The sequence below is a fragment of the Sorex araneus genome, chromosome 4 (genome assembly GCF_027595985.1).
Source record: "Sorex araneus isolate mSorAra2 chromosome 4, mSorAra2.pri, whole genome shotgun sequence".
Classification (NCBI taxonomy): domain Eukaryota; kingdom Metazoa; phylum Chordata; class Mammalia; order Eulipotyphla; family Soricidae; genus Sorex; species Sorex araneus.
The window spans coordinates 193,632,310-193,754,205 of NC_073305.1; the positions used below are offsets into that span (position 1 = coordinate 193,632,310).

Sequence of the window (121,896 nt, forward strand, 5' to 3'; positions counted from 1 at the left end):
AATATTTTTTCCTTAAGTCCCCCAGTGACTTTTGGGGGGCACCTTTCCTCTCATACAGAGCCCCCAAGTCTCTTCTGTGCTGTTGGCAGGCCTGAATTCCTTCCAAGCAGGCTCGACATGGGTCCCCCAGAGAGAGGAGCAAAGAATGGCGAGCACATTGGAAGCCAGTGCCCTTGCATTCCTCCTGGAAGTCTCAGAGCCTCAAACTCAGCTGCTGATGGTCCTATTGAACCCCCAAGTACAGGGTGAGGGGAATAGAGAGCCTGAAGGCCATGACATGGGGAGGATGCTGGAGTCAGCTCAGTGACCAGCTGCTGCCTGAGTGGTCATTTCTCAAATAGAGATTAGAGGGCCAGAGTACTAGAGGTAGAACACTCACCTGGCATGAGGCCACCCCTGATTCTGTCCCAGTACCACTGCCCTGAGCATTGCCAAAACTGATTCTTGATCCATCTCTCTGGTCCTATGACCCATGTTCCGTCTCCTCCCTTCTGTTCAAGTGGTAATTCCTTGGGGTTCCACACATGGCAGTGCTTAGAGGACCAGGAGGTGCCAGGGATGGAATCCAGGCCTCCCACATTGCAGAGCGTGCACTCAACCCATTGGGTTTTATCTCCAGCTCCGATTTTGTCACTATTTCCCTTCCTTTGCTGTGTGATAACTGAACATTGCGCACACCCACACTAGCTATGGCTGCATGCACAAACATTGGTTGTAGTGCCACCAGTACTGGCCATATGAACTGATATTGGGGACAAAACGTGTGATCTCATGCTTCTAAAGCAGGTGCTGGACTGCCGATTTATACCTGGGCACCCAGGCTATCTTTTTGAAGTGATGGAAATGTTCTAAAATCAGAACACAGGGGCCAAAGGGACAGTACAGCAGGTAAGGTGCTTATCACATGGGTGATCAAGGTTCTATTCCCTGCACCCCAGATGGTCCCCTAAGCTCCACTAGGAGTGCTCCCCTGAGCACAGATCCAGGAGTAAGTCCTGTGCACTGCTGGGTGTGACCCCCAAGCAAAATCTAAGCAAAACATCCAACAGTGATGATATGGTGATGTTGCACAGTTATTTAAACTAAAAACTGTGTAATCGTGTACTTTATGTGTTGAGTTTTGTTATATATTGAGATCAATGTCAATAAAATTGTTATAAAAATACGGATAACAATAAAAGGTATATAAGAAATCCTGGCAGGGGTCAGATAGGACAGTGATTCGGGCACTTGCCTTGCATGTGGCCCATCCTGATTCAATCCCTGCTACTATATGCGGTTCCCAAAGCACCACCAGGGATCACTCTTGAGCACAGAACCTAGCATGAAGATTGCTAGGTGTTTAAAAAAAAATACTGCTAGGTGTGTCCCCAAATATGTGCGCGCGTGCGCGCACGCGCACACACACACACACATTGTAGCTGCACAGAGGCTGGACAGATAGTACAGTGGGTTGCACATAGTTGAACTCAGGATCCCCTATGGTCCCTCACTCTGCCAGGAATGAGGAATCTCTGATCAGCATCAGAAATGATCCTTGAGTGTAAAGCCAGGAATAAAGCCTGAGCACTACTGGATGTGGCCCCCAAACAAAACAAAACAAAGAAAAGCAATCCTAGCTGCATCTAATACAGGTTGTGGGGACTTGAGTGCTCTCTCTCTCTATCTCTCTGTCTCTGTATGTTTGTCTATCTCTCTCCCGATGTCTCTGTGCTCAGAGACTACTTCTGACTTGGTGCTTAGGGATCAATCCTGGTGGTGCTTAATTGCTCTTGGTGGTGTTCTGGGGACCATATTCAGTCCCAGGAATCAAACCAGAGTAAGTTGCCTGAACCTCTTTATTATCTCTCTGGCCCTGCCTTTGTGTTCTTAGCTATAAAAAGGGATAACTGCAGCATGTAGCTTGTAAGTTTGTTATGAGGATCGAATGAGAGCACTCAGCAGGCTAAGGGAGTGGGCATGACGTCATGCCATAAACACTGGTCATACTTGTACTGCCTTCTGGAAGGAAAGATTGTTACTGTGTTGTTTTCAATGTGCATGATAAAATGTGGCTGCTTCTAATTGATCTCTTCTATTATTTCATAAATACAACACAATAGGGGCCAGAGCAACAGTACTGCATGTAGGGTGCCTTGTTTTACATGCAGTTGGCCCGGGTTTGATCCCTGACATCCTATATAGTTCCCTGAGCCCACCTGAGTGATCCCTGAATTCAAAGCCAGGAGTAACCCCTGAGCATCGCCAGGTGTACCCCTAAAACAAAAAAATATATAACACATTATTCTCTATATTAATTGGTATTAGGTCATTTTGAATTTTGCTATTGCATTGTTGCAAAAAATACCCACATACGAATGTCCTGGGGCAAGGGTAAGAGAATCTGGGTGGGGGTTTAGCTGAATCTTGGGTAGGTAGTATCCAACTTTATTCATGATGGACAAATAGTTGTCCAACAATGTAGGATAGTTTCTGTTTCTCATTCTCTGGCATGAAAACCCTGAATTTTGGGGCTGGAGTGATAGGACAGTGGGTAAGGCACTTACCTTGCATGTCACCAATCCAGGTTCGATCCCCAGCACCATCACACCATCTGTGGTTCCCCAAACCCTCCAGGAGGGATCCCTGAGCAGACAGTCAGGATTAAAGCCCTGAGCACTTCTGGGTGCAGCTCAAAAACCAAGAAAAAGGCAGGGAGAAATCCCTGGAACTTGCAAATGTGATAAGTTTGGTATCGCCTTCCATTTCCTAGTTTGCGTTAAACTAGAAGAATTTCTGCACCTTTCCCTATGTTTACTGGCCATTTGGAGCTTCCTCTTGTTTATATCACTTATATGCTGTATCATGTTTTACTTATTATTATTTTTTTAGTGCGGGGGCACACCCAGTGGTGCTCAGGGGTTACTCCTCACTGTACTCACTCCTGGCAGGCTGGGGAGACCATATGGGATGCTGGGACCAAACTCGGGTGAACACTGTGTAAGGCAAGTAAGTGCTTTCCCCACTGTACTATTACTCCAGCCCCGGTTCTTATTTATTTTATGATCTTGTGTCTACCCTAGATTGTGGCCAGGCAACGAAAGGTTGATGACTTGGACTTGGTCATAGAGGCGCATTGTGCCACAAACCTGGGTAAAGATGGGAGGGAAAACCTGGAGAATCGCAAGTATTCACTTTTTGACAAACTTAAACCTTATTTGAGTCACCCAAGTCTGTGCTGAGAGATACCTCTGGGAGTTGTCAGCTTAGAGAGGGCATGTGAAGAGATAGTCCGGCATATGGTTATCTCCTTGGAGAATATGGACTGACGTGGACTTACGTTTAGAGGAAGAGGTTCCATCAAGACCACAAGATGGGGGAACCTGTAGAAATAAACTAGATGTTAAACAGAAATGTGGCTCGGTGGTAGAGCACGAGCCTTGTTTGTGTGAGGACCCGGGTTTGATCCCTAGCACCCAAAAAAACCACATATTTTTTCTTGGATTTAAATAATAGTAATATTTTGGATATTAAAAAAATTATGGAAGTTAAGAGAGGAAAGTAATTCTTTGTTCTTTCTCTCCCAATTTCCATAATGATGACTTAGGGTTTCATTGCCCAGATGTATCCTAACTGCTTCTCTAGTTGGAATTTGAATTTATTTCAGAGCATCTCTATTTTTTTTATTTTATTTAATTTATTTTTTTTACAGTTACAGATTTATACATTTTTGTGCTCATGTTTCTCCCTTACAAAGTTTGATAACCCATCCCTTCACCAGTGCCCATTCTCCACTACCAGTAAACCCAACATCCCTCCCCCCCTCCCCAGTCCCGTCTCCCCCCACCCCACACTGCCACTATGGCAGGGTATTCCCTTTTGAGTGGCCATTGTGTTTAGTCTCTAGTCTATATTCGGCCCGCATCATCTTTCAGAGCATCTCTATTGCAAACTGCACTCTGATGAATATTCTCGGGGGTTATCTTATTATCAACATTCTGGTTATTTCCTTTGGCTATGTAGGGCAAAGAATATGTCTATTGAAGTGTGTTTCCTCTGAGTTGTTCTTTTTTAAATTTTTTTTTATTAGAGAATCACTGTGATGTATAGTTACAAACTTATGAACTTTTGTGTTTGCATTTCACTCATACAGTGATCGTTTACCCATACCTCCACCAGTGCCCATTCACCTCCACCAATGATCCCAGTATCCCTCTCACCACCCCAACCCCATCCCCCACCACCCCACCCTGCCTTTTGTTCCCTCTCCTTTTGGGTGTTGTAGTTTACAATAGAGGTATTGAGTGGCCTTCATGTACGGTCTACAGTCTACTTTCAGTTCGCATCTTCCAACCCGAATGGGTCCTCCCAACATCCTCTACTAGATGTTCTCTTCTCTATCTGAGCTGCCTTTTTCCCCAGCATGTGAGGCCAGTTTCCAAGCTGTGGGGCAACTTCCTGGTCCTTATCCCTACTACTTTTGGGTGTTAGTCTGCCACTCTGTTATTTTATATTCCACAGATGAGTGTGATTTTTCTATGTCTGTCTCTCTCTTTCTGACTCATTTCACTTAGCATGATACTTTCCATGTTGATCCACTTATATACAAATTTCATGACTTCATATTTTCTAATAGCTGCATAGTATCCCATTGTGTAGATGTACCATTGGTTAAAGAAACTTTGGTACATCCTCTGAGTTGTTCTTTGTCTAGAAAGGTTGCTGTTATCTGTATTTCCACCAGCATGGGTTCTGAATTTTCTCCCTTCTGGGGGAAAAGGGCTCAGAACCAGATACTGAACACAAACAGTTTTGGGTTTCTTGTTTTCATCTGTTTTTTGTTTGTTTGTTGTTTGCTTTTTAGGCCACACCTTAGCAGTATTCAGGGCTTGCTCCTGGCTCTGCACTCAGGGATCATTCCTGGTGGGTCTCCAGGGACCATATGGGGTGCCGGGAATTGAACCCGGTTGGCTACATACAAGGCAAATGCCCTCCCTGCTGTATTTTCACTTTGACTGCTGAACACAAACTTTTTTTTTCTTTTTGGGTCACACCTGGCAATACACAGGGGTTACTGGCTCTGCACTCAGGAATTACCCCTGGTGGTGCTCAGGGGACCACATGGGATGCTGGGAATCGAACCAGGGTCGGCCGCATGCAAGGCAAACGCCCTGCCCACTGTGCTATTGCTCCAGCCCCCTGAACACAAACATTTTTTTTTTTTTTGCTTTTTGGGTCACACCCAGCGATGCTCAGGGGTTACTCCTGGCTTTGCACTCAGGAACTACTCCTGGCGGTGCTTGGGGGACCATATGGGATGCCGGGGATCGAACCCGGGTCAGCCGCGTGCAAGGCAAACGCCCTACCCGCTGTGCTATCACTCCGGCCCCAACACAAACATTTTTAATGGTTTCAAAGTGAGTCATGATACAGCTATCAGTGTTATTTATCAAATTGTTGTTTTCTTAAAATTTTTGGTACCATAATGTGATGTGATATGTACTTCCCTGCACTGCACTGTAGCACTATCATCCGTTGTTCATTGATTTGCTCAAGTGGGCACCAGTAATGTCTCCATTGTGAGACTTGTTACTGTTTTTGATATATACATATATATATAAATATATATAATTCTTTTATTGATTCACCATGTGGAAAGTTACAAAGCTTTCAGGTTAAAGTCTCAGTTATACAATGCTCAAACACCCATCCCTTCACCAGTGCACATATTCCACCACCAAGTATCACGATATACCTCCCCCTTTCCCCCACCTCCCCAGCCACCCACCCCGCATGTGTAACTGGTAAATTTCATTTTACTTTCACTTTACTTTGATTACATTGTTTTTGATATATTGAATACGCCACAGGTCGATTGCCAGGCTCTACTGTGCGGACAGAATATTCTTGGTGGCTTGCCGGCCTCTTCGAGAGGGACAGAAAAATCAAACCCAAGTCAGCTGCGTGCAAGGCAAACATTCTACCCGCTGTGCTATCACTCCGGTTTATGGACTGGAGCCATGTAGTTCCCTAGAACAAAAATTTTTCATTACAAAAATTTGGGGCTTATGTTTTGCGGTACACCTGGAGGTGATCCAGAGCTCAAGTCTTCTGCATTCTCTCGAGACCTTTGAGCAATCTCCTCAACCCTTTAGCATCAATGCTTTTCCTATTCTTAGTCTGTGTCTTGGAATAAATTCCTGAAGGACCAAAGAAATAATACAGTTTGCAAGGCGCTTACCTTGCGTATGGCCGACTTGGCTTCAATCCTTGACACCGTTTTGTACTCTAAGCACTACCAGCATCAGGAATAAGTCCTGAATAACTCTGGGAGTGCATCAAAAACAAAATAAAGGGATTTTATTTTCCCCTTTGGAAAAGCCTGTTTTCTCTCTTGAACATGAATCTCTCTTTCTCTCCCCTCACATTTCTCTCAGTAAATTTCTTTTGGGGAGGGGCTGCAGGGGGCACAACCAAAGGTGCCCAGGGCTTACTTCTGGCGCTATACTCAGGAATTACTCAAGGTGCTGGGGATCAAATCCTGGTTGGTCACATGCAAGGCAACCCCGTCAGTAAATTTTTTTATTTTTTATTTATTTTATTTTTTTTTTCTTTTTGGGTCACACCCAGCGATGCTCAAGGGTTAGTCCTGGCTTTGCACTCAGGAATTGCTCCTGGCAGTGCTTGGGGGACCATATGGGATGCCGGGGATCGAACCCGGGTCGGCCGCGTGCAAGGCAAATGCCCTACCCGCTGTGCTATCGCTCCGGCCCCAGTAAATTTTTTTTATATAAAACTATTTTGCTTCATGGGGCCAGAGAGATAGTATGGTGGATCAGGCGCTTGCTTGCAAGCATATGATCCAAGTTCAATCCCTGACAACACATATGGTCCCCCAATCCCCTCCAGAAGTGATTCCTGAGTGCAGAGCCAAGAGTAAGCCCTGAGCACGGGTAGGTGTGGCCCAAAAGCAAAAACGGAAAGAAAGAAAGAAAGATCCCTAAAACAATCATTTTGCTTTAAAAAAAGAAAATATTCCTGAAAATACATTTGATGAGACTGTTGGCTGTTTCCAAGCTGAGGACACACAGTGATAAATCACAATTATGTCTGTGCTTTTCGTATCAGCAGGCATGGGAGAGCATGACTAATATTTGGATTAGAAGAACTCTGACCTTCTTAATGGTTTCTATCAGGCCGAAAGTATTCAGCATGACTCTACAGGCAATAAGTTCAGAGTAATACTTAGCTGAGGATGTGGTTCAGTGGCAAGAACCCTTGTTCTCGAGAGCATTGCAGGGTGGGACCCCCAAATCAAAACAAATAAAACAATATAGCTTCTCATAATTCACTGAGCGGGGTCCAAAATGTTTGGTGTGTGTGTGTGTGTGTGTGTGTGTGTGTGTGTGAGAGAGAGAGAGAGAGAGAGAGAGAGAGAGAGAGAGAGAGAGAGAGAGAGAGAGAGAGAGAGAGAGAGAGAATGGGGGACCGTACTGCTCAGGAGACAAAGGGATCAGGCCCACCAGCGATGTGCTGGTGGCCACAGCGCCACTCCTGGTGGTGTCCAGGGATCTATACAGTGCAGGGGCTGGAGCACAGGATCTCATTAGCAAAGCATTAGCACTAACCCTTTGAGCTCTCTCTCTCCCTTTCTTCAAGGCCTAAGATCTGAAAGGCTTCTATTTCAGCTGCAGTATGATCTGTAATTTCAGAGAAGTTGGGTTCAATAGCATTGTGTTGGCCAGCTGATATCAGGGGCTGCTCCAGAGGACATAGAGGGTGGCATTTTGGTTTGATGCATTTGTGGGGAGGACCAGGTGGTTGGGGAGGCTTTAGATCTGACTAAAAATTCACTTCTAAAATCGGTCATATGCAGGCTTTGAAATTAACTAATTTTTGCACCCATTCAGCGACACTTAGGGGCTATTGCTAACTCGGTGCTCAGAGATCACTCCTGGCGGTGTTGGGGGGAACATGTGCTGTGCCCAGGATCAATCCGGGGTCAGCTGCATGCAAGGCCATCAATCACTTTACCTCCTTGTACTATCTCTCGGGTTCCTAGAAAGCCAAAAGGAGGGGAAGGGCAAAGGGTCACTTTTCTTTTCGGGTTACATCCGGCGATGCACAGGGATTACTTGTGGCTCTGCACTCAGGAATTACTCCTGGCGGTGCTTCTGATTCCCAGCATATAGGATTCTGGGGATCGAACCCGGGTCGGCCGCGTACAAGGCAAACGCCCTACCCACTGTGCTATTGCTCCAGCCTCCAGTTACTTTTATCCACAAAAAGTAAACATCTGGATTAGAATCTCTGCAGAGACCTTATTCTTGGCACACAAGTCTGGGCGTGAGGTCCGAGAGGCAGGACAGTTTGCAGAAACGGATTTAGATGGTGCAGGGGTTCTTCCTGCTTGGCTGGCTCCCAGCCCCGCCCCGTCGCCTAGGCCCGCCCCCATGTAAACCCCGCCCACATATCAAAGCTCCGCCCACACCCCCCTCGTGGGCCACTGCCCCCGAACCCACCAATCCCCTCCTTCCAAAGGGGGAGGAGGCGGGGCGTAAGGCAGTTCCCGCCCCCTGACTGCGGCGCGCCCGCGGCCCTGAGGGCTCTTTTTCCGCCTCGGAGGAGCGACTTCCGGATCCGGTGGGTCAGTGCAGGGTCCGGATCGCAACGCTGCAGGGCCGGAGGGCGGCCGCGGATGCCGCCCGCGATGCTGGGTGGCGACTCTGGGGGCTCGGAGCGCGAGGCGGAGGGCGGTGGGGCGGCGGGACTGCCGGCGCCTCCTGCCATCGACTTCCCGGCCGAAGGTTCGGACCCGCAGTACGACGGTGAGAGACCCCGCGCATCCCCCTGGGTGTGGGTCGGGTCGGGGGTGCGGCTCCTCGTCTGTTCCTGCCGGGCATCGCGCTCTGCAGACCAGCCTCGCGGTTCACACGCGGACGCCCGGGGTTGGCGGCTGCTGCTGCTGCGGCTCCGGTGACGATGCGTCCGCTGAACCCTTCAGCCTGGGGCTCGAGCGGCGTCCAGTGGGTGGGTGTCTGCCTGGCGGGCTGGACCACCAGGCATTGACCCTCCGCAGCCTATCTGGTCTCCCGAGCGCCTCTAGGCGCTGTGCCTGAGGGCCGAGCCCGGAGACCCCTGAGAATCGCCTGGTGTGGCCCCCAGACCAACCGGAACAGACCACAAACAACATATGCAAGAAATGTCCTTGAGCACCAAGAGAGGGGCGCTTGGAACCTGGGCTCCAAACTGTTAGAAGTCGTTAGCATATAAATGGAAGTGGCGTAGGCTTTTGTGTTTTGTTTTACTTTGTTGTTTTTGCTTCTTTTTTGGGGGAGGGGGGTCACACCCGGCAATGCACAGGGGTTAGTCCTGGCTCTGCACTCAGGAATTATTCCTGGCGGTGCTCAGGGGACCATATGGGATGCTGGGAATGGAACCTGGTCAGCCGCCTGCAAGGCAAATGCCCCACCTGCTGTGTGCTATTGCTCCAGCCCCTTGCTTTGTTGTTTGATTTGGGGCCACACTCAGCTGTGCTCAGGGATAACTCTTGGTGGGCTGCAGGTTTTTAGTAGCTGAAATCGGATAATTGCAGAGAACACATTAAGGTGCAGTAGGAAACAGATTTTAACATGTAGCTGTGGGTTTAAAGGTGCAGACAGAACTGAAAAGACTTGAACTTTGTGTTTCTGGATTTTCATCCCTAACACTACCTCTAACCTGGGCATTGGAAACTTACACTCAGCGTTGTTCTTTCTCGGCCCCCTAGAGTTCTCCAACTATGGAAAGAGATGACGGGCAAGGAAGATGGTATAGTTGCTAAGGTTGCTTGCAGCTGACTCAGGTCCAGTCCCTAGCACCCCATGTGATAACCCCCCCACCAATCCTCTCCAAGAGTGATCCCTGAACACAAAGTGAGGAGTAAATCCTGGGCCCAGCCAGGTGTGGCCCAAAAACCAGGAAAGCAGCGAGAAGCAGATGGGGTGTCAAGTGGGCCAGTTGTAATGATTTCTCAGTGAACAGATGGGTCCTTCCCGTTAGGTGTGTATTTCAGACGCAGTATGATGTGTTATGCTGTCAGGGAATCCGCAGCTGTAAACACAAGCCAGTCTTTCCTGTGTCCGCGTGATAAGGTTCTCTGCAAGCTGGAGATTATTTTCTAAGGGAGTGATTGTAGATAAGTTTTTATTATGATTTTTTTTTTTTCCTTCTCTGGGCAGGGCATCAACCGAGGGCCATGCACATGCACCTGCTTTACACTTGGGCTCTGCCCCAGCCTGTTTCAAAACTGTTCCTGTAGCTATAGAGAATACTGTTGTGTGTCCACTCTTTTCTTCCTGAGTCCAGTGTTGGCTCTTTTCCTCCCGATTCCTGAGGTTCCAGACTCAATTTATCTTTTTATGAGGAATATAAGGACTGTGAAGAAGCTTCTTTTTTCAATAGATGTGAAGACAGGTTTTTTTTTTTTTTTCTTTTTGGGCCACACCTGGCAGTGCTCAGGAGTTACTTTTGGTCTGAACTCAGAAATTACTCCTCGTGGTGCTCAGGGGACCACACAGGATGCCGGTGACCAAACCCTGGTTGGCCGTGTGCAAGGCAAGTGCCCTTCCCACTGTACCATCACTCTTGCCCTTGTAAAGACAGTTTTATTTCTGCTACATTAAATATTTTATTATTTGTAAAGACAATTCTGTTTCCCATTCTTTTTCTGATTGTAGCTGTAATATAGATTTTAAAAATTGTGATCATAATAGAATAAACAGTGTAAAACCAGATTTTCTTTTTTTTTTTTTGAGAGAGGTGTATGATTCAGTGCTCACTTGCCTGGCATGCTGTAGGCCCTTCTGTCCCCTGGCACTGTGTGGCCATCTCAGTATTGCCAGGTACAGCCTGGGGAGCCCTGAGTGCCAGTGAACTGACGTCTCCCCTCACACAAATAAAAAACAGATCAGTGATTTCCTTCTTCTGGGGGGCTTTGGGCCACACGTGGCTGTGCTCTGGGGCTACCCCTCCCCTTACCCACCCACTGTACTTTTCTCTGCAGCCCAGTAATCTAGGTTTTATCTGATCAGAAATTGCAGTGCTGTAGGGGACTGAAGTGACAGTACAGTGGGTCGGGCACTTGCCTTGCACACAGCCACCCTGTGTTCAGTCCCCAGAATCCCATCTGGTTCTCCCGAGCACTGTCAGGAGCGCAGAGCCCCGAGTAACCTCTGAACATTGCTGGGTGTGGTCCATAAAACTAAAAAAACAAAACAAAACAAAACTAGTACTATAGTTATTTAAGGGCTGGAGCGATAGCACAGCGGCTAGGGCGTTTGCCTTGCACACGGCTGACCCGGGTTAGATTCCTCCGCCCCTCTCGGAAAGCCTGGCAAGCTACCGAGAGTATCCCGCCTGCACAGCAGAGCTTGGCAAGCTACCCGTGGTATATTCGATATGCCAAAAACAGTAACAAGAAGTCTCACAATGGAGACGTTACTGGTGCCCGCTCGAGCAAAATTGATGAGCAGTGGGATGACAGTGACAGTGACAGTAGTTATTTAAAACCTCTTATTAGTTATAAGTGATATTAAGCCTATTTGAATTATAATTAGGCTTAATTTTCTTATTAGCTTATTAAATGTTCTATATAACTTTTATTACCTTTCTCTTTTCTTCTTGTGTGGGGTGCACACACGTGTATTTGAGTTTCAGTTCAGTCTTGTCACTTCAGGGCATCTTTTTCTCTAAGTAGTCTCTACCCGGCCAAGGCCACCTTTCCTATTCTCTCTCTCCTGCACTCAGAATTGGCTTTTACGTGTGTGGGTGACTTCCGGCCACCTGTAGGCCATCGAGCAAATTGCAGTGGCCTGGGTTTGAAACCTCCGCTCTCCTGGGCTGCTGCACTGCATAGAGGAGTGGAACACTGGAGGTGACTTGCGCTGTGGCCACTGTTGCTGTGAGAGATTTCTGGAGGAGTGGACGGACAGCCAAGAAGCAGCTTGTCATGCTCCATTTTTGTTTTTTGTTCTTGTTTTTTGGGCCACACCTGGCAGTGTGCAGGACCTGCTCTTAACTCTGCACTCAGGGATCATCCTGGCAGGCTTGGCGGACCCTGTGGGATCTCGGGATTGAACCTGGTTGGCGATGTGCAGTGCCAGCACCCTCCCTACCGGAGCCACAGCACAGAACGTGGGCATCTCCCTCTGCCCACCTCTCTCTGCCTCAGCCGCCCTCTGCTCACTGGCTTGACTCTTGGCCCTATATTTTGTCCTTTCCTGATTCCTTTGCCTCCATCCTTCCAGTCTCACTGCTCCACTTCTGGCATCTCTGCTTGTTTGCCTGCATCCAGGATGCTCCTTGATTCACTCCCACAAGGGCTTTCATGATAAACTCCATCCCGTGGCTGTCTTGTTTCATTTTATCGCACCTTCCCAGTGGTGTTCCCTGGGCGCCCTGGGATTCTCAGCAGTTTCATGGCAGGGCCCAAGGAGGTGATGCAGCTTCGGCCCTGTGGGAACTGGGGCGGGGTAGGGGGAAGGTGCCCCAAGCTTCCAGGACCACACTTGGCCATGCTGGGACCTGCTTAGGGACCATGTCCTGCGGGAGTTGAACCCGGTCAGGTGCTTGCTAGGCCTGTACGCTTACTGCCATGCTATCTCCTGCTTTCTGTTTTGTTTTTCCCCCTAAACGTAAATGGTGTTTTTTTTTTTTTGGTTGTTGTTGTTGTTGTTGTTTTTGCTTTTTGGGTCACACCCAGCGATGCTCAGGAGTTACTCCTGGCTCTGCACTCAGGAATTACTCCTGGCGGTGCTCAGGGGACCATATGGGATGCTGAGAATCAAACTCAGGTCAGCTACATGCAAGGCAAACGCCCTACCCGCTGTGCTATCACTCTGGCCCCTGTAAATGGTGATTTATAAGATAGATTCCCACTATTTCCCGCTGTGGGTGGTACTGCCCTCCCGGGTGGGAGCCTGCGCGTTCTGTTTCTTCGTTTAAGGAAAGTCGATTTTCAGGGCAGTCCCGAGTGGTTTCTCTCAGCCTGTGTCCTCGGGTCTGGACGATGTCTTTCCTTCGCCGTCTTTAACTTGTCCTTTTTATCCCTTGCAGAGTCTGATGTTCCTGCGGAACTGCAGGTCCTGAAAGGGCCCCTCCAGCAGCCGACATTCCCCTTCGCTGTCGCAAACCAGCTCTTGCTGGTGTCTCTACTGGAGCACCTGAGCCACGTGCACGAGCCCAGCCCGCTGCGCTCCAGACAGGTGTTTAAATGTTAGTATGACAGCACAGAACTGTCAGACTGGATGGACCTGGGGAGTGGGGCTGGGACGACAGACGGTGGGTAAGGCTTATGCCTTGCATGTAGCTGACCTGGGTTTAATCCCCGGCATCCCAAATGGTCCCCTGAGCCCATCAGGAGTGATCCCTGAGCACAGAGGCAGGAGTCAGCTCTGAGCACTGCCAGGTGTGGCTCCAAAACAACAAAACAAAAACCCAAAATGACCTGCGGGTGTGCCCCCTACTTGCCTGAGGGTGGGAGAAGCAGTGTTAGGTAGACAGGGATGCAGATATCAATAGTTTACGCCTTATAGTAATATCAGTAATATGTAAAGTGTATCTTAATATTTCCCTCTGGGTCATATTTCGGGAGAATGCTCCACCCTGGGGCCCTAAAGACTCATGACAGTGAAGTTGTGTGTTGCGATGAAGAGACGGTAGTTCTGACCAGGCCCTCGATCAGACGTGCTGCGGTGCGGGTAGGTCCGGGTTCCGGGAGTGCGTTGCAGCCACTCGTCCTGGGACTGAACTGGTTTTCAGTGGGTGGATTCGGAAGCACTGGGTTCTGCCCTTGCTCCCGAGTTTTACCACGCAGCTCGTTCCTGACACTGTCTCCTGGCCAATGGCTCCAGCCACTTACCTTGTTTCAGAGCCGCTGCCCGGCTCCCCAGGCTCCGCCTACCTCTGCCCGACGGGTCTGTGAATCGTTTCTGCCCAGGCTGGACAGTTTGCTCAGCCAAACAGCCTAGGGCTGGACTCGGGCTGGACTAGGGCTGGACTTGTGCTGGCCGGCGTGAGGAGACGCAAGGCTGGAGGCGGACAGCCAAATGAGGGGATCCTGGAGGCATCGAGAAGGGGAGTGCAGGAGCTTCGGGCCCAAGCCGTGGGCCCGAATGGTAAAAGCCCTGTATGGTAGGGATTTGGAGAGCCACACCCAGTGGTGCCCGGGGCTGCTCCTGGTGGTGCTATGGGTACCATGCAGCGCTGGGGACTGGACTGGGGTTGTCGCATGCGAAGCTCGGGCCTCTGACCCCGTGCTAGCTCGCCAGCCCCTAAATAAAAGTTTCTGATGTGATTCTGTTGGTTGATAAATCAAATTGGGAAGTTTCCAGCAGGGAGAGACTCTCTGCTCTTCTGTGTTCTTTGAATGAGTAAAAGCAAGCATCTTCTTGAAAATTCTTTTTCCCCAGGGTCTTGGGTGGTGGTGGGGGTGGCCTTCCCTGGGGGTGTCTGTATTGGCATCTCCCACCAGCTCCTGCTGTACTGAGATGCCACGTACGGCACACGGATTCCCTCAGGGTTCAGTTCTGGGGCCGCTTTATTTTCTCATTGTTGTCAGCCAAGCATGATGGACGTTTGGGCGTAGGGAATCAAGAGACAACTGTGAGTACTATTAATTAATTATTGCCACACCCAGGGCTTACACGTGACTCCACACTCAGGGATCACTCCTGAAGTGCTTGGGGCCTATACGGCACCATATGGACGTCTGGGATTGAACCTGGTTGGCCGCATGCAAGGCGAGCAAGTGCCTTATTTGCTGTACTCTGGAACTTTTCTTTCTTATTTTTAATTCATTAATTTTACTTGTTTATTTGTTTTGAGGACAAACCCAACAATGCTCTGGGATTATTCCTGGCTGTTTGCTCAGGGATCACTCTTGGCAGTGCTTGGGACCCCTATGGGATGCCAGGGATCGAACCCAGGTTTGCCACATGCCAGGCAAGCTCCCTCCCCTCGGCACTATTTCTCTGGCCCTCGCCTTTTTTAGACCAGAGCCCAGTGCTTTTCTCAGTATGCTGGGAGACTCGGGCCTGCCGCGCCTGCGCCGGGCCGAGAGCTGAGCCTGTCCTTCCCTTTGGTGACGCTGTCCTGCCCTGGAACACGCACTCGGGCGTGGCTTGTGCTGGACACTCCCTGAGCTAGCATTCCCCTTTGTGCTTTCAGGAAGCAGCTGTGCCGGGACCTGGCTAACCGTGTGTTTCCCTTCTCCCTAGTGTTGTGTCAGACCTTCATCAAGATGGGGCTGCTGTCACCTTTCACCTGCAGTGACGAGTTCAGTTCCCTGAGGCTGCACCATAACCAGGCCATCACGCACTTGATGCACTCGGCGAGGGAACGCGTGCGCCAGGTCAGTGGAGGGGACGGCGCCTGTTCCATCCCTGAGGGTCCCCTGAGCACGGTCAGGAGTGATCCCTGAGCTCCACTGGGGTGTGGTCCCACGCCCCAAATGTGATTTGTGTGTGACCAAAAAAATTTTAATCTCAGGAGGATTGTACTTTAAGGCGTGGAATCCTCTGTTTTGTGAGCTCTTGTGGACTCACGAGCTGGGGATCTTGTGGAGGCTCTGGGGTGCCACCGTCACGGGGCTCAGCTTCTGGTGCCATTCAGGCAGGAATTCTACAGAGAGCCTGGGAGACCCACGGAGGGTGTGGATTTTGGGGGTGACGGAGGGTGTTGCTGAAGAGTGCCCAGCAGAAGCTGCAGCGGTGGAGGCATTGCGGGGGGTGCCCAGGGAATGGTCCGTCTGTGGGTTTGGGACACGGCGGCAGCCCCCGGTGTGGGAGAGTAGAGAGGTGCAGTGTAGGCACAAACCAGGTTCTCTTGAGACCCTCTTTTTTTGTTGTTCTGCGTTTTTTTAAAATTTTTTCTTTTTGGGTCACACTGATGATGCTGGGGTTACTCCTGTCTCTGTGCTCAGGACTTACTCCTGCTGGGGCTAGGGGCACCATACGGGATGCTGACAATCCAGCTTAGGTCAGCTGCGTGTGAGGCAAGTGCCTTCCCTGCTATACTATGGCTGTGGCCCCCAGTTTTAAGGTGTTTTCCTCTGAGTAATGTGGGAAGCATCATAGGCTTTTGAGTAGAGGAGCCCCAGAATCTGACTGACGTTTTCTCCCCGTCTGCTGCACTGATAGTAGGCTGAGGGCGCCACGGGCAGGGACGAGGAGTCAGCTGCAGGCACGAGGAAGGGCTCAGAGCGGGGAGCAGTAGCGACAAGAAAAGGTTAATTTCTTCAGATATTTGATGGTGAAGGCAAAGTATATTCTTGGCTTATTAAGCTTTGTCAGTGAATAGCAAGAAGCCATCTTTGTTTGTTTTTGGGGATCATACCCAGGTTATTCCTGGCTCTGCGTTCAGAAACTTCTCCTGGCGGGGTTCAGCCACCATATGGGGTGCTGGGGTTTGAATCTGGGTTGGCTGAGTGCAAGGCAAGAGCCCTCCCTACCTGCTGTACCATCGCTCTGACTCCTGAGGCAGTTTTTTTCATTAGTGAGGTCTTGATTAAGGGAGAAATTATTTAATTCAAGTTCTTTCTAATTTATTTATTTTTTGGCTTTTGGGCCACACCCAGTGATGCTCAGGGGTTACTCCTAGTAGGACTTGGGGACTGTACAGAGTGCTGGGGATCAAGCCCAGATTGGTCGCAAGCAAGGTAAACTCCCTACGATCTTCCAGCTCATTTTCTTAATTTTTAAAAAAAATTTAGGACTATTAATGTGATACTATATTATAAGATTGCTAATTCCATAGCAATTTTAAAATGCTTTTTAAAAATTTTCTCATTCTAGGATCCTTGTGAGGATAATTATATCCAGAAGACCAGGTATGTATGTATGTATTTAATACTCTTTTTTGGTTTTGTTTCTGGGCTACACCTGATGGTCTTCAGGGTTTATCCTCGCTCTGTGCTCAGGGATCATTCCTGGTGGGCTTGGGGATCAGCTGGAGATTGAACCCGGGTCAGCCCTGTGCAAGACAAAAACGCCTTCCCTGCTGTGGCTGTACTGTTGCTCTGGCCCCTTAAATACTTTTTTGATTTTATAGAGTAAATTCTCCAAAAGATTAAAGGCCAGGGTGTGGCTCAAAGATTTGAGCTCTTGCTTTGCATGTAGAAGGTGTGATCTCTGGCATTGCATGGTCCCCTGAGCACTGCTGGGAGCACCTGTGAAGCACTGAGGCAGGAGAGGCCCCTGAGCACCTCCAGGTGTTGTCCAACGACCCCCACCTCCCCCCCAAGAAAGATAGCAGGATTAAAAGTTAATTATTAGTCAGTTAAAAACAAACAACAACAACTAACTGATGTAGCCTGGGCCTGGGGCTCGAGCTCCAAGCGCAGAGTGCCGCTTCGTACCCTGGAAGCCAGGGTTTGCTTTCTCATACCACTCAGGCCACCGAACACTGCCAGGGATGGCTCAAAATCTAAACAAACAGAAATAACAAAAAACCATGTAGTGTGAATTTTTTTCTTCTTCTTGGTTTTGGGACATGCCCAGTGGTGCTTAGAGGTTGGGGGTACAGTGTGGTCCCTGGGCCTGAACTGGGGCTCCAGCATTTAAAGCCTGTGCTCCGGCCCACTGCCAGGCTAAGTTTTCAAAGTTGAAAGTGTTGGGTTGGGATGTGCTCAGTGGCAGAGTGAAGGGTCGTGTGTGTTAAGCCTTGGGTTGGTCCCCCTTCACTCCCCTTCTCCCCCCAAGAAAAAGGTAACTGAAAATGAAAAAGTATGTTCTCAGAAGTTAATCATTACGTAAAGGCTTACTCTTCTCTCCTTTCCATTCTCCGTAATCCCTCGCCCTCCTTCATTCTTTTTGGATTCTGTAAACTGTGCCCTTAATACTGATACTTAACTCTTTGGGAGAACGGGGCTGAATTTTGGCTGTATTTAGAAAATGCAAGTTTAAAATCTTGTCTGGGTCATGATGGAGTCTTAGTAAATTAACGCTGGGCTTAGCTTCTCTTAGTCCCCTTGAAGATTTTGAGGCTTGCTGCTTTAAGGCTGGTCATCATTTCTATGTGAAACCCCAAGTGCTGGTAAGTTATTTAAGATTAGCTCACGACCCTTGCCTATGTGTTCATTCCATCCTGAGTGTCCTCACAAGTGAGGATTTCCATTCTCGAACTGGGGAGTTCATTTCCAGTCATCCTTTCCTTAACACAGCCTTGGGGTAAGTTAGTGCAGGCAGGCTCGTGACACAGTCACCCCTCACCCTCTTTTCCTCGTATGTGTCCCACGTCCCTCCCCAGGGTTCCTGAAGTTGCGGATACTGTGCACACGTGTCCAGTCGAGTGTGTGAGTAGGGCGTGGAAAGGGATTGACGCATCAGCAGCACAGGAGAGGAACATTAACCCTGGACGGATGTTCAGACGATTGTGGTTTCCAGCTCTGGACTGTCGCACTGGGGGAACTCTTTTCCCACCCTGAGTAGGATCTGACCTGAGGAAGCCGACACGAGGGAGAGGGAGTCCCCTCCTAGTGGCAGTGAGCTTGAACAGTCTTAGGGCATTTTGATGGCTTTGTGTCTCATTTTCAGATCCAGGGAAGTTGCGCTGGAAGCCCAGACCTCCCGGTACTTGAATGAGTTTGAAGAAGTTGCCATCTTAGGGAAAGGTGGCTATGGACGCGTGTACAAGGTGGGTGCCCTCATGTACCTTTTGAGGTGCTGCTGCTCTTCAGACAGACCTTTGGAGTTTTGTTGCTAGGCTAATGGGAAATTTGCTGGAAGTCCTGTTGACTGACCTTTGTCCCAGTTTGTCACTTCCAGGAAGGTGAGCAGATCGAAAGGGTTTGGTTTTGGGACCACAGCCGTGAGTGTCCCAGCATTCTCCTGTGTGCACATCGAGACCTCTCCCTGGCTCCTGAAGTTTTTCTTATCCACTTTAGGCTTAGGTGGTTCTGGCAGCTTTACAGTCTTGTTCTGTAGTTAACTTGTATTTAAAATGTGTTGTTAGGAGTCAGAGCGACAGTACAAAGGTTAAGGCATTTACCTTGCACACAGCTGACCTAGGCTTCATCCTCAGCACCCCATAGGGTCCCCCAGCCCTGCCAGGAGTAATCCCTGAGCGCAGAGCCAAGAGTAAGTCCTGAGCACTGCGTGAGACCCTCCCAATCCCCCAAAAATAAGGGGGCTAGAGTGACAGCACAGCAGGTAGTGCGTTTGCCTTGCCCGCGGCTGACCCGGGTTCGATTCCTAGCATCCCATATGGTCTCCTGAGCACCGCCAGGAGTAATTCCTGAGTGCAGAGCCAGGAGTGACCCCTGTGCATCGCTGGGTGTGACCCAAAAAGAAAAAAAAACAAAATATACGTGTTGCCAACAAGTTGTAGTATTGTCCTTTTTTTTTTTTTTTTTTGGTAGTATTTTCTTTTGACAAACTCTTAGTCCTTTTAGAATGTTCCCGATTTTCAGCCCTCTTACAGCTTCTCAGTGTCGAACTCTTCCTAGATTTGAAAGGCTTCCAGTCTGGTCATCATGACCGACTTCCCTGGATAGGGCAGGCAGGATTCGTGTCTTCATCTTGGTTTAGCCTTTTTGGCTGGTTCCATTAGCTCAGAGGAGAACAGTTATCTTTATTCTGTTGAACTTTAATGACACAGGTTTTCTTTCACATTTTAGGTCCGGAATAAATTAGATGGTCAGTATTATGCAATCAAAAAAATCCTGATTAAGGGTGCAACAAAAACAGATTGTATGAAGGTATGATGTTTAAATTATAGTCTCTGTTGTGAATAATTGCAGTTTTGGTACCTTTATCAAAGAGTAATATTTGTATATGGGAATATTGGTAAATTGGTGATGTGGATTGCCAGCTTGGTAAGACTGGGTCATAGTATCATAAGTGTGGATGGTCACATTGTATTGGACTTAGGTTTTTTGGTCTGTTTTTGGGTCACACCCAGTGGTGCTCAGGACTTACTCCTGGCAGTGCTCAGGGGACGATATGGGGTGCTGGGAATCAAACCTTACTGTTGTACCTGTTTGGTGTCACACCTAGCAGTGCTCAGGGCTTACTTCCGACTGGACACTTAGGGATCACCCCTGGCAGGTCTCCCGAGACCATGTGTGGTGCCAGGGATAGAATCTGGATTGGCCACATGCAGGGCAGGCACCTTATCCACTGTACTATTGCTCTGACCCTGACTTATTTTTTGTTTTATTTTGTTGTTTTTGTTTTTGTTTTGGGGTCACCCCTGGTGGTGCTTAGGGCTTACTCGTAGGCTCTGTGCTCATGAATTGCTTCTTGCATTCAAGGACTCAGAAGGGGCACAAGACAAATGCTCTACTTGCTCCAAGCCAGACTTATTTTTTAATTAAAAAAATATATATATACATATATATATATATTTTGTTTTTTGGGCCACACCCAGCGATGCTCAGGGCTTACTTCTGGCTCTGCACTAAGGAATTCTCCTGGCAGTGCTCAAGGGACCATATGGGATGCCGGGATGAACCTGGGTCAGCTGTGTGCAAGGCAAGTGCCCTCCCCCCGTACTGTAGCTCTGGCCACCAAGGAAATAAAATTTTTAAGCACATAATAAATGCCTAGTAAAGCGTGTTCTAAAGGACAGAATTCCTGTTTTGGATCATAGCTGCCTCCTCCTGTCCTGCTATGTGATCCTAGGCAAATGACTTCATCCTCAAAGCCTTTTCTGGCTTCTGTTTTTGAAATGTGGTGACAGTGGTTTATAATGACCCAGGAGAATAGGGTTTACCTGGGAATATTGGACACGAACAATAAAAAACACATGTCCTGGGGCTGGAGTGATAGTACAGTGGGAAGGCCGCTTGCCTTGAAAACAGCCAACCTGGGCTCAATCCTGGCATCCCATAGGGTCCCCAAAGCACTGCCAAGTGAGCACAGAGCCAGGAGTAAGCCCAGAACACCAGGAGGCTTGTGGGTCTCCTTCTCCCCAAAATAGGTATTTTTACTATATAAAAATATTATATGTCATTTTTTTTATAAATCAAAGTGTTTTTTTTTTTTAACCGACTAACCATGAAATACAATTACAAAGTTGTTCATGGCTGGGTTTCAGTCATACAACGTTCCAACACCCATCCCTTCAGCATGCACATTTCCCACCACCAGTGTCCCATTTCCCTCCCACCGGCCCCTCCCCAGCTATTTCTGAAGTTGCTGTAACATTAGCATTTGTCTCACAAAAATATTCACGTTGATTAGATTCCTAAGTTTTTGCAGTGATTCCTTTGCTCTGGAGCGAGCAGCTGTCTGGTCCGCGGGTGAGCGGGTGTCCGGGGCAGGCAGAACCAAGTCGTTTCCTCTGTAGGTTCTGCGGGAAGTGAAGGTGCTGGCGGGGCTGCAGCACCCCAACGTCGTGGGCTACCACACCGCCTGGATCGAGCACGTGCACGTGGCCCACAGGCACGGTGAGTGTCATCTGGGAGGGGACCACCAGTGACATGGGGCACTCGGTGCTGGGGTCGGAACCCAGAGTCTCACTTGGGTGAGACACGTGCTCTAGCCTCAAGCCACATCCCAGCTCCAGTTTTCCGTTTTTGCTTTGTTTGATTTTTAAAGTTATTATTATTTTTTTTCCCACTCAGTAGTGCTCAGGTTTTACTCGTGGGTCTGAGCTCAGGAATTACCTCTCTGGCAGTGCTTCGGGGACCATATGGGATGCTGGGGGTTGAACCATGGTCGTTTGCATGCAGGGCAAATGCAAATGACTTACCTGTTATATTATAGTTCTGGCCCTGACTTTTCATTTGTATATGCTTCAAAGAAAGACAGTTGGTTTTGGGGCGGGGAGCCTCTACACCTGGCGGTACTCAGGGCTTACTCCTGGCTCTGAGCTCAGGAATAACTCGTGGTGGGCTCAGAGGACCTTATCAGGTGCCAGGGACTGAACCCAGCAGGTCCATGTGCGAGGAAGGTGCCCTCCTTATACTATTGCTCTGGCCCAGGAAGACAATTCTGTGAAAATTGTATGTGAGTTTGATCCCTGGCATTGTAAAAACTAAAAGGTCAAGAGAAATGACAGGAAATCCTGTTTCCGTGGTAGCAAGCAAAGCCCAAAGCCAGAGGCCCCGTCCCTGCTGTCTTCCAGAGCAGCCTCAGCACAGCCAGTGGTGGCAGCTGAGTTCAGGGTCACTTGCCCAGCCGCGGGCAGTGACTCCGGGCTTCTCCCCAGAAAGTGGGGGATACCCCCTGGTAGAGACGTGCTCTCCCTGGTCCTAAGCTTGTCTTGATTTAGAACAGTATTTTGGGTGCGGTGTGTGTATTTTTGGTGGTGGAGGGGCCACACCTGGCTGTTGCTCAGGCTGACTCCTGGCTCTGTGCTCTGGGATCATGTGGAATGTTGGGGATTGATTGAACCCCGGCCCTCTGCGTGCAAGGCAAGCACCCTCCCTGCTGTACCTGCCCCAGCCTCTGTGCGCGTGTTTCTGCGGCCTGTGATTAGCTGAGGGAAGGCGCTGCTTGCACCAGACTTTTGATGCTCCTTCGTCCCGCAGACAAAACCTCCCTTCAGTTGCCATCCCTGGAAGTGATTTCGGAGCCGGACAATGGTCCTGCGTCACGGTGAGTACTTCCTCCCGCTTCCTCCCGCTTCCTCCCTTCTTCCCACTTCTTCCCGATTCTTCCTGCTTCCTCCCTTCCTCCCGCTTCCTCCTGCTTCCTCCCGCTTCCTCCCTTCCTCCCTTCCTTCCATTTCCTCCCACTTCCTCCCGCTTCCTGGTGCTTCCTCCACGCCACTGCCAGGGCACCCAGCTTGCTGTTGGCACTCCTGGTGACTGGATTTCCTCCTGCTTCTCACTGCGAGTGTTCCGTTCTTTGTCTTCTTCTGCTCTTCCCCTCAGTATTTTTTCCCATAGGGGCCACCACCAGCCATGCCAGGGGCCCTAAGGCCACCCCTGGTGATAAACGGCCTGGCTGGGTGCTCCTGACTTGGTGCTCAGTCCCTACAGTGAGTTCCCAGACTTGGCAGTGCTCAGGGAGCACCATACCACCTGTGTGGTTTTTGGAGTGCTCAGGGGCCCGTGAGGTACTGGGGGTGAAACCAGGGCCCTGTGCCCTCCCACCCAGCTTATCCCCCTAGCCTGACATGAGACCGGTTTCAACTGAGCCGTCAGTGTGACACTTGCGTGTGTGTGAGGGGCTGGCCGGGCCCCTCATGGTCACGTTCATGGTTCTGAAGTTCTTTTCTGTGATGAGAACATGGTCAAGATTCACTCCCAGTGGCTGCTCTTAGGGTTCCTCGCCTCCCGGCAGGGGCTTCATTTTTAGGGGGCCTGTGGTGTGTGTGCGTGTGTGTGTGGCTTTAGGGACTGTACCGGCAGTACTCAGGGACTGTCCCTGGCTCCGACGGGACTGAGCCTCGATGTTGTTTAGGGAATTGCAGTCCTGTATGTGATGCTGGAGATGGAAGCAGGGCTCGAGCTGGGGGCACCGTGACCTGCGCTAGCTCACCCACCCATCAGTGCTGTTGATTAGCTCTGTGCGATGGTCCGTTTCTCCTCCCGTCCCTGCTCCCAGGAAGATTCATACAGTTCTGTGGGAACAAATGAAAAAATCAAGTTTGATTTGATTTGTTCCCCCCCACACACACACAATAATTCATTGTGTTACTGCAAGCCACAATGCTGACAGAGAGACAGAGACAGAGGGGGGTGGGGGGAGAAAGAGAAAGTGAAAGGAAGTGAAAGTGAGAAAGTGAAAGAGAAAGTGCCTGCCTTAGAGGTAGGCAAGGGTGGGGGGGTGATGGGAGGGAACCGCTTTGTAAGGGTCTAAATAAATAAAGACTGGTAAAGTAAAAAAAGAAGAAGAATTCACTGTCTTCTTTGAAGGGGTGGAGGAGTGGGGGTGTTTGGGCTACCCAGTGATGTTTAGGGAACTGAGTTATGCCAGGGCTTGAACCCAGGACTCTGACTCACAGCACGCACCCTGGCTCTGCTGAGTGTTTATACTCTTGTTCCATATTACTTGGGCTTGGGTTTCTTGGTTTTGTTTTTTGGGGGCACACACCCAGGTTGCTCCTGGCTCTGAATTCAGGAATCACTCCTTGCAGTGTTGGGGGATCATTGGGGTGCTGGGGATTGAACCCGGGTTGGCTGTGTGCAAGGCAAGTGCCCTCCCTGCTGGACTATGGCTCCACCCTATTTCATTCAAATTTCCTTTAGGGAGGGCGGAAGTAGCAGCGGCTCCTCCATTATCTTCGCGGAAGCCCCTTCGGAACAGGAGCAGCCCGTTGCTGACTCGTCGCCTGCGAGTCTGAGTCACAGGCTTGTGAACTACGTCCCCCATGTGGTCCCGAGAGAGCACTGTGAGTCCTCTCCGGAGCTTCCTGACAGTGACCTGTCCTCCGGCTCCATGGACAAGCAGCGACTGCCCGTCCCACTTGGCTCTGACCTGGAGGACGATCTCACGTCCGCTTCTACAGAGGAGTCCTCGGAAGAGAACTTCGGCCTGCTGGGGCAGACAGAGGTGAGTTGGTGGAGGAGGGAGGGAGCTGGGGCAACCCCCCCTCCCGCCCCCGCTCCGGTGCCCCAGCACCGTCTCCTCCAGTCCCGTCTGTGTGTGCTCTTCAGCGGGGAGCTCCGTCTACTTCTATTGTATGATAACCCAGAGCTGTAATAATATATCTCCGCATTAGCATGTTCCTTCTGTATTTGGGCGGTGACGTTGGGTTGCCAGGTCAGTTCTCAGGATAGACTTGTTGCTGACGCTGATTTGCGAGGGACCTCCATGGACAGGCATCATTGGCATTTAAAGAAGCACTTAAGCGGGAACGGAGCTATAGCACAGCGGGTAGGGCGTTTGCCTTGTACTCGGCCAACCTGGGTTCTATTCCCAGCATCCCATATGGTCTCCCAAGCACCGTCAGGAGTAATTTCTGAGTGCAGAGCCAGGAGTAACCTCAGAGCATCGCTGGGTGTGACCCAAAAAGAAGGGAAAAAAAAAAAAGCACTAGAGCGGGTCAGGCACTTATCTTGTGTGTGTCCAACTGGGTGTTGGCCAAAAGCCAAAACCAAACCAAAACAAAAAAAGCAGCACTTGACACTTAAGGGTTGGGGAGATGGTTCTGGGGAGATGGTTCACAGGGCTGGGCCCTGCTCCCTGGCTCGACAGGCGTCCGAGTAGCCTTGAGCTTTGCGGGGGTGGCCCTCCCAGAGCAGAGCAGAGGCGCTTCCCGGCTCTCCACAATCCTGTGTTCTCTATTTCACACATGTCAAATTCTCCTCTGAATCGTGGGAAGCAGCACCTCCTGCATGAAGCATGAAGTGAACAGGTCCTGAGCGCAAAGAAAGGTCACTCGCAGGCCTTGGACTTGGAGCCCTTTTATTGCTTCCTGTTCGGAGCATTTTCCTCGGCTCTTATGTGAATGGCGACTGAGCATAATCTTTGCTTAGCTTTTCCTGAGCAAGGCATTAGTCCTGTGTGGTGCTAAAGCATGTGCACATCTGGGGTACACACAGGAGCGGAACCCCCAGGCCACTCCGATTCCTCAGATGGTGTTTGTGTAGTGCGTGGACCCATCCCTCATGTCACCTGGGCAGCTGCCCCAGACCCCTGCCCATGTGGGTCACACGTGCCTTCCTTGTCTGTCTTTCTCTCTTTCGGGGCGGTTGTCTGAGTGAGTGATGGCGCCCTATGTGTCCCCAGGTGCAGTACCGCCTGATGCTCCACATCCAGATGCAGCTGTGCGAGCGCTCACTGTGGGACTGGATCGTGGAGAGAAACGTGCGGGGCCGCGACTGCGTGGATGAAGCATCATGTAAGTACCCACAGCGCCTCTGCTCTCCGGCTGGGGTTACTGCCGGGGCCTTTGGGAAAAGCCTGTTTGTTAAACCAGAGACGTGCACACACCACGAGTGTCCCTGAACCAGGATCATTTCGAGTACAGAGCGAGGAGTGATCCCTGAGCACAGAGCCAGGAGTAAGTCCTGAGCACAGAGATGGGCGTAAGCCCTGAGCACAGAGCCGGGAGTGAGCCTGAGCACAGAGCCAGGAGTCAGCCCTGAGCACAGAGCCAGGAGTCAGCCCTGAGCACTGCTGGGTTTGACCCAAAACCAAAACAACAAAATCACCAAGAAGGGATAGGGATATGGTGGAGAACTTGACAAATGTGACCTCCGTGGTGGTGAAGGCCATGGCCGCAGTGACGGTTCACGTGGACAGTGTGTGTCCTGGAGGAGAGAGGAGAGCGGGCACTGTCTCCCATGGTTCCTCGTTCCCCAGCCTGTCACTTCAGCTTGCTGGTGGGAAAAGCTGGCCTAGTACATCGGGTCGGGCGCTTGCCTTGCACGTGGCTGATCTGGGTCCATTCCCGGCATTCGTGTGGTCCCTGATCACTGCCAGGGGGAACGCTTGAGTGTTATTGTGTGTGGTCCAAACGCCAAAAAAAAAAAAAAAAAAAAAGAAGAGAAGAAAAACAGGCCTGTCTGGGGAGACATTCTGAAAAGTACCTGACCCCTGCTTCTCGACACTGTCAAGGTGGCCATCCTAAGCAGGATGAATCTGAGAGATTGTCACACACCAGAGCCGCCTCCGGAGCCACGACAGCTCGATGTAGTCTGGTAGCCTGGATGGAATCGTGGAACGGAAGCGGGACTGTAGGTAATGGCTGTAGGGACATTGGCCAGTGTCCGATGCCGAGGCTTCTCCCTGATGCACGGTGTCACTCACAGGATGATCTGGACCACCCTACCAGTATTTTTCTTCTCCCATTTTTGTTTTTTTGGCCACAGCCAGCAGTGCTCAGGGATCACTCCTGGTGGTGCTTGGGGGTCCATATGTGGTGTTGGGGATTTAACTGGGGTCAGCAGTGTGCAAGGCAAGGAAGCTCCTTACCCGTTGTATACCCATTGTACTATCTCTCCCCCTCTCATTTTGTTTGTAAGTCTAACACTTTTTTTTTTTCTTTTTTCTTTTTGCATTTTGGGTCACACCCAAAAACCTTGTGCTTTTTGCGATGCACAGGGGTTACTCCTGACTCTGCACTCAGGAATTGCCCCTGGCGGTGCTCAGGGGACCATATGGGATGCTGGGAATTGAACCTGGGTCGGCCACGTGCAAGGCAAACGCCCTACTCTGTGCTGTCACTCCAGCCCCAAATCTAACAGTTCTAAGAAACTCCGCCTTAGGCCGGAGAGTGCAGGGTTGTTGGGAGTACTGTAGGTATTTCCAAAGAGCCTTCGCTATCTAGATGTTAGTGTTGGGAGTGAAATTGTTAAATAAAAGTGCTTTTTTGCTTCAAGGTCCCTATGTGATGGCCAGCGTTGCAACAAAAATTTTTCAGGAATTGGTAGAAGGTGTATTTTACATCCACAGCATGGGGATCGTACACAGAGACCTGAAGGTAAGCCAGTGGGCGCCTGTCGGGAGCCTGGGCCTCTGGGCCTGGTGGGGGTCACTGAGAAACGGAGTCTGTGCATGTTTGCTGCCTGTTAATTTTCTTGCGAGGAGCCCATTATTGTTACTTTTATGTAAGTTGTCTTCCTGTGTATCCTAAACATGAAGGTTGAGTATGAAAGTATCAGTCTAGGTGCTGGAAGGATAGTACAGTGGGTAGGGTACTTGCCTTGCAGGCAGCTGACCTGGGTTCAGTTCCTGGCACCACATATGGTCCCCTGAACTCTGCCAGGAGTGATTCCTGAGCGCAGAGCCAGGACCAAGTCCTGAACACCACTGGGTGTGGCCCCCAAACAAAAACTAAAAAGTAACAGTCTTTGGGCACTGGGAAATCCTCTGTGGAGCACTAATGTCAGGTAGAAAGATGCTGACCGCACGTCCTTCATGATGCTCCGTATACTGAGTGCTGACAAAATGCCTACTTACTTCTTGGTTTGGGGCCCATACCCTGCTCAGGGCTTACTCCTGACTCTGCTCTGGTTATTACTTCTGGCAGGGCTCAGGGGACCATACAGGGTGCTGGGGATTGAATCCGGTCAGCCACATGCAAGGCAAGAGTCTAAACCCTCCACCCCCTTCTGCACTGTACTGGCTCTCTTGTCCTTTTTAGCTGTTTTTATTGGTTTTGCAGGGGCCACACCCAGCTATACTCAGGCCTTATTCCTGGCTCTGTGCTCAGGAGTCACTCCTGGGAGTACTGGGGGTGGGGGTATATGTGTTTCTGGGGTCAGACTTGGCTGCGTGCAGGACTTGCACCTTGCCTGCTTCGCTACCCACTGTCTCTCCAGCCCCTGTGCTATTGTTAAACTTGTCAAGGACAGGGTAGAGCTCAGTGGAGAGGGCTTGACTTGGCCTTAGTTAGGCCCTGGCTTTAATCCCTGGCCCGGCAAAAAAACAAAACAAAAAACAAGACAACAAAACATCTAGCTAAAGGAAGGTCTTTAATGACTTTCAATCTTTATCTACCAAAAATAATCAGGAAGAGAAATACTTCTTGGATATGTTTTAGTCTGCGTGCTTTTGGGGCAAAAATTAAGTCACAGAAAATGTGGGGCTGGAGAGAGAATACAGTGGGTGGGGCTTTGGTTTAATCCCTGGCACCCCACCCCATTTGATCCCCTGAGCGTCACCAGTGATCCCCGAGTGCAAAGCCAGGAGTAAGCCCTGAGCACCACTGGGTGTGGCCAAAGATACAGACAGACAAAAAATGACATAAAATGCATTTCAGGGAAACAAAGGTTGATTATGCAAATCAGGATGGGGGCGGTTTGAAAAGGTGTTTAAAACTACCGAGTTTAGGTATTTGGGATGTGCAGGGTGATGGGCTGAGTCTGCTCTGGGTTTTGGAGTGAGAACGAGTGATGTGAAGCCCCATTGCGCTCTGATCGGGGAGGCCCCGTTTCAGGGGGTAGCTGCGTCCTGGCGGCCAGCCACAGCCAGCCACATCGTCCCCGGGAGAAGCTCCTTCAGCCGTTGTTTCTGCTTCTCCCCGCCTGCGCTCCGGAGGCTCCTCTGACAGATGTCCTCCAGGGACGCGGGCTCCCGAGATTCCCTCATCAGCGTTTCCCGCAGGAGCTGGAACTCGGGCAGCAGGAGCCCCGCGGGCAGCGTGCCCTGGGCATTGGTCAGCTGCAGCGGGTGGGTGTGCTGGAGCAGGCGGCCCAGGAGCGGCCTGTCTCTGATGTTGGAGCCGCGCTCCAGGTACTTGTAGACGGGTGACTCCCCGCGCCGTGTCAGGGTGTTGACAGAAGCCCCCGATTCCAGCAGGAGATCAATCACCGCCTTCCTGCCACCCCAACATGCTGCGTGCATGGCTGCCCGGCCCTCGTGGTCCTGGGCATTGACCCTGGCCCCGTGCGCCAGCAGCAGCCTGATGCAGCCGAGCCCCGCTGCCAGCAGGCGACCTGCCTTGCTGGAGGCCACGCACACGGCCAGCTGCAGGGCCGCGCTCCCCGTGGCTGACATGGCCTGGTTCACGTCGGCCCCGCACGCGATGAGCGTCTCCATCATCCCCTGGTTGAGGCTGTTCGCGGCCACGTGCAGGGGGGTCATGCTGGACGAGTCGGTGGCGTTTACCCGGGCCCCCCTTTGGGCCAACATGGTGAGGACTGGACAGGTCCCATAGGTGACGGCCAGGTGTAGTGGCGAGTGGCGGCTGCCACTGTCCACACGAGCGTTCACTCGGGCCCCATGTTCGCACAGAATTTGGAGACACGCCAGAGCGCTCTGCTGGGCCTGTGCCGGGGCCCTTTGGCGGTGCCTCCCTGGCTTTGCCCACATGGGGGAAGCGAGTGGCCAGTGCAGGAGCACGCGGTGAAGCGCGGTCAGTCCTTGCGTGTCCCTGGAATAGGAATTGTGCTGATCATCGCTCGGCTCACGGTGGGGAAGGCCCAGAGGCAGCAGCCTCCTGTGCCCCCATGCTGCAGGGAGCTGCACCCAGAACCCGAGGAGAGGCTTCCAGACACATCTCCCTGCGGCCGGGATCCCAGAGTCGCTGCTGGGTGCCTCCCAGAGACCCCAGTGTGGTAGGTGGCCGCCGCCACGCTGGGCCTTGGTTACTCTGCAGTGCAGCCCCTCCCGGGGAGTGGCGCCAAGTGAGCACCTGGGCCATGAGGGGGCTGGCGAGGGCAGGCACCCCAAATCAGTTCCCAGTGGCTTTTCACTAGTTCCTGGACCTTTCACCTGTGTGTGACGTCAGGGAAACCACGTGTCCTTCCGGCTCGGCCCCAGCTCTGCGCCGCTAAAGTCTCTGAAACTCGCTTTTCCCATCCCTTCGCCTTGGCCAGGCCCAAGAAATGTGCTGAGGACCCTGACTGCCGACCCGGCCTAGGGACCTGTGGGTGACCCCTGCCTTTGTGTGTGAAGGCCCCCAGGGGCTCGTGACCCTGCCCATGCCCCCTGACCCCCGTCGGTTGCACAGCCTGCAGCCAGATTCTGGGGAGTGTTCTAGAGTTTCCAGCCCAAGGATGGCGCGTGGCGGAGAGCGAGGACAGAGGACCCCTGAGGAGGACGGGCTGACTGAGGGAGGGTCCGGCTGAGAGACCAAGGGGGCACCTGGAAAGCAGGGGGGTGGCCTGGGAGATGGTGGGAGGCGAGGTTGGCCAGGCGTGCTCTGGGGAGTGTGAATTTGGGGTGCAGGGCACTGGCCAGGCTCTCAGCAGATCAGGCCGTGGCCTGCCCCCTGGACGGATGTGGGAGTGGAGGAGCCCAAGAGGGCGGCTGTGGAGGGGCTCACCTGGTTTCGGGGTCAGCCCCGTGCTCCAGCAGACAGAGCAAGCTCTGGGCCCGGTGGTGCTCGGCGGCCAGGTGGATGGGTGCAACGGACTGCATCTGCCTCACGGGAAAAGGCAGTGCATTAGGGGCCGGGCTTGCTCCCTGGGCCACAGTGCAGGGTGTCCCCCAAGGCTGCCCATGTCCTGCCCCTGCCTGCTGCCTGCCTCACTCTCCTGAATCCGTGAATTCAGGTAAAGTCTGTCGCTCCCACATGCAAGTGTCACAGAGCCACAGAAATAGCTGAAAGCTTTGGAAGCTGAGTGCTGGATCCTGGAGAAAGAAAATGGGTCCAGCAGATCTAGCACTGGCCTTATGTGGGTCCCCCGTGCGCCCCCCACCCCCCCAGTTCAGGCTGGGCACCATATGCCAGGAGTGCTCAGTCATCCTGACCTCTGCTGGACGTGGCCCAAGCTGCCCCCCCAAGCCCCTCAAATTGCTGGTTCCTCAGCCGTAAGGTGAGAGGTGATTGCCGTGAAGCCGCTCTTCCTTAAATGGACCCACTATGTGAGGGTTTTATGGGGCTTCTTTGTGGAGGGGTTGGGGAAGGGAAGTGTGAGTGGGTGATCCATGTGTTTGGGGGGTTGTGATTCAAGGGAGCAAATCCAGGGCCTTAAGCATAAAAGACACATCTAGGATTGAGCCCTTTTCCTGGCCCAGTTTTGTGTTTCTTTTTCGGGTTTTGGGCCTGCTCCTTTTTGGGTTTGGGGCCCTCCCGGATGCATATGGGGAACCTCACCTCCTGTCCTGTTTCTCTGGCCCCAGCTTTGTTTCTTCACTTGCCCAGTCCTAGAAGGGCCAGAAAAACCCGAGTGTCTCTCTCCCCCCCACCCCCCCACTTGATTTTAGGCTGTGCCACGTGTCGTCTGCTTAGCAGAGTATTTACGTGGAGCCCGTGAGCCTGAGTCCCCCGTGCTGGCTGGGCAGCAGGGTGCTTCGCTCTGGCGAGTGGAGGGCAGCAGGAGGCGGACACGCTCCAGTAGTGAGGGTCTGGGGGAGCGCTGTGGGGGTACCTGGTTGAGTGGTGACCTGTAGCGGGAGAAGCCAGCCAGCATGGCGAGGGGCTGGTCCACAGGGTGGCTCTGCAGCAGCGCGTAGATGGCCACTCGGTCCTCGAGCAGGATGGCCTCGGAGAGCTCTAGCCCCACGGGCACCCCTCCCGCTGCCCGGCTGCCCCTCTGGGGTGCGTTGCCCATTGGTGTAGCTGCAGTGGAGGTGGCTCGGCATCAAGGCCCACCTTGGGAGTCTCTGGGGCACTTGGTTCACTTCTCAAAAGATTCTAGAATTGTGGGGGCTGGTATCCTGGAGTTGAGTTCTTTGTGTGTGTGTGGGGGGATGAGTGTGAGGGAGCCACCCATGCCCGGTGATGCTCAGGGGTTACTCCTGGCTCTGCACTCAGGAATCACTCCTGGTGGTGCTCAGGGGAGCATGCGTGATGCTGGGGGTTGAACTCAGGCCAGCCACATGCAAGGAAAGTGCCCCTCCCGCACTATATACTGTGGCTCAGGCCCCCAAAAAAGACGATACTTTTTAGGACTTGCTACTCAAGTTAAAAACAGAACATGGGGGTCTGGATAGCTAGTTTAGTGGGTAAGGAAGTTGCCTTGAATGTAGCAACTTGGGTTACATCCCTGGTACCACATATGGTCCGGAGTACTGCCAGGACTGGGTGTGGCCCAAAACCCAAAACAAAGAACCCACCAGGAGTAAGCCCAGAGCACGGCTGGGTATGAGCCCCAAACCAAAAAAAATATGCATAAATCGACTTCTTGTGTATGTGGTTTTTGGGCTACACCCAGCGGTGCTCAGGGACGGGAATGCTGAGCTACACTCAGTGTTGCTCGGGGACGCTGTGGGGTGCTGGGGTGGAATCCAGTTGGTTGTGGCTAGGCAAGCTCCCTCCCGCCGTATTGGTTTTCTGGCCTTTATTTTTGGCTTCTGAGGAAGTGACTTGCTCCTGGGTTGAGAATTGCTGCCCCTGACAGGCTTTTACGGTTCATTTTACGAACACTGAGGAGTTGACGTCTTCTGATTACAGCCCAGGAACATTTTCCTTCATGGCCCTGATCAGCAAGTGAAAATCGGAGACTTCGGTCTGGCGTGCAGGGACCTCATCCAGAGGCCCTCGGACTGGCCCAGCACGCACGGGAAGAGTGAGTGGGTGCTCCCGGGGGCCACAGCTGAACCCCGATGGGGGGGGGGCAGGCCATCTGGTGCTGAGCGCTGCAGAGCCGCTCAGAGTCAGTGTCCCCACGATGTCACCGAGAGCGCCACCCCATGACACGCTGACTCTGGGTTGCAGGAATGCCAGCTCATACGTCCAGAGTGGGCACTTGTCTCTACGCTTCACCCGAACAGTTGGAAGGGTCCGAGTACGATGCCAAGGTAGGGCTTGTTGCCTTTTTGTTTCGGGCCACACCCTGCAGCTGTAAGGGACTCTCTGACTCTGCTCAGGGCTCACTCCCAGTGGTGCTCGGGACCCTGTCTGCCTCGAGGAACCACAGGCAGTGCCAGGATGGAGCCAGGCTGTGCTGCTCGAAGGCAGACACCCAAATTCCCGCACGTGCTCTCTGGCCCCAGGACCTGTTCCCAACGGGTGGGACCATGACTGTGGGAACGGGTGTCCTGGACGCACCTTTTGGCATTTGAAGTGGGATGGTTACACTTTGGCTGCCTCACTCAGGCCATTGTGCGTCTGCCTCGACGGGGACCCGCTGCTGTGACCCCCTGTTCTGTGGGGACTCTGCATTGCCTTAGAAGCCTACTGGGGTTGGGGGCGGCACCCTGGGACAGGGCCCTTGTCCCCGCTTGGCTCCCCACCAAATGACCATCCTCTCGGCCCTCTGGGCAGGGGTGAGGGGACCTCCATCGCTGGTCTACTCCTCACTGGCCGCTGCCCTTCCTGCAGTCAGACATGTACAGCCTGGGCGTCATCCTGCTGGAGCTCTTCCAGCCCTTTGGGACAGAGATGGAGCGGGCACAGGTCCTGACAGGAGTGAGGGCCGGGCAGCTCCCCGAATCCCTCAGCAGACGGTGCCCCGTGCAAGCCAAATGCATCCAGCAACTGACCCAGAAGATCTCCTCCCAGCGACCGTCGGCCGCCCAGCTGCTGCAGAGCGAGCTCTTCCAGACTCCCGCCAATGTATGTAACTCCTCACTGGGCCTGGTTGGGGTCCCCGGGTGGCTGCTGGGGTCCCAGTGTAGGAAGAACAATTGAGCTAAGACAGAAGCATCTGGAAATAGGTGGTGGCGGTACTCTGGGTTTTGTTGGCCCCGGGAGCAAGATGGCCTCGCCATGGTGCTCTGAGAGCATCTCCCAGGCCGGCTCGTCCCACCCATCCGAGGGTTTCTCGTTTCCTTCCTGCTCTGCCCTGTTGCCTCTGACACTTCATGACCATAGCCTACTTGAGAGACGTATGTCCTGGGTAAAGCCTGCAGTCACCTTGAGAGCAGACCCTGGGCAGCTGGGCTGTTGAGGGACTAGAAGGCTGGGGGCCCCGGCCTGGTGCAGCCCACCCTGCTCTTTCCCTGTCCCCACTGCGCCCGCTGCTCCCCGGGAACACAGCACACAGCTCTTCTGTCCCACTGAGATGCTGACCAGTGATGTTAAACCCGGAGATTGCTGCCTGCTCCCTCCCCTTCCTGTGAAGTCCGGGAATGCGCAGGGTTCACAGCCGTTCCACAGGGGCACGCCACAAAGGGTTCAGTCCCCCAGACCCCCCAGAAGGGATCCCTGAGCACATGGCAGGTATGGCCCAACTTTCCCCACTCCTCATCACTGTCTCCCCCCTGCCCCCAACCCCACCAAAAAAATAAAAAGTTCTCAAGGGCCAGGGAAGAGGCTTAGTGCCAGGTTCAGTCTCCGGCACCACAGGGTCGCCTGCACACTGCTCGGTGGGGCCTCAGAAACAAGGAAAATAGAATTAAAAACTTGTAAGAACTTGAGAAGCTATTGCTAGCTGCAAGGCATGATGGCTGTAACCTGACGCCGACACGGCCCTGTGAGGAAGTCTGGGAGTCTGAGGCACAGCCTCTGTGCTTCAGATGCTGCCAAACGCCCGAGTGTTTCTAACCTGAAGCTGCTCATTGGGGTCCCTTTTTTTTTTTTATGCTCGGGGGATACTCCTGGCTCTGCACTCAGGAATTACTCCTGGTTGTTCTCAGGGAATCATGAGTGCCTTAGTCGGCTGTGTGCATGTTCTATGGCTCTGAGCCAGAGCCCCTCCTCCTGGCCATCTCCTTCCTTCCTGGTGAGGGGCTGGGGCCATCTCCCACCTCCCCTCTCAGGGCTGTGTCCCCAGCCTCGTGGCAGTGCAGTCAACCCCTGTCCGTTGTTTCTCAGACTCTTGTAGCCTTTGATTTCTGCTGCAGCACTGCTTCATTGCCTTCTGGGCTCCATCTTCGCTGGTTAGTGACAGCTCAAATGTCCTTTTAGGGGGCTGGGGGGTTTTTTGGGGGCCACTACCAGCTATTCTTGGGAGACCCTGTGGGATTCAGGGGATCGAACCCGGGTCGGCTGCATGCAAGGCAAGCACTTTCCCGCTGTCCTATGTCTCTGGCCCCAAGAGTCCTTTTAAAAAAGCACTGGGTGGGCATGCCCTCGGGACACTGGACACAGGCAGGACACAGCCACACATCGTGTTTCAGCCAGTAGGTGCCACAGGCGTTGATGGGAGCAGTGTGGCTGCCAGAGCCTTGGGTGTGTGGGCTCCAGATACCAAGTTGTGTGGCATCAGTCCCCCTGGGGGTCCTGGTGCTTATTTATATCCAGGTCTGGGGGTCTGCCCCAAATCCTGAGAACTAGAAGCCGTCTTAACGCAGCTTCTGACCTGCTCTTCACAGGTTAATCTGGCCCTCCAGATGAAGATCCTAGAGCAGGAAAAAGAAATCGAAGAATTAAAGAAGCAGCTGAGTGTTCTTTCCCGGGACAGAGGTGGCCAGGACGGCCTGACCGCTGGGGAAGTACCCATCTCGCCGTAACGGGCCTTGCCACCTCGGAATAATGGACTCCAAATAGAAAATGGCAATGGTCCGAGCCATAGGACAGTGGGGAGGACATTTGCCTTACACAAGGCCTACCTGGGTTCAATCCCTGGCATCCCCTGTGGTCCCCCAAGCCTGGCAGGAGTATCCCTGAGCGCTGCTGGGGGTAGCCCGAAAACAGTAAGAAAATTGTCTGAGTAACTGTGTTCTGCTAGCGTCTGCTTTGGCTGCTGTGAAAAGTGTAAGTCTGTGTCTATTAAAAATCTACGGAGTTACCCTTTGTGCCACGCCGTGCGCTCTGGACCGAGGCCGCAGGAGGCCCTTTCTGCTGGCCTCCCTCCCCACTCCCCGCAGCACTGTCAGGCCCCCCACCAGCCTCTGAGACAAAGCCTTTAGTCTCAGGCTCACCTCCTTCTCAACACTTTGTGCTGACCACTAGGTCCATCTCTACAAGGCTCTGCAGAGAGCCGTGTCCCCCAGTCACCGCCCCACGCCCAGGCCTGCATGCTGGCCATTAAATTTTGACAGCTGCTGGGGGAGTGGCCAGAGAATCTGGCGGCTCCGGCTGCAGACAGGCTCAGAACCCAGGCTGCTTCTCTTGCCTCCAACTCAGAGCGGCTCCAGAGCCAGTTCCCCACCGTGCCCTCCAGCTGGGGCCGGAGCAGCTTCTGCCTGTGTGCTCCCCTATCCCTGCTGCTTCCCCCCCACTCATCCTTCCCCGGAGGCAGCCGTGGGCCAGTGCTGGCATCCTCCCAAGTGCAGAGGGCTCCATGCGGTTACCCCAGCACATGCTCCGCTTCAAAGACGGTGCAAATGACGCCACTGCGTGAGGCTTTTATTGACAACTGGCCAGAATCAGGACAGGGGTGGTGGCCCCAATCCTCTGCCAACAGGAGGCAGGAGTGAGCACCCTGGTTAGCCCTGAGCCTTGGAGGCCGTCACGACAGGTCAGCTCAGGAGGCGGAGGGCAGAGCTGAAGGGGGGCAGGTTCTCACAGGCCTGTGCCCACTTCTGCACGTTGGCCGGCAAGGCCGTGCCGCGACCACCCGTCTGCTGGAGCACAGACCACAGCACGATGTCGGCCACCGTGAGCTCACTGCCCACCAGCCAGGGGCTCTTCCCAAGCGCAGAGTTCATGGCGCGGATCACCGCGGCCTGCTCCTTGCTGCTGCCCTGCTGGAGCTGGAAGATGGCCATGTCCACCCAGCTGTCGATGAGGGTCAGTGTCACGGCATTATGCTGCTGGCCAAACAGCGAGAAGAGGAAGCGCGCGATGTTCCCCTCACCCTCAATGGGACACATGGTTTGGACACTGAACTTCATCTGTGTCTTGGGCACTGAAAGGAAAGATCCACAGGAAGCCAGTTAGCACAGCACCCAGGAAGCCCGTTTCAGGGCTGGGGCGACAGGACAGCGGGGAGGGGACCTGCCTCGCCTGTGGCCGGCCCGGGTTTGTACCCCGGCATCCCACGTGGTCCCCCCAAGCCCACCAGGAGTAATCTGAACACCACCATCATTTCCGGTCTGTCTCCAAGGGGCCACGCTCAAGCCAGATCCATGCAACAGTGTCAAGGCATGCCTGAGGGTCAAGCCAGGCGCACTTCAGACCCTGCAGGACCAGGCTGGAACAGGCGGCCGCTCTCCCGGGCCCGCCACCATCCTGCACGACCTGTGGCAGGCACACCTGTGGCCTCACGGGGCCTGGGAGACACTACTGTCAGTGCCCCTGCTGCAACTGGAGGGGGGACGGGGGACGCGATGCTGTCCCTCTCTGCCTGTGACACAGGACCCCTAACCATTTTCTGGGCCAGAGAGGAGGGTGCCCCGGGTTGAGGTCCAGCTTCTAGAGTCACCCTCCAGCCTAGCGTCCTAAAATAGCTGTCCTGCTGGGTGCCCAGGGCTATTCCTGGCTGTGCTCAGGAGTGACTCTGGGGGACCCATGGCGCCAGGACTCTTTCAGCTGCCTCAACTGTTGTCTGCAGCCCATGGTCAACTGCCCCCTTTTTCAGGTGGGGAAAAAAAATCAGTCCCCTGGCCCCCCCACCGGAAACTACCTTTCTCAAGAGAACCATGGAACTGCCCTCCCTCCTCTCCCCACTGGATCTGAGGCTTCCCGGACTGTTCAGCGGCCCACAGGGGCGGCACCATCCACTCTGGGAACCTGGTTTAACCTCTCAGAGGTCTGACGGGCTTCAGCAGGCGGGGGCCCCCGCTGGTCACCTCTGACGGTCCAGGCGCACATGTGGCGGCGCAGGCGCGCCCACTCACCGTCCTTCCAGATGAGCGTGAAGGCCAGCTGGTACTCCTGGCGCGGCCCCCGCTGGGCCTGCTCCCCGAAGCAGCAGAGCAGGTTCCGGGGAACGTTGCGGACGGCTGAGTGTGTGTGCACCGTGGACAGGACCCGGTAGCGGCTGCACAGGAACTGGTGCAGCACCAGCAGGGACAGTGGCGGCGAGGCGGGGTTGGCATTGATCACGATGTCTTTCAGCACCCCGTTATTCTGGGGGGAAGCCAGACACGGGGAGCGCATTCGTGGGGGCCAGGCACTGCCCTCAGGAGACCAGAGCTACCAAACCAAATCTGAGCCCGCAGCAGGGGTGGGGGACTCGCCCCATTAGGGCCTGCCCCCAACCTGCCCTGCTGGCCCCCACAAAACAGCTTAACTGTTTGTTAGGAAACGGCATCCCCGTCTGAATCAACATTACAAAGACAAAATGTTATGACTCCGCCTACGAGATTGTTCTAGGCTGCACCTGGGCAGGTAGAGTTTCCGTATCCATTTGTGGTGGAGTTAAGTATCAGGATGAATCCCAGAACAAGGACCTGGGCTCCAGTGGTCACTGCTGGAGGGGTCAGAGGGTGTTACCCAGAGCCCCAGAGGCACTACCTGCCGGGTGCAGCTTTCTTACCTTACCCTGGGGAGCCACAACCTTCTAGGGACAGTAGGTGATGCCCTGTCTGTGCCCACACCCTGGCCTCTGCCTCATGTCCCAGCAGGATCACACTGACAGTTTCAGCTATACTTGCCTTGCACTCGGCTGACCCAGGTTCAATCCCCAGCATCCTATATGGTCCCCAAGTACTGCCAGGAGGGATGCGGAGTGCAGGCCCAGGAGTAAGCCCTGAGCACTGCTGGGACAGCCCAAACCGCCCCCTCCCATGCACTCTGGCACCACAGGGCTGGGAACTGGCACAGCTGGCCAGCCCGAGTGCCCAGATACACAACAGGGGAGGAGGGCATGGGGGCACAGGGGCACCAAAGTGCCACAAACGTGTACCAGGCAAGACACTGCAATCCTGCCTGTGTCTGGCAGGTCTCCAGTAGAGCCTTCTAGCATCAACTCTGGAAGAGGGGCTGAGCAGGAAACATTTGGACCCTCAAATTCCGGACTTTCATATCACGTGGGCCTGTAAGCCACCAAAACCTTCCCATGTAGTAGCCACAAGACAGTGTTGTAGGTGAGGGGGCTCTAACCAGGTTCCGTTTCTCTTAGCCTTTAGCTGATCGGGGAAACGTCTCTCTCTTCCCCATCTGCAGATGTGAAAAGGCTGAGTGCTGCTCTAGACCCCACAGAGGCCGCCCATTAAGGCTGCGGGTCCAGCTTCTAGACGGCAAACTAGGTTTCCTGAGTAAAGCCTGTTAGATGGAGGCCTGCCCCTGGCTTTGTGTAGCGGGTTTCAAAGGGGCTGGCAGTTTGGTAGCTGGACCACTGGACTCGGGCTATGTGCTGGCCACCAGGCTCCTAGGCTGCTGCCCCGAAGGACACCCCCAGCTTTCCCCTCACAAGATCAAGCAGTGGCTCTGGAGCCTGGCAACTTCACTGTCAGCTTGTGAGCCGGCCCAAGTAAGGGGCCTCCCAAGTGCAGGACAAGCAGGCCGAGCGGCCCCCCGCCCCTCACCCTGCTGTAGGTGTACCTTTCCCAGCACTGAATTTAGGTCCAGCGAGCTGGCGGACAAAGCGGCGGGCTCCTCGGCTTGGATTATATTGCTCATATCCAAGTCGGCGTCCGGCGTGTGAATCATCTTGGAGAGTCCATCTACTGCAGCTTTCAGCTCGTACAGGCGCTTCAAGATGTCATCCTGGCGGGACTCGAGAGCTCGAAGCGAAGCAGGCGGTGGTGCCTAAACAAAGCGACACCAGGATGTTCCTTTCCGCTCACTTCAAGCGTCAGTCTGGATGGGATTGCTGGTCTATGCTGCTCAGCCCCCAGCAGATCTTTAAAGACATTATAACACAATAGCAGGGCCATTTCATTTCCCTTCGACTCATGCATCCTGCAACGGGACCCCCTGCCACTGCAATAAAGCAAAAGCTGCGACTGAACCACTCTGATAGCCATAAGACTCTCAATCTAAGAACAGACAAGAACAAAAAACAATACAGATTATTCTTCAAATCAAACTTGTTCAAAATACTTTGTGCAAATACAAAAAGGCGCGTGCACGTATCTGCATGTGGAAAAGTGAGAGTGTAATCCAATAATATAACAGATGGGGAGGGAATCCACGGGTTTTTTGAAAAGGTCAGGGAGAGCGGACCGGAGCTCAGCTGACACGTGCAGGTTCTGAGGCAGAGCTCGCGAGGTACCTGACCCAGCCAGTGGCCCCCAGAGTCCACGCCCAGGGCGGCGGGCCTGCTTGCAGCACATGTGGGAGCTCCCGGTTTAATCCCTGACCCTGCAGCCTCTGACACCCCCCACCCCAAAACAATACAGTAAGTATCCTGAGGCTTGGAAGCAGAGCCATGGGGGCCAATGATTTTCTGTGCCCACATTCCATCTGGAACTTTCTCCACTGCTGTAAAATCTAACTTCATAAACACGGAAATGCTCACGTCCTTTGTCCCCTGGATCTTTCATTTTTTTCAGCCTGGTATAATGATACACCGCAGGCAGCTATGTAATATGGCCGAGGAAGACTTGATCTGTAGGCTCACATGAAAAGGCAGTAATAAGAAACCTCCCCAGTCACGCTACCCGGTCTGCGCCCACATGGACAATCCACCAAGTGGAGACACGGGAGATGACATGAAGCTCAAAGGCTCAGAACTCAAGAGAGCAGTTAGTCAGCACAGTGGTGACCGTTTCTCTCCATGCTCTCGCAACACCAGCCCAAGTGTGGTCCCTTTACCCACAGGACAGTCTGCTCCCCGGGTCATTCTCTGCCCCACCCTCCCAGGTGTACTCGTCGCAGGCTATCAAGTCCATGGAACACTACATTTGGGTCCCTTTGCCCTGCCTATTTCCACAGGAACCACCCCTCCAGCCCTCCCTCAGGTGGGGGCGAGAGAAATGCCCCCTCCTCTCACACTATCCCCCTGTCCTTCTGGGCCCTGACCCCAGTCAGTGGCCATTCTCTCATCTCTGCCCTTGTTTAAATGCCAGATGTTGCCTTCTGGATGGACAAAACAGCAACAAGGCTCGGTGGCCAAGGACACACTGCGGCATCCCAGGAGGTGAGTCGGAGAGCCAGGGGTGTCCACCCTGTGCTCTGTGCAAAACTGTCCATTTCCACAAAATGCATCAGAGGCGCTGTCCAGCCAGGGGGAAGAGACACCGGCTGGACACATGAGCACTGAAGAATGCTTCGGTCCCTCTCCACCCGCTTCAGCCTCTGCAGAGCTGGGAGCAGCCCCCAAAGTTCCCAGAGATAACTCGGTACTAGGGAAAACCCCAGCACAACTTGATCAAACTCTGGCCATCACAGGTAAATGAGTAAAAGGAGCGTTGCCCTCATGTCCCAGCAACTCTGGATAACCTGCAGCTCGGGGCAGGCCAAGCTCCTGGGCTTCCACTCACGAGAGGCAAAATGCACTTCCTGGCACAGCGGGGGGCACACCTGCCCCACGCCCTCCCGGTGCCCGGGGAATCGGCCTCAACAGCCCGGGAAGGCCCCTGTGTGCTGGAGAGCGGGCGCCGGGAGCCAGGCGACCCCCACAACACGACACAAGGCCGGAGGGGCAGACCGAAGGGGGAAGAACGCGCCGGCTGCTCTGGAAGGGGCGTGACGGGCCGGGCCGGGTGGCGCCGGGTGGGCTAGGTGGGCGCACGCCACTGGCAGCCCGGGACTTTTCCAAGAGCGCATAAACCGGTCACTCTGCGGTGGGCAAAATCTCCTAACAAGTTTAAGTTGCCGTAAGAGGGAATAAAAATGAAAAGAGATGCAAAACAGGCAAATATTTAATTTTTTAATTTTTAATTTGTGCGGTACCACACCCGGTGCCCGGGCTTTCCTCCTGACCCTGCGCTCAGAGGCCCGACGGCGCGCCGGGCCGCGCCCCACCCCCGCGCCGTACTATTGCTCGGTCCCTGGCACATATTTCAAGGCAGAAAAAGAAAGGTTGGGGATGACCCGACGGCCAGCAGCCAGGGAAGGGCCAAAGCAAGTGACGCGTCTCCCAGCCCCGGGTTGGGCAACGGCGCCTGCGCAGAGCGAGGAGGCAGCGGGGACTGGGAGGGGCCGCGCGCCTGCGCATTGGCGGGCTGGGGGGCGGGGCGGGCCGGCGAGCTCCTACCTGCACGTGGCCCGCGTCGGGCGCCGAACCGCCGCTCTTGCTGTGCAGGCTGGGGAGCCGGTACATGCAGGTGGGAAGCTCGACGTGGAGAGAGGCGCCGCCCTCGTGATAGGGCTTTACCTGGTACATCGGCATCGTGGGAACCAAAGGAAGGGAGATGGTGGGCGAGGGACGCGAACGCGCAGGAAGCGCCGGGGCCGGCCACGACAGACTGCGGCCACCTCCTTTCCAAGCGGCTGCGGGCGTTCGGGAAAGCGCCAACGGTGCGATTTCATTGGTCTGACCTTGCCTGACGTCTTGGCCTCGGCTTTTGACCCCACCAATCAGCGGGAAGGAGGGAAAGGAAGTGTTGGCGGGCCCACTCGGAAGGGGCGGGCACTGGTTCCGAGGCAGCCAATGGGCGCCCGGGGGGGCAGGCCCGACTGAGGACTGCGGCGCGCTCAGTCGGATCGCAGAGGCGCGTCAGAGTCTGGATACATGGATCTGACGGCGGGACCCAGGTGAGCGGCGGGGCTGGCCTGCTGCGCGCTCGCCCGCCCTCAGCCTGGCGGCCTTCTGGATCCCTGCAAGCAGGCCCGCCGCCCTGAGCATGGACTGGGGGCCGCTGGGCTGGGTCGGGTACCTCGCGAGCTCCGTCTCAGGACCTGCAGAGCGGGAGCGCGGAGCGCGCGTCTGCTGAGCGCGGGTCCGCTCCCCGTGCCCGCAGCCCGCGCTCCTCTGTCCAGCGTGGGGGCTGCCTGAGGAGGCGGGCGGCTTGGGCGTGGTCGCGGCTCGGCGAGTCTCTCAGCACCGCGTTCGGCTTGAGTCGCCTACGGCCCCCGAACCCCCGAGCCGTGTCAGAGCCCCGAACCCCGCCCCACCGTCAGACCGCACACTGCGTTATCTCCGCTGCCAAGCCCAGAAATGCACGTGTGTGGGGGAGGGCCTACGTGAGAGATGTTTTCTCGACGCTTCTGTTCTGTGAGGAGTCTGGGGAGCTACGCCGGGTGCCCGCGGGGTCGCACCCCGCATTGTTGGGGGGACCGTGCGGTGTAGGGCTGGAACCGGGCTCTGCCCCCTGCGAGGCCAGCGCCGCCCGCCCGTGCGGCCTCTCCTCAGCCTCTGGCACTTGGAAGACAGTAGAACGCTTCAGGTGGAATGAGACCCAGTGTTGGCCCCGTGGGTTGACAGCCACTTCTGGAAGGTCTCACTCCGCGCTAGACGCCTTGGGAGTAACCAAGGATGGTGCTTCTGGTGTCTGGAAGGTTCTTGAAGAATAGCCCATATGATTGCATTGTTGCCATGAGTAAGGACCCGGATTGACCAGTGGCAGTGTCCGATTCACTGCCTGCAGCATGAGGGGAGAAGGACTGAGGAGAGAAGAGAAGAACGGACCTGGGCTCCACTTAGAGGCAGTTTCCTGCAGCTCTAGAACACTTGCAGGATGCTAGTAAAACATTTATTAGGAAATTTATGTGACCAGATCTGTGATTTCTAAAATGAACTCTGAATTGGGATGGGAGGAAGGAAGGGCATTCATATATATAAAACTCAGAGGTAGTTTGGGGCTGGAGCGGTAGCACAGCGGGTAGGGCGTTTGCCTTGCACGCAGCCAACCCAGGTTTGATTCCCAGCATCCCATATGGTCCCCCAAGCACCGCCAGGAGTGATTCCTGAGTGCAGAGCTAGGAGTAACCCCTGTGCATCGCCTGGTGCGACCCCCCCAAAAGAAAGATAGTTCAAAGGACTAGATACTTCATTTTCATTGTGCTCTGGAGGTCCAGGTTCCACCTCTCAGCACTGAGCAGGAACAGCCCCTAGCACCTCCAGTTGTGGCCCAAAGAGAAAAAAAAACACCTTTTTTTTTTTTTTTTTGGCCACCCCCAGTGCTCTGCACTCCATAATTACTCCTGGTGGGGCTCAGGGGCCTCCATACCAGTATTTTCTACCATTGTTTTTTTTTTTTCCACATTGTGTGTGAAAGAGCCCGGTGTTGAGAAAGATCATTCACCATAGTTTTAGGGGAGAGTCTATGTATTTTTTCCATATAGAGTCTAGTAAAATTAGAGTCTTTCCATCTCTATTAAATTCGAAGCTTCAGTCCACCAGATTTGGAGTTGATGGTTTGGGATCATTGGCTGTATGGTTGTTTTTTTTTTTTTTTTTTTTTACATTAGTGGGGTTTTTTGTTTTTTGTTTGTTGTTTTTTATCGAATCACGAATCACCGTGAGACAAAGTTACAGACTTACAGGTTTTCATGTTTACTTTTCAGTCATACAATGATCGAGTACCCATCCCTCTCCCAGTGCCCATTTTCCACCACCAATGGTCCCAGCATCCCTCCCACCACCCCCACCCTGTCCCTGTCACCCCACCTTGCCACTGTGGCAGGGCATTCCCATTTGCTCGCTCTCTCTTTTTGGGTGTTGTGGTTTGTTATAGAGGTATTAAGTAGGCATCATATTCGGTCTATAGTCTATTTTCAGCCCGTATCTCCCATCCCTGGTGGGCCCACCTTTCATCCTTTGCTTGGTGATTCCTTCTCTATCAGAGCTGCTTCTTCACCTAGCACGTGAGGTCAGCTTCCAAGCTGTGGAGTACTCTTGATACTTATCTCTACTATTCTTGGGTGTTAGTCTCCCATTCTGTTACTTTATATTCCACCAATGAGTGCAATCTTTCTCTGACTCTCTCTTTCTGACTTATTTCACTTAACATGATACTTTCCATGTTGATCCATCTATATGCAAATTTTATGGCTTCATCTTTTCTAGTAGCTACATAGTATTCCATTGTGTAGATGTACCAAAGTTTCTTTAACCAGTCATCTGTTCTCGGGCACTTGGGTTTTTTTCTAGATTCTGGCTATTGTGAACAGTGCTGTAATGAACATGTAGGTGCAGATGTCACTTTTACTATACTTTTTTGCATCTCCGGGATATATTCCCAGAAATGGTATTGCTGGGTCAAATGGGAGCTCAATTTCTAATTTTTTTTTTTTTTTTTTTTGCTTTTTGGGTCACACCTGGCGATGCACAGGGATCATTCCTGGCTCTGCACTCAGGAATTACCCCTGGCGGTGCTCAGGGGACCATACGGGATGCTGGGAATGGAACCCGGGTCGGCCGCAGTGCAAGGCAAACGCTCTACCCACTGTGCTATTGCTCCAGCCCCTCAATTTCTAATTTTTTGAGTAGCGTCCATACTGTTTTCCAAAAGGGCTGAACCAGTTGGCATTCCCACCAGCAGTGAAGGAGAGTCCCTTTCTCCCCACATCTGCGCCAACACCGGTCACTTTTGTTCTTTTGGATGTGGGCTGGCTATATGTTTAATGATTGATTGTAGAACAGTCATATGTGTGAACATAATAAATGGGTACACAAACACAATAAATGGAAACCAAGAGCACACAGGAAACCAGGATACCACAATAAATTAGACCAAAGAGCTGTTAACAGAGATGAATGGTTTCCAACAGTGGAGGCCGCTATGAAACTCATGGTCTCATTCTTTCTTTCTTGTGATTGGTGTTGTTAGTAAGGAACCGGCTAAGGCCATCAAACCCATTGACCAGAAGTCAGTCCATCAGATTTGTTCCGGGCAGGTGGTACTGAGTCTCAGCACTGCTGTGAAGGAGTTGGTGGAAAATAGTGTGGATGCTGGTGCCACCAATATTGGTAAGTTTGGGAAGAGGTTCGTTTTTAGAATTTTGTTTGGTGGTAACTGGAGATTGGTCCCAAGGACATGCAGGACAAGGTCACTAACACTAAAACACATCCCTGGCAGTCTGGGAGAGTTTTAAACCACATAAATGACCAGTTTTTGTGCTATTTATTCGGGGAAAAAAAAAATGTGTTAAATGTAATGAGACATGTAGTTGTTGGTGAACTGGAAAAAAAAAATTTTTTTAAGATAATTTCATACCTATTAGAAACCTAGCATTAGTGGTAATAATAGCAATTTACTTGTACTGTGTTCTTGCTATTCTTTATCAGATGTTGTGTTATAGATGAATCAGCTCAAAATGCAAGATAACCTTAGGAGAGGGTTGGTATTGGTAAAGTACCTGCCCTGACAAAAATGACAAAAAAAAATACTTAAAATGATAGTAGTCCATTTTGAATAAATGTTGCTATGACTCACATTTGCATTCTGTAAACTATATAAATACTGTTATATAATGAAAGTTTCTACTGTCAATCAATTTCTGAGGAATAAATATTCTAAATTTTTTAGACATAAGGCTTAAAGACTATGGAGTGGATCTCATTGAAGTATCAGACAATGGATGTGGGGTAGAAGAAGAAAACTTTGAAGGCTTAAGTAAGTTGAATTTTACTAATCAATATTTGGGCAAAATATCTCAGAATTTTGAATAACACTGTCTAAGGAAACATGAAACCAGCTTTCTAATATATTACTTCTGTTGGTTTTTTGTTTTGTCACTTGAGATATCTTGGGCCTTACTTTACGCCTCTCTTTCAGCCCTGAAACACCACACTTCTAAGATTCAAGAGTTTGCTGACCTAACTCAGGTTGAAACTTTTGGCTTTCGGGGGGAAGCTCTGAGCTCACTCTGTGCACTGAGGTGATGGAATGTTTTTTTCCACTGACTTAATCCTTTATAAAAATCTCTGAAAATTAGAAAGTATTGTTAAAATCTTTCTTGTTCACATTTTCCCAATAGACTATTCAAGTGTATTCTTGTTCTCTTCCCACCGCTGAAGGTGGTCCTTCTGAAGTGTAAGCATAGAATAGTGTAAAGAATATTGTAAAGAATCTTGTTACCTTTATCAAAGCAGTAACTTCTCAGTTTTAAAATCACAGGGCCAGAGCTATAGTACATCAGGCAGAGAGTTAGCCTTGCACGTGGCCGACCTGTGTTTGATTCCTGGCATCCCATGTGGTCCCCCAAACACCACCAGGAGTAATTCCTGAGTGCAAAGCCAGGATTAATCCCCTGAGCATCTCTGGGTATGACCCACAAAAGCAAATAATAAAAATTAAAATTACAGATAAGAAATACCATTCAGTGCTTGTTTTGGTAGCACATATACTAAAAAACAATAAATATCATTCATCTTAATTTATTTCAATGTTCAGAAAATAATCAAAATTTTTATTTAATTACACGAGTTTCTAAGTTTTATACTTATCGTTAAACTGTATATCTTTTGGGTCCTTTCAAAAGTTTTGTTAGAGCAGTAATCAATCTTTGTGAATCACAAAAATCAGTCTTTGTGAATGTGTGTATTTGGGGGCGGGGGGGTCTTTCATCATTTTGTAGTTTAACTAGAATAAATTCCAGGTATCAAAACTTTCATCACTATGAAATAATTCCTCTCACTAGATTAGGTACTAGTTCTTAGGGTTCATGGTGACTCCATTACCCATCTTGATGTCAGGGGATCATCATCTGTTGGAGAATTCTGAGAGATGAGGGCATGCTCAGGCACAGATCCACACACTGACTTTCCCTGTGTGTCCGCTTTCTCCCACAGTGACTTGACAATCTCTACCTGCCATGAGTCTGCGAAGATTGGGGCACGGTTGGTGTTTGATCACAATGGGAAAATCGTTCAGAAAAGCCCCTGCCCTCGACCCAGAGGGACAACAGCCAGCGTGCAACAGTTATTTTATACGCTACCTGTGCGGCATAAGGAGTTTCAAAGGAATATTAAAAAAGTGCGATATTTAAATGTCAGAGTCGGGTTGTCATTGTCTCTCATTTGCTTATGTGGAGGAGGAGCCACTCAAGAGGCTTCTCCTTTTCCTGTTTATTTTTCTCCCCACCCCCTCCCCCTTCCTTTTGTTGTTGATGGTGTTCTGATGGCTGGGATTGCACATGTCTGACTTCGATTGCTCTCAGTTTTTGTTTGTTTTAAGGTCATGCCTGACTGTGCTCAGGACTTACTCCTGATTCTGTGCTCAAACATCACTCCTGATAGGAATTTGGGGGACCATGTGTGGTGTCAGAAATCAAACCTGGTTCAGCTGTGTGCAAAGCAAATGCCCTACCAGCTGTACTATTGCTCTTGTCCCTGGTGCTCACAAGTTTTCAGCTGAGTGTGGCACACATCAAGTTGTGTGCTTGCATCCTTTTGGCCTGGTGCTGACCAAGTTTTGCCCTTTCTTTCCTTATAAAGTGATTTATACTCATTCTACCTTGATTTGGTACTACAGAATTATATATTACAGGGCCAGAGAGATGGCATAGCCTGTAGAGCACTTGCCTTACATACAGCCGATCTGGGTTCCATCCCCAATACCACATATGGTCCCCTGTGCCTTTGCAGGACTGATCCTTGAGCACAGAGCCAGGAGTAAGCCCCAAACATGGCAGGGTATACCCCCCCAAAAAAACTTTAAAACATTTTTGTTTGTTTGTTTGTTTGTTTTTTCTTTTGGCTTTTTGGATCACACCTGGCGATGCTCAGGGGTTACTCCTAGCTCTGCACTCAGGCATTACTCCTGGCAGTGCTCAGGGATGCCAGTGATTGAACCTGGGCCAACTGAATGCAAGACAACTCCCTCCCCCTATTCTATTGCTTTATTCCCCTCCCTTTTTTTTCTTCGATTTATGGATCATACCTGGTGACGCTCAGAGGGTACTGCTGACTCTGCACTCAGGAATTGCTCCTGGCTATGCTCAGGGTACCATATGGGATGCCAGGGATTGATCTTGGGTCCGCCATGTGCAAGGCAAACAGCTTACTCACTGTACTATCACTCCGGCCCCTAAAGTTTTTTTTAAGTTTATTAAAAATATATATTACTAAGGAAAAAACTTAATTTTTTAATTTAAAAATTAGTTTTTGCACAGAAAAATTGCTATATTTTAATATTTCTCATTATATTAATTTCTCATTATATTAATATTTCTCATAATATTTCTCAGTTGTGATGTCTGGTGGGATTGCACATTTGTGGTATCAGGAGTTACATGTTTGGTTGCGTTGTTTATTGGGGTAGCACTTGGAGTGCTGGGGGTTTGCAATGATAGTTCCAGAGTCAGTAAATTAATATAATGAAATAATGTAACAGAAACTATGATCCTTTTAAGTAACAGTATTAGGTGCTATAGAAAGTTGATGTTTCTGCCTACCAACCAGAGTCTATCTCTTGTCACTTTAGACTTTCAGCAGTGGGCCTGGATTTTCACACTTATGAAAGAAGTGTAACTAAGAACTAAAACCTCTGAGTTCCCTTTTACAGTGGAAGGAGATAAAGTTCATGGGCCTTTCTAGTGGGAGTGCCTTATACCATATATAGGATAGGAGAATCATGAATTAGGTCTTAGAATTTGGACAGTGTAGTTTTTATGAGATTAGAGTAATGCTGACTCTTGTGTTTGTGTTTCTGAAACAGGAGTATGCCAGAATGGTCCAGGTCTTACAGGCATACTGTATCATTTCAACAGGCATCCGTGTAAGTTGCACCAATCAGGTTGGACAAGGAAAAAGACAGCCTGTGGTTTGCACATCAGGCAGCTCCAGCATAAAAGAGAACATCGGATCTGTGTTTGGGCAGAAACAGGTAGTGCTTGTCCTGGTTTAAAAATGGTGCTTGTGGGGCTAGAGAGATAGTATAGTTGGTAGGGTGCTTGCCTTGAACTTGGCCAACCCAGGTTTGATCCCTGGCACCGCATATGGTTCCCTGAGCCCCACCAGCAGTGATGCTTGAGATCAGCCAGGAGTAAGCCTTGAGCACTGCTGGGTACGGCCCAAAGTTTAAAATAATAATTGAAACAGTGCTTGTTGCTAGTGTTTGGAGATGGCCATTCTTTCCAATGGAAAGAGACTGCATCCAAGCATTTTTATTGTATAGTGCAAGATAGCTGAAAGTCTTTCAGTTTTTTCTAATTGTTGAATGAAATAATACTTTTTTATGGGGACTGTAATAATAATACAGCAGATAGGACATTTGTCTTGTGTTGCACTCAGCTGGGGACCCCATATGATTCCCCAAGCTCACCAGGAATGAACCCTGAGCTCAGAGCCAGGAGTAAACCCTGAATAGTGTTGTGGATGGTCCAAAACCTACCCAAATAAAGAAAGAAGAGGAAAAAGAAAAAAATCATTTCACTCTCCAAAAAAATTAAGTAGTGTGGAGCAGTATATTGACTATGGATACATGGTGCTCAGGCGTTTCATCTTTCTAACGGAAGATCCAAGGGACTGACATCCTGTTTCTTTGTGCCCTTAATGTGGATAGCTCCCTAGGAAGGAAATACAGAACCCCTGTTCCATCTTCTTTTCAGCAGTTTGGTCCGTTTTGTCTAGAAATAACCACGAGTCTTGGTTTCTTGATAGCTGCAGAGCCTCATTCCTTTTGTCCAGCTGCCCCCTAGTGATCCCGTCTGTGAAGAGTACGGGCTGAGCTGCTCTGACACTCTAACCAACCTATTTTGGTAAGTAGATTTGCCAGGAATATTCCAGCCACGCATTTTTTCCTGAGTTCCTTAGTTGATGTTTTTGCGGGTGGCCCTGTGTTATTTTTAAAGATAGTTATGGGGCCAGAGATAATAGTATGGTATGCATGTGCTGATCCCTGTTCGATCCCTGGCAACAAAAATGGTTCCCTGAGCAATATCAGGGGTCACCCCTGAGCTCAAAAACAGGAACATCCCCTGAGAACTATTGGGTGTTGCCCAAAATACAAACAAAAAATAGAGTGATTTCATGCCTTATAGTTTCATACGAGGATGGGAATACTGCTGGGAAGGAGGATTTATAGAGCTCAAGTACTCATGAACTGAATCCTAGTACTTGGACGTGTCAGGGACGTTGTAGGTTTTATTCATTACATTAAGAACATACCATCTGGGGCTGGATCAATAATGCAGCCAGTAGGGTGTTTGCCTTGCATGCAGCCAACCCGGGTTCGATTCCCAGCATCCCATATGGTCCCTTGAATACTGTAGGAGTAATTCCTGAGTGCATGAGCCAGGAGTAGCCTCTGCATCACTGGGTGTGACCCCAAAAAGCAAAAAAAGAAAAAAAGGACATACCATCTGGGGAGTTGGGTAACATGATGCGTGCCTTGCATGTGGCTGACCTGAGTTTGATTCCTGGCACTCCATATGGTCCCTGGGCACCGTCGGGAGTGATCCCTGAATACAGAATTCGAAATAAACCCTGAACACTGCCAGTTGTGACCCCCAAAACAAAAACAAAAAGAATGTGCCATCTGATCTGGTTTCTGTCCTTTTCACCTGCCTGTCCTTTGTGTGTCCCGATAGCATCTCAGGCTTCATTTCTGTGTGTGCTCATGGGGTTGGAAGGAGTTCAACGGACAGACAGTTTTTCTTTATCAACCGGAGGCCATGTGACCCAGCCAAGGTATTGACTTTGTAAAAAGTTTTTGTATTAGGTGTTTACGACTGGCTTTAACCTTTTATTTTTAAATTTACTGATTTTCTCTGATGGAAACAGTTTACATTGTTTCTGCCTCAGGCTTAAACTGGTTCTCTTTTCATGCTTCAGGGGCCATGAGGGTTCAGGCCTGACTGCATCTTTAGCAGTGGTGGACCTTAGGAATGCTTCCTATTCCACAGTCACACTTCTGTGCCATTGATGTGGCTCAGACGTTTGCACACCTGCCTTTTACATGTGAGGCTGAGTGTGAGCCTCAGTATTACATCCCCCGCCTCCCACTACCAGATGTGGCTGTTACAATAGCCATAGTAACAAGATAAAACTACTGTCAGCCAGGAATGGTCTGACTTTAAATTTATTGTCTGTATTGTAATTAGTGTGAGATTATGGTTTCTCTCTAATGGATTTCACAATCTCATTATAAAGTCATCTGCCTATATTTCTCAGCACATGTAAATGTGTTTTTATGAGCATTTTGACTGCACCTGCATTTAATTGACATTTCCTTAAGAGCATCTGTGAAATGTCTGATTGGAAAAATACTCTGCACTTAGGAATTTCTGATTTAAGATATCCTTTTTAGGGCTCAGTGATAGACCACATGACTTGTGTGAGGCATTGGATTTAGTGTGTGCGTACACACCACACACACACACACACACACACACACACACAAACACAAATTCTTTTGAGGAGAGTGAGGAAAAGTTTTTTAGCCAATATACTGGTTATCCTGATCCTGAGATGGTTTTGGTTGGGGGGGGTTATTTATGGTATATATGTATGTATGTATGTATGTTTATATGTCCATGTATTAATGTATGGAATTACCATATGCTGTTCTTTGCAAATTATTGGTGGACAATTATACTTCAATCTAGCTATAATAATCTTTGATTTTATATAGATTTCCCGGCTTGTGAATGAGGTCTATCACATGTATAATCGACATCAGTATCCATTTGTTGTTCTGAACATTTCTGTTGACTCTGGTGAGTTCCACCAAAATTTCATTAATATTGGTTATCTTTCCTTATGAGAATAAAATGAAAATATCGGGTCAAGGAGTTCATTCAGTGGAGTGGGCAGGAAGGAGTGCATGCATCAATGGCTGAATAAGTAGCAGTACTCCTACACTAAAAAAAAAGGAAGGAGTTCATGCTTTGCGTGCTGGAGCTGTGGGCATCATTTACAGTACTACATGATTCCTTAGCACTTTCGGGAGTGACCCTGAACACCAAGTGGGGAGTAGCCCTCTTCACCCCTGCATTTGGCCCTAAAATAAACAAGCAAAAAATAAAAGCATAAGTCTGATAATACTGGACAGAGACTTTTATAAACAAAAGTTTGGTGATATGTTGTTGTTGGGCTGGAGCGACCGACCCAGGTTCGATTCCTCCGCCCCTCTCGGAGAGCAAGCAAGCTACCAAGAGTATCTTGCCTGCACAGCAGAGCCTGGCAAGCTACCCGTGGTGTATTTGATATGCCAAAAACAGTAACAACAAGTCTCACAATGGGGACATTACTGGTGCCTGTTCGAGCAAATTGATGAGCAATGGGATGACAGTGATACAGTGATGTTGTTGTTTCCTCCCTCCACCCCATCTGGTGATATATTTTTCTTAAAGAATTTTCATATTACTTTGTAGAACTTATTTTAGTTTTTATAAGTTATTTAAGCTTTCCACTGGAAACTACAATTATGTTACTAGGAAAACCAACTTCTCTATTAATCAAGGGAGAAAGACTGAAATGTTCTACTTAATTTTGAAATTTTTTTTTCTCTGTTAAAATTCTGGATTGTTATCTGATTTTTTAAAATTTATATTTATGGGGGGGGTTAGGGGCATGCCCAGCAGTACTCAGAGCTTATTCCTGGTTTAAGAATCACTCCTGGGGGGCCAGAGCGATAGCACAGTGGGTAAGGCGTTTGCCTTGCATGTGGCTGACCCTGGCTCGATCCCCAGCACCCCATATGGTCCCCCAGGCACCGCCAGGAGTTAATTCCTGAGTGCAGAGCCAGGAGTAACCCTTGAGCATTGCTGGGTTGTGACCCAAAAAGAAAAAAGAAAAAAAAAGAATCACTCCTGGAGTTGGAGTGATATAGCACAGCGGGTAAGGCGTTTGCCTTGCATGTGGCTGACCCGGGTTTGATTCCTAGCATCCTATATGGCCCCCTGAGCACTGCCAGGGGTAATTCCTGAGTGCAGAGCCAGGAGTGACCCCTGTGCATCTCCAGGTGTGATTAAAAAAAAAAAAATCCCTCCTAAGTGGGGTCCTAGGGATTGAACCTGGGTCAGGCATGTGAAAGGCCAGTGCCCTACCTGCTGTATTAATTGCTCTAGCCCTAAGTGTTTTTTTGTTGTTGTTTTTAAAATCAAATATTATTTATTGAGGCTAGGGAGATAATACAGCAGGTAAGGTGTTTGCCTTACACACGGCTACCCAGCTTCAATTCCTGGCATACACCTCCAGAACTCATTCCTGAGTGCAGAATTAGAATCTGTGTGGTCCCCTGAGCATCACTGAGTGTGACCCAAAAACAAAAACAATTTTTTTCTCTTCTTCTCTTTTGTTGCTGCTGCTCTTGTAAAGGTTGGAGTTTGAGCAAGCCTTGGCTTTCTGAGGTACCTTGTTCCTTGTGGCAGTGTCCCTGGAGGTGGCACATGTCGTTGTACTTGCATGCACCAGGCTGTGGGCTGGAAAGTCACACTGATTCTGCCAGGGCTCCCAGACAGCAGAAATGCAGGGACGTGCTCAGTGCATATCCCACGAATTAAGATCACCTCTCACTTCACGCAGCACAGCAGGTGCCTTCTGCCACCTGGATACAGCATTTTATAGGGATCACCCCAGCGGTGCTGAGGGGAATGGCCGGGGGCCACTTCTGGTGATTCTCAGGCCCCAGCTGTCAGCTCTTGGAGGCTGCCAGGTTTCCTGGCAGCCTGGTGGGGCTAGGGATTGAACTTGGTCATTTGTTTTTTGGGGCCACATATCCGGTGATGCTTAGGGATTACTCTTGATAGTGTTTAGGGGACCATACAGGAGTCAAAGGATTGAACCCAGGCTGGTCATGTGCAAGGCAAGTGCCTTCCCTGTCTCTCCAGCCCCTGAATTCGGGGTCTTGTACATGCTAGGCATGTGCTCCACTTCAGAAACATTTTAGTATAAGCTTACTAATACACTAAAGTGTAGCAATAGCTTGAGTTTTGGGTGTGGGGACCCATTTCTGGTGACCCTTGTCCAGCCAGGCTGGAAAGTTCACTGCAAGGTCCCTGTGGTGTTATGGGGGTTAGAAGGCCCACTCCTGCTGGGCCGGGGGAGGGGTGCCAATGTAGTTCAAGGAATTGAACCCAGGTTCTTGTCCCTGCAGGGCATTGCCCCAACCCCTGAGCCCTCCTTTTCAGGGGTGCCTTTGGTAAGTGCACTTGAATAAAATAGAAGTTGCTGTTGTTGGAAGTGAATTTACACCTCGGACTCTCTTTCTTGCCTTAGAGTGTGTTGATATCAATGTGACTCCGGATAAAAGGCAGATTTTGCTGCAGGAAGAGAAGTTATTGCTGGCAGTTTTAAAGACGTCTTTGATAGGAATGTTTGAGAGTGATGCCAATAAGCTTCATGTAAATCAGCAGCCATTGTTGGATATTGAAGGTAAGACAAATACTAGCCCGTGATCAGCTTCTACAGAGAAGAGCTAGGATGCTTAGTCTCTCTCTTTTTTTTTTTTTTCCAAATTTTTTTTGGGGGATGATATTCTCAAGCAGTGCTCAAGGGTCCTGGTGACCCTTGGCCAGCCTGGCTGGTAGTTTAAGGTTAGGGCTCCGTGTAACCCAGGCTGCTGGGGCACAACACCTGGAGTGCTGAGGCCTTTGGGACTGTAACGGGGGGGGGTCTGGGTGCCTGCATGTCCGAGCACTGGTCCCTTGCCTGGTGCTGTTCCTCACTCCTGAGGGAACGTTGTTTCTTACAGGACCAAAATCTTTTTATTTTATTTATTTATTTTTTTTGCTTTTTGGGTCACACCCAGCGATGCACAGGGGATTACTCCTGGCTGTGCTCAGGGGACCATATGGGATTCTGGGAATTGAACCCGGGTCAGCCGCGTGCAAGGCAAATGCCCTACCTGCTGTGCTATCGCTCCAGCCCCCCAAAATCTTTTTGAGATGAGTGTGTCGTTTATGCGGTAGAAAGTTTGATTAAAACGCAACAGTGGCCTTGTGAGCACACGCATGTGTAGGTTCTTCTGAACTCTAGGTGGTTTTTGAGATGAACTCTCCCCACCTGCTGTGAGGCTTCTGGGAATTTCCAAGTTCTCAGGTAGTTTTGTGTTTGCCACTTTCATCTTTTCTCTTCAGGAAGGATGTTTAGGAGCCTCTCTGGCACTACTGGCTCTTCTCTGATTTCTCATTGAAATCAGGCTGGCACACAGCAGATGGGCAGCTGGAATCAGTCATTCTCCCACCTGGTGATTAGGGACCAGCCACTTGTTTAATCAGCTACAGCACGTGCACTCAGGCATCCTGGAGGGTGTGATGCAGGCCCACTGCACCCTGGGATATGGAGTTGGTTGTAGCCCACTGGCACCTCTGAAAGCCAGATGCGCTCCTTAGGGTTCATCTCGCTGAGCCAGCCTTCCCTGAGCGCGGGACTGTTCAGGGACGGATGTGCTGGCTGCTTGTCTGTGCCCCTTAGCAGACTAAAGGTTTGAGAGCAGCCAGGAAACTAGGTCTGGGGGCAAGGAGGGTCATCCTATCAATATTCCTCATGTTGTTCCCAGTGAGAGCAAATAGCTCTGGGATTACGCTTTGTAACACTCCCATAGGCGTTGGGAGCCATAGGTCAGTGGCAAGACATAGGGGCCATCGGGGCATGTGGGAGGTGATGTGATTCTATTCTGACATTGCCTGACTCCTAAGTAGGGGTGAGAACCGTTTAGAATCAGTAGGTTAGACTTTGTGAAGCCCACTAACCTGAGGGTGTGATGAGACTAGGTGGGGCTGGGTGCATTCGCATTCATACCCACAATGCACCTGTGAGTATGGCCTGTGGTAGATCAGCCCTGAGAGCTGGAAATAGCACCTGCAGAGCCACCTATACACCTTGTGGTATCACCAGTGGTAACCATATTCCTTACAGCCAACCCTGTAGCTTTGTTTGTTTGGGGGCCATACCTGGCTATTTTCAGAGGAGCTCAGGGCACCACGCAGTGCTGTTACTGTAACCCAGGTCTTTGTTGCGCCAAACCTGAACTCTCTTCCTCTGGGTCATCTCCCAGGCCTAAAGAGCTTGTCTTTTTTTTTTTTTTTCTTTTTGGGTCACACCCAGCGATGCTCAGGGGTTACTCCTGGCTTTGCACTCAGGAATTACTCCTGGCAGTGCTTGGGGGACCATATGGGATGCCGGGGATCGAACCCGGGTCGGCCGCGTGCAAGGCAAACGCCCTACCCGCTGTGCTATCGCTCCGGCCCCAAGAGCTTGTCTTTTGAGAACATTCTGTTCAGGCAGAAATGCCATCTTGGTCCTTTAAGTGTTATCCCGGCCAATCTTCTCTATTTTTATTTAGGTCACTCGATCAAAATTTCTTCAACAGCAGTGGAAGTGCCACTTCCAGGAATGCAGTCCCATCCCGCCTCTCCAGGCGCTCGTGGAGAGGAGAGAAAGGCCGTGAGCATCTCCAGACTGAGGGAGGCCTTTGCTCTCCATCACACAACCGGGACCATAGCTCCACGCCCAAAGACCACTGACCCTAAGCAGGTTTCACCCAGACAGAAAAAAAGCATCCCATTGTGTGGCAGTGGGGATCTCCTCAGCTCCCAGAAGCTTGTCGTGGGCACAGGCTCCCCTGTCCCTCAGGAGGGGCTGAGGGGTTTAGATCAGCGTCCCCACGACCAAATGGAGAAGGACTCAGGGTGTGGCAGCACATCAACCAGCTCAGAGGGAGGCCTCAGCACCACCGAAAAGGGCACTTTCTCTAGCAGTGAGCAGGCAGCCAGCTCCCTCGAAGACAGGTTTTCACAAGATAATGTGGCAGCTCATGAGAAGCCCCCTGAGGCCAGTTGTTGCATTTCTGCCTCCGAGAGTCCCCTGGACCAAGAGGACGATGGAGACGAAGCGGAGGCTCTGCCTCCACCCACTAAGCGCTTCAAGACAGAAGGGGCCGGCAGCCCTGGCCAGCTGCCCGAGCCGCAGCTGGTGGACATCGCGGTTGACATCAGTAAGAAAATAGTGCCCCTCCACTTCTCCATGCGTTCTTTGTCCCAGCGAGTAAAGCATCTACGGCACCAACAACAGCAAGGAGAAGGTGGGCAGGGTTACAGAAAGTTCAGGGCCAGGATTTGCCCCGGGGAAAACCAGGCTGCAGAAGAGGAACTTAGGAAGGAGATCAGGTAAGTCCTTCTGAGCAACATGGGTTTCCTGACTTGAGCAAGTGGTACAGAGGACCCAAGATGAATGGCCCTGCTCAGCAATGCCCCTGGGTGTCTTCTCTTGGGCTCAGTACCCTGGACGGCCGTGCCTCGGTCCAGGGTCTGCCCCTCACCTGCTCCTCCTCCCTCCTTGCCTGTATCCCCGAGCTGATTAACCTTGCCAGGGTATACCTGGCTCTGATTTCTTCCCTGGTTGCTGGAGCACTCTCACCACAAATGACACCCTGCTGCCAGCTTCCCAGTAGCCACAGCTTGACATTGATGAAAACCCATTTCCCAAAGTGTAATTGTCTGGTTGGAGAATTACTATGTTGCTTTTTCAAGGTGAAGTTTAGTGGTAGAGTCCAGGAAATTACTTGACTTCCACAGTAGAGCACATCCCATACTAATGTTTGCTGCAACTTTGTGCTACTTCAAGCAGAAATACTGGAAGTTGAGTGCTACCATGGCTGTAAGGTAGAAACAACAGCATACCCAGGGGCTTGAGTGATAGCATCACTCAAGGAGTGGGGGGAGGGGTGGTGGTAGCATGTTTGCTTTTGCATGCAGCTGGCATGGGTTTGATCTGGTCTGGGTTCAATCCCTGGCACCTCTTATGGTCCCCCAAACCCTGCTAGGAGTGATACCAGAGAACAGAGCCAGGAGGAAGACCTAAGCACAGCGGGCTATGAAGCCCCAAAAAGGAACAGCATATCTCATACCACAGCAGGAGTAGCCCATGGCCTAACTTCCTCTCTCACCAAAAACAAAGGAAGAAAGAAACAGCAATAGATCTTTCCTTATGGGGCAGGAGAATACTTGATGCAGTTAGTGATGAGATTCCACTTTCACTTTGTGTTTTTAAAACATTATTTGTAGGGGCTGGAGTGGTAGTACGGTGGGTAGGGCATTTTCCTTGCACGCGGCCAACCCAGGTTGATTCCCAGCATCCCATGTGGTCCACTGAGCACCGCCTGGAGTAATTCCTGAGTGCAAAGCCAAGTATAACCTCTGTGTATCACCGGGTGTGACCCAAAAAGCAAAAAAAAAAAACCCAAAACATTATTTGTATGGGGGGCACAGTGGGTAAGGTGACATGGTGACATTGCACATGGTGACCAGGGTTTGACCCCCCAGCACCTCATCTCCCAAGCACAGAGCCAGGAGTAAGCCCTGAGTATCGCTGGGTGTGTGTGACCCTAAAGCAAAACATAAAACAAAAATCAAAACATTACGTTTATAGGCCACAGTCTGGAAGGTTGTAGGCCAAAATGTTCTCCATAGAAACTAATGTAATCCCTGAAGAGGTGAAGTGCATGAATGATTAACACGTTTTCTTTAAAAAGTGGAATTAGGGCTGGAGTCAGCAGGTAGGGCATTTGCCTTGCACGCGGCCAACCCGTGTTCCATTCCCAGCATTCCGTATGGTCCCCCAGCACCACCAGGGGCGATTCCTGGATGCAGAGCCAGGAGTGATCCCTGAGCATTACCAGGTGTGACCCAAAAAAGCTAAAAAAAAAAACAAACCAAAAAAAAAAAAAGTGGAATTGGAGCCAGAGCAGTAGCACAGAGGATAGGGCGTTTGCCTTGCACATGGCTGACCTGGGTTGGGTTTGATCCCCGGCATCAACGAATATGGTCCCCTGAGCACCGCCATGAGGAATTCCTGAGTACAGAGCCAGGAGTAACCCCGTGCATTGCTCGGTGTGACCCAAAAAGCAAAAAAAAAAAAAAAGGTAGAATTACTGAGATTGGGGAGATGACACAGGACTTGGGGAGCAGGCCTTGGTTGTGACCAGTCCTGGTTTGCTCCCCCTGCACTGCATGGTCTTTCAAGGCATCATGGATTAGAGGCCACTGAGCATTGCTGGGGTGGCCTGGACAATCCCCAGCACTGCGGGCTCTGAGAAGCACTGCATCCTCTGGTCCTTACACCGAACTGTGTCCCCATTGTCTGAGAATTGTTGGAAGGGGTCCCCAGGATCCCGGATACTACTTGGGAGCCTTCCCGAAAAGATAAAATGAAAAGTGGGAGGGGCTGGAGCAATAGTACAGTTGGTAGGGTTTGAGCCCCAGCGCCACAGATAATCCCCTGAGCACCGCCAGGAGTGATCCCTGAGAGTAGAGCCAGGAGTAAGCCTGAGCACCACTGGATGAGGCCCAGAAACCAAAAGAAAATGGATTATTAGAGATTGTGGTTTGGATTTTTTCCTATTTCTTAAAAATATATTATTGTTTTTTTATTATTGTGAATTACAAAGTTACGATATTTATGTTTGAGCTTCATGAGTACATTGTTCCAATGCTAGTCCCTTCACAGTGTCCCCTACCCTCCACCAGTGTCCCCAGTTTCCCTCCTGTCTTCCCAGCCTGCCTCTGTGGCAGGCACTTTTCTCTTCCCCTGTTGTCCTAATGTTCCCTTCTATAGCTTATCTCCTTCACTCGATGTATTTTTTTTTCTTGTTAATGTTTTTATCATCAGGAACTGTTTTTTAAATGTCTTGTAATATACATTTGTTGTGTGCAGTAAAGCAATGTTTGCAGAGATGGAAGTCATAGGCCAGTTTAACCTGGGATTTATCATCACCAAACTCAACGCTGACCTCTTCATAGTGGACCAGCATGCGACGGACGAGAAGTACAACTTTGAGATGCTCCAGCAGCACACTGTCCTCCAGGGCCAGAGGCTCATAGCGTGAGTTCCCCATCTGGTCCAAGGCTTCCCAATGTCTCATGCCTCTTGGGTCTGACAGGCGTAGCCGCTTATGTGCATGGGTGTGTGCCTAGGTATTTTTACCGTAAGCGTTCATCCCTATAGTATATTTGTTTAGAGCCATGTCTGGAATGCCAAGACTAGAGCTAGGCCTGCTATGGGCCCAGCCTACTGAGCTAAATCTCCCAGGTCTTAGAGTAGATTTGGGGGATGGAGGGTTTGGGTTTTGGCCACCACTGGATGTGCCTCAAAAGAAAACCTTGAAAAGGAGGTTCTCTGAGTTCTGTGGCAGGAAAGCACGTAGCTGAGTATGCTGTTATTTCCAGTGCCCTTTGGAATGCAGCAAGCGAGAGAATCCTGCTACCGTGTTAGTTCCATTCTCTTCAGAGCTGTTTAACTTCAGGTCTGGTGTCATTTCTTCTTTTCTTTTTTAGACCTCAGACTCTTGGCCTCACTGCTGTCAATGAAGCAGTTCTGATAGAGAATCTGGACATCTTTAGGAAGAACGGCTTTGATTTTGTTATTGATGAAGCTGGTGAGTGATGAGCACACAGAGCCATGTATGTCTTTCTGGAGCTGCAGGCAAGCTCTGAGGGCAGCGTGTGGTTGCTGTCAGATGAAATTAGCTCCTCCCAAAGCACCACGTGTCTGTCTGCTCTCGCCATGGGTCATTTGCAGATGGCACACAAATGAAATGCATTTTTCAAGACATGAACTTCTCCAAATTTTATTCTTTCAGCACCAGTCACCGAAAGGGCCAAGCTGATTTCCTTGCCCACCAGTAAGAACTGGACGTTCGGACCCCAGGACATAGATGAGTTGATCTTCATGCTAAGTGACAGCCCTGGGGTCATGTGCCGGCCTTCCCGAGTTAGGCAGATGTTCGCCTCCAGAGCCTGCCGGAAGTCTGTGAGTTGGCGGGGAAGTGCACTGTGAGGTGTGGGCCGCTGGCTTCTGATTGCAGCGCTTCTCACTTTTGCCCCCAGTTGGCATGACAAGAAACTTCCTGAGTACCTGTTCTGTCTGTCAGTGTAACCTCACCCCTGGCATGGCGGCCTCAGCCTTGGCCTCTACCCCTAATGACAGCTGCCTCACCTGGGGGCAGTATTCTCTGGGTACTTTTAACAACCTGTGCCATAAGGGCTTGATGCTCCTCCTGCAAAGGGGGCATCTGCCAGGCCTGCCTACTGGTTGGGGGTGAGGGTCTCTTCTGCAGGTACCAGGTACACACCAGGAGCCATTTGCTTGGGCTAAGTTGTGCTTGGGCAAAGGCCTAGACGCTGTAGCACCATTCCCACAGGGGCATTTCTGAGCCTCTGCTGCAGCCCCCTGATTCAGGTGCCAGGGACATCTGATGACAGAGGTAAAGGCAAAGAAAGACCTCAGGGAACTGATTATTCTAGTGGGAAGGTGGAGACAGAAGTCATGACATGCCAGCAAGTTGGGTCAGAAAGTGGACATTGGCTAGGAGGAGTGCTCGGAGCCCAGGTCGGTGTCCAGCACCATCTGCCTTAGCACTGCTGTATCACAAGCTGGCACTGCACTAGCTGGGCTGATGGGCCAAGTATATCAGAGCGGCCCTGGGGCCTCCCGAGCCTTGCTGAGGGCTCCCCCAGGAAGAGCAAACAATTCACACCGTATCTGTGGAGAGGGAGGGCACGCAGGGGACTAAACAGTGAGGTGGACACCCAGGGCCCTGGGTGGACGCTTGGGAGGTGGCTTGGGCCCTGGGAAGAGCAGACAGGACAGAGGCCCAGGGTTTCTCAAAGCCAGAGGCTGGCCCAGGTAACTGAGCGGGGACCCTGGTGGCAGGACCTGGGAGTTTGAGCCAAATGTAGAGATGGCTTGGGGTGCAGGGATAGCAGAGGGGCGTGTGCGTGAGGGAGGGGGCTGGAAATAGGAGGTGGGAGTGGTCTCAGCTACTTACTGGTCCCAGTCCATTGAACTGAGAGGACGGTCTGACATAAGTGAATCCAGAGCCTGGGAAGCTCAGGTGCAGAGGGAAAAGGGGACAGATGGGCTCAGGCTTGTCATCCCTCCTGCTGCTCAGGGCTCAGTCTCTGCTTGCCGTGAGTCAGTGGTGGCTGTTTGTCCCCGCCTAGTTGGTGGGTAGTGGTTGTGCCAGAGCTGGGCAAGTCTGCAGTGCACAGGCAGTGCCGCCTGGCTGTTGAGGAGGCCGGGACGGGAGCAGGAGCCAGGAGAGTGGAGCAGGGGATGGGCCTGGGCCCGGGCCTGGGGAGCAGTGTGGCGGCCCTGAGCAGTAGCTTGCCCTATGTCCTGGTGCTTAGAGTGGGTGGGGTCGCCAGATGTGGGCAGGTGTGGCTAGTGACGCTGAATCAGGAGACTCAGGCTGTGGTGCCAGTGCCAGACAGTGACAGACCCGAGGAAGGTGTCCCTGTCCTGAGAGGCTGGGTGGCAGGTCCTTGGAATGGAGCTGGTTGTGACTCCTTTTAACCCAAGAAATGTTTTTGTTTGGACCACACCTAGCAGTGCTTAGAGCTGGCCGTGCTCAAGGGACTAAGTGAGGTGTTAGGATAGAAGCAAAGCTGGCTGCAAGGCAAGTGTCCTACCCCCCCCCCCCCACGTCTGATCTTTTCTGCCCCATTGCCTGAGAAATTTTTACCTGGCCCCATGTGTGTAAAGTAGGTATAAAAATCAAACACCTGATGATAATAAGTCAAATTTTGAAACAAACACAGGGGCCAAAGAGTAGGACAGTGAGTAGGGTGCTGCCTTGCTTATGGCAGGACCTGGGAGTATGGGCCAAATGTAGGGAGCTGTTTGCAGTGCAGAGATGACAGGAGTGGGTGCAGGAGGGAGGCTATCCTTAGCACCCCATATGGTTCCCTAAGTCCTTCCAGGAGTGAGCCCGGAGCACTTCCAGGTGTGATCAAACCCTACCCACCTACCCCCCTCTCCAAAAAAGAAAACAAAGATAATTATAAAGAATCCAGGTGCTAGACCACTCTGGTCTTTGAGGTGAGAGGCATGGGCGTGTGTGGCCCTCAGGCCAGGAGGGCTGGAGTCCCCTGCCAGGGCCCCTGCTGAAAGCTGGTCTGGTCTCAGGAAGGTGCAACAAGAAATCCAAACAGCAGCGTCCTTGGGTGAACCGGTTTTCAGGCCCATGATTTCATTTTTTTTTTAACCCCCAACTGGTGGTGCTCAGGGCTTCCTCCTGACTTTACGCTCAGTCTCTCCTGGTGATCTTGGGGACCATATGGGGTGTCAGGGATTGAACAAGACATGCGCCCTCCCCGCTGTCCTATCGCTCAGGGCCCCTGGGCCTATATTTTAAGGTTTTGTCCAACCTTTTCACAGCTCTGCAGTGTCCCTATAGAGCTGCTCTTCTCAGCGGAAGCCAGCCCAACGTGAATTGAAGCTGTTGTTTCTCATTTAGGTGATGATCGGAACTGCTCTCAACACAAGTGAGATGAAGAAACTTATCACCCACATGGGTGAGATGGACCATCCCTGGAACTGTCCCCATGGAAGGCCAACTATGAGGCACATTGCCAATCTGGACGTCATTTCTCAGAACTGACAGCGTGGCTCAGCTGCCGGAAGTCCAGTGTGGAGTGTGGATTTTCTCATTTGAAAGGCAGGGTTTTAACGAACCAAGCTTGGTTTCCAAAATTAACCTCTGCTACTTAAAAAGTACTGGGTTAGTTTGAAAGTGATCTTGAAAACCTTTCAAGACACCTTTCATTGCTTGCCACAGGGTATCTTCTGCACTTGTGTGTGCAGGCAAGAGCACAGCTTACAAAGAATAGGACATGGCTCTCTAAAGGGACATGGCTAATGCAAAAAGGGGGGGAAAACAGTCAGGGAGCACTCGAGGTGTTACCTGGGCCTCCGGCTGCATGTGGCGACCTGCAGTTAATAGTGGTTTGATTGGTAACAATTTACTTTCTTAAATTTAAAATCATGGTCATCTGATGCTGGTGGTCTTCAACCCTGATGCACATTGAATTTTAAAAAAAGGAATAATCCAGAAACCCCAAGGAGAATTTTCTGCTTGGCTAAAAGGTCACAGAGCAAAGGGAAATAAAAGATTCTGGTCTTCCCTACCTTGAATGTTGTGATGGGAGTTTTTGGGGAGCAGAAACTGCAGGGATTTGGAATTCTCCACCCTCACCTAATGCCTCACGCAGTAGTTTTCCACAGAACCTTGGCCTGTTTGGGCTCTGTCAGAAATGGGAGTGGGATGTTTCGAGGAATCCTGAGCGGTGCCGTGTGAGCTGGCAAGTGTGGGCCCTTCTGGTCTCTCCTGTAGAGGTCTTGCCACCTCACGTGTCATGTACCATGTTGTGTACCCTTTATTCTCACCAGGGCAGTCAGAGTTGGTGTGGACAGTGGGCACAGATGTCTGATGCTCAGAGTCCTGAGTCTGTAACCCATATGGCCAGAGGGGCTTGGAGTAAGTGAGGCTGGTGCTAGCTCAGAGCCTTACCTGCCCTTGAGACCCCCTGGCCGGGTCTGAGAAGCCGCAGGTTTCTTAAGAGGGTGGGAACAGAGGACCCCGCTGGACGCGTCCATTGGTGAGTCTGCGCAGCTTGAAGCCTCCAAGTGTGGAGGAAGTTGTGGAGCAGGAATACTACCAGCTCCTGGTGTAGGTAAAGAGGTGAGGCCCGGAGCTCAGGATCAGGTGCTCCGGCTAGGGAGGGTCCCGCCTCTGCGGCCCCTTTAAGGGGTGTGGCCGCGCCCCCCGGTTGCCTGGAGACCATCCGGACGCGCTGCGCGGCCTCGGCTTCTGGACTTCCCAGGTGGGCGGAGCAGCGAGTCCAGCTCCTGGGACCCGATGGTGCGTGGGGGCACGGAGGGGGCCAGGAGGGCGGGAGTGGGCTGGCGGGAGTGGTGCGGGGAGTGGAAAAATCAAACTTGGGGAGAGCTCTCGCCCCGTGCAAACCGGCTTCACTGGTAGAGGAGCAAGCGGCTGTGCAGGCGCCCCCCAGGAGACAGGAGTTGTGGGCAGGATTGGACTCAGCAGGGTGCACTCGCCTGGCATCCGAAAGACCCTAAACGCCAGCCTCAGACCGGTTCTGCCAGTGACAGCACCACCACCCATCCCAGTACTGCTAGGGGTTGCTCCTATTTTAAGATGAAAAGTTGGGGTGTGGCATGAGATGGCTCTCTGGGCTGGAGCACGTGATGGCGTGGAAGCTCTTGACCTGATCCCTGAACTCTGTCAATCGAGCACTGACAGGAGTGACCCCTCACCCTGTGCCCAGACTTGCCCCCTAGCCAAGAAACTAAGGAAACAGGAAAGCTCCTTCACACACGGAACTGGCACGTTGATGTTCTGTCCACAGCAAGCTAGACCTCAGTGGTGAAGGAAACTTAGTCCTTTCTTCTCACTGAATCCTGTTTTAGAAGGAGTAGCACTGCACTGTAGCACTGTCATCTAGGTTCATCAATTTGCTCGAGCGGGCTCCAGTAATGTCTTCATTGTGAGACTTGTTGTTACTGCTTTTGGCATATCGAATGTGCCATGAGTAGCTTGCCAGGCTCTACCGTGCGGGCGGGATGCTCTCAGTAGCTTGCCAGGCTCTCTGAGAGGGATGGAGGAATTGAACCCGGGTCGACCGCGTGCAAGCCCTACCCATTGTGCTATCACTTCAGCCCTTTAGAAAGAGTAGGGGAATCATTCGATTAAAAAGTAGAGGGGTAGGGCATTTGTCTTGCACGCAGCTGACCCGGGTTCGATTCCCAGCATCCCATATGGTTCCCTGAGCACCACCAGGAGCAATTCCTTAGTGCAGAGCCAGGAATAACCCCTGTGCATCGCCAGGTGTGACCCAAAAAGAAAAAAAAATAAAGTAGAGAGGCTAGAGAGTTAGTACAGCAGGGAGGGCACTTGCCTTATACATAGTCAACCGGGTTTGATTCCTGGCATCCCTGAGCTCTGCCAGGTGTATCCACCAAACAAAAACAACACAGTGCTACGGTGATTGTACAGCAGGTAGGTTAACTTGCTTTGCCCGTGGCCAACCTGGGTTTGATACCCAGTACCCCATATAGTACCCAGAGCCCGCCAGGTGTGTTTTCCTGAGCATAGAGCCAGATAAGCCCTGACCACCACCAGGTGTGGCCCCCAAACCAAAACAAGGCACAGGAGCATCCAATGCCAATAGCAAGACCATAGTACTCTGTATAAATGGGATGGCAGTCCTGGTTTCAGGCTCTAAGGATAATAGTAAAATTTTTGGTATGTCCCATACACACACAAAACTAAGAACGAGGTGGGGCCGGAGCGATAGCACAGCGGGTAGGGCGTTTGCCTTGCACGCGGCCGACCCGGGTTCGATCCCCGGCATCCCATATGGTCCCCCAAGCACCGCCAGGAGTAATTCCTGAGTGCAAAGCCAGGAGTAACCCCTGAGCATCGCTGGGTGTGACCCAAAAAGAAAAAAAAAAAAAAAAACTAAGAACGAGGGCTGCAAGTACAGCGGGTAGGGTGCTTGCCTTGGAAACAGCCTGTTTGGGTTTGATCCCCAGCATCCCAGATGGTCCACCTATCATGCCTTAGCACTGTCAGGAGTGATCCTTGAGTGCAGAACCAGGAGTAACCCTTAAGTATCACCAGGTGTGGCCCCAAAACACAAAAACTATATTTTAGACCTAGAATTTTAACTACCATGGAACGTTAGTATTTGGAAGCTTTTACCAAAAACTGTAGTTTGGAGACTGGAGAGAGTAAGGTGCTTGTCTTGGACACAGCCAACTCAGGTTCAATCTGTAACAACCACATAAGACCCGCCCAAGCCCTGCCAGTAGTGACCTGAGCACAGAGTAGGAAATCGTAAGCCAGCTGTGTCCCACTGTAGCACTGTAGCACTGTCGTCCCATTGTTCATCAATTTGTTCAAGAGGGCACCAGTAACGTCTCCATTGTGAGACTTGTTACTGTTTTTGGCATATCGAATACGCCACGGGGAGCTTGCTAGGCTCTGCCGTGTGGGCGGGATACTCTCTGTAGCTTACCAGGCTCTCCGAGAGGGACAGAGGAATCGAACCCGGGTCGGCTATGTGCAAGGCAAATTCTCTACCTGTTGCGCTATTGCTCCAGCCCAGCTGTGTCCCGAAACAAAACAAATTGTAGTTCGGGTAATTTGGTTACAATAGAGTTAATGTTTATGTGTTTTGCTACTGTTATTTTGGGAACAAACCCAGTGATGTTCAGGGCTTACTGGCAGTGCTTAGGGGACCCTAAGGCATGCCAGGGATCGAAGCCAGGTCAGCCATGTGCAAGGCAAACTCCTTACCTGCTGTACTTCACTCCAGCCCCATGTTTATGGTTTTGATGCATGAATTTATTACACCCCACCACCAACAAAGCACCCAGACCATTCCACCATGGCTCCTATGTTCTTTTCAGTCCATTTATTTGATTTTTGTTGTTGTTGCTTGTTTGGGGGCCACAGCAGTGCTCAGGATTTAATCCTGGCTCTGAATTCAGGAATCACTCCTGGCGTGGCTCAGGGGACCATACGGGATGCCAGAGATCGAGCCTGGATTGGATGTGTGCAAGGCAAGCGCCCTCCCTGCTAGCTTATGGTTCTGGTTCTTCTAGTCCTTTTCTTTGTCCCCTCACCCACTGCTCTTAGTGCCTGGTAATTTCAGTTCTGTAATTGAAATCTGGAGCTTGTCATCATCGGACACCAGCCATTCCCTTTGTTGTTTCTGTGTGCCAGAGTTGACTGAGCTCGTCCAGTGTTTGCTCGCCTCCCTCGGCCTTGCTTCTTCAGAGCCGTCTGAGCTGCAGCGTGCCAGGCCCGCAGACATTCTCTAAACAAAGAGCCTTTTAAAAAAATTTTTCAGATAAAACTCATCTGTGCCTTGAGATCAGTAGCTTTCAACCAAAGGAATTGCTTGGTCCTTCTTACCCTAAACTGGCTTTCTGGGGAAGATGGTGAAAGAAAAGAAAAAAGGTGACAAGAGAAGCGACAAGTCTGCGCGCTCGCCCTCCTCTCCCACGGACTACCCCGAGCCCATCAGACCGGACGGCAGTGCTGCCACGCAGCCTTCGGCCTCGGCCCAGCCCTCGGAAGTGCTTAGGGAGACACTGAGAGACGTGGAGAAGGAGAGTCAGCTGAGTGAGGACGCTCTGCATTATGAAGAGCCCATCCTGACCAAGCTTATCGTGGAAAGGTACCGCACCTGTCCCCTCTGGGCTCTTCGGGAAACCACCTCCCCCACCACCACTTTGAACACGGAAATTATCCTTCCTTCCCAGCTCTCTAGAATTTCAGGGCTTGTCACTCCTTTATCCCTGTCCCCGCCACCACAAGACCCTCAGCCTGGCAAGTGTCACCAGTTGGTTTGGCTGCTTTGCCCGTCTGTGTGAGGAAATAGTCACTTCCTGCCTGACTTCACTTAGTGTCACCAGTTGAAGATCATCATTTTCTGCCAAAGGCAATTTCCTCTTCATCACAGCAGTGTAGTACTCCACTGCACACAGCCCGCAGTGGCTTTGTCCAAGTGTCTTCAGAGACCTGTAGGCAGAGCCCGTGCTTGTGAAGAGGGGTGCCCGTAACCTCTCGGATAAGTGTCTGTGTCTCCGTGGGGCAGATGACAACAGTGTCATTGGATCATCTCATATTTCCATTGTTTTATTGGGGCCACTCCTGGCAGTGCTGGGGGACGGGGCCTTGCGGTGCCAGGGCACGTCTTGGGGCCTCAAAATACAAGGTGCATCCCTGGTGCCTCATTTTCGGTTTAGTCTGTTTTCCCATCCTCCTCGCTGCCCCCCTGACGCCACTGTTGTTTCTGTGTGGTGCTTGCAGGTTGCCTCTGCAGGGGGCTTCCAGGGGTCACATGCTCTGGGTTAGGGTGCGCTGCAGGTGTGTATGGGGGAACTACTCTCTGAGTAGGTGTCTGGGAAACATCCCTCTGCCGGGCTCAGTGTTCCCGGCCTCCCGTCATGGTACTCACTGGCATACACTGCATGTCTCTGCAGCTACGAAGGGGAGAAAGTCCGAGGCCTGTACGAGGGAGAAGGCTTTGCGGTCTTCCAAGGAGGCTGCACCTACCGCGTGAGTCACCCGGCCCAGCCCTGCTCAGGAGCCAGTGGGTAGTGGTTTGGCTTTTGCCTCTTCTGAGAAATTTTAGCTTGACCCCAGCCCATATTTGAGGTAAAAACGTGGCCATATCTGGGAGTTACGTGAACTCCCTTTTTTTGTCTGGGATTTTCATTCGTCCTACAGATAGCTTAAGGTAAGGACAGAAAGCCACAAACAGAATTCCAGCCCCCTCCTCTTCCCAAATAGCATTCCTTGAAGGGACAGGCTGCACTGTGACACAAAAGCATTCAGTTTGCAGGCCGCACTGTGGAGTCTCACCTGCTGGTACACTTTCTGGTGACAGGCCTGTGCTCTACCGTTGTAGAACACGCGGCCCCCTGGGGCTGGAGCGATAGCACAGCAGGTAGGGCATTTGCCTTGCACACGGCCAATCCGGGTTCGAATCCCAGCATCATCCCATATAGTCCCCTGAGCACCGTCAAGGGTAATTCCTGAGTGCAGAGTCAGGAGTAACCCCTGTGCATCACCAGGTGTGACACAAAAAGCAAAAAAAAAAAAAAAAGAACACGGGGCCCTGCCAGGCCAGAGCACAGCCGAAAGCAGCCCCTGCAAGGAAAGTGCCATGGCCTGGGCCTGGCCATGCTTGGCAGGTCCAGCTGTGCCCTCTCACCCCAAGAGCATCTCCCTGAGCACACCAGGCTGCCCGTGGTCCCCATGTGGAACGAGTGTCCTTGTAACAGCACCCAGAACAACCCCGCTGGGCCTTAGCACAGTGCAGGGGCCAGGCCAGGTGCCCAAAGGTGCTGGGAGCACTGACATGGGACACGCCTCTGGGTTGGAGCATCTCCCACTACCCTTTTCTCCGTGACTATATTTCCTTTGTCATATCCCTTCTGGGGGGCTCCCCGGCAGTGCTCAGGGAATCTGGACAGTGGTGCTCTGACCTGGTGGTGCTGGAGGACTGAACTGGCCTGGTGGCCCGTCCCCTCAGCTCTCTCCCCAGCACCTCCATATTTTCTTCAGACTCACAAGTCTTACAATGGAGAGTTACTGGTGTCCACTCGAACATATCAATGAGCAACGGGATCACACACACACACACACACACACACACACACACACACACACACACACACACTACTATATGTTAGTGTTTGGGGGCCATACCTGGCAATGGTCAGTGCCTGCTCCTGGCTGTGTACTCAGGGTCCTCCTGGTGGGGTGGTGCCGATGGAGTGCCTGGGGTTGGCCACATACCAGGCCAGCGCCTCACACCCTCTGCTGTCTCTCGGCCTCCATTCTCTTTTTCAGGGCATGTTCTCAGAGGGGCTCATGCACGGATCTGGGACATATATTTGGGCCGATGGACTGAAGTACGAGGTAAACCATAGAATGCGATTATTATGAGCAATAACAGAGATTGTGAAATTAGCGATTAAATTCCCGAGGTAAACTTCCATTTCCACATAAGGGATTCACAAGGGTTAAGAAAATTCCCAAGGGGACCGGAGCGATAGCACAACAGGTAGGGCATTGCCTTGCACATGGCCAACCCAGGTTCAATTCCCGGCATCCCATATTTTTCCCCAAGCACCACCAGCAGTAATTACTGAGTGCAGAGCCAGGAGTAATCCCTGAGCATCACTGGTATGGCCCAAAAAGTTTAAAGAAAAAAAAGTTCCCAGGGGGCCAGAGCGATAACAGCAGTGAGGGTGCTTGCCCTGCATGTGCCCAACCTGGGTTCAATCCCTGGCACCCCATGTGGTTCCTCAAACACTGCCAGGAATAATTCCTGAGTGCAGAGCCAGGAGTAACCCCTGAGCATCGCCAGATGTGGCCCAAAAACCACAGAAAAAAAAAAAAAGATAGAAAGTTCTCAGGCTGGAGCCATGCTCAGAAGACTGACGTACAGGCTTTGTGTGCAGAACACAGTCCTCAAGTATCACCTGGAGTGAGCCTATGCAGCAAGTTGGGAGTCGCCCTGTGCACCACTAGGGGTGGCCCAGAGCCAAAAGGGAAGGAATTGAGCGCTCACACCCAGAGGCATGAGACAGAGCTGGTTTCTGCAGGGCCTCAAGCTCCCAGGCCCAAAGGTGTGAGGGAGAGAAGCTGGTTCCTGCAGGGCCTCTGCTGCTTGTCACTGCCTTTTCCTTCTGTGTGTTATCTCGGGAGTCAGGTTCTGGGGTGCAGTTCACAAATACAGGTTGCTCATTCTCTGCTCTCTCTTATGCCTTTAGTTTTCAGAAATTACACTCTCCCTTCATCTGGATTCCACCCCCTTTTTGCTTTTGCTTTTTGGGTCACACCCAGAGATGCACAGGGGTTACTCCTGGCTCATGCACTCAGGAATTACTCCTGGCGGTGCTTGGGGGACCATATGGGATTCTGGGAATCGAACCCAGGTCAGCTGCATGCAAGGCAAACGCCCTACCCACTGTGCTATCACTCCAGCCCCCGCATTCCCCTTTTACTGACTGCTTGTTGAGCAGAAAGTGTACTTTTATTTAATTATTTGTTTATTTGATTTTTTTGGGGTTTGGGGGGCCACCCTCAGTAGTGCTCAGAGCTTACTCCTGGCTTTACACTCAGGGGTCACTCATGGTGGAGCTTGGGAACTATATGGGGTGTCGGGGATTAAACCCAGGTCCACCACACAGAAGGCAAACACCTTACCTGCTGCACTATCACTCTGGCCATGGAAAGTGTATTTTTAAAGCCACTCCGAGCACTGCCCGGCCCTCTGAGAGAGCGTCTCGTTCTCAGCCCAGCCACTGTCTGGTTGGTGTGAGTAGCTGCAGCCATTCGGACACATGCACCAGAGCCAGGGCGCAAATACGTGACCATGGGCGGACTTGGGTAGCCGAAGCGAGGGAGGGGTCAGACATGTGACCACAGGCAGACATGTGTAGTCAGTCGAGCAATGTACCCCGGATTGTTCAGTTTCTCACAGGTCTGAGGCCTCCATCACCCTTATGGCTGTTTTGTCTTAGGGGGAGTTTGTGAAGAACATGCCCATGAACCATGGCATATACACATGGCCAGACGGCAGCACGTATGAAGGGGAGGTGACCAATGCTCTGAGGAATGGGTTTGGTGTGTTCACGTGCAGTACACACCCCGTGTCCTACATTGGTCACTGGTGCTACAGCAAGAGGCACGGAAAGGTGGGTGAGATGGCTACGGGACCCCCACATGAACAGGGCTGAGGGTGGGGAGGTGCAGTCCCCAGCTTGGAGATTCAACCCTGGTGGGTCCTGAAATTTCCTTCGCCCCCCATCACCCTGTGCAAGAGAGGGGATCAGCATGGAGGGAGCTGTGGTCCAGCTCCTTGCTTCTTAAACTGGGAGGTTTAAGCTGGTGAAAAATCTAAAAGAAGTTGAGGGGCCGGAGCGATAGCACAGCGGGTAGGGCATTTGCCTTGCATGCGGCTGACCCGGGTTCAATCTCCGGCATCCCATATGGTCCCCCAAGCACCACCAGGAGTAATTCCTGAGTGCAAAGCCAGGAGTAACCCCTGAGCATCGCTGGTGTGACCCAAAAAGCAAAAAAAATAAAAATAAAAAAATAAAAGAAGTTGATTCAAACTAATGCCTTTCTGACTGTGGCTCAGTGAACGTTTGCCTCCAACCCAGGGGCCAGACATGTCTCAGGAGAAGAGGAGTGCGCGGTGAGGCCCCATCTACTCCCACCTTCCTCCTTGGTGTACTCACGGCTCAGACCCATCAAGCCCCGCCACCTCCCTGCTCCTCCCGCCCCGTGCTGTGCAGCTCAGCATGCAGTGCTCCCCTCCATTCCCCTACGACATGGTCCAGACTCTGCAGCCACCCTTCAGACAGTTGGGGCAGGGCTGACTCATGACAGAGCGCCTGGAAGCTGCCTGGGAGATCCAGGGAGAGGAGCAACACACACATGTACCAGAAGCACATGTGATCATGCACATACATGCACACCCCCACCCAGAGGAACAGCATACACATGCATGCGCCCACATGGACATGCACACACATGCACACTCCCCACCCAGAGGAATAGCACACACATGCACACATGTGGACACACACACACATGTACACTCCATGCCCAGATAAGAAAGGAGCCTGGGTTAAGTTCTGTCCCCTTGGCCTGTGTCCTGGAGGAGTCATCCAGGCCAGGCTGCATCGTGCCCACTAGGGTTGGGCACGATCAGGCAGGGAGTGCCCTGGTTGCAGCAGAAAGGGCTCTGTGCAGGAGACGGTGCCCAGGCATATGGACACCACTTGCCTTGCTCTGGGTGCGCTGTGCAGGGTCTGATGTCTGTCGGTCACTGGCCAGGAGAAAAGAGACTGGGGTGCTCCTTCCCTCCTGGCCCTGATGTGGTACCTGCCTGCCACTCAGGATCAGCGCTCATTGGCTACTGTGCCCTTTCCTTGACTCTGAGACAGTGAAGCCGAAGCCGGTCTCTTGCCTGCCTGTCTGGTGCCTTCTGAGAGGACAGCGCTGGCTTGCTGAGGCTGCTTTCCCCATGTTCATTTCAGGGCTCCATCCACTTCAATCAGGAGGGCACCTCCTGGTACGAGGGAGACTGGGAATACAACGTCAAAACAGGCTGGGGCATAAGATGGTAGGTGTGACGGCTGCAGCTGCGCCTCCCTCTCTGCAGGTGTGGCGAAGGCCCTCCCCACCCTGACTCCATCTCTCCCGCCCAGAATGCTGAGTGAAGCCAGCGCACCCTTCCACATTCGTGGATTGCTCTGTGTCCTCTCCATTCTTGCGTCTCTATCGTGACTTGTACATTTTCTTTTTGTTGGGTGGGGGACACTCTGGGCCCCTCCTCCAGAGTCTGTGCTTGACAGCTGCCGGGGCCTTACCAGGCAGTGCTGGGGGGTACATTATTGGCAAGTTTTCTTCCTTCTTTTTTTTTTTTTTTTTGCTTTTTGGGTCACACCAGCGATGCTCAGGGGTTACTCCTGGCTCTGTGCTCAGGAATTACTCTTGGCAGCGGTTGGGGGACCATATGGTATGCCGGGGATTGGACCCAGGTGGGCTGCATGCAAGGCAAATGCCACACCCGCTATACTATCACTCTGACCCCATTCTTTCTTCTCTTGAGGGGGTGGGTGGGCAAGGGTGGGCCACACCTGGAAGTGCTCAGGGCTTCCTCCTGGCCCTGCTCAGGGGACCATACATGGTGCCCGAATCAGAACTGGATGAGCTGCATGTTCTCTCTGGCCCTGAGCTAGCTCTCTGAGAGGACATATGGAAGAACATCAGTGAGCTAATGGTTTACAGTTTCTGTGTAGTCCCACACTGATTTTTGTTTTTTTTAGTCCCACACTGATTTTAACTGCTTTGCTTTTTTTTTTTTTTTGTTCCTAGCTACAATTCTGGAAATATCTACGAAGGTCAGTGGGAGAACAACATGCGCCACGGGGAGGGCAGGATGCGGTGGCTGACGAAGAATGAAGAGTACACCGGCCAGTGGGAAAGGGGGGTCCAGGTACTGCCCGGCCTGTCTCATAGGCAGGGCTCCGTCCCCAGTCCCCCTCACACACAGTAGGTTTGCTGGCAACCTGAGATTCAAATTCCGTGAAGTGTAGAAACTCAAATGACAAACTCTTGTTCTTTTGTTATTATTATTTTCCCTAAAGGTTTCACACCAGCTAGTTTCTAACCATTGGCAAGTCCATGGTTTACTGGGGTCGTCCTATAGGGACCAAGATGCTTTTAATGTCGAAAGTGACATATTTCTGGACCGGAGTGAAAGTGCAGTGGGGAGGGTGCTTGCCTTGCTTGCAACCAACCCAGGCTTGGTCCCACATCTCATTGGTTCCCCCAAGCAGCTCTAGGAGTAATTCCTGTGCACAGAGCCAGGAGTAACCCCTGAGCATCACTGGGTGCGCCCCCCCCACCCCAAAATACCATATTTCTGATACTGAGAAGAAAAACAATAAATTTATATCATTTAGACAGCTAGGATTTTCTGCTGGACCATGCTACTCTCATATTCTGAGACCTTGCTAAACTCACATAATCGTTCTAGGCACTTTTCATAGAATCTTTGTGCCTTTTTTGTTTGTTGGGCGCCACACTCAGTGGTGCTAAGGACTTATGCCTGGTTCTGCACTCAGAAATTATTCTTGGCAGTGCTCAGGGGATCGTATGGGCTGCTGGCGATGGAACTCGGGTTGGCCATGACAAGGCAAACACCCTCCCTGCTGTACTATCACCACAGTCCCTCTTTTTCCTTAAGAACATGGATTGTCACTCCATCTGAAATACAGTCGGATTCCTCTTTCTATAAGCAGTTACTTCCTTTCCCTCCTCCTGTGCGCCCTCCTTGGCTGTACTGTACAGAAGAAATGAGGGTCCCAGCAGTGGCAGGTTTGCAGGGAAAGAACTTAACCTTTCAAGTGGGATGATAGTTGCACATTAATTACTAAAGTTTCATTTGGGGGGCGCAGCCAGTGGTGCTCAGAGGTACTCCCACTTCAGTGCTGGTTGCTCTGGGCGGTACTTGGGGGCTCAGACTTATCTTCCCTCATGTGAAAGAAGTACTCAGCCCATTGTCCAGCCTTCCCCACCCAGAATTTTTTCCTTAGAGTGGAGTTACATTCCACTCGGGGAGAGCCTGTGTCACAGAGTACTTATCACGACTCGAAGGTTGCTTCCACGCTTTACTTGCTGCTGTGAGTGTGGGTGGACGACAGCTCTTTATTTTATTTATTTTATTATTCTGAAGGTGATAAATTTCCTTAAAGTAGGAAATTGCTTAATATTTGTCAGCATGTTAAGAAAGACATAAAGAGAGCAAAAATTAGTGACAAAAAGAAGTTTGCTTAATTTTCTAGGTACTAGCAATTTTTTTTTCTTTGCATCACAGCCAGTAATGCACAGGGGTTACTCCTGGCTCTGCACTCGGGAATCACTCCTGGCGGTGCTGGGGGACCATATGGGATGCTGGGAATCGAACCTGCGTTTGCTGCTGTGCTATCGCTCCAGCCCTGATACTAACAATTTTTAAATTTCATTTTTTATCAGAAGGACATCCCTTCAAATTCCTGCTTCCAGTTCCTTGGGTCTTTACCCAGAGATTTCACCCCATTGTTGAAAAAAATTGTGCATATCATTATATGTATACATAATATATTGATTTAGTGTAATACGGTTATAGGTGCCTGGGAAAAATACAAAATGAATTCTAAAATCCACGGAATATCTGGAAAGAAGAATCGAGGAGGGTCAGCGCGATAGGACAGTGGGTAGAGCATTTGCCTTGTACACACTGACCCAGGGTTTGATCCCCAGCATTCTATATGATCTCCTGAGAACTGCTAGGAGTGATCCCTGAGTGCAGATCCAGGAGTAACCCCTGAGTATTGCCAGGTGTGACCCCAAAATCCAAAAAAAGCCAAAAAAAAGATTGAGGAAAGGATATTTTATTTATTTTATTTGGGTTTTTTTTTTTTTTTTTTGCTTTTTGGGTCACACCCAGCAATGCACAGGGGTCACTCCTGGCTCATGCACTCAAGAATCACCCCTGGTGGTGCTCAGGGGACCATATGGGATGCTGGGATTTGAACCCAGGTCGGACGCGTGCAAGGCAAATGCCCTACCCACTGTGCTATCACTCCAGCCCTGAGGAAGGGATATTTTAAATCAATGTTTATAATAAAAAATAGTATGTGAAATAATCAATCCACATACTTTATATATAATTTTTGCATCCAATTTGCAGGCTGGGAATTATTTCTATTTTATGGGTTAAATGCAGAGGACTTAAGTCGTTTCCCTAGAACAAAAGTCAGGCCTGGAGGTAGCGGACACTGAACCCCCAGGCATAGCCACTGCCCCTTCAAATAAGTCATTGTATCTGATCCAAAGCTTATTTTTTTTTGGTTTGTTTTTGGGCTGACTCCTGGTTCTGCACTCAGGAATCACTCCTGGCAGTGCTTGGGGGCTCTATGAGATGCAGGAGGGTGGAGACCAGGTTGGCTGTGCGCAAGGCAAACACCCTCCCTCCTGTACTATTCCCAGGTGCCTGGGCTGTACCTAATTGAAGTATTCAGTTTTCAGGTTGAAGGAGGGAGTTCTCATCCTCTGTCACTACATAAAGCATCCTGTCCTGTGTTTGCTTTCTTTTTAGAATGGCTTTGGAACACACACGTGGTTTCTCAAGAGAATCCCCAACTCCCAGTATCCTCTGAGAAATGAATATGTGGGAGAGTTTGTGAATGGGTGTCGTCACGGCCATGGGAAGTTTTACTATGCCAGCGGCGCCATCTATGAAGGGGCATGGGTCTCCAATAAAAAGCATGGTCTGGTGAGTGTTGGCCTAGAAGGGCGCCAGGTTAACCCTTCTGTAAAGCGGCCCGAGGTACAGCTGCCCCCAGCTCCTCCAAGGTGTGACTTACTATTTGCTTAAGATGGTTATATGAATTTGATAATTCACATATTTTTCTGTATCTTTATCCATAAATTTTCTGTATCTTTAGAGGTTCTTAGGTTATGGGGGTGTGGGTGTGTGTGGTTGCAAGTTATAGAAAATCTAGCTTCATCTTCCATAAATGATAAAGAATAATGTGAGCGTCAGGATTTGATTCAGCATCTCAGTGCTACCAAGGTCTGCCTTCTGGTGACCACCCCGTAGAAGATCACCGAGTCAGCTGTGCCCTCGAATGACCCTCTCTCATGATCGCAAGAATGCTGTGGCTTTAGGTGTCTCACCCACAGACCACGCGGAGGTGAAGCAGAGCAGAGAGAGAAACTAGCTCCTTGTCTTCAGTTTCACTGACTGATGGTTGGCCTAGGTTTCACAGATAGCAAGAGAGTTGGGGTGTGGTGAGAGGCCTTCTGCTGGCCCTTCAGCCTCAGTTAGTGGCATGAGGGTTCTCAGGGCTGGAGAGAGGGGTGGGTCAGAGAGAGTGAGAGGAGGGGAGAGGAGAGGCTTTACAGAGTGACGTGGGGCCCCTGGCACCCCATCAGATGTGGGCTCAGCATGTGTCTCAACAGACAAACGCAACCCCACCTGAGACAGCAGTGGAGGCGTTTTTGCCAGAACTGTTGAAGGAAACTTTCCTACTCGGAGGCTGGAGCTCTAGCACAGTGGGGAGGGTGCTGGCCTTACACATGGCCTGGGTTCAATCCCTGACATCCCAAATGGCTCCCCCACCCCGAGTCCTCCTGAAGTGCTCCCAGAGCACAGAGCCAGGAAGGAGTAAGCCCTGAGCACTGCTGGGTATGGCCCCCAAACAACCAACCAAACAAAAAGTAACTTTTACAATCTGCACAAAGACATTTTCCACCTGTAGGGCCGACTGACTTTCAAGAATGGACGCGTGTACAACGGCCTGTTCTGCAATGACGTGATAGCAGACTTTCCAGAGCTTCAGATGGAATTAGTCCATTCCCTGGACCCGTGCACAGAATTGCTCCACTGGTGCCCGAGGGGTGGCTCCACCATCACGGCAGGTAGGGAGCTGTGCCCGCTGGGGAGGCGCCTCGTCTCTACCCTCCCCCTCCAGGGACTCCACGCCTCTGCATCATCTTAGCACTCCCGCTGGTCCACATGTCCGTGAGCTTTCATGGTGGGATGGGGGTACAGACTGCTGGCACCCAGGAAGGAACTGGAGCTCCCCCTGTTAATCATGCACGCTGGCCCCTGAGTCATCTCTCCAACCAACACCAGTAAATGCTTTCCTTATTTTGGGGGTGAAGGTGGGCTTTTACCACGCCCGGTGGTGTTCAGAGCGTGCTTCTGGCTCTTTTATCAGGAGTGATCCCTTGTGTGCTGGGATGACCATTTGCAGTGCTGGGGATTCGAACCAGGGTTGGTGGATGCAAGACTAGTGCCTTAACCCCCGTACAATCTCCCTGGCCCAGTAAATGCTTCCTTTCCTTTCCTTTCCTTTCCTTTCCTTTCCTTTCCTTTCCTTTCCTTTCCTTTCCTTTCCTTTCCTTTCCTTTCCTTTCCTTTCCTTTCCTTTCCTTTCCTTTCCTTTCCTTTCCTTTCCTTTCCTTTCCTTTCCTTTCCTTTCCTTTCCTTTCCTTTCCTTTCCTTTCCTTTCCTTTCCTTTCCTTTCCTACTTTTTATTTTTATTTTTTTTTCTACTGAAAAAATGGTTTGTACAAATAAGCAAACATTTTCCATCTTCACTAATTAGGAAGTCCGAGGTAAGAAATATTTTAACAACTGTATCCCAAATTAAAAACTGGGAAATGGTTTCTCAGATCCTGCCCCACTAGGAAACTATGAAGCAGTGCAAGGTTTCAGGGATCCCTCTCCTAACAGATGAAAATGTTACGATCTAGTCAGCTGACAAGAAGCAAAGGTCCCTGCCAGTGACAGAACACTTAACTCTGATCTGACCCAGTTTACTCGGGTCAACCCTTTACAGACTTTTTAAATTGGCTTTTCTTGGGGTTTGGTGGTCACACCCGGTGATGCTCAAGAGTTACTCCTGGTTCTACACTCAGGAATTACTCCTGGCAGTGCTCAAGGGACCATATGGAATGTCGGGGTTCGAATGCATGTTGGCTACATGCGAGGCAAATGCCCTACCGGCTGAGCTATTGCTCTAGCTGCAGCAAATGCTTTCTTAATAGGGTTTGTGAATACTCCCATATTTCATGGGCGGGAAATCATCCTGGCATAACGCTGGAGGGTGTACACGCCGTTCCCCCCAGCTAACCCAGTCCCCTTCTATCTGTCTTCATCTTCTAGAAATTGTCAGAAAGCTTGATGGTAGCTCCAGTGAGTCGGTGTTAGGGTCAAACATTGAACTGGACCTCACCGCGCTGCTGAGTAGGTACCCTGAGAAAGACCAGCCACAGGAGAAGAAGCAGGTGAGATCCGGGGGGAGTCTCGGATGAGAAGCAAGTCCCCGACTTTCTAGGTGGCCAGAGCCGCGGATCTCTCCCTCCTGGGATGTTTGTGATGTCTCTGCATTTGCTGTCCACTGAGGTGCAGGAGAGAGCAGGGATGGAAGGATGGAGGAATGACCAGAGCCCAGGGCTCCTGTGGGAGCCCGGGTTGTGGTCACCTACTCTGACCATCACTCTGCTCTGACCATCATTCTGCTGGGGATGCTCACGGGCTGCCAGGGCCTGGACTCTGATTAGGGATCGGGAGAGACAGGACAGAGGGCAGGACACTTGTTGTGCACATGCCTGCCTGATGAGTTCGATCCCCAGCACCCCGCAGGGTCTCCTGAGCTGCCAGGAGTGTCCCTGAGCACAGAGTCAAGAGTAAGTCCTGAAAGGCTGGAAAGAGCACAGCAAGTAGGCATTTGCCTTGCACACAGCCGACCCAGTTTTGGTCCCAGCATCCCATATGGTTCCCTGAGCACTACCAGGAGTGATCCCCAAGCCAGGAGTAACCCCTGAGCATCGTGAAGTGTGCTCCCTGGCCCCCCCCAAGAGAGTGTAAGTCTGGAACACTACTGGGTATGACCCCCCCAAAATAAGCAAACATGAAGGTTGGGTGACCATAATTGGTGTCCAGGCAAGTGTTCAGCCGTGGAGCCACACGCCTGGCCTGAGCCAGGGTCCCGTGGACACTCCAGAAGCTCCCTCACTTCTTCTAATTTCATAGCCATGTGACGGGTCCGGAACTCAGAAAACAGAACGTACAAGCAGATGAGAATCCCCAGAATGCAGCCAGCATCTTCCCACTTCTGTGTCTGTGCCAGCACGGCTCGGCCCGGGCCGGCTTATCCTCCCTCTTCTCACGGAGCCTTGCCCGTCGGCTCTCCAGGGCCCTCCAGTGCTCCTCGAGACTGATTGCAGACCAATACACAACATGCTCAGTGAACAATGGAGCAAGCCCCTTGTCGGTTTCCCTTCATATATACATCTTCTCCTTTGGGGAGCCCAGAGCTCCTCCTGACTGCGCAGGCCCGGCCTGCACCGGGCGCCCACCCCGTCAGAGGGATGAGACCAGCGTGGCATCTCTCCCCAGGTGGAATTTGCCGTCTTGAGGAACATCACGGAGCTGCGGAGGATCTACAGCTTCTACAGCAGCCTGGGCTGCGACCACTCCCTGGATAACACTTTTCTGATGACGAAGCTCCACTTCTGGAGGTTTCTGAAAGATTGCAGGTTCCACCACCACCAAATCACTCTGGCTGACATGGACCGGGTCCTCTGGGGTGAGCTTACGGGCGCTCCTGCGTGTTCCCTGGCAGAGACCGTGGGAGCTCCTGCAGGCTGGGAGCGTGGCCCAGAAACACAGCCCGCCACAGAGCCCCTTCTGCAGACACTCCCAGGGGATTCCCTGGCAGGGCCTGTGGCCTCCCCTCCACCCTCAGGCTGACGGCCCCGAGACGGGGTGAAATCACCCAAAGAGGCAGGTGAGGAGCCGAGCGGAAGAGCTGAGCAGCCTTCAGGAAGGCGCAGCCTAGTCTTGGCTTGAGTTTGGTAAATTCATACCGTGCAGTGACCAGCTGTGAAGAGGATAGAGCACTCCTTGGCCTTCTTGCACTCAGACAGCAGCACAAACGGCAGCCTAAGTCATGTACCAGTGGCTGGGTGCCATCTGTGCCACAGCACTGTGAGGGGGTCCCCGAAGATCAGCGTTGGGGGCTCTTATTTCCATGCGTGGCTGCATGAGGGCTGTGGACTGTGGTTTCTCCCTCCTGTGAGAGCATTCTTTTGGGTTTGCACTCAGGAATCACTCCTGGTGGTGATCGGAGGCACCATACCGAGTGCCAGGGATAGAACTCGGGTCAGCTGAGTGCCAGGCAAGCTCCCTCCCTGCTGGACTGTTGCTCTGGCCCCGCGTGAGAGCATTCTTGAGGGAAAGACATAACTCAGGGCTCTTCTCTGACTGCACCAGGAGCAGATGAAACAGACTCTGGGCACCAGTAAGTAAGCCTCTCTCCGGTCCCGATTCCAGCCAACAACTCCGATGACATACCTGTGGAAGCCATTCACTCCCCGTTCACCACCATCCTGCTGCGGACATTCTTGGGCTACCTCCTGCAGCTGGCTTACCACATCCACCACAGGGAGTACCAGTGAGTACCGTGCTGCTCGTGCCTCGGCTCTCTCCGCCACGACCTGGAAACAAAGGTTGGCCACAGATACAATCGCAAACCCTGATGCCAGATTCTAAACGGGAACCAGGCTGGAGAGACAGCACGGGGGGCACCGGCCTAGCATGCAGCTGGCCCAGGTTCGATCCCCAGCATCCTATGTGGTCCTCTAAGCATCACCAGGAGTAATTTCTGGTGCACAGCCAAGAGTAACCCCTGAGCATTGCAGGGTGTTGTTCCCAAACAAACAAAAAACCAAAATCTTTTTTACTTTGTGAGTTTACTTCCCAGAGTCCCACAGCATCTGCCCAAAGTCCCTCTGGGTCCCTGGCTGAGAGTCAGGGGGCAGCATTCATCACCCCACGGGGGTGTGGTCAGGGTTTCCCCGGCTCCCCAGCTGACGTCCCTTCTCTGGCCCAGCAACTGCCGAGCTCCATCTACCAGTGAGGCTGGCACTTGAGTGTGAGGGCCATGTGGTGCTGGGCCAGCCCAGCGGTGCTGGGGAGACCGTGAGATGCAGGGATGGACCCAGGGTGGGCTGCATAGAAGGCCCCGACTCTGCCTCTCCCACCCTACGACCTTGACCTGGTGAAGCACCTTGACCCGTGATTTTGCAAGACTTTTCTCCGTTTTGCTGCTGCCTCATCCCAGGGAGGCTTTGGGAAAGAAGCGTGGGAAGCAGGCAGCTAGGGATGGAGGCTGCGGCTTTAGTCCTACAGCCAGTGGGTGTCAGCCAGGGTGTCCTCTTGCTCTGTCCCTCTCATTAGATGCGGGTTACTAATGCACCCCGACTCAGGGAGGGGTGCTCACACCTGTCTCTGATCCCAGGAACAGGAGCCCCTCCCTCTTCCTGTGTTTCACCAAACTGATGGCTGAGAACATCCACCCCAACGCCTGCCGCGTGAGAGGTGAGCTGCGGCCCTGGACCCTCAGACGGGCACCCTCGACCTCAGTACTGACTGCCACCTTCTGGGTTTAGGCAACTTATTCGTTGGGCATCAGCGCACGCTCTACTCAATGAACTACATCGACAGGAGTTGGGAGATCTACACGGCCCACTGCATGCCCAGTGCAGCCCCTCCCCACGAGTTGACGATGAGCACTCGACGCTTCCTCTGGATGCTGAAGGTGGTTGCGGTGCTCGGGACGTCCCGTGTGCCTGTACCTGAGTCCTTCTCCCAGCCGCGCTGGAGCTCGGGCTGTCACCCACGCCTCTGCTTGGCTCCCAGAGGCCCTCGCCCCACCGGCTCTGTCCCTGGCTGTGTCCCCCCACTCCCGTCTGTTCTTTCATCATTCCCTGGACCCTATTTCCCACAGTGGCTAGTACTGCACCCCCCAAAGCATGAGGCTGCCCTGGAGCCCCAGGCATGAGGGGCTGTTCCCTCTGAGAAGGCTGGTTCTGGGGGGGCAGGGACACTGAGTGTTTTCTGGAAGGGGGTGGGACACGGGAGCCTCTAGAGGGATGGGGTGGTCTGCTGCACCGGCAGAACCCTCAGAAGGAGCCTCTCCCTGTGGCGGGGCCTAAGGAACAGCTGTTTCTCTCCTCCAGGACTTCAGGATGATAAATAAGGAGCTGACGGCATCCAAGTTTATGGAGGTGATAGCCGAGGACAATCCCTTCATGCACGACGGAACCGACAGCAACTTTGAACTGGAGGTTTGCAGCATGCGGCCGTGCGGACTCCGCCCTGTGGTCGGGCTGGCCCTGGAGCTCGGAACCGAGGGGGCTGAGGATGTTGTTTCTGTTCTTTCTTGTTTCGGAGCCACACCCAGCTGTGCTCAGGGCTCACTCCTTGTGGGGCCCTAGGGGCACCATGTGGGGTGCCAGGGATGGACCTGGTTAGCCATATGCAAGTCAGGCGCCCTCCCTGCAGACTTGCTGTTCTGGCCCCAAGAAGATTCCTAGGCCAGACAGGACAGCTTCGCCCTCTGCCCTGCCCCTCTGTCCCACACCCACTGGCAGTGCCATCTCCTGAACCAGAAATAGCCAGTTAAAACATTGGGAAAAGTGGCCAGAGCAATAGTGCAGTGGGGAGGGCATTTGCCTTGCATGCGGCCAACCGGGGTTCAATCCCCGGCATCCCATAGGGTCCCCCAAGTACCACCAGGAGTGATTTCTGAGTGCAGAGCCAGGAGAACCCTGAGCATTGCTGAGTGTGACCCAAAAAGAAAAAAAATTCCTGGTATTCCATATGGTTTCCCCACACCCCTGGCACCATGCACCACCAGGAGTAAACTCTGAGTGCAGAGCCAGGAGTGACTCCTGAGCATCTTCCAGTGTGACCCAAAAACTTAAAAAAAAATTTTTTTTTGGAAAATGTTCTCTCAGTCCTCAACCCTGAGCAAGCTCTGTCCCTCGGTGTCCCTCGTTGCCTCGTTCTCTGGCCCAGCTCCTGGGACCCACTTTCTGTCTAGACCTCTCACTCCAGTGGGGGACATCACAGCCTTCCTGGAGTGTCCCCGCCACCCCCCGTAAGACTGTTGATGTCCTGGTGCTTCGTGCTGATCCATGTTCAGGACTGACAAGACAGGTGTGGGATGGGCGACATGAAGCCCCGGGCAGAGGCCACCCTTGGTGACCGAGGGGGCGGCTCAGCCAGATGCAGATCCCCTCTCGTGCTCGCTTAGATGGAGATCTTGGCCTGGTAGTGGCCACAGCCATAGTCCAGCAGGCGGGGTGCTGGCCTTGCACGAGGCTGACCCCGGTTTGAGGCCCAGTGTCACATACGTCTCCTGAGCCCCCAGGAGCACTCCCTGAGCGCAGAGCCTGGTAAGTCCTGAGCACCTTGGGTGTGGTGCAAAACCAAACAAATAATCTTAAAGGAAATTGTTGAAAATACCTTTTGGGTTTGCTGATGTCTCTGCGGGGTGAGCCATACCTGTGCTCAGTGGCTCCTCCTAGTCAGTGCTCAGGGGCCTGACCGTGTGTGTGCAATTGCTTGGACCCCCAGATCCATGTTTTAAAAGTGTCCCCCAACCCGAGTCCTTGCTGTGATGTTGGGGTCACACCCCCCACTTGGGCATGGAGCTTACTAGGCCACAGGCCGTTCCTCAGGTGGGGCTCTGCACCGTGCACGGGGGTTGGGGAGCACCACCCCTGCCATGCTCCTGCTGTGGTGTTCGCACGTGGACTGGTGGTGGGGACCGAACCCGAAGCCCTCATGCCTGGGGCCTGCTCAGCCTCCCGAGGAGGAAACACGCTGAGGCAACGCTCAGGGAGCTGACGGTCAGGTGCTGCATCTGCTGCCCGGAGCCGGGACCACTGTCCAGCCCCATCCAGGGACGTGCCTCAGGCCCCACCTGTGTCCTTGTCTTGCAGCTGGTTTTCCTCGAGTTCTTCGAAGCCCTCTTAAGCTTCGCGTGCTTCTCTGTCACCAGCCAGGTGGCCAAGACCCACACCCATACCCTCAATGAGGACCTGCCCGGGAGCAGGTACGGGAGCATCCACACCCTCCTGACCCAGGTGAGCCCCAGGTGTGCGGTCACCTTTCCCCTCTCCCCCCTCTCCACTCCCCCCCCTCCACTCCTCTCCTCTCCCTTCCCTCTCCACTTCCTCTCCCCTCTCCCTTCCCCTCCTCTCCTCTCCCCTTCCTCCCCTCTTAACTCCTTCCACTCTCCCCCCCACCTTTCTCCTCACTCCTTCCCCTTTCTTCCTCTCCCTTTCCCCTTATCCTTCTCACCCCCTTCCCCCTTGTCTCACCCCTCCCTTTTCCCTCCCTCTCCCCTCTCCCTCCCTTGTCAGAGTAAGGGCTTGGCTGACCTCTCAGAAGATTAGAGGAGTCTGAGGAATGGGCAGGAAGGCCCTGAGCAGGGGTGGGTGCTACAGGGGCCTGAAGGTTCTAAGCTGGGGTCAGTCATGTGGGGCCACAGAGGGCTGGTGGGGCCCTGGAACCCCCATCTAGGAATTCTTCAGAGCCACCACCAAGGGTCTTTGCGCCAGAGCAGACCTCCCTGCCCCATGCCACAGGCACTGGGGCTCCATATTCACGTCCAGGAGTTCATTGTCCACATCATTGACCACAGCACCGCCTACAGGTGCCGACACCACTGCCTCCAGGGCCACAAGCTGCCTTGAGTTGACTCAGGTCTGGGTGTGAGGCTCTCAGAAGCGCCCTGACCCAGACACCGGGGGGAGAGGTCGACCCAGCAGGGACAAGAGCTGCTCCATGGGGTGATGGGTGGGGGTGACAAGTGGGTGCAGGACCCCTCTGGGGCCTCACTGCAGGTGCTGTGTGGTGTTATGGACTGCGGCCCTTACACTGTGTGGGGTCTCCACAGCAACCGGGAGCTGTGTGGGTTCTTGTCCCCAGACCCCCAGCCAGTGAGCCCGTGTGTTCTTGCCCTGCCAGACCTTCAGCCCTGTGAGCTGTGTGTGTACTTTTGATTTTTAAAAATTTTTTAAAATTTTATTTTCATAAAGTTGTTCACAATAATTGATTACATTCAATACTCCAACACCAACCCCCCCACTATTACTCCTTCCTACCATCATTATTTTGAAATTTCCCACCACTACCCAAGCCTGCGTCAAAGACAGATGCTAAATAATTTATTTTGTATTGCTTGCTATGAATAATCGACTGAAAATGATCCAAAAAGCTTTCCTTAGAGGAAAATGTGTGAAATCACTAACATGTTTTACAGGTTGAGCCTTGTGTGTGTGCATATATATATATATATATATATATACACATATATATACACACATATATGTATACATATATATATATACATATATATATATATATATATGTATGTGGACTAGAGCGATAGCACAGCAGGTAGGGTGTTTGCCTTGCATGCAGTCGACTCGGGTTCAATTCCTTGTCCCTCTTGGAGAGCCCAGCAAGCTACCAAAAGTATCCCGCCCACACGGCAGAGCCTGGCAAGCTACCTGTGGCGTATTCGATATGCCTAAAACAGTAACAACAAGTCTCACAATGGAGATGTTACTGGTGCCTGCTCAAGCAAATCGGTGAACAACAGGATGACAGTGCAGTGCTACATATATATATATATTTTGCTTTTTGGGTCACACCTGGAAATGCACAGGGGTTACTCCTGGCTCTACACTCAAGAATTACTCCTCGCAGTGCTCAGGGGACCATATGGGATGCAGGGAATCGAACCCGGGTCAGCCGCGTACAAGGCAAACGCCCTACCCACTGTGCTATCACTCCAGCTCATATGATTATTTTTTAATAAAGATTGGTTGCCTTCTACCTTACACTCCTTCAAATGTGCTGTGCTACTCTTGGTATATCAGTGGCATAAAGTATGAGATGTTCAAGAATTCTAAAATTTTAAATAGGATGCTAGAGCAGGAGTCAAATTTTTTAACTGGATGGTGATTTGGGGGTCCGAAGGCATCTCTGCAGTGTGTTGCTCTCTTCTGAGAGTCACTTGTGATTCTCTACTCACAGCTGTTAATACACTTATCTGGCACCCAGAGGCAGTTAGTGGCCATGACTGCCGGGGACCCAGCAGCACAGGGAGGTGTACAGAGGGGCCCATTCCCAACTTCATGTGAGCCTGGAGATTTCAGTCACAAGTCCCACATACCTGGGTTTTTCAGTGGATTCATTCTCATGAGTGGGGGACTGGGGACGAGCCTGTGAAAGTGAGCCATGGGCAGGGTGGCGATTGGGAGCCCGTGTGTTCTTGCCCCCCAGACCACCAGCCCGGTGAGCCTGCATGTGTTTGAGCCCGTGTGTGTTCTTGACCCCCAGAATGCCAGTGCCGTGCCCAGCCAGGACTCTGATGTCCTGCACGACTGCAACTTGTCCTCCTCAAGCAAGGTTGACGTCAGCCAAGTCAAGAAATCTGAGGTACTGAGCCAGGCGCTCGAGAGGGCGCTGAGGTGCGACTGTGGTGACCAGCTGAGCAGGCATGGTCACGGCGAACATCCGTGTTAGCAGAGGGTTTGCCAAGGGCCGCCTGGCTGGCAGGAGGAAACCAAGGCACAGGAAGCAGCTGGCCCAGTCCCCATGCGTGGAGAGAGGAGCGCATGTCTTCTGAGGTGGTGCGGCTGTGATGCTGTTGCTGTGTGTGAGGAGACAGGAAGCAGTGGGGGTGCCTGGGGCCAGCCAGGGTGGGAGGGTCAGCAGGAGGCCCCTGAGGCAGGTGGGGATGCAAGGCTGTGCCCTCGTCCCCTAGGTCCCGCAGGCCTGCTGGTGCCCAGGCTGAAGGGCACTTGAAGGACACACTGGCCTTCTGCAGGCATGAGCTGGGGGTGAGGGGCTGAGGGAGCGAGTGCCATGGCTGAGGGGACAGGAAGTGGGTCTGGCAGAAGAGTGAGGGGCATGGGCATGGGGACGGTGAGCAGCAGGGGCCAGCAGCCCCGGGTATCCTCTCACCTGCACTTGCTCCCAGGGAGCCAGCGCTGCTCACTTCCCTAGTAGCACGGACATCAGCCTCTCACCAGGCTAAATCAGCAAAACAGGCTTCACAGGAAGCCAAGGTGACTATAAGGAGATGAAGTGGACCATCAGTCTCGTTCCCTGGCGACATGGAAATAACCTGTGATGTTCTTCCCCTCTGAAAGCCTGTTGCCCGGCAGTCTCTCAGCGAAGAAAGAATACCCAAGATTAATTACATGACTTCAGGGAAAGGGATGACTTTCTTTTTCCCTTCAAAAGGTATTTTTTATTATTTATTTACCCTTTATTTGGGAAGCCCATGCCTAATGGTGCTTGGGGCTTACTCCTGGCTCTGTGCTCCGGGACCACTTCCGGCGCGGGGTCCAGGGGCTGTTCACCAAGGCAAGCCACTACCCGAACACTTGTTCTAGGTCTCCAGTTCCCCGAAGAGGAGCCCTGGTTTTTTTTTTTTGGGTCACACCCAGCAATGCTCAGGGGTTATTCCTGGCTCTCCACTCAGGAATATTCCTGGTGATGTTCGTGGGATCATATGAGGATTGAACCCGGGTCAGTGACTTGCAAGACAAATGCCCTACCCGCTGTACTACCGCTCCAGCCCCTAGAGTCTTTTAATATATAGACCCTTAGTATCTGCAAACTGCTGCATGTCACAGACGCTTCAGATGTGCCGTGCCTCTGACTGGGAGATGGCCAGGCTGGTTAGTGCTCACCACGTGACTCCAGACACTGTGGCCTCACTGAGGGTCCTTCCCCAGGGCTCGTCCACCTGCTCCCCTGCCCAGCTCTGCCTTGGGAGCCCCCAGCTGCCTGCAGAGGCCTCATCTGAGCAGTTCCCGCATGGCACTGCAGTGTAGTTCCCCTGCACCATCTGTTACCATCTTCTTCATGGAAACTGCCTCTGCTTTTACTTTGGGGGTTCGGGGGCCATACCTGGCAATGCTCAAGAGTTATTCCTGGCTGTGCTGGGGGGCCTACGTGGTCAGGGAATGGAACCAGGCATGGCTGCATGCATGGCGAGCACCTTTACCCTGCATGATCTCTGACCTCAAAAAGGTTATCTTTCAGGACAGCTTAAGCAAAACCAAGGGGTGTCTTCCCAGAAATATGGGAATTATGAATTTTCTGAAATTCCAGAAAACCAAAATATGTCAGCCCTTTACTTTAGGAGAACAGAGCTCTGCGGAAAGACTGGGCACAGCTAAGGCCCAACACTTTTAGTTTCGGGGTCCCCCAGGCACCGGAGCGAGCAGGCGCCACAGCCCCACAGGGCAGCAGTGATGCCCCTCTTAAACGTCCTTCCAGAGAAAAGTGAGAAGTTCAGGGATGAAGCCCCGGAGAAGGACGAGCTGAAGGAGCAGCTGAACGCGTGGCTCAGCAACATGCACACGTTCTTCGTGGACACGCTCTTCCCTGCGCACAGGCACGACGAGATTGTCAAGGAGAAGGTGAAAGAGAACCGGCTGCGCCTCGAGGCCCTGGCCGGGCAGGAGCGGCAGGAGGACGAGGAGCTGGAAGCCAGGTCAGGGCGGCCAGTGCCACCCCCACCTCCCCTGGGGACCCCGGGCAAGGCCTGGGGCGGGGCTCCATCAGGAGAGGAGAGTGCAGGGCACATGCCGACTTGGCTCAGTGTCTGGCCTGGAGCAGACTCTGCAAGCCCACCTGGGCGGGGGGGGGGGGGGAGGGGGGGTGCGGGGCAGGGCCACGCCTGCTGGTCTGTGTGTGGGGATGTGGGGACGGGGTGGGTGTGTGCCAAACCTCAGGCTTAATCCCCAGCAGCAGCAAGTTTGCCCCCAAAAAAGAAACCAACAAGAAATTGGAAATGTATTTTAGCAAACCTTTGAGAGTCTAGGGAGTAAGCTGAACCTTTCTGTTCTGGCACTGCATATGGTCCCCCGAGCACCACCAAGGGTCACTCCTGAGCACAGAGCCAGGAGTAAGTCCTTGAGCACCATCAGGTGTGGTCCCAAAGCCAAAACTTCTGTGATCTGTTGCCTTAGTTTTTCTGGGGTTACGGCGGAATAGTGCTGCTCGAGCCCTGTAGTGCTAAGGGCCGCGCAGTGCCGGGAACTGAACCCGGGTCCCTCTGAGGTATCTCCTGGACCCTGAGGAGGTGCTTGTTTGCTGTTTGGGGTGACACCGACAAACACCCTACCTGCTATACTCTTGCTCCAGGTGCTCAGCTAGAGTGAAGGGCTTGGCGAGTAGTTTTAGATCATGGATTTGTCCCGCTGGTCGGCCTCTGGCTGACTCTACGTTAGGCTGGGTGCTGGAGACATCACCCTGTCTGTTACAGGCTGCAGAGCCTCAAGGAGGAGGAGTCCAGGAGACAGGACTACGAGCTGGACATCAATACCATCAAGGACACGGTCACCACGTCTGTGAGCTTCACGCAGAGCCCCCCCAAGGAGGAGCCACTGGTGACTCAGCCCAGCAAGGCTGGCCCCAGCAGGAGGAGGAGAAAGTGAGGCAGGCCAGTGGGGCCGGTTCCCGATCAATAAAGCACGCCCCCAAGCGGCAGGTCTGTGGGGCTTGTGTGCTGCACCGTCCGCCTCCCCTGAACCCCCGAGCCCCTGAACTCCGAGTACAAACATTCTGATGTTCATAGAATCAAAGTATGGACTCGTGATTCTGTGAGAATCTCGAGAAGCTGACAAGAGGGCGGGGAGTTGGGTGAAGCCATTCCTGCTGTTCCCCCTTCCTCGGCCAGGGAACCAATCCCGAGCGTGTCCCCATCCCCCGCTATTCCCAAGGGGGCCCAAGGTGGGCTGCAGTGTGAGGGGTGGCTACAGAGGCTCTGAACCTCTGTGAGAAAGCTGAGCATCTTGTTAGAAACACCGTTGCTAACTGCCAAACTCGGCAGAAGGAAGCAAATTCCAATCCACCATCAAATGGGAAGAGAGAAAAGCCAGGCAAACACAAAAGTCGGCGGTGGGGGACAGAGCAAATAAATCAGGGATCAGAACCTGTCACCCGCCCCAGAACCAGTCAGCTTGAACAGACTCAACGTCCAGTTCCTCTGTGCAAGAGACGCATCTTACAACCAGGGCAAAGGACGGAAACAGACGGGAAAGGACACACAGGAGGTGACACCAAGCCATGGGAACAAGTAACACTAACTAGAACTTAAAGCGAACAACTGCTTGCAGGGTGTGAGTGCAGAGAAAGGCTCGACTGCAGCTCGGGAGCCGCCCAGGGAGGAAACAGCAGAGGGGAATAAGGTCAGGCCACAGACGGCTCCGGCCACCAGTGAGACACTGGACACAGTCGGAAACCAAAGCACCAGCCACACACGAGACCCATTTTAGGAAAGTATGATCCTGGACACTCCCTCCAAGCCCAAGACCTACTGCTGTGGGCCTGAATCGCCGAGGCGAGTGCCCCCGAGCTGAACCACAGGCTGGAAGCAGAGTGAGCCGTGACAGGGGGAGGGCCACACTGACCAGCTCCCAAGGCAGCCGCTTGGGGGCAGCGGGTCTGCGGAGACCCCCCAGTCCTGGCTGGGATGTGCGGCCCCACAGCTGGGAAGGGGCAGGCCTGCATCAGCAGAGATGCTGAGAGAGCCAGACAGGACACTGCCCCGAGTCCTGTCACACCTGGTGGGCAGAGGCCCGAGCCCCCCACGGCAGCTGTCCCGCCTGGGGAAGGACCAGCTGCCAGCCCGGAGGTGAGGGTTCCCCAGGAAACACGAAGGCCAGCAACAGGAGACTCGATGCCCGACGCGCATTTTAAAAACTTTAACAATTTATTACTCTTATTTTCCAGTAAAATATTCACATAATGTCAAAAGAATGGAATGGAAAGAGATGTAGCCAACTACCTTTACCCACATAAATATTCAAAATCTAAAAACCTTGGGCTCATCAGACTGAGTAGAAATTTGATTCTTCAGAGCAAGTATTGCTGTACTCTTGTCACGGCTGCCCACGCGCTCGCTAAGTGGGTGTGTGGTCAGTCCAGGAAGAAGATGTTATTGAACTGCGTGGCGCACAGCTTCTTGACCTCCTCTGCGGAAAGAACAAGGAAGAGTGAGCCAGGCCCCACAGAGCGCCACCCACCAGCTCCGGGGTCTGCGCTAGGACTGCCTGCGGGAAGCCCGGGGAAGCAACGTTCGCGATGCAGGGGCGGGAGAACCAGGCCCAAGACTCTTGCATCTGCTGAGCCGTGGGCGCCCCTCGGCGAGACCAGCAAGGGTCAGGGGTTCCCAGTGAGTGGCCAGCTGCGCCTCTCCGGGAGATGAGGACAGTGAAGCCTCCCTCTGGCTTTTCTCATTCCATTACGCCAGCTCGTGTTTTACACATGTGCGTGTTTTCGGGGAGTCTGCCAGGCCTTGGGCACAGCCAGCAGCAAACCGGCTCTCCCGGGAACCTTCGTGTGTGGACTTGGGAGCCTTCCCTGGCCCTCGCTGCAGTCGCATGCAGAGCCTGGGAGAGCTGAGGGAGTGGCATGACCCCCCCCTTTTCTGGGGTGGGGCCCAGTAGGGCACCAGAGCACCTCGGTTCCTTGAGCCCTGGCTGTAGTGGAGCGGCTGCACAGCTCTGGAGGCGGGCACCTTGTCTAGTGTTACAGAAACTCACTCCCACTACAGGCAGCCTTGCATGATAAGACACTCACACACTTTCTGGCGGCCACACCCAGCGGTGCTCAAAGTTTACTCCTGGCTCTGTGCTCAGGGATCACTCCTGGAGGGTTCAGGGGACCATATGGGATGCTGGGGATAGAATCTGGGTTGGCCGTGTGCAAGGCAAATGCCCTCCCCACTGTACTATTACTCCGGCCCCTGTCACATGCGTTTCTTCAGGAACCTGAGACTACATTCAAGTTCAGAGAATATAAATCAGTTCAACTGAGCAATGTCCAGCTTAAACGCTCCCCATCATGACTACTCCCACTCGGCCTGTTTCTCAGGACAGAGGTTAGGAAACTCTCAGTATCAACAATGGTTAGGATTCTGCTCCCAGATCAAACCCCATTTACCATTTACTTCAATCAGGTTTGCATTTTTTTGATTCAAAATAACATAGAGCTCCCGCTGATCGGACTTTTTCCCAACAACCCAATAATCACTCATTGCCTTCACGATGATTTCCTCATCTTCATCCACCCTGTAAGACAAGAGTTGCAGAACGCGATCACTCATCACTCTGAGGGCACACGACACGCAGACCGAGACGAGGAACTGGGCCTGTGCACAGTGTGGGAGTAGGGGGCTGGGGGGCTGGACATGTGGCCCTGGAGGCGGTGGGAGTGGGCCCCTCAGCTTTGAAGGTGAGGGGTCTATTAGGAAGGGGAGCCTGATGGGGAGGGGTGCTACCTTGTGAAGTCACTGTTGATGTCGCCCAGAATCTTCATGAGGTCGGGGTGAACAGAGGTGAGGCACACGCTGGGCGTCTTCCTCATGTGGATCGTGCTCTTTTCGGCCAGGTTCATGTGGTTGAAGTAGATGAACTTGAACTGTGGCTCCTTCTCAGACCTGCACACAGCGGGTGTCAAATCGGCGACACGTGAGAAAGGAAAATCTCCAAATCATCACCCCGACGCCCTAAGGCTGGTCCTTGCAATCGCAGCTCAGCCAGGGGCGTCTCACTCACCAACAGTGTGTCTGCTGTGAGGTATCTGAGGCAGTGACGTTTTTCAGAAGGTCAAGTGTACTTTTAAAAATCAAATAGATTTTCTGGGGGCTGGAGTAATAGCACAGCGGGTAGGGCATTTGCCTTGCACGCGGCTGACCTGGGTTTGATTCCCAGCATCCCATATGGACCCAGGGACCATATGGTTCCCTGTGCACCGCCAGGGGTGATTTCTGAGTGCAGAGCCAGGAGTAACCCCTGTGCATTGCCAGGTGTGACCCAAAAAGCCAAAAAAAAAAAAAAAGATTTTCATCCTTTTGCTATTTTCTCAGTGTAAGAATACCAGTGTTTTTCATCTGTATCTTAACACACACCGTGCCAAAGGGACTCAGGACCAAGGAAGGGACTGGCTGTCCCATGCACACGCAAGGCACTGATGCTGCCATACCCCAGGCTCACACCGACTGGGATAGTGATGGTGTGGAGACCAGCCTGGCCCTGCCAGCGCCAGGACACAGCACCTGGCGCATCCACACAGCATCAGTTCCCAGAAAACACGGCCACATGGACACAGTCAGGTGAGGTGGAAACCCCCTTAATCCTTCTCCACAAAGGGGAGTACGAACCCTGATATTCTTTTGTTGATGTTGAACTGCTCGCAGATGTCCGACGCCAGCACAGTCAGCTGTGGCCCCACGATGCTGTCCAGTCTCCGGCAGAAATCCAGTGTGGGCTGGACAGAGGCTGCAGCGGGGAGAGAGGCCACTCAGGGCAGAGGCTGATGAGCTGGGGGCTGCTCTAGGCTCAGTGTTCAGGGGCCGTGAGGGACCAGGGATGGGACACAGTCCAGGAGCCCGGGGCTCCACCCGACCGTCTGAACAACAGTGGACAGATTGGACCCTGACTGGCCAAGGGCGGAGGCCTCCTTCCCACCCAGATGAAAGGGAAAGTGATACTGCAGGGTCAGATCCGGCTCAGGGGAAGAGAGTGACAGGTTAGTCCAGGGAGGGGGGAGATGGTCCCCGCCAGATGATCTCACAAGGATGGTTTTCGGTGCATGAGTGCAGGTTCCCAAGCACTGTGTCCGGTGTGAGGGGTCACTAACTCCTCAATTCCCCAAACTCTCGTGACTGGGGAACAGACAGCAAATGAGGTGTGGGGGCTGGGAGCCGGGAAAGGGGGCCGGAAACAGGCTGCCTACCATCGATCATGAAGCACACGGCTGCACTCATGGCCTGGAGGGGCAAAGAAAGTCAAGATTACAGAGCGGCACGGGGAAGCCAGCTGCGCCCACCACACGCATTATGGTGGCTGCAGACAGATGGGAACACCGTAATCGGAGCGTGGCAGGCTGCCCGGAGGAAGTGGGGCCTGAGTGTGAGTTGCCACAACGTGCAGAGTTGCACGGTTTATTTATTTTTTTATTATTTTTATTTATTTTTTTGCTTTTTGGGTCACACCCAGCAACGCACAGGGTATACTCCTGGCTATGCACTCAGGAATTACCCTTGGCAGTGCTCAGGGGACCGTATGGGATGCTTGGATTCGAACCCGGGTTGGCCGCGTGCAAGGCAAACGCCCTACCAGATGTGCTATTGCTCCAGCCCCAGAGTCGCACAGTTTAAAAGGAACTGAAAGAAACCCGTATTGGGACCAGCACGTTTGGGGCACGCTCACAACCCCCGCCTCCACTCCAACAGGTCAGGCTATGCAACAAGAACAGACCCGAGGGCTACAGGCGAGAAACACCAGTTACCTTATAAACGATTAGATGGAGAGCTTCATAAGTGTCGTCTGTATTTACAAAAATTTTAGGGAATCTGCACTTTGCTTCTGGATCATTCAGGTTCAAGGGTCCAGTAAGGAATCTGAAATGCAAGCAGAGGTGACTCATTCAGTTAGGGACGGAGCACAGACTAAAAAACAAAATTTTCAAGTTCAGTATTACTTAGAAGCAAGGAATAGCTTCACTGAAACGATGGGACTTCCTTGGCTGAGTACCGTCGCCCAGCAAGCAGAGCACTGGTGAACAGAGAAGAGACATCCTACCTCCCGTAGTGCTGAAGGTTCCCAGGCATCTCTGCTCTGATGGGCGAGTCGCGGCCCGCCAACTGCAAACAAAACCGGAGTGGAGAGATGGTTTGTTAGCGTTGGCGTCTCGGCCAGAGCCAGTGGTTGCCCTCACGCCAGCAGCGGGCAGCCCGGCAGAGCGCCTCCAGTCCATCCCGCCACCAACTCGGCCCTCTCAGGATGGACTCGTCCATGCTGCCCCGCAAGAGGGGACTCGTGTCCTCTTCCCTCCTGGTTTCTCGACACAGAAGCTGACGCTCTTAGAAGTTCGCAGGCACCCAGGCCCGGGGGACGCCCGGTTCCTGTCCTTGGCCGTGACCCTGGGCTGCCTCGCAGATCTGAGTCTGAGGCACGACCCCCATTTCTTTCCCTAAAGACGCTTCCTTGCAATATCCAAAGGAAATGGAGGGGGCGGAATTCAGGCAGTCAGTTAGAACCTGCTGGCTGAACGGTCTCCCAGTCTCTATCAAACTGGAGAATGGAGAGCTGGAACCACAGCACGGCGGGGAGGGCACTTGCCTTGCAGGTTCAATCCCCAACATCCCATATGGTCCCCCAAGCCCACCAGGAGTTATCCCTGAGCACAAAGCCAGGAGTAAGCCCTGAGCATTGATAGGTGTGGCTCAGAAATGGAGTGGACACAGCTCTGAGGGGCTGGGAAACAGGCGCCCAGACTGCCACTGTGGGGACAGGATGTCTTGGTCGCTAAGACCACCTTAGAGTTTCTGTTGTGGCCACACAGTAAACGCCTTCCTCAGGGGCTGCCTGGTGGTGGTAGGTGGGGTCCACCCACGCATCAGGCAGACCCCAGATATCAGCCCTGACCCCAACTGTCCCCTCAGCGGGCTCCAGCAGCGTCAGCTCCATAACAGAACTTAGCACAGAGCAAGGGACGGACGGGGAGAGTGAAGGGCGCCCGGGCCCCCAAAGGCCTCTGCGGACAAACCTCTCCCACCTCCTACCACCTAAGGCTATGGAAGCATCTGGGGGGACACGGGGCAGTTTCCAGGAACCAGCTGCGGCCAACCTGGCTGGAGAGCCACGCAGGCCCCGTTCCCCCAGAACTAGGTCCCGACAGTCACAGAGACGCTGTCAAAGATCCCGTAACCGACCCCAGGCCCAGCTTTCCTCTGACTCAGGAATTCCTCCTTCAAAACTGCCTTGTGGCTGCACTTTACTGTCACCAAGTGAAGACTGAGGGACATAAGTCTCCCTGTGTTAGGGAAACGCAACCAATAAAGGAAGGGCGTGGCGTTCCCTTCACTCCACAGATCAGAGCCAGCGGCTCGCGCCTGAGGTTGGCGTCCCGCCCGCACGGAGCACCCCGGCAGCCCCTCATACCTCAGGCTCCATATGCCTCGGAAACAGGGAGGTGGTGAGGTATTTGTACAAAATTCTCATGTCGTCTTGCTCTAGGCCGCTCCTGAAACAGAGAGACACATTCTTCACAGGGCTGCTTCGGTGAGACTGGCCCGACCCCCAGCCGAAGAGCTGGAGGGGGTGGGAGTCCCAACCCACGGCAACATGCACTTTAGACGCCACAGTCCACAGAAGTCACAAGGGGACTGATGCAGTTGGCCCGGGCTGTGTTAGTTTGGTGGTGCTGGGTCCCAACTTCACTACTGCCACCGGCACTGTCCCCAAACTCCCCAACAGAGTTTCTCCTGCACGCTGAGTGTCGAGGGCACTTACCAGATGAGCTGATCATTGTAGAGAAAGGCAGTGTATTTGACTATGCGCAGGCTTTCCTCCGCCCTATTAACGAACGACTGGACTTTCAGGTAAGTCATTTTATCCAGGGGGAAGAAGCTGATTCCACCGAAAATGTCAAGCAGGTCGCACGACTGCAGATGCAGAGTCTGCAGGTACTGAGAGAAAGGCGCCACGATTACATGGGCATTAACATGTAACGGCACGTCACAGGTACATCAACAGCCTGAGCAGGGGCAGGGGGGCCTGACCATGGCAAATAGCACCTGAGGAGCCCCGACACACAGATGAGCACTGCTTCCGGCGTGAAATCACGCTCTGCTCCGCAGCGTGGCAGAGTCTGGAACCCCTCGAGTTAAGTTAAATGCTCTTCAGGCTAGAGGCTGAGGGGACAGGGTCGGGGTAGGAGTGGAGTGAATATTCATGGCCATCCAAGTGAAGAAGCAGAAACGGAAAAAAAGTAATGAAGAAAAAGGAATTCTAACAGATATCGGCTGCAGTTTAGGGCAAAAAAAGAAGTGAATCATTCCTAAGAGAAGCAAAACATGGATAGCCACGCTTAGAGGTGTTAATCATGGCGGGGGGGGGGGCAGGGCTGGGGGGGGCGTGGTGGGAACCACCTGACGACTAGTTGAGTCTGTGCCATGGACTCTGCCCGGGACATCCCATCAGGCCCGCTCTGCCTGCACAATCTCTCCAATCGAAGTTTGTCGAACGAACCACCCCACGGCACGGTAAGATGGCCACGAGACTCACAGGGACAGGAGGAAGCCGCCTCCAGAGGCTGCCCAGAGTCACTGTCCCCTGCGAGCGCCCCAACGACAGCGCAGGCCTCTCCAGCCCCAGAGGGGAAGGGTCAGAATTTGGGTGCTGCCTCAAGGACCATGTCAGCTACAGTATAACTTGAGACTCTGCCACTCTCGAATTCTGGAATTTTGGGATACGTGGAACAACTCGTCTGCCTAGTTCCCAAAAGCTGTTAGAACTCTGCTGACAATCAGTGAAGTCAAGCTACTTACCCGATGGAAGAATTTCTCTAATCTTTCTTTCAGGAGCTTGACGCCGCCATCGTCCATAGCTTTCAGAAACGTACCATTAAAAAGCTGTGTGTGAAGGACCATTGGACAGTCAGTTCCTACGCTGGAAGACAGTATAACAAGCTCTTTTCCTTTCAAGGCTTCGAAGTCAGACAAACATCAGGCGGGTGTGCACCTGTCTCCACGTGGGCTCAGAGTCTCAGACACTTTTTATTTTTTTTTTTAGCTTTTGGGGTCATATCTGGCGATGGTTGGGGGGTTACTCCTGGCTCTGCACTTAAGAATAACTCCTGGCAGTGCTCGGGAGACCATATGGGATGCTGGGGATCGAACCTGGGTCAGCCATATACAAAGCAAACACCCAACCCATTGTACTCTATTGCTCCAGCCCCTCAGACATCTTAATCCAAGGCTGGGAACCGTGCAGGCTTTGAACTCAGCAAGCGAGTAATACAGCAGAAATCTTAACATGTTTCCAAAGGTTCGAAAGCTTCCTCCTCTGAAACTAAATTACTAGGGGAGGGACAGTACCTCTAAATATCCGGGTGGAAGTGCGCGCGCTGCTCACCTTGTACATGCTGTAGCACTGCTGCAGCACCGAGCTGTAAACCTTGTCCTGCAAACAACACACAGAACAGGCGCCTCAGCTCAGGGAGAAATGCCTCTGGCCGAGCAAAGGGCTGGAGGCTCCACAGAGCAAAAGGTCACAAACACTGTGTGTGTGTAAGTTCCATCAGGAACCACAGTGGGGTTTGCTCGTTTGCCAGCTTTCCACCTGGAGGAGAAGGCAGAGGGGCAGTACACACACCTTGTGAGATTTTGCCAATGTCAACAAAAGACAGACACTCTGCTGTGAGTTTCTGCAGAGGGGGCCTACTTTAAATCTCAGCACATACTCTGCTCAACACAATAATTTTTTTCCCCAAAGGTACGAAGAAAATGACATGTTACCAACAATTCCTCTTCTTGGTATTCAACAATCGGTTTCCCATCTTTGCTTTGCTTTTCAATTATAGGATTCCGAACAACCTACAAAGTTTAGAAAACTAAAATTATACAAAGAATTATGATTTTAAATGTCAAAGGTTTGAGCAGACCCACAACTTAAAAAACCAGTCCCAATGGGCCAGAGAGATAGTATAGTACTGTAGCTAGGGCACTTGCCCTGCATGTAACCGACCTGGGTTCGATCCCCAGTACCTCTTATGGTTCCCCGAGGACCTCCAGGAGTAATTTCCGATTGCAGAGCTAGGAATAATCCCTGAGCACTGCTGGGCGTGGCCCCCAAACTAAAGCAAATGGTCCCAAGAACAAATACACTGAACAGGAGTTTGACTCTACAGTTGCAACCTATTTCACTGAGACTTGACTTTGCTGCCCTCGCCTGGACTTCCCTAAATCCCCAACAGTAAAGATCACCCAAAACTGCAAAGTCCAAGAGTTGCACCGGGAACAAATACCATGACCATCCAGAAGTTTTCTTCCGGCTCGTTGAAGAACTGTCTATTCTTCTGTGTGTGTAAAGACTTTGCAGGCTTCGACGGACTGAAAGTTCTGGAAAGGTTGGGAGGACACGTTTGTGATGATCGATTCTCCAGCACAGAGAGGCCAGATGCTCTGAGCTCATTTAACAAACAGGCTTTACCTGGTGAACTGCACAATTGCCTCGCACAATCCAACGTTCCTAATCTTTTCGTTCTTTTCTACTTCATTTGGATGATAAAACAAAATCTTATTTTCCTCCTAAAGCAGGGGAGGGAGGGAGGGAGGGAGGGAGGGAGGAAAGGGGAAAGAGACAGAGACAGAGACAGAGGCAGAGGCAGGAGGGAGAAGGGGGTGGCGGAGAAAAGCACAGCGGGTTAGGACTTTTCCTCCCCTTAGCATTGCTGCAATGGGCACGCTTGACCCTGACCTCTCACCACCACACAATTGCCCCTTCTAGGGAAAAAAACGAGAAACGTTTCCTCCGCTGTTGCGAATGTGCCCGGCCTCGTGACAGTCACCAAGTCACCGGCTCTCCAGGGGCGCTGCCAGCGTCGGGAACCCGAAGAGGCCCCGCTGCGGTGCGACCCGCCTCCCGCGGTGGGCGCGCCCGGGCCGGGGCACCCCAGGCTCCCTCCCGGGGCCGCGCGCCGACAGCGGGCGCCAGGGCTGGACGGAGCTTCCCCGGGGCAAGCCCCTTCCCGGGTCGCGTCCGGGGGTCCCCTCCCAGGTCCCCCCCCCCCGCGCCCACGTTCTCGGCCGAGCAGCAGGAGACCCCGCAGGTGCGTCCCGCCGCTCACCTCCCCCTCGCGCGGCCCGAAGCGCGGGTTGTAGATGAAGAAGCTCAGCAGCGCCGGCGGGAACTGCTTCTCCTGGGCCGCCCAGGCCGCGGCCCCGGGCCCCGCCGCCGCCATCCCAGTCCGGCCCCCGCCCCCGGAGCCTCCCTCCGCCCGCCCCGAGCCGCCGCGCGCCGCTCCGCGCCGCACTTCCGCCTCGCTCGCCCGCGCCCCGGAAGTGCTTGCCGCGTCCCGGAAGGAGAACCCGCGGCCGCTCCGGTCTCTCTGAGGGCTCGCGTTGGAGGGGTGTCGGCCGGTCCCGGGAACCTCCCGGGCGAGTCCGTCGTTCCGGGACGGGGGTCCGTCTGCACCCGGATTCCTGCCCGCCCACTCGCCCAGTCCCGCCCAGCCTTTGTCGGCTGTTCTGGACCCCTGTTAGAGGGGCCTCGGGCCCGCAGCAGCACAGGGACCGCAGGGGCCACCTCGCTCTTGAATTCTGTGGCCCGTGACCCAGCTGGAATGATTCGCTCCTTCTGTTGTTTGCAGTTCCCAGCAAACCACTTGGCCAAACTCAAGAGAGTGTTGCTTTGGGTCTCGTTGATCACGGGTTTCAGTTTAAAAACACGCCCCCCTGGGGCTGGAGAGATAGCACAGCGGGTAGGGCGTTTGCCTTGCACAGCGCCGACCCGGGTTCAAATCCCAGCATCCCATATGGTCCCCTGAGCACGGCCAGGGGTAATTCCTGAGTGCAGAGCCAGGAATAAACCCTGTGCATCGCCAGGTGTGACCCAAAAAGCAAAAAAAAAAAAAAAAAAAAAAACACGCCCCTGGTCTAACCGGGCAGAACAGATGCCACTTGAGGACGGAGGAGCTGGTGCTGGACACGAAATGGATCCGAGTTCCCAGCTCTGCTGGATCGCTTCAGACTTCGAACCAGTCATTTCTTCATCACGTGGTCCGAGTGAGGCCTGACACACTTTACTTACGCCACTGTTCTATGGTCACTGTTCTATGGTCTCAGTGCGGAGACTCCAGACCCTTCACCAGTGTGTCAAGATCCCTCCACCACTATCCCAAGGTCCCTTCCCCGTGCCACCTCCTCTTGTCCATTTCTGGGGATTTGCCTCCCTCGGGGCCTGTCTCACCCCTGCCTTTGCCCCTCTCCCCTCCACAGCCGAACAAGCTCCTCTGCTATTTGTCTTCTCTTTGACTCACTCCATTAGCGTGAAACTCATAATTCCATCCAATCCGCAGCTAGCTGCAAGATGTAAAAAAACTGCAAGGTGGCGTTGGAGAGTGGGTCAGGCACTTCCCTGGCATCCAGCTGACCTGGGTTTAATCCCTGACACCCCAGATGATCCTCTGAGCCCTGCCAGGCAAGGGAGCCAGGAATAAACTGAGCACTGCCGTTGGTGGTTACAAGACCAGAAAAAAAAAAAAATGACGCATTTCTAAAGCAAATTCTGGGTCAGATTTCTAGCAGGAAACCATAATTTCTAAAAAAAAATAGCATATTTTGCAGTTATAGATAGTGACCTTTGTTTGGTTTTATTTTGTTTAGGGGCCATTCCTATCAGTGCTCAGGGCTTACACCTGGTTCTGTTCAGGGATTCATCATTTCTGGTGACTTAGGGGACCATATAGGATGCCTGGGATCAAACCCAGCTTAGCTGCATGCAAGGCAAGCACCTTCCCCGTGTCTGATGACTCGGGCCCCTAGGTCATGCACTTTTTTTTTTTTAACTATCTTGTTTGTAAACGCATTATGCCATAATGATGGCATAAGAGCATTTCTGTAACAGACACCCGCCTGTGTATCTACTGTGGGGGCTTTGCGCTTCAGTCAGCTGCTTTGCCAGTGTTTGCAGCTGGAGCCTGGAGTCAGCCGAGCAGACGGTGAGGATAAGGGGGCACAGAGGTGTGCCTAAGGACGAGCTGGGGCCTACGAGACTCTCCCTGTCCCAGCTGGCATGCTTTGTCACAGGTGCAGCATGCACAGGGCCCCCCAGTTGCTGGCAGGGTCGCTCCTGAGCATAAACCGGCCAGCTGAGCCTGGGGTCAGCCTGCGAGAACAGTCTGAGCCCGGAGGTCTGCCGAGTGCGAGTTTCCTGGCTTCTGGTTCCCCCACCTCACAAAAACCCAGTAACAGGATCCCTAGGTGCGCCTCAAATGTTAAGGCAATTCTCGGGGTAACTGATTCAGGCGGTATCAAGTAAGAGCCAGGAAAACAGAGGCAGCTGAGTGGGCGTGGGGCCAGCTTGGTTTTCTAAGAAGAGGGAAGGTTCGGAATGGGGCCGTTTGCGGGAAATGCTGGGGCTGATGAAGCCCGGGGGCTCTCGCCTTCCTGCCTGGGCCCTTGGCTGCTCTTGTGCTGTTTGTGTTTCCCTGTAGTGGCAGGATCCAAAGCCTCTGTCGCCCAAGGCAGGAGTGATTTCAGGCTGGCCAGGGTCCTCCTGTCTGTTTTAGACTCAGACACCTGGTGGAGAAGGTCCCGTCGTGACAGAGCCACTCACATGTCCCTGTTAATTGGTTCTGGATCCTGTTGGTTCCGTTTATTCATGCAGAGCCCGAGCGCTGCCACTCCCTAGCATTGGGCATCTTTCCAGAAGGCCCCGTCCTGAATGGGGGAGACAGCCCGAAGGGCTCTTGCACACTTTGCATGCTGGAGGCCTGGGTCTGGTCTCCAGCACTGCCAGGTGTGGCTCCCAAGACAGAAGCACAAACCACAACAACGAAAGCGCCGCCCTTGGATTGCTTTCCTAGCTCTGAAGCAAACCCGGACCACACCCACGCTCGGCGCAAGATGAGAAACATCTTTATTGGATACTTTTTTCGGGGGGCACGAGCCGAGGAGGGCCTCAGAGAGTCATCAGGACATGCACCCCCCAAAGTCAGGGCCCACTACCACACAAAAACAGGGAGCAGAGTGCAGAAGCATTTCAGGGGGAATGGATAAACAAGTTAGGGGGACGAGGTGGGGTTTCCCTCCCTGGCTGGCTTCTCTGGCCCCAGAGCGGAGTCCTTCAAGCATGCACCATTTCCTGGAATTCTAGAACGGAAGAGGGGAGACTGAGTCTGTGAGCCGAGTCAGTCCCTGGCGTCCTGCTAGGCCCACTGGCAAGTCCCAAGAGGAAGGGGAAGGAAGGCACAGGTCAAGATGGGGCCTGAGGGCACAGGGGGCAAAGGCCCTTCAGGATGGCAAACACTGGTGCCCGCCATATCCTATGAGTAGATTGGCACCCGCCCAGACCTCCCTCTGCCAACTCAGTGGGCTCAGTGGGCTCAGTGACAGTGCTTTATGGTCCGTTGGCACCTTTGTGTCTCATCATCTTAGGACGGATAGAAGTGGCAGGTGTTCTTCTGAGAACTGCCTGGGCTGGAGAGATTCCTGGGACATGAGTAACTTTTTTCTGTGAAATTGTAGCCCAACCCCCAATGTACTAGAAGGGAAAGAATGATGATGGAGGCGGTGAGTGTAATGTGTGTGTGTGTGGGGGGGGTGCCACAGACTGGCATGGAAAGTAGGGCACTGGATTTGTAGATTGGGGTGATTCCACTTCTCTAATTTTGGAACACACCAGTGGTGCTCAGGGATCACGCCTGGTGGCAGATGCCTCACTTGCTGCCCTATCGCTCCAGCCCCATGTCTTGTTTTATTGTTGTGTTACTCCCCACGATGCTTAAGGGTTACTCCCAGCTCTGTGCCCACTTGCTCCTGTCAGTGCCCTGGACCCAGGGCACCTGCTTGTGAAGCCCGTTGAGCTGACCTCCTGGCCTTGGGGTAGTTTTCCATCTATTGATAAGCTGTACCTGCTTGGAAGTTTTTTTAGGTTTACGTTGAAGTAGTCCTGCCTGAGCTCAACTATTGTTCCAAGCCGCCTGCGAGAACCGCACAGACAGGGCTAGTAGGATGGAGAAATGAAGACGTGAAGTAGTAGCAGGTTTCAATTTGGGGACCTGCATGGGTTCCACTGAGTCAGGAGTAAGCCACCTGCTGCGCACAGGTGACCAGACCTGGGGAGACCTGTCACACACGTGACTCACCTGGGTTTGATCCCTGGCACCCTGTGCTCCCTGAGCACTGCACCTGGTGTTGCCCTGGCGGCCCTGCCCCCCTGTCCTTGGTCCCTTGCACTGACTGGCAGATGTGGTTGGCTGAGAGGACCCTCCCCAGGCCTCGTGAGCACCATTGGGGGCACCCCCCTCACAAGGAAAAAATTTCAGATGACAGGTGACTCCCACAGTCAGGTGGGAATGTGATCCCAACTCCTCGGGCTCGGCTGATTCCACAGGCGGGCGAGTCTCCCATTGGCTGTCACATACCTACCTTGGGGGGCTAAATCCAGGACAGGGCCTTGTTGGAACCTATGGGAGCTCAGATGTCGCATGGTCCTCCCCTGAGGTAAAGGGACCACATGCCTGCACGGAGCGAGGCCAAGCTCTGTTCCCCAGACCCGATCTCTGTGGGGGGCTCCAAGGGTCTTGAAAATAAGCGGCTGGTGCCTGAGCAGCCTCTTCAGCCTCAAACCAATCCTACATACCCTCATTTGCATACACTTACATATGCATGAACACATTTACATGTTGGGGCTGGGGGAGGGGGTTTAAGCCGGGCTCTCATGACCGAGCCCCACAGGTGCCCCTTTCCTTTGAGGACCAAGCGGATGTACCTTCAGCCCCGATTTTGCCGTCCCCGTCACTGTCCGCAGCTGCCAGCAGGGACTTGGTCTCCGTCTCAGTCAGTTCCCTCGCGCTGCTCTCAAACTTCTGGAGGAAAAACCTGCCAGAAAACCAAGGTGGGGAGGAGGGGGCTCCTGGAGGTTCAGGGGTCACCGCTGCTTTCTTTTTCCTTAAACCATCTGTACCCCACAACCAAGGTCCTACTAGCAAGCGGGGTGCCCTCCCCACGGAAGCTAACTGCAGGCTGTTTGCCAAGGGAACCCCTAAAATGCTGGGACCTGCTGCCTTCTGTGCGCTTCCCTTGGTTCGGGTGTAGCCAAATGACCGGCTGTCCCCTCTTGGAGGCGCTGGATGCCCAGTGCCCAGGCAGGGCCCTATCGTCCCCACCCCCGCAGCCCAGCGGTGTCGGGGCTCGGACCAGCACAGGACACGTCTTACTTCAGCTCCTCCTCATCCAGGTACCCGCTCTGGTCGTTGTCTATGAACCGGAAGACGTCCTTCACCTCGCTGGCGGACATCTTGGAGAGACCTGACGTCTGGAAGAACTTCTGGGGTTCAAAAGTATCGGGGTCTAAAGAGAGAGGAGGGGTTATTTGGATGCTGTCCGACAGCACCCTGCAGGCGGGCTGTGTGAACCCACACTCGCCACACCCTGTGGCTACAAACGCAGCAGTTTTTGTTGTTTGGTTGGTTGTTGGTTGCTGGTTTTTAAGGCCACACTTGGCAGTGTTCGTGTTGCTTTAACACCCCCATACTCTCTCTCTAGCCCTGGGAAATTGTTTCTTCCTATCATTCTTCTTCCCTTCCTCCCTTCTTCCCTTCCTTTTGTCCTTCCTTCCTTCCTTCCTTCCTTCCTTCCTTCCTTCCTTCCTTCCTTCCTTGCTTCCTTCCTTGCTTCCTTCCTTGCTTGCTTCTTTCCTTTCTCATGCCTGCCAGTGCTCAGGGCTTACTCCTGTTTTGGTGCTCAGGGATTACTCCTGCCAGGCTCCGGGTGACCCTTTGCAGGTACCTGAGATCAAACCTCAGTCATCCATCATCCACAGGCAAGGAAAATGCATTCCCTTCTGTCTCCATTTTTTTTTCTTTTAGGGGTCACACCCAGCGATGCTCAGGGGTTCCTCCTGGCTCAGTGCTCAGGGCACTATATGGGATGCTAAGGATCGAACCCGGGTTGGCTGCATGCGAGGCAAATACCCTCCCTGCTGTGCTATTGCTCCAGCCTGTCTCCATTTTTTGTTTGTCTGTTGAGTCACCTCCAGAGGTTTCCTGGTCACTCCCAGCGCTTCTGGTGACCTTGTGGTGCCAGGCTGGGATCTAGCCGGAGCTCCTCTCCGTGCCCCAGCTCTGACAGCCCCCGGCCCCAAATCATTTCCTTTCAAAGATAAACAGAGCCACAGTTTGGAGCCACAGGGTGTGGCTGCGTGTGGCTTTGTGGCCAGAGCTTTGCCGGGCGCCCCTCTCCCGGCACAGCACCCCGCGCCCTTCGTTCGGCCCCTGACACTGACACGTGCTCTCCCCAATTTCTCTTTCTCCCCATCTCTTGTGCCTCACAGAAACGCCATCCCACCTGGGGTGTCCCGAGGCTCGACCCGCCCGACCTGAGGGCAGCCGGACCGGGCCCCTCGGCCCTCACCTTGGCACTCCTGCAGGGCCGCGGCGATGTCATCTGCGCTCAGCAGGTCCGTGATGCTCATCTCTGCCTACCCGCGCGGGCAAACGGGCGGGGTGAGCGGTGAGCCGCGCATGCCCATGGTGGGGCACGTATGCGGGGGTACCCTCCCCGGCCCCCTGAAACTGTCTCTTCCTCAAGAGCTCTTCCAGTGTGACACCCATGGCCGTGTGTTCCTGAGAGGGCACAGAATGTCCCACAGAAACCACGGCCTGAGAGCTCCCAGCCTGCCGTGTCCCCGAAATACTCCCCACAGCAGGAGTGAACGTCCTTGGGTCTCCCCCCTGCTTTACGCTGATGCCGTCAGACGCTTGGACGGGCTTCTGCGAGCTGCTGCAAAGCAGCCACCAATGCGGCAACAGGCATTGCCCCCCAAAATGTGGTGTGCGGGGGAGGAGAGGGAGAGAACGGGGTGCCTGTGGCCTTTGTGTGTGGGGAGAGGCTGTGTGGCCCAAAGGTCAGGATCAGAGACAGGAGGGGCCCCGGGGGGCCCAGGTACCTGGCGCGCCAAGGGAAGGACGGAGGCAGAGTGGCACCCCAGCTACTCACCGCTGTCTCCCCCCAGCTGTCAGGAGCAGAACACAGGTGCCCCCGCGATTTTCTGGGGCTCTTTTATAGCACCCAGGAGGCGATAGGGAGCGCCTCTTAGATTTCCTCGCCGGGATCAGGTAGAAATAGCTCGGGTGTCCAGACCTACTGATTACACCACTTTCTTTTTTTCCTATTTATATCTCAAGAGAATGTGGGTGGGAACAGCCGATGTTCTAAGAAACAAACTTCAGCCAACTTGCATTGGGGGGTCAGTGTGCAAATGAGAGGATGCTGGACACTCCTTGGCTAGGGGGACAGTGGCTGGAGTGCGGTGGGCGCTGGGGGAGCTCCCCAGATGGCACATCCCTGGATGTTGGGGGCCCTCTAAGGCAGGTGCTTAAGCTGTGAAGCTGGGAATGTGGCAGTGTTGGCCCCAGGGAAAATGGACAGATGGTGTCCCCGGCCTCGATGAGACGCGGGAACTCTCTCCACCAGTCTCAGCTCTGACCCTTCCCAGTCCTGGCTTGAATAGTGCCCCCAAAGGCCGAAATCCCTGGACTGTTTCTCCTGCCGGTTCCGAGAGTCCCACAGGCCCAACTCGGGATGGAGTGATTCTGCGTCCCGTCTCCTGGAAGAATCCACGACAACAGCCACGCGCAGCTCTGTCCACGGCGCCAACGAGAGTCATTTGCAACAGCCAGTGTGGGCACAACCTACATGCTGCTTGACTTGAAAAACAAAATGTTCTCTGGGCCCAAAGGCGGAGGCCGAGAGATTGTGCCTGGCACCAAGCGTGTGCCACATTCCCCACCAGCCCCTCAGTGCACCAAGCCCAGTGACGGTGACCCCAAAGAAGGGGAGAGAACGCATGAATGAAAGGAAGCGTGTGGGGCGTGTCCAGGGCCGAGGCCATGCTGCTTTGGAAAGGAGAAATCGCCACTTAGAGCAAAAGGGCTGGTCAAGGGGACCGTGTGGGTTAAGTCAGAGGACAACGACAAGGAAAAAGATGTCACCAAATGGATAAAACAAAAGGTGTCACTGAGGAACGACAGTGAAATAAAGATGACTGCTGCGTGCTGATGACAGAGCTGGAGTTGGTGGGCTGGAGCGACAGCACAGCGGGGTGGGAGTTTCCCTTGCACGCGGCCCACCCGGGTTCGATTCCCAGCATCCCATATGGTCCCCCGAGCACCACCAGAAGTAATTCCTGAGTGCATGAGCCAGGAGTAACCCCTGTGCATCGCTGGGTGTGACCCAAAAAGAAAAAAAAAAGAATTGGAGTTTCATGAGGGAAAGTGAGTGGAAGAGGGGGTGGGGGTCAGGCGCTGGGGACACCTTAGGGACTGTGTGAGGCCCTGGGTCCATCCCTGGCACCACCAACGAGAAAGAAAAGGCAGCTGTGTTTGTTTCTGTATTTGGGGGCCATATCGAGTGGTGCTCAGGGGCTGCTCCTGGCTCTGAGGCCAGGAGGGGCCCTTGGCCATGTTTGGGGGGAGCCAGGTAATGCCAGGGTTCGAACCTGCCTGTGTGCAGAGCCCAGGCTGTGGTCTGTGAACTGCCTCTCCTGGCCTGATTTTGTTTGCTTTTCAATCAAAAATTAAGGACTCGGAGCCAGAAGATAGGAGGGCAGTTAGGGTGCATGCTTAGGGCGTGCCTGACCCGGGTTTGATTCCTGCCCCCCACATGGCCCCCCAAGCACCTCAGAATGTGGCCCTGGGTATCCCCAGCACCCCAGGAGACAAACCATATAGCATCCTTGGGCCCCTGCACTGAACTTCTGAGAATCTCCGGTGGGTCCTCCGGTGGGGTCCTCCTGAGCACTGCTAGGGACCCCACCTCTCAGCAAGAACAATGAAGGCCCCTAAACTTAGAATAGAAAGCAAGGCCACCCTTGGTGCTCCCCATTCCCTTCTGTTCCGAGTGCGAGAGCTGAGTGTGGGGGCCCCGAGTGTTCCCTGACGCATGTGACCTTCACGGCTCAGCCATGGGCACGTGAGCACCACAGCCAGATGTGGGGACACCCCTGTGCCGGGGGGCACACGAGGACCAAAGAAAGTCTAGAACTGCGTGAGTTTAGGCCTCCATGGAGGCCTGTGTGAAGTGGAAGGAGGAGAAGGTTCTAGAATTACCAGAGCAGTTATTTATAAATGAGCCACTTTTGGGCCAGGCGTTTCTTCCCCCCTCAAAGAGACTCAGCAACCCTTGGTGAAACCCACGTCACGTGATGTGCAGGACGTGCTCCCGAGAAGGCCATGATCTGGCTGTTCACCCTCAAAGTTGGACAAGGACCTCCAAGATGAGAGGAGGTTGTTGGGGATATCCCAGAGGCAAGAAGAGCTCGGCGCGTGGGTCCCCGCACAGAGTCCCTGTCACCCACCTCCCCTGGGCTTGGCATCAGTGATGTCTTGGACAGAAGTATCCCCTGTGACCGCTGGCAGCTGGGGTGAGGACTCTGTTCTGCCACGGACATTCGGGTGTTTATAGTGTCACTCGTGGCCCACATAGGGCGGCAGCAGGCGGCTGGCGGGCAGCTGAGTCTGTCCCGTCACCCAGGCAGACACTCTGGTTTCAGGACCTCAGTGGACCTGCGGCCTGGGTGTTCCCCAACCCTGGCCTACAGGACTGGCAAAACAACCTGACACTGCAGAAGGTCCCCCAGCCCTGCCCAAGGGATCTCCGGGCACAGAGCCAGTAGGAAGCCCTGAGCACCGCCCGGTGTGGCCCCAAACCCGTCATCATTAACTGGAGATTCCGGCATTCGTGTCTTTCTCCGTCTTGGAGATTTATTCTGATTTCTCGGCAGAGCTCGCGGTGTGGTCTGCCCTGGGCTTGACACACGCACCAGGCTACGTGTGTCTGCATGGCTTTGCCTGGCCCTGTAGGAGGGACAGGGCTGAGATGACCAAAGCTTTCCCAACTCCCGGCCCTTCTGAACTCCCTGGGTGTTTCTCTCTTCCTTCTCAAGCTGCTGGCAGGGTCTCCAACACGGACTTCTCAGGGACCGTGAGGACAGTGGAAGAGCCAGCTAGGGACCTTGGGGCAGCCTCGAGATCAAACTCGCTGGCGAAGTGCTCCTGAAGCAGAATGGCCAGGGAACAGGACTGGCCGCTGTCCCACCTTGCCCACAAACCCACTGTTTTTCACAGATCACCCCAACCAGGAGCTTGACTGAGATGGCCAGAGGGGAGGGACCTCTGACCATCAGAGGGACCCGCTGACCCGGTGTGGGCCAACACAGAACCCAGCACTGACGTCCCCTCTGGAACCACCTTAACCTTGGAGTCAGGCCCAGGGTGGGCACTGGACACACTAATGAGACCTGGGCCTGACTCCACACTGGGCACTGCTGGCCTCTCCTGGCACAGGCATGGGGTCTGGGGAGGCTTCCTGCTGGCTCTGCGGGCCCTGGGAGGAGCGTCTGCTGACCAGCTCCCCTGCCCTCTGACAGAGACTCTCAGAGCCTCATCTGAAACCACCGAGATCAGCTGGAAGGCCTGGAGCACGTGGCTGGGGACAGAGGCCCATGGCCCGAAGCATGTGGCTGGGGACAGGGCCCCACGGCCCAGGGTACATGGCTGGGGACAGGGCCCCACAGCCCAGAGCACATGGCTGGTGAGCAGAAGGCTCCAGGTTTGATCCCTTGCATCTCATGGTCCCCTGAGCACTCCAGGTGAGACCCCCCCATGCTCCCTAGTACCACTGGACCTGAGCACCAGCTGGATCCCTGAACCTAAATTAGGCCCATGCAGCTGAGTGGACCCCTGAGCACTGACACGGAGCACCCCAAAGAGAAGTGATTTGAGTATTTGCCTGTGCCCATTTTCTCCCCAAATACCACTGAAGAATAACGGCCAGACCCCGCGAGCAATCTCTAAGAATTATGCTCCTTATTTCTCCACCAGCAATATTTAACCAGCCGATAAATGATTAACTTTAATTCCTGGATCAGGCTTGTGGAACAGCACATTAGAAACATTTATTGCTAAATGCAGACCCATGTGCTCAGGCAACAGGAAAGATGGGGGCGGGGTGGACAAGGGAGGGTCCCTGTCTTCTGACTTGAGCTCAGGGCTGCATCTGCAGGGGACTGGAGGGGCTCCCAGGCCAGGGACCAGCTCTCCAGGGGGATCTACTAGGCTTTGGGGTCACCATGATGCCTTTGAAGTCTCTTACTGGACTTCTTGCCTGGCGGTCGGCCTCGTTTTCTTCCCACTTGCAGGGCGGGGCGGACGTGATGGGCGCAGTTCGGTCTCCCCGAAAAGCCTTTGCTGCCTTTCCCCCACCTCCCGCCGGCCGAAAGTTGAGCCCCAGATGCTCACGTTTCTGGTTCATGAAAAAATCAGCCTCCCGACGCATTCCGTTTCTGTCCTCCTCTTTCACGGCGTCTGAGCATTTGGGGTTTGCCCAGTATTTTCTTTGCTCGTGGTCAGAGCTGATGCACAGTTCAGATAATCCCAGGGGCTTGTCACCATAAACATTCCAGGGCAGTGAGGGAAGGCTGAGCCACACTCCAGACTGCTTGGGGTCCCTCCTGCAGGGCTCAGGGGACCGTGTGGGGTATATGGAACAAACAGGGGGCAGCTGCATGCGAGGCAAGAGCCTTAACCCCTAATTTACCTTTCTGGCCCTTTTTGTTTGTTGTTTTTATTTAAACTGAAAATGCCTCAAGATCTTGGCAAGAACTCCCTGAACGTGGGGTTCCCAAGCAGCTTGACACCCGCCCAATGATGGTGGGGTTGGTGGTGTGGTGGCTGGGGTGATGGTGGTTATGATGATGGATGATGGTCATGGAGGGGTGGCCAGCGTGCACAGGTCAGGAAGGAGGACCTGCGCTTCGGAATCCCCTTCAGAGGCGGTGGCGGTGGCCGCAGTGGACGAAGTGGCACTGTACTGTCTGATTAAAGAGTACGAATGTCGCTCGCGGCTTGAGGCATCGGCGGGAGCAGCTGGGTGGCGGGAGGAGCCGTTGAGTGAAGACATTGCAGCTCCAGCGTGCTCAAGATGACAACGTCCCAAAAGCACCGAGACTTCGTGGCCGAGCCCATGGGGGAGAAGCCCGTGGGGAGCCTGGCTGGCATCGGCGAAGTCCTGGGCAAGAAGCTGGAGGAAAGGGGCTTTGACAAGGCCTTCGTGGTTCTCGGCCGGTTTCTGGTGCTGAAGAAGGATGAAGACCTCTCCTGGGAGTGGCTGGAGGACACCCGCGGTGCCAATGCCAAGCAGTCCCGGGACTGCTTCGGGTGCCTGCGCGAGTGGTGCGAGGCCTTCTTGTCATGCTCTTGGGAGACTCGAGACTGTAGCCTCGAGTCTCGACTCTGCAGCCTACAGGGCCTCCTTCCCAGCCTCTACAACCGGAGACATTGCTGTTGTTCACTCATTTCACTTCCGATGTGCTACAGGATCTTTGGGGGGTTGTCTCCCATCACCAGGCGACTTGCTGGGGGTTCTCACTCTTGCATGCCTCTCCCTCCCCCTGCCAGTTTCACCTTGACAATGACCAGCTTTTCTGAGTGGATTCCTGGCCCCTCCCCTCACCCCTACCCCCACCTTTGGTCTGTTAGGTGCCTGTCACTGGCCTTTTTTTTTTTTCTTTTTGGGTCACACCTAGCAATGCTCAGGGGTTACTTCTGGCTCTCCACTCAGGAATCACCCCTGGCGGTGCTCAGGGGACCATATGGGATGCTGGGAATCGAACCCGGGTCAGCTGTGTGCAAGGCAAACTCCCTACCCACTGTGCTATTGCTCTGCCCCTGTCACTGGCCTTTTAATGTTCTTTCAATCAATAAAGTCAGTGGCCTTGAAAAAAAAAAAAAAAGAGTACAGATGTCGAGTGACCAGGCCCAGAAACTGCTCGGTTCTGGCCCTGCACCCCCAGTGGCTCGGGTAGGGAGCTCAGCCCCCCCGCATCCAAGGGGTCCCCCACACCTGTCTCACTGTACCTGGCACTGCTGGGGTTTTTTCGGGGGGAGCACGCCTGAGGGTGCTCAGGGCTCCTGATTCAGCGCTGGGTGTTGGGGGTCCCTGAGCCCCCCACATGCAGAGTCTGCCTCCCAGCTGGCCCCTCCCGCACTTGGTCTCTCCTCGAGGCCTTCTCCCGTGCGGTCTGCTGAGGTCCGTTCACCTGCGTTTCTCCTGTGTCTAGTCACAGCGAGCACAGCTTCGGGTGCTCAGACCGAATGTCCTGAAACTCCCACAGGGAACCCCCGGCCCCAGGGAACCCCCGGTCTCCGGGAGATCCTGAATGATGAGGGTGGGATCAGTGCTCTCCTCAGGCTTCGGCCCCTTCTTGATGATGCAACACAGAGCTGAGCGCCCCGTGAGCCAACTCTGCTCGGCCCGGGCAGGGGCTTCCAGCCCCTATCGGGACCTCGGCCGCGTGAGCGCTCACAGCCCAGCCTGGGGTCCCTGCTGTGGCCACGGCACCCGGAGCGCCCGGAGGGTTGGGGCGTGATGCCGGGATGGGAGAGGGGCTGAGCCTGTGAGGAGGCAGGGGGTTGGGCTCAGAGAAGGGAAGCGGCGTCTTTCCTCCATGAGGCGTCAATCCAGAGCCTTGTGGTGCAGACGTTGTGGGGGCCAAGAGGTGTGGGAGGTTCGGGGCTGGGGGTCGGGGCAGGGCTGGGCCCCGGCTGAGAGGGGCACAGGCTGGGGATTATGGGGAGCAAGGAGGCAAGTTCACTTGTCAGAGACACTGAGACCAGAGCCGCTGGCCCGCAGGACCGCTGACACCGCTGGACAGGACCCGGGACTCCCATTAGCCAAATTTGGTGTCATCCTGACCCGCCACCTGAGCCGCTCCCCTGAACCTGTCCCCAGGAGTGTGGCAGCGCCTGCATTATTCAGGCCTTCCACCCCCGTGGGCCCGGCCACCAGTCTCAATTATTGAGCAGCTGGGTGAGGTCTCGGCCTGGGGCTTGTGGGGTGCTCTCTGCAGGTTGCTCCCTGTGGGGTGCTCTCTGCAGGGTGCTCTTTGTGGGATACTCTCTGCAGGGTACTCTCTGTGGGGTGCTCTCTGCAGGGTGCTCTCTGTGGGGTACTCTCTTCAGGGTGTTCTCGGGGGTGCTCTTGGTGGGGTGCTCTCTGCAAAGTGCTCTCTGCAGGGTGCTCTCTGCAGGGTGCTCTGTGGGGTACTCTCTGCAGGTTGCTCCCTGTGGGATACTCTCTGTAGGGTACTCTCTGGGGGGTGCTCTCTGTGGGGTACTCTCTTCAAGGTGTTCTCGGGGGTGCTCTTGGTGGGGTGCTCTCTGCAAAGTGCTCTCTGCAGGGTGCTCTGTGGGGTACTCTCTGCAGGTTGCTGTTGGTAGGGTGCTCTCTGGAAAGCAACGGCAGTATTTTTTTTTTGTTTTTTGGGGCCACATCTTGCCATACTCAGGGCTTACTCCTGGCTCTGTGCTCAGGGATCTGTCCTGGGGTGCCCAGGGGTGCTGTGTGGAGGCAAGCGCCCTCCCCTCTGTCTTCTCTCTCCACGGGTGTGGCTTCTCAGGGAAACTGGGCCTTGACTACCACTTCCCAGTGGCTCCCACACCAGTCACCCTGACGCCCGTGGCCTGGACAGCCTTGGGTGCAGAAAACCCTAAGTTGGCCCAGGAGTGGGGCGCCGCCCCCCCAAAAGGCAGCACTTTGAGGCCCCGTGAGATGATGGGTAGAGGCAGCTGCCATCCCCCGCTGGTTGGATCCAGACAGATGTCACAGGGGCCACCCAATGCCGTGCTGCTTGGGCACAGGCAAGTCCGGGGTCACCAGGGCCACACCCAGTGCTTCTTAGGGCTCCCTAAGATGCAAGGCGTCCGACTCGGGGTCCTGCACATGCCAGGCATAAACTCTGCCCCTTGAGCTCAGCCCCTCCCCAGTGGGGCTTCATCTATTATCTGGCTGTTTCAAGGGTCCCAGCTGTGCTTAGGGATTGAATCAAGGTCCCCATCAGGACACGGGACGTGCCTTCACCCCTCTTTTCTCTCCCTGGTCCCCCAGACCAACTCGAACACGAAGCACTTCTGGCAATAGAAGAAAACTCATCCTGGAAGCAAAGCACTGTGACCCCGAGTGCTGGGCCCAGCGGGCCTGGCTCTGTCTGAAGGTGAGAGTTGAGAGGGACAACACTCACGTCCTTGCTTTGCTGAGTTTGGGGAGCAAAAAAATGAATCCACATCCCTGGCTGCCAGGTCTGTGTGCTGACGTTTCCCTGCTGCTGTTGTTGATTGCCGGGGGGTTTCAGGCTGGGGGCCGTGCCCGGCAGTGTCCAGGGCTACTCCCAGCCCAGGGGTCTAGGCAGCATTCAGGGCCCGGGTAGTGCTCGGTCGAAGCCAGGATGGAACTGGACGCCCACAGTCATTGCACACGCCAGCCCCTTCCAGCTCTCTCGCTGGCCTCTTGCTTATCTTGTTCTCCAGTCAGCTAAAGATTTTAATCCCTTACGCCCCACAAGTCCAGGGCAGTGAAAGACCATTCATGCATATTGTATGTATTTGTGCCAGACTCCAGAGCTAAAAAGTTTCTCTTTTGTCAGGTCATACCTGGCGGTACTCAGGGCTTACTGCAGGCTCTGTGCTCAGGGATCACTCCTGGTGGTGCTTGGGGAATCATATTTGGTGCTACTGATCAAACTCAGCTGAGCTGCATGCAAGGCAAGAGCCTTAACCCCTATACTATCTCTCCAGCCTGTTTTTAATTTGGACACCATGATTAACAATGATGTTAATACTCTATTTCAGGATGGCGATGTTACCCCACCATCCCTACCACTAGAGCACCCCTCCTCCCCTGACCTTAGCTCACTCACTGTCCTGCCCCCACCCCACCCTTAGGCCCCTGGGGCGCTAAAATGGGGCATGCACGAGGGGAAGGAACAGGAAAAGAGAAGAATCTGTTTACTACACATGAAGTGCATGCATGTCGTCTGTGTGGTTAGCTTCAAGGATCAGCACTTTCATTTTGCAGATGGGGAAACTGAGACTCAGGGGACTCACCCACAAACGAGCTGAGGTTTGCTCCAGCCCCATACACTGATACAAGCCCACAACGCCACGGGGTGGCCGTTCAGGCCGCCTGCCGTCTTCATGGAACATCCTGGAGCATGGTGAGACATCCTTTTCCTGCTGGGGACTCCCTTGTTGTTTGCCGGGAACATGTCTTTGTTTTTTGTTTGTATGTTCTGTTTGGAGCCCACACCCAACAATGCTCATGTTACTCCTAGTTCTGCACTCAGGGATCACTCCTGGTGGTGTTCAGGGGACCATATGGGATGGCGGGAATCGAACCCGGGTTTGCCACACCCTCCCCATTAGACTATCAATCCAGCCCCAGAACCTGTATTTTATTTATTTATTTATTTTTGGCTTTTTGGGTCACACCTGGCGATGCACAGGAGTTACTCCTGGCTCTGCACTCAGGAATTACCCCTGGCCGTGCTCAGGGGACCATATGGGATGCTGGGATTTGAATCCGGGTCGGCCGCGTGCAAGGCAAACGCCCTACCCACTGTGCTATCTCTCCAGCCCCAGAACCTGTCTTTTAGACCCATGATTTCTGTCTGGTGCCTGAAGTGGTTCCCTCTGAACTCAGGAGCCCCATCTCCGTGCAGGGCCTATTTCAGGGTGAGGACACACACTCTGCCCTTGTTTCAGAAGTGGGGCAGCCGCACGCCCCTGCTCCGTGCACAGCCCTGGGGTGTAATAAGAGATTCCTTTCCTTCTTGGGACCAGGGAAAGAGGTAACGAGCGCAATGCTCGCAGGAGGGTGGTGAGTGTGTCACACACGTGGTCAGCAGTTCTGTGCCCATGGTGGTCCCAGATACAGGATGGTTTTCTTAAATACGTAAATAAACCTAAAGAAATGGGGGCGCATTCTTCATCACGACCACCAGATGTCGCCACTGCCCTGTGTAGCTCCTGCTGGTGTCCCTGGCTGCTCCTCAGCCCCCTCCCTTGGTTTTTGACTTTTCCCTACCCGGGCCAGCCTCCACCATCAGTCTCCCTCGCAGCCCTATGTTGAGCTCCCCGCATTCAGTCTTGTTTGAAGCGACGGTTCCACTTGTGGTCCCAGGGACGCTTTCACGGGGGACCAAGAACTCCCCACAGTACCCAGGTCAGTGTGCCCTCAGCCTAGCACTGCTCCTGGGAGCAGTGGATAAGCAGGCCAGCATTGCGGCCAGGACCTCAGCCCCAGGAAACGCCCCGAGGCACGGCAGGCAGCCAGAGAATGTTCTTTTTTTTTTTTTTTCACCCAGGAATGCTCAGGGTTTACTCCTGGCTCATGCACTCAGGAATTACTCCTGGTGGTGCTCAGGGGGCCATACGGGATGCTAGGAATTGAACCCGGGTTGGCTGCGTGCAAGACAAATGCCGTACCCGCTATGCTATCGCTCCAGCCCCTAGAGAAGGTTCTTGAAGCTCAAAAGCCCATTGTTCAAGTAGCCAGTTACAATTTTTTTTTGGGCCGTGGGTGGGGGGTGCGGGGGACAAGGTTTGGGGTCACATGTGTCTGTGCTCAGGACTTACTCCTGGCTCTGTGCTCAGGGGACCCTATGAGATGCCGGGGTCAAACCCAGATGATTACCCTCCCCACTGTGCTCTGGCCCCACAACTGGGACTTTCATAGAACATGGTTAGAGGTGGACGCTGTGCTCTGACCTTGCTGGGACCACCACAGGACATGGTTAGAAGTAGACATGCTGTGACCTGTGCCAGGACCACCATGGGACACAGAGATGGACGCTGGGCTCTGACCTGTGCCAGGACCACCATGGGACACACCCTGGGAGGGAGGAGGAGAGTGTGGTGGGGCAGGCCATCCCTGTGGCTCCTCACAGCCTCTGAGTGGATCAGCTGAACCTCTGGAATGGAGAGATGTGCGTGGCAGCGGCCGCCTGGTGCCGAGATGCCCCTCCTGGCAGGGCTGGCGGACCCGACTTCTCCAGCCAGCAGTGCTGAGGGGTGACCCGTTTCCTAACTGGGGACTGAGAGTGGCAGCTCTGTGACCTCAGGCTTCCTCCCCGGACCAACTTCCTTCCAGTTCTGTCTGCAGCTCCTGAAGCTGTGCCTACACAGGCATGTATGAGCAAGGACACACACATGCACATGCACGTTTGCACACGCATGCACACATGCGTGCACATACACTCACACATATACACACACACAAGTACTCTGTTGAAATCCAGTGCTGAGTTTTTCAATGGAATTGGTCCAAACAGCTGGAGCTCTGGGGGTGACATCAGTTCCCAGACTCAGTGCCTGTCCGAAAGCCACTCCCGTCCTGAGCAGAGCTCAGACGGCTTCCTGCCTGCCTGCTGGTGCAGAAGCATGCAGGTTGGTTGTGAGATCCCACCACTGCTGCAGCGGGGAGCAGGGGGTTGTGGGGGCCCAGAAGCCCCCTCCTCTGGGGGGGCATGTGAGGGCCAGCAGTGGAGGACGCAGGTGAGCCCTTGCCACTCGGGCCACACCCCACCCTGGGAGAAGAGACAGTGACCCACATTCCTGCACCTCTCCCTTCCCTTAGCATCAGGCCTGGGTCCAACAGAGCGGGGGCGTTCAGGTGAGCTGAGGAGGCCCCCAGCAGCCTGGAGGGGGGTCACCCCACCTTTAGCCTCCTATTCCTTTGGGGGAGTCCCGGGTGTGGGGGGACCAGGTCCCAGAGCTGTCAGTTCTCGTCCTGGCTGGAAGTTCTGGGCTGGGCTGGGCCAGGCCGGACCACTGACCTCGGATTACTTCACTCAGCCTCGTGTTCCCACAGGGCATTGAACTGTCACGGTTCAAGGAACCTTCACAGCCCCCGGGCCAGAGCTGGAGGAGGCTCCTGCATGGAGAACCTTCTGGAACCAAACTCCAAGTCACTTTGTTTCGATACCGCCAAAGACCCGGTAGCTCCGGCTGGTGGAGCAGGTGGAGGAAGTGGATGTGGGCCTGGGGTGGGGGGTGCCGAGCCGCTGCCCCACACGCCGGCACACACAGAGGTCCTGAAGCTAAGGCACCTAAGGAAGTGAAGGGACAGGTTGGGGCCCCTGGTCGAGGTGGGGGCTGCACGTGGCCCCTCAAAAGCCAGGGCCTGTACACTTGACCTGAGCCCGCCTTCTCGAACAGAGCCCTGGTCTTCATGCATGTGAGAAGGACCAAGAGACTTGGGGGTCTCGGCTGGCTTCTTGGATCCACGTGCTTTGGGGAGACCCTGGTCTCTGCTGTGGCTGCCTGGGAAGAAACAAGGGCATGTGACCTCCTTGTCCTGGGGCCCATCTGATCCCTCACGCTTGGGGGCCTCAAAGCCCATTGGGAGGGGCCAGGGCAATAATACAGTGGGTAGGGTCTTTGCCTTCCACACGGCTGACCTGGGTTCAATTCCCTGCAACCCGTATAGTCCCCTGAGCACTGCCAGGAGTAATTCCTGAGTGCGGAGCCAGGAGTAACCCCTGAGCACTGTGGGTGTGGCCCAAAAAGCTAAAAAAAATAAAACAAAACACAAACACATCAAGAGGTGTGTGAGGTCTGAGGTATGCTAAAAAAAAACCAAAACAAAATAAAACAAAAACGGATGTGGGGGAGCGTTGGCTCTGGGGCAGGGAATGCCTGTTTGGCTGCACTCCCGGGGTGGCTGCCTTGGGGACCCCGCCCGGCCCAGCCCCAAGGCGCGGCTCCTTCACTCAGACCCACGTTCCCTGGTTACTGACAGGAGTAGCTCCCGCGCCTCTGGCTAGGCTCCTGCTTTGGAAGGAGGGCTTGGGCCCGGGCCCCGGGGCACAGCACATGGCCCTTCTGCCGGTCACGCTGCGTCAGTGAAGCCAGAAATAGCGGCGCAGAGAAGGAGGCCCGGCCGGCCCAGGGGACAGCGGGGAGGGTGCCTGCCTCACACGCAGCCAACCCGGGTTCCACCCCCGGCATCCCATAGGGCCCCCGAGCACCACCAGGAGTCCTTCCTGAGTGCAGAGCCAGGAGGAACCCTGAACACCGCCGGGTGTGGCCCCCAAAAGAAAACAAACAACAAACAAGAGGGTTCTGCCTGGGAATGGCAGGTCGCTCCGCCCCCTCCCGGTCTGCCCTCCTTCCGGTCTGCAGCGCAGAAAAGCATTTTGTGGGACGTAGATGAACCCACCGCGTCTACAGGACCCAGCACTGGGTGACTGGCCCCTGTGGGCAACTCTGGTTTTCTCGAAGGCATTCCTGGGAAACGGGGCTGTGGAGGCAGAGGGGCACGGGGTCTCCCTGGAGCCCCTCTCTGTGAGCCGCTGGGCGATGTTCCAGTTTCTGCAGGGCAAAGGCACCGTCGGGGCATGCATGCATGCAGGCTGGCTGTAAATTTCTCCTTGTCTCCAGGCCTCTCTGGGCTGCCAGCGGGGAATGAGCTCCTGGGAC

General features: G+C 53.2%; 8 protein-coding genes across 8 annotated transcripts; 4 read left to right on the plus strand and 4 right to left on the minus strand.

Moving 5' to 3' along the window:
* Positions 1–8,591: 8,591 nt before the first annotated feature.
* Positions 8,592–35,917, plus strand: EIF2AK1 (eukaryotic translation initiation factor 2 alpha kinase 1). The gene is made up of 15 exons (XM_055135334.1): positions 8,592–8,807; positions 13,075–13,233; positions 15,237–15,370; positions 16,812–16,846; positions 18,552–18,651; positions 19,634–19,714; positions 21,307–21,406; positions 22,493–22,559; positions 24,158–24,461; positions 25,641–25,752; positions 27,236–27,336; positions 32,698–32,812; positions 32,962–33,044; positions 33,568–33,801; positions 35,502–35,917. The coding sequence occupies exons 1-15, from the start codon at positions 8,678–8,680 to the stop codon at positions 35,637–35,639; spliced, it is 1,893 nt and encodes a 630-aa protein (XP_054991309.1). The 5' UTR covers positions 8,592–8,677; the 3' UTR covers positions 35,640–35,917.
* On the minus strand, positions 28,147–32,691 carry ANKRD61 (ankyrin repeat domain 61). Its single transcript, XM_055135348.1, has 3 exons — positions 31,673–32,691; positions 30,625–30,719; positions 28,147–29,730 (listed from the first exon to the last, which is right to left on the minus strand). Exons 1-3 carry the CDS (start codon positions 31,853–31,855, stop codon positions 28,791–28,793), a joined length of 1,218 nt encoding a protein of 405 aa, XP_054991323.1. The 5' UTR covers positions 31,856–32,691; the 3' UTR covers positions 28,147–28,790.
* Positions 35,918–36,461: 544 nt separating the features above from the next.
* On the minus strand, positions 36,462–42,292 carry AIMP2 (aminoacyl tRNA synthetase complex interacting multifunctional protein 2). The gene is made up of 4 exons (XM_004617227.2): positions 42,158–42,292; positions 39,559–39,765; positions 37,911–38,142; positions 36,462–36,979 (listed from the first exon to the last, which is right to left on the minus strand). The coding sequence occupies exons 1-4, from the start codon at positions 42,290–42,292 to the stop codon at positions 36,591–36,593; spliced, it is 963 nt and encodes a 320-aa protein (XP_004617284.1). The 3' UTR covers positions 36,462–36,590.
* Positions 42,293–42,517: 225 nt separating this feature from the next.
* Positions 42,518–64,698, plus strand: PMS2 (PMS1 homolog 2, mismatch repair system component). Its single transcript, XM_055135330.1, has 15 exons — positions 42,518–42,657; positions 45,675–45,814; positions 46,374–46,460; positions 46,623–46,725; positions 47,639–47,822; positions 49,506–49,673; positions 50,450–50,547; positions 51,379–51,478; positions 52,422–52,506; positions 55,010–55,165; positions 57,078–57,900; positions 60,446–60,613; positions 61,066–61,166; positions 61,371–61,540; positions 64,029–64,698. The coding sequence occupies exons 1-15, from the start codon at positions 42,635–42,637 to the stop codon at positions 64,170–64,172; spliced, it is 2,550 nt and encodes an 849-aa protein (XP_054991305.1). The 5' UTR covers positions 42,518–42,634; the 3' UTR covers positions 64,173–64,698.
* Positions 64,699–68,536: 3,838 nt separating this feature from the next.
* Positions 68,537–91,505, plus strand: LOC101556011 (radial spoke head 10 homolog B). Its single transcript, XM_055136926.1, has 19 exons — positions 68,537–68,778; positions 69,587–69,662; positions 70,962–71,030; positions 72,641–72,814; positions 74,165–74,250; positions 75,006–75,126; positions 77,773–77,949; positions 78,938–79,097; positions 80,350–80,471; positions 81,586–81,775; positions 82,522–82,642; positions 83,489–83,568; positions 83,640–83,788; positions 84,210–84,317; positions 85,980–86,123; positions 88,390–88,488; positions 89,205–89,298; positions 90,343–90,559; positions 91,334–91,505. Exons 1-19 carry the CDS (start codon positions 68,537–68,539, stop codon positions 91,503–91,505), a joined length of 2,601 nt encoding a protein of 866 aa, XP_054992901.1.
* A 1,254-nt stretch (positions 91,506–92,759) lies between these two features.
* Positions 92,760–101,889, minus strand: CCZ1 (CCZ1 homolog, vacuolar protein trafficking and biogenesis associated). The gene is made up of 15 exons (XM_055135356.1): positions 101,707–101,889; positions 101,070–101,167; positions 100,885–100,978; positions 100,376–100,453; positions 99,993–100,040; positions 99,407–99,490; positions 98,370–98,545; positions 98,019–98,100; positions 96,657–96,718; positions 96,364–96,475; positions 95,809–95,842; positions 95,234–95,351; positions 94,352–94,510; positions 94,015–94,142; positions 92,760–93,044 (listed from the first exon to the last, which is right to left on the minus strand). Exons 1-15 carry the CDS (start codon positions 101,818–101,820, stop codon positions 92,989–92,991), a joined length of 1,443 nt encoding a protein of 480 aa, XP_054991331.1. The 5' UTR covers positions 101,821–101,889; the 3' UTR covers positions 92,760–92,988.
* Positions 101,890–104,599: 2,710 nt separating this feature from the next.
* OCM2 (oncomodulin 2) lies at positions 104,600–108,621 on the minus strand. Its single transcript, XM_004617326.2, has 5 exons — positions 108,581–108,621; positions 107,996–108,062; positions 106,801–106,933; positions 106,353–106,462; positions 104,600–104,731 (listed from the first exon to the last, which is right to left on the minus strand). Exons 2-5 carry the CDS (start codon positions 108,054–108,056, stop codon positions 104,706–104,708), a joined length of 330 nt encoding a protein of 109 aa, XP_004617383.1. The 5' UTR covers positions 108,057–108,062; positions 108,581–108,621; the 3' UTR covers positions 104,600–104,705.
* A 4,868-nt stretch (positions 108,622–113,489) lies between these two features.
* LOC101555486 (barrier-to-autointegration factor-like) lies at positions 113,490–114,868 on the plus strand. Its single transcript, XM_055136765.1, has 2 exons — positions 113,490–113,855; positions 114,756–114,868. Exons 1-2 carry the CDS (start codon positions 113,564–113,566, stop codon positions 114,866–114,868), a joined length of 405 nt encoding a protein of 134 aa, XP_054992740.1. The 5' UTR covers positions 113,490–113,563.
* Positions 114,869–121,896: the final 7,028 nt, after the last annotated feature.

Excerpts from the sequence above, each read along its gene's own strand:
- EIF2AK1 (XM_055135334.1), top strand. The coding sequence starts at position 8,678 with ATGCCGCCCGCGATGCTGGGTGGCGACTCTGGGGGCTCGGAGCGCGAG. Across the intron at positions 19,715-21,306 it reads CAAAAACAGATTGTATGAAG|GTTCTGCGGGAAGTGAAGGT; the intron begins GTATGATGTTTA and ends TTTCCTCTGTAG. Across the intron at positions 27,337-32,697 it reads TCGTACACAGAGACCTGAAG|CCCAGGAACATTTTCCTTCA; the intron begins GTAAGCCAGTGG and ends TTCTGATTACAG.
- ANKRD61 (XM_055135348.1), bottom strand. The coding sequence starts at position 31,855 with ATGGGCAACGCACCCCAGAGGGGCAGCCGGGCAGCGGGAGGGGTGCCC. Across the intron at positions 30,720-31,672 it reads ACAGGTCACCACTCAACCAG|ATGCAGTCCGTTGCACCCAT; the intron begins GTACCCCCACAG and ends CCCGTGAGGCAG. Across the intron at positions 29,731-30,624 it reads GGGGCTGACCCCGAAACCAG|GGACACGCAAGGACTGACCG; the intron begins GTGAGCCCCTCC and ends TTCCTATTCCAG.
- AIMP2 (XM_004617227.2), bottom strand. The coding sequence starts at position 42,292 with ATGCCGATGTACCAGGTAAAGCCCTATCACGAGGGCGGCGCCTCTCTC. Across the intron at positions 39,766-42,157 it reads CCGACGCGGGCCACGTGCAG|GCACCACCGCCTGCTTCGCT; the intron begins GTAGGAGCTCGC and ends CGCTTTGTTTAG. Across the intron at positions 38,143-39,558 it reads TAAATTCAGTGCTGGGAAAG|AATAACGGGGTGCTGAAAGA; the intron begins GTACACCTACAG and ends GCTTCCCCCCAG.
- PMS2 (XM_055135330.1), top strand. The coding sequence starts at position 42,635 with ATGGATCTGACGGCGGGACCCAG. Across the intron at positions 57,901-60,445 it reads GAACTTAGGAAGGAGATCAG|TAAAGCAATGTTTGCAGAGA; the intron begins GTAAGTCCTTCT and ends TGTTGTGTGCAG. Across the intron at positions 61,167-61,370 it reads TTTTGTTATTGATGAAGCTG|CACCAGTCACCGAAAGGGCC; the intron begins GTGAGTGATGAG and ends TTATTCTTTCAG.
- LOC101556011 (XM_055136926.1), top strand. The coding sequence starts at position 68,537 with ATGGTGAAAGAAAAGAAAAAAGGTGACAAGAGAAGCGACAAGTCTGCG. Across the intron at positions 74,251-75,005 it reads ACAGGCTGGGGCATAAGATG|CTACAATTCTGGAAATATCT; the intron begins GTAGGTGTGACG and ends TTTTGTTCCTAG. Across the intron at positions 82,643-83,488 it reads ATCCACCACAGGGAGTACCA|GAACAGGAGCCCCTCCCTCT; the intron begins GTGAGTACCGTG and ends CTCTGATCCCAG.
- CCZ1 (XM_055135356.1), bottom strand. The coding sequence starts at position 101,820 with ATGGCGGCGGCGGGGCCCGGGGCCGCGGCCTGGGCGGCCCAGGAGAAG. Across the intron at positions 100,041-100,375 it reads ACCAAGAAGAGGAATTGTTG|GACAAGGTTTACAGCTCGGT; the intron begins GTAACATGTCAT and ends TGTTGTTTGCAG. Across the intron at positions 96,719-98,018 it reads CGAGGCATATGGAGCCTGAG|TTGGCGGGCCGCGACTCGCC; the intron begins GTATGAGGGGCT and ends TTTTGTTTGCAG.
- OCM2 (XM_004617326.2), bottom strand. The coding sequence starts at position 108,056 with ATGAGCATCACGGACCTGCTGAGCGCAGATGACATCGCCGCGGCCCTG. Across the intron at positions 106,934-107,995 it reads GGCCCTGCAGGAGTGCCAAG|ACCCCGATACTTTTGAACCC; the intron begins GTGAGGGCCGAG and ends CTCTCTCTTTAG. Across the intron at positions 104,732-106,352 it reads CGGCAAAATCGGGGCTGAAG|AATTCCAGGAAATGGTGCAT; the intron begins GTACATCCGCTT and ends CTTCCGTTCTAG.
- LOC101555486 (XM_055136765.1), top strand. The coding sequence starts at position 113,564 with ATGACAACGTCCCAAAAGCACCGAGACTTCGTGGCCGAGCCCATGGGG. Across the intron at positions 113,856-114,755 it reads CTCTTGGGAGACTCGAGACT|GGAACCCCCGGCCCCAGGGA; the intron begins GTAGCCTCGAGT and ends AAACTCCCACAG.